The sequence below is a fragment of the Colossoma macropomum genome, unplaced genomic scaffold (assembly GCF_904425465.1).
Source record: "Colossoma macropomum unplaced genomic scaffold, Colossoma_macropomum, whole genome shotgun sequence".
Classification (NCBI taxonomy): Eukaryota; Metazoa; Chordata; class Actinopteri; order Characiformes; family Serrasalmidae; genus Colossoma; species Colossoma macropomum.
This window is the reverse complement of record NW_023494795.1, coordinates 16,397,605-16,541,783: the sequence shown is the minus strand read 5'-3', so window position 1 is coordinate 16,541,783 and position 144,179 is coordinate 16,397,605. Positions and strand designations below refer to the sequence as shown.

Here is a 144,179-nt window from a genome sequence, read left to right as displayed (position 1 = left end):
CTTTGGAATGAACTAGAACGGAAATTGCGAGACAGGCCCTCTCGTCCAACATCAGTGTCTGACCTCACAAATACTCTTCTGAATGAATGGGCAAAAATTCCCACAGACACACTCCAAAATCTTGTAGAAAACTTCCCAGAAGAGTGGAAGCTGTTATAGCTGCAAATCGGGGGACCAACTCATAGCATATTAATGCTTATGCATTTAGAATGGGATGTCATAAAAGCTCCTGTAGGTATAATGTGTAGGCGTCCCAATACTTTTGTCCATATAGTGTATATGGAAACTTTGTAAACATTTGAATCATGTAAATACAATCTCAACTTTGCCTCAAAAGGATGTTTGATTTGCCCACCAGAAGAGTAGGCTATTGCTGGATTGCGATGCTCTCAGGCTGCTGCACTTTCAGGCTATCACACTCTCACAATGAGTGATATTGTGTTTGCACTTGAGGAGCTGAAGGCAGTCACCATGCATTCACATTAGCAGGCGGCAGTGCAACAGACGACCAGTCATTTTCTCTAGAAGTAGGTGATTTCTAGCTGCAGTTTTTCAACCAGCAACAAAAGACACGGCTACAGGGCAACAAAGGACAAAGCGTTTCATTCCACAATGCATTTCATTACTATTCTCAAAAGTATCAAGCAAAGAAGTGGAAGAATATATATATATATATATATATATATATATATATATATATATATATATATATATATAATGTTTTACATTTTCTTTTGACAGTGTTCATGCCCACATGTGAAGAGCCACCTCAGGCACACCCACAAGCAGAGGTGGAAAGTAATGAATTACATTTACTCTCATTACTGTACTTGAGTACATTTTTCCCTGTAATGATACTTTTTGGATAAAAAATATAAAATAGTACTTTCACTTTATTTGATTAATTTTAAATGAAGTAATTTTACTTTGCCAATTTAATTTTAATAACCTTACAGAGTAAAAATAAATTCTAAGCCTATCAGCTCATAAAACATAAAAAAAAAAGCCCAGTTAATTTTTAAATATTCAGTTCTGAAAACCAGTCACAGTCAATCAAATTAGAGCAGTTCCTAAACAGACACTGTGCTCTTTTTTACTGTGTCCTTCTTACTTTGTTGTTTTAGAACAAAATGGTATGCTATTTATTAAACTGAAAAACAATAAAGAATTGGTTGAAACAAATAGTTTGAGAGAACTGGTTCCGTAAAATGAATCACACTTCACATACCACTGTCAGCACATGCAAGATCAACACTGAGGATGTGGAAGCCTCAGGCCACTGTAGCTTGAGAACGCAGCATCTTCCCTTGCGGCAGCTGGGAATTATTGAACCAGACAGTTACCCTAACCCCACCCAATCATGTAATGAGAGAACAAATATGTTTTTACCAACAAAGTATTTTAGCAACAAAGTATTGCAGTTTTTTAAAACTAAAAAACAAAAAAGTTTGTAAACTGTTTTGTTGGCTTGACTAGCACATTGTTATGAAATCCCAGGCAGTTGCTGAGGTGTTGCTAGGCCATTGCTTTGGTAACCCAGGTGGTTGCAGTGGTGTTTACATGTTATCCTAGGTGGTTGCATAGATGTTGTGAGGCCATTTCTGTGTCCCAGGTGGTTGCTAGGGTGAAGCTAGGCTGTTACCACTGAGTCACAGGTGTTTGTTAAGGTGTTGCTAGGACATTACTATAGTATTCCAGGTGGTTGCTAGTATGTGTGTTAATATATGTGCTTTGTATGTGAATATATACATACATAATATATATGAGTTGTCAGCTCTTTGTGAGAGACATCATTTGTTTCAGAGATGACATCCTTTGTGGCAGTTAGATTTGAATTTTACAATAATAATAATAAAGCATGCAATAATAAAATGAAGCACAGTAAATTTGCTTTGTAGCCATACTACTATCTTTATTTATTCTGATTTTGAAAGCGTAAAGAACTAGCAAAAACATGAAATATATTGACTCGCCCCACAAACACACACGCATCCCCCTCCACACATACACACACACATAGAGATGCTGAAGTACAGATGAACACTCCCCTATCAGGGGTGAGGGATGTTGCAAGGACCTACTTGTTAACATGAAAGTCGATCAATGGCTAACGCTCAAACGAACTGGCTGGACATCTGCACCATCAAAGAGCACACATGCACACCCACCCACCCACTCACAGTCTCTGTTCTAGTGCCAAACATGAATGAGTGCTATATGCCGACCACTGAAATAACTTGCCTGTATGTTTTCCTGAGTGTGTCTGCAGGTGTGTGTGTGTGTGTGTTGTCTGATATTAGTGATGGTTGACTCACCGCCAAAATTCTGGTCAGCAGAGGCTCATTAAGGCAATCAGGAAGACTGACTGCAATTCGAGAATACAAACGTACACCCACACACAAACAGCAAACTTTAATCTGTTTAGAAATATGCCAAACAAATTTCAAGGGACTCAGAACATATGAAATATGTACAAATGCTGTATGCATTTTGACAAAATGAGCTTGTTTTACTTGATTTAGAGAGTTGCAGTTGAACTGGGCTCCTCTGCCTTACAAAGCAGACCAAAGCAGGCTGATGTTCTTGCCACCCATCTTACATTAATATGTCATTTTGTTTTTGATGCTTCAGTGAAGGTTTACTAAAAATAGGTGGCTCAATGTACAATTACGATAAAATGAAATCATTCTCGGTATGAAAGAAATGACTGTATTTTGTATATAATCATGTTGTTTGGCACTGGGCAGGTTTAGGAGGACATATGAATGGAATGAATGAATAAGTGTGAGACATGATGGTGATGATGATTCTTGTGGATATGCAGGGACATATTAACCCTTACGTGTATTTCAGGTGAATAGCAATCTATGCCATCATCCCCCCTCTTGTTGAGGGAATGTTTTTGACAGTTTATGGAGCAGAAATTGTTAAATATAACACTAACAACCTGAAACACAGTGCTGTGCAAATGTCAGAGACCACTCTTTCATTTATTTTATTTCCAGCAAAAACAGCCATTTAGTACAAATTATTCATTCTTCACTGTCAGGAAAAAAAAACAAAAAACATATATATCATTGGAAATTACACAGCAGCCTCAACACGAAATATTGAGTCAAGTCAAGTCAAAGTTTATTTATATAGCGCTTTTTACAACAGGTGATGTCACAAAGCAGCTTTACGAAAAATCCGGGTCCAAGTCCCCGTGAGCGTCGACAGTGGCAAGGAAAAACTCCCTAAGAACAAGAGGAAGAAACCTTGCGAGTAACCAAGACTCAAAAGGGGAACCCATCCTTCTCTGGTCGACACCGGATAGCAAACTGCATTAGTACAAAATATCATAATACAAAACAGGGAAAACAGGCAGAGCAATGGTTAATTAGATTAGTTCTATTTTATGCAGCAGCAGCCACATCATCAGGAGAGTCAGTTCACGAGGGTAAGGTTTGCACTGCGTTGTACAGCATGAAGCTCAGTGGTGGTGGTTATATATAACCTCCTCTGAAATATAATATATTTTTTTTTGTATTTAGTATGTAATTTGCCCTTTTTTCAAACTTCCATTTTTTTGTGGAGACTTGCTTTCAGTTTATCAAAGAAGTTCATGTTATGCTTCTCATGTCAAGTAATCCCAATTACAAAATTTGATGTCCAGTTTTTGTGTTATATTGCACATTTTCTACTTCTTTTTTGCCTATTTTCTTTTCTCAGTAACAGCTTCTTGACAGATACACATCCTTTCAGACCCATAGTGTTGAGTTGTCTTCTCACAGTGGAAGGATGAACAGAAACACTTGTGAATTTTTTCCATATCTGAAGCAGCTTGATTTTCTCCTCTCTCTCTAAAATTAAAGCTTTAAGTACTGTTTATCTGATGCTGACAGTTTTGGTGGCCCAGCAGGTCTTGCACAATTGTTAGACGCCCAGGGCAGCTAAGGTGTGTTTGGGTAGGTGCTTGTGTAAATGTTAGTGTCTCTTTGAAGGGGAACAATGTCAGTGACAGTTTTAGGAACAGCTTTTGTTGAGAGGACACGTCTGTAATTCCTTGGTTTAACGACTGAAAGGATAGAAAAGTTAAAATGGCAGTAGGGTGCACAAAAGTGAAGACTTGACAAATTAAATCCTCCTAAATATCGGCTTTCTGCTTATTTTCTGATGCTGTCACATGATTAAGTTGTACTTAATGGCCATTTTGACCTGAAATTGAACTAACAAAAGGGTTTCCTCTGAGATTTGAACTATACTGTATATATAGTTGTATTTAACGCTGGTATTTAAGGGTTAAAGGCTGAACACTCATGCATTTATGAGTTAAACGTGACAGCAGTCAGACAAAGTAGATATGACTTAAATGGAAAACACTCCTGCATTCAAGCGTTAAAGATGAAACACTTGTACATTTAAAGGTTAAAGACCATCAGCAACCAGCACAATGGTACCAAGGGCAATTAGTGCCAAAAGAAAGCCAAATGAAATAAAAGACATCTCTACACGCTGTGCCATGTAAGCAGCATCTCCCTCCCAGATCTGTCAAAGAAAAAGGAACAAAGAAACAACACAATAAAAAAACAGATAAACAAAACTCCATGTCACGACTTCTCTATCTATCTCTGTCTCTGAGGCTCACATCAGCTAATGAACAGAATGCCTGTAATGGAACTGTTCAATTCAGAAAAACAACATTCATTCAGCAGCACAGCACTCCTCTTTTCCTCTGTTCCCCTTTCTCTCTTTGTTGTCCTCAGGTTCTCCTGTTTGTTTGCTTGCGCTCTCTTTTGCTCTCTGTTTCTACTGATAGTGACATACGTGGACATGACATGTACTATATATAGACACTCAGTGATGTACTGCTTCACACACACACACACAGTAGAGAGACACACTCTTACACACTTGTTTGATCTTCATGTTCAGGTCAGCTCAGCCCCAGGATTGACTCAATCTGCAAAGAAATTAATGAACACACTTCTGTCAGGCCTTCTGTGTGTGTGTGTGTGTGTGTGTCCGTGTGTGTGTGTGTGTGCGTGTGTGTGTGTGTGTGTGTGTAACATCTAAAGGTGTGTTTAAAGCTGACCTGTTGACTCTTTGTAGATACAATGACTTTCTCCATCAGAGCCGGAAAAGAAACTGATGAGGTCATTGCCCTTCTTCTGCAGCTCCACCAATCAAAGTCACTTAATGAAATACCACAGATTTTTTTTTTTTTGCTTCTTATTTGACAAAATTCTCCATATGTGTTTATTGAAATGGGTGAAGATAATTTCATTCAGGGCCATCAGAAGCTTCTTTGATATCTCGGCGCGGCTCCGCGGCAGCATAAAGCAGCGGGGCATAATTGAAATGACTCATACTTAATATCTCTATCAGATAGAGGGAATTATCACATCTGGAGGATTTTCACACAAGGCTGGCCGGGGAGTGGACGCCCGTCTAATTACTGCGGACAGGAGCTCTATGTGCCTCTGCCATATCAGCCTGTACTACTGGAGGACATTCAGAGAGACAGCTCATTAAAGCTGTGTTCGTGTGTGTGTGTGTTGTGTAGATCACTTTGTAAAATTTCATTTTCAGGCAATGTTGGGATGTAGACACAGACACACATACAGGATCACACTGAGACTGTGTTGTCTCATTGTGTCCTTCTTATTTTGTTGTGTATTTTATCACACAATTAGACTCTATGCACAAAAAACCCTAATAAAACAAAGTACGCTGAGTGACCATATTCATATGATGCGTAATGTACGGTGACCGACAAGACCTTATTCATAATACAATTAAAAACACTTTGCAAACTCATCAACGCACTGCAAACACAGAAAACACATTCATCAAAATGACCACACCTGAACTACATTTCACAAATGTGCTGCAAATACAGAAAACACTTTCATAAACATGTATCAGAGCTACATTTTATAAATGCACTGCACAACACAATGGAAATGTTTCTGGATGATGTTACCAGGTATGACATTTCCTAGCTGTTGGAAAAAAACCTTGTATCTCTATCTTGATTTTCCTTTTGTTACATAATTTGAAATAGCCTGCCTTTTAGAATTTCATGATTACAGCAATGTAGAAATGGCCCAAAATTATATGTAATTAATTATTTTTACATTAACTTACAGTGAAAGTGCTGTTAAATTATTTTAACATATAAACTGTACACATCATATATAATGTGTGTGTGTGTGTGTGTGTGTGTGTGTGTGTAACTATATTTACATTATATGCAAATTTCATGATGAATGGACTAAAAGAAATGACTCAAAATGACTTGGAAAAATGTCTGGTTCCGTTGACTTACATTAAAAGTGAAGTAGGTTTTTTCCTTCTCCTGTAAAGTTACCATTTTGGAGATATGAGGTTTTATTCCAACAACAGCGATATATATAGATATAGATATATAGATATAGATATAGATAGAATTCCACTGATTTTTCAAAATTTCCAAGTAACTATACATCTTGTAAACAAAGGCCATTCTAGAGACACTTGACAAGCTGAGAATTGTTCAGGAACCTGACGTCTGAAGTGTTTAATGCCTCGCAAAACAGGACAGTTATTGCATGAAATGGTTATGAATGTACTGCCTGATGTCTGAGACATTGCACAACAGTTCTGACATAAGATTTTCACGGTGGGCATTCTAAGACAAAATAGTCTCCAAAGAAAACATATTTTTTTTTCTGATTTACCACTACTTTACCATGACCATGACACCTCACCTGGTTCCTATCACCACCACTGTAAAGAAATCAATTTAAAAGCGCAAATTTCTAAGTTGTGCCATTTCACATCAAAACACTCTGAATGACTTTGTTTGCATCTGAACCACTGAATTATTTAAACAGTTTGAAAAAAAAAAAAGATGGAATTCCTCTTTAAACCTCTTGGCCAATTTGCAGTGCTGCTACTAGTCTGTTTTAAATGCATGGTCTGGGTATAAAGCTGTAACTGCGCTTTTGGATTAGCAGAAGTAGAACTCAGAAATTGAGCTTCAGATTCGGGCTGATGGTAAATGTTCATGGGTGAGGAATTGGGTGAGGGGGAAGGTTGTGATGTTTCTCCTTCTGTCCACATTAAGGCATTTAGATGTCATTCAGTATATTAGCGAAGTTCCACATGACAAGAACAATTCCATCACAGCATCTTCTGTTTAACCTCACAAACTCACAGCGACTGTGTCAGGGCCTCATATCTCTATAGCTTCATTCATTATGACAGCCAACAAACACAAACTTCTGTCCATTTTCTTATTTTTCTATTCTACACACACACACACACACACACACACACACACACACACACACACACACACACACATACACACACCCTAAGAGGGTGATGAGCGACATCAATCACCTTCTGTCAGTCATCAGTCACGCTCTGCGGGAGATGTCCCTTTTGGACTGGTTGTTGTGGCTACACTGAAGTGTGATTTTTGTTCTCACAGACTAGAGGCAAAGAGATGTTTATGTTCGTAAGTTCATTTGGAGACTAAGTGTTTAAGTACAGAATGTGTGTGTGTGTGTGTGTGTGTGTGTGTGTGAGAGAGAGAGAGAGAGAGAGAGAGAGAGAGAGAGAGTGAGTTAGTGTTGACATGTGTATCCTTGCGTGCGCAGCTTCAGTACATCTTTATTGAACAGCTTTTCCTCTCAGGACCCAACAGCTGAATCTCTAATAAAACGTACCTAATCTTGTTTTAATATAACTACAGAGTTTTCTTCTTTTCACATACACACACGCACGCACAAACAGTGTGTATGCTTACGGGCAAAAACTCAGGTGAATTATTACGCTGATAAAAAGTCCGTAGCCAGAGGGAAATCTGTTTAAATCACAGTGTAATACATACTGCATCCCTTTAGGAAGTAAAACAAGACTTTATTTGCATATTTGTGTTTTTCTTTACAAACACCTGTTCTACATGATGCTCATTTAGGCTACTGCGGTTTCTCTTTAATTGCTTAGCCTTGCTTTGCACTTCAGGCAACAACTTTCAAGCCACTATTTCAAAAGCATTCTATGAACATTTTGAGCCAACTATCCTCCAACCCTCAAACAGCGGTCAGCGTCTGACCACAGAACTGCTTATTATTGGGTAGTGGACCAGACCTCTTTCAACTCAGTAGGTGGTGATGTGTGCGAAAAGTGCAGCTGTGCCTAATACACCAGCACCAGCACCGCACAACCAGATACGCCACTATAGGTCAGCATCGCTGCTGCTTGAGAAAACTACTGTAAATACAATTCTGTATGTCCAAATGTTTGAAGGCAGCTGCTCATTCAGTGTTTCTTCTGAAACCTAGGTTTGTGATAAGTTTGTCACCCTTTTGCTGGAGTAACAGCCTTTACTCTGCTAAGAGGGCCCAACACTAGGGGGCAGATAACTAATGTTTCATGCTATTTCTCTTGTTTGGCGATGAAAATTGACTATCATGATTTACTAAATAGATGCAACAGTCACAAGTCTTTCATACTTTTGCCGTATTGTATATGCATTTAAAGGACTTTCCCTCTCAAAGCACTGGAAGGAGATCATTATACAGAAGCACCTACTCTGATATTTATCAAGATTGATAAATCCTCACTGTGCTCTGTTTAATGGCTTGTCTTAGTTTTGATGCTAACATGGCTGCCCTTTTTAATGCTCTTCAAACACACTTATTTTTGATGGAAAAAAAGAATTTGTGAAAGCCTGCCATAACACATTATTCTTAATTTTGTAAAGGAAAAATGTCAAAATATGTCAAAAACCCTAATTGTTTTAGAAAGACAATGTTCTAAACTGTTTTCCCCTTAATACTTTCAGTATATTTAACAAGTGTCTTTTCAGGTGTCTTCAAGGCATTAAAATAAAATAGTAATGACAGTAATTTGACAATTTTCTTTTCCAGATGATCGCTAAAAGCACATCTTATGGTTGTGCAGCCCCTGCATTACTAAAGCTACTCACTACTTTGTGCATGCTCTGGCTCCTGTAGCAGAAATATCACAGCCTTTGATGCACTGTACATGACGAAGAGGCTACACTGACCACAGGTTACAAATCTCACAGTTCCCAAATGACCAGGATTTTTCAATTTTACAAGGTTTCAAAAATGCTTTCAGCACAGAACTCAAGTTCAGCTCAAACCGCCAGCAGAAATTAATGTGTGTTTGGAAACGGAAAGTTAAAATAATTAATATAATTACTTACAAAAATCAATTCTTAATCAGTATTTAATATTTTATTCTTACTCAAGGCAAAATTTTGAGAAAATAAGTCAGTACTTCTAGTCAAGTAGGTGTTTTGTGTTTTCATGAAAAATATTATGATTTTATGTGTGTACAGCTGTTCCAAGCTGAATTTGCTACTCATGTACTGGCTACTGAGATATGCTCAAAATTTCCTAAAATTGCAACATTCTCCTCATTCAGCGGTCCATGGTTGCGGGGCAATGATACCATCCTCAAAAGGTTAGTAAAACTACATTTCTTGGTGGAATACTTTCTTTGCATCGTGCCTAAGAATACACTTCTCGTGATAAAATCACAGTAACGCATGGCCTCTCATGGCTTATTGCTTTAGTGTCCTGTGACTTTGAAACAATTCAGTAGAATGATCCATTTAGTGAAAGTCCGCTGTTAAATTGTTTCAGTTCAAAGGTGCAACCATTAATGAATAATATAAACAAATGTTTTTGGAACTGAAAACTGTTTCTCTGCTTTGCTAAGGGAACTCAAGATGTCTTATACAGGCTTAGAAATTAAAATGCCAAAAATGTTCTTTGAATTAAGGCCATAAATGGACCACTTTTAGTTCCCTAAAGAACCTTTGAAACCCTTAAAGAACCATTTTTGTAAATGAGTTGTGCCAGTGTGAAGAGCCTTTTTTAAAGTTCAAAGTATCCCCACATAATATATAGCTTCTGTACCAATTCAAATCAGACACCCCTTAGGAGGCTTCAAATTTACGAGTGTCTGCTGGCAGTGATTGTATTTTTTTTTTCCTAGATTTATTTTTTGTACATTTGCTTCCTGGATGGGTCACTAAAATACCAGATACTTACGAGCTCTCATAAAGAACTGTGACTCTTCAAACATTAATTTTGTTGGGAAGATTTCTCCAGGTACACTTAGGACCATGGCAGTGCAGTGAGCTTGCGGCACTGTTTTAAAAGTGAAATTGCACCACTCCAGCAATTACGTTTAAGCAGTGGAGAAAAACTCATCACAGCACCAGTGATGAGCTGTGACCTGTGCTACTTACTGATGCTTATTACCCATCGTTATCATATTACAGTTTAGCATCTGAATAAGGAGGCCTGTGGAGAAGCTACAAACAAAAAGACAAACACATCAATCCACCTACACGCACATCAACCCACCCACCCACAACACACACAGACACATAACCCATCTTGAAGCCCGTCCACGCTTCTTTACAACAAATCAGAACATTCCCCGTTCTTCAAATCACCCAGCCAAAGGAGCAAGAACCACAACACAAAACTTCCACAAACTCGCTCTATCCTTTCACTCCATCCTTGGCTTTCATTCCCACTCTTGGGGAGGAGAGAGGGAACAGAAGTCTGCAGCATCAGACAGAACAGTGCTCTCTCTCTCTCTCTTTCTCTCTCTGTCTCTCGCCAGAGGCCAGAGCCCAGGAGGTTATGAGGTTTTTCTTTAAAGCTTAGGGGAAGAAGTGCACTATGGTAAAGGGGAGAGGGGTGGTTTGAGAGAGAGAGAGAGAGAGAGAGAGAGAGAGAGAGAGAGAGCGATAGATGGATAGATACATAGATAGATAGATAGATAGATAGATAGGCCACATTTTTGTTTGATTTTTTTTTTAATCAGGGTGCCTAAACATTTGCATCAGCCTGTGCTTTTTAAGCTATTTATGAAACAATAATAATTTCTAGGAGTTGATTTTTAAGGCTTATTTTGTTAGAGGTTGCATGACATTGAACAAAGTTCTGTTTGAGAACATTTCTGTAACAGAGCCAAGCCAATATGTGTGGTGTATATAATAAGAGCTCTAAAGATTTATACAATTTCTTGACTTGACCTTAAAATCACATTAAGCCTAAAATTATGTACATCACTGCACCCCTCGTGTGCCTGCATGTAAGCTGTGCACATGGTGCAAACAATAACATACATTCTGCATTTACACATTGGTGTTTTAAAGGAGCAGTGAAGAAAAATTCAACCACCACCAGTGGCACCTTTATGCTGACCACAGTGGCCATTCCTGTGTAATTTTCCCAACTTTTGCCATTGGCTGGGTGCTGAACACTCGTATCTGAAGTGCAGGTGTTCCTGTTCATGCACATCATCTACTAAAAACATGGGCTGGAATGCTTCTGCTATACCAGTAATGCTATCACCATGGCAACATTTCCCACGGCTGCATGCTGCCGTTGGCTGTGCACCGTTTCCAGTTCTGCTATAAAGCATGGAAAGAGTTTTTTCAATGCCAACATGTAAACACAGCAAACCTATGAACAAAACCTCATATCTCCAAAATGAGAACTTTACAGGAGAAGGAAAAAAACATACTTTACTTTTAATGTAAGTCAATGGAAAAAGACATCTTTTCAAAAAAATTTGGGCCATTTAATTCATCATAAGAATTATGCACAATGCACAAGGCAACGGGCATTTTCAAAGAGATATGAGGTTTTGTTCTGACAGCAGTAGATAGATAGATAAAGAGAGAGAGAGAGAGAGAGAGAGAGAGAGAGAGAGAGAGCTGCATAGTGTTTTTTTTTTTAGTGCATGCACACACATGCACACACACCACAGAAAGGATACAGTGCTTTGCTGCAGTGAACATTAAGCTTTAAGCTCTGGACTGGGAGCAGAGTGGCTAATAAAATCAACTGCTGATCTGTTCCAGGTGATATAGAATATATGATTCAAAATACAACATTTATATCACAGAAAGTTGCATTTTTGTGGGAGTAGAAAAAGTTTTGAGCAGCAATGCCAGCAAAAGCTTAATACTCTCCTCTCCTTCCTTTCTTCTTGACCTTTTGACCTCCCCCATGGTGAGACATGGCATCAGTCCATCTAACCCACGCCTTGTGCTGACCTGAACAATGTGCAAAGCAGTTAGTGAGGTGGAGGAAGGAAAGTAGCAAACATTTCAGGAGCTCAGGACACTAAAAGTGCTGTAAAGTCAGAGAGCTGCATCAGGCTGAACGTCGTCGCTGTGGTGAGAAAACATCCTTTATAAAACATATAGTTCAGGTTCAGGTCTAAAATCCGAATGGCAGAGCCTTTGTAAATTCTCAATATATGCACACCAGTAACCATTTAAACCTCACAGTGGCCTCTGCCAACACCGGCCACTCTGCAGTTCACTGTAATGGCCGCAGACGGACATATTTTAGTGAGGCGAATTCTGATAGAAAATAGAACAACTACAGCAACAATTATCACAAATTTCAGTTAGTTAGACATTTTTTAGCAAAATAAGTTTCTGATTTGTAACAAATAGTTTTACACATTTATACATCTCTTTTTGTAATGGATGTTGCAAAGATGCTTTTGATGTACTGTAACGTTATGTCAGCATGGACATGGACTCTGTTTGCTCATCTAGACAGCAGCGATGATACAGAAGTAATACTGCATTCATAACTTGGTATTTTGCACCTCTCACTGGGAAAAATCTAAGAAAACTCCCTCTGAACTGGGAACTTGGAAAAGCAGGAGGGTGTTCTCAACTCTGAGCTCAGTGCAGGACACACAATCAACATGGCTGCTCACATATTCAGCAGAACTAAAGAACTTCTTTATTACCTTTGATTAGGATGTGCTTCAGATCAGCCAACATACACACACAGTTGTCAGTTAAACCTATAACAATAACCATAAAGTTTACTGTTTTGATAAAGTAAATGCACAATGAAGTTGTCACTCATCACTAACTGGCTAACTTGTTGCTAACAATACACACTTTTATTAGTGACAGGGATTCGACTCCCAACGAGTTGATTCTTTGTACTATATCGACTGCACATTATTTCAGACATAATGTTGTGAATGACTCAAAGAAATGAAGTGGTATTCCCCACGTTTATGGGCATATCTGAGACATTGGATTTATATCAGAATATTGTCAAAACATTGCATTTTATTTTCGAACATTGTGGCTTGAATTCGAGTAGCATTGTTTCATTTACAGGCTTGGAGGGCATGTCAGAGCACTACCTTGCTAGCCTAAATACTATGCTAGTCTTTCCATCTATTTATACCAACACTGCTCACCAGCTGCATGTTTTAGTCATGATCATATCACTATGATCTGCAACAGCTCTAAATAGGTAGTGAACTACATTTAGGATGCTTCAATCTTTGCTACATCTTTGTACTGAGATTACATGACAAGATGGCTAAATTATTCTAGATGTTAATAATATCCACTGAGTTTTAATAATGGTGTGTTCATGTCTTTTAAGCAGTTATTGAGTCGGTACCCTCTCCCCGCTTACATTTTCTCACATATTTGCAGATACTTGTCCTTGTTAGGAAGCATTTCTCTTCCTTTCCATTACTCCCGTCAAATAGTTGGATAGATGAGTGGTTAGATGGAGATCTGAGTCAAAAGGGAGTTGTGAGTAGATTGCTTCTTCATCATTCAAACACATTAGGGTGGCATGGGAGGAGGACTATGAGATCTTAGATTTTAAATGATTCCTAGCTATTGGCAATTAAAAGGAAACATTCAACTTCTATATGTATCAGACACAGTTTAATTCAATTTAAAGTGTTGCATAGGCTCCATCTTTCTAGGAGCAGACTTGCAAAGATATATCTGGACGTAGATGGTAGATGTACGTAGATGTAATCAGGCCCCAGCACCCTTTATCATATGTTCTGGTCATGTCCATAGTTGGTGCAATTTTGGTCCTCCATTTTTGAGACATTCTCCTATATTTGCAGTAAAGAGATCAGTCCTGGCCATGAAATTGCTATCTTTGCTGTGGCCCCTGGCGAGGCGGCGGTGTCAACTGCCCATTCAGACAGCATAGCATTTGCATCTTTATTGGCTCAATGCCTTATTTTAACTAACTGAAAAATCAGCTACCCCTCCCACGCATGCACAATGGGTGCGGGATGTAATGGCGTATTTAAAGCTGAAGAAGCTGAAATACTTAACCAGGGGATCCACCTAAAGGTTATATAAGTTTTGGCAGCCTTTTTCAGACTACTTTAAGTTCCCTGCTAGAGATACTGAAATATGAATATAGAACTATGTTTCTATGTTTGAATTAATTGACAATCACTGTAACAGATGAATAACCCTTTTTTTGCAGTCTTGTTGATCATATGTGTTGTGTGTTTTTTGCATTCAAAAAGCCAATAAAATATTTTAATGATAATAATCATATCCACTGAGGCAGCATTAATGTAACTCATTCATTGCAAGGCTATAAGTTGGTGGAAATCATGGACATTTGCGTTAGACTAACTGAGTTCTATGTATGTATATATGTTTCAGAACATGAAATATTAAAAGGATAAACCAAGCAAGCTTATGCATTGTGGTGCCACCACTGGACTTTAGGTTTGGGCCAATTGGGAGAGCAGACCTACATTTCCAGTGTTTGATGTTTTGGCTATGTTTTTAGGTATATTCTGGGTGTCACTGGAAGACAAATCAGCAGACAGATTTAATAAACAGGTCGAACTAAAGTTTATTGTTGTGTCAGGAATCAAATCTTAATATTTTAACCCAGTGTTTGAATCCCACTGGCCAAGTAAGGCCCTCGGTCAAAGCCCTAGGGAGTTAAACGGGGCTGACCTGAGTCTCTGTTACATATTGCTTTTCCCCTAAGCTACAGCTGAGGTGGAGATTCAGAACATAAGGAGGATCAGGTTGGCCACCACAGCACAATACACAGTCAACTAATTTGAGGGACTAAGGAGATGGATGAAAAAAAAACAAAAGGATACAGAACCAAATACAGCCCGATCACAGGAGTACAAAACTTTCTCACAGCAAGCCTCTCCATGCAACCATATAGTTATGAGTCTGCATAAAAGCTGCATTTAAAATACCTGTGACCTACAAGTACCTTTTGACTGGCAACTAGCTGGTTGTCTGACACAGACAAGACTCTGAGTGGCATGGACAGGTCACACTTGACCTGACTCCAGAACAATCCCATCACAAAGGAATTCATAGCAGTACCATGACTGCCCAGACAGAACTTTTTAGGAAACCTGCAAAAAGAGTTCAGAACTGTAACAAAACATTTCATCACATTTGGCTGAGTGAACAATAATCATGAACTGAACTGGCTTAATATTAAAAAAAAAAAAGGTCCTTTGGAGGAAGGGTCTTTTTGCACCCGTTTGCTCTGGTGAAGAATCACAACTAAGGCTTCCTCTATGACTCAGTCCTCTCTGGTGACTGAGGAACCTCCTCCTTTCTGAATCAATCTAGTCTCTGTATTCTTCCATATTCCTTAAACTCTGTCCCCTCTCTATTGATCCATCTCCATTAACTTTCAGCCCTCTTTATGCTTCTTTTCTCTTTTTCCCCTGACTGCTCAGGTTTAGGTGATATTTTGCTAAAAGTGGTAAAATGTACTGTTTTTGTTGAATTAGGTCTATGCAATATGATTCCACACAATAGCTTATTAATATATTAAAATTATAATGAGTTAAAAATGTTTTTTTTGTCCTTCTAGAAATGTAAGAGTAAAAAATTAGACAAATCAGTAGTACAAACCTACCAAAATAGCATGCAGTATAGTAATTAATTACAGTCATTGATGTATTTTCTATTCCTGCCTTAAACCTATATTGTTTACTTTTTAAATATAATTTCATAACAATATCGTTTTATTATTGTTATTGTTTTATATTGTTTTATTTTTTGTTTGATTTCTTTTCTTTATACTCAAAAACTGCTCTAACGTGTAATACAGATGCAGAGGCTGAATGCATTTGACATGAAAAGATAAAAACAAGAAACGAAGAAAGAACTAACAAGAAAACTAACAAAAGTGAACCACGTGTGAGTCTGAAAGAGCAGACATGAAATCACAAGCAAGGAAGATGGGGCGATGAGGGCCTATCAATACAGACTCAAAACAAGAAACACCTGGGAACAGTGACACAGGGCAAAGAGAAACAGAACACAGTTGGATATAACAAGGAGACGGAGCTATGGAGCAACAAGGGAGACAAGACTGAAGCCCTGTCCCAAATGATGCAATTGCTTGTGCACTGAGGAGAGCAAGGCCGTAGGGCAGCGTTTACCCACCCTCCTCCTGGAGATCTACTTTCCTGTAGAGTTTAGCTCCAACCAGCATTCAATGTGCTGATCCCCTCTTACCTAACACTAATGCTTTAGCTCCAGCCACTCAAAGACTTCTGAAGAAGTTAATTAGCAAGTGTGGAAGATTGTGTTTGGAACTAGACTCTGCAGGAAGGTAGATCTCTAAGACCAGGGTTAGTGACCACTGCTATAAGGGTGTCCCAATTCTCATTTTGACACTCAAAAAGGTGCTCAGGAGTGCCTCCCGCGTGTCATTAGTGCACACTTTGGACTAAGCTGCTGCCTCTTACCCAAAATCCAATGAGATACAGGTGAGGACCAATCAGCGTGGAGGGGCTTCTTTACAGCTTTCTAACCAACGTAGTGGAGAGGAAGATGTTAAATGTGAGTAAAAATGCATTTGTTTATTATTTCAATTTGTCATAGACCTGCACTATAAGCTAAATTCGGATACTGTAAATAAGCAAATTAGCAAGTAAAAAAAAAGACTGAAGTGCCCCATGTGGCACATGCAGAGCCCGCACGTTGCACGAGTCTGTCCCAAATGTACACAGTCAAACCAAGCACGCTTGAGGTCTCCTGCCTTAGGTCTGCATGTTGTTGATATCAGAAGCAGAGCTTAGGGAGACATGTGGGACTGAGCTTAAGGCACAGCAGAGCTTGGCCAGTTAAGCCATGACATTTTGGTGGAATCAAACCGATTTCAACTTATGACCATACCCACAACAATGATGTCAGGCCAATAAAAGTGAATGCTGAACGAATAGCATCTTAGATAATTATTATTAATAATGGAATAATTATTAATGATAGCTCTCAAACAAGCTAACTTTGTGTTCATAATTAGAAAAGGAGACGTTTAATTGTTATTTGACTTCGATGAAAAGTTACTGTCATGTATAAACATTATAAACATTATAAACATTCTTTGCATTCATTTTGCCTCATACTTTTAATGACATCTTTTTCCAACATCGAAATAAAGTTCAGACGTGAACCTGTGGCTACAGAATATTAATCAAATGGGGTGACACTTTAGTTTGAGTGGTCCTTTTTAATGAAACAAACACTCAACAGACTCTCAGTAACGTCAAAACACATGAGGGTTAGGGTTATGTTTTGGGTAAGGTTAGGGTTGGGGCTAGGTTTAGGGCCAGGGTGAGGGTTAGGTTTTGGGTAAGGTTGGGTAAGGCAGTACAGAACATCTACAAGATATTTACTTCAATGTATTCAGATGCTTGACTACTGCTACTTCACTGATGTGTTGTTGATGTGTTACTGATACTCTATTAAGAGTTTATTAATCATCTACAAAGGACCACTCCAAATAAAGTGTTACCTTGAAAGTAAATTAAAGTAATTCATTCCATAACGAACACCATTATGTAACTATGTAAATATATTTCAATTGTATGCAAAAACAAAGATTTTGGATTATTTTACTATATGTTAATGTAAGTAAAATAAGAAATGTTTTGTTTTGAATGTCAAAAGTTCTGTTGCTTCATGAAATGTTTATGCGATATGTAAAGGGCAGCTGGTTTTTAAGTAGTGTAAAAATGAAAGAACGAAAAATGAAACAGTGATACTACACGGCCTCGGTTGACTCCAGAAGCATGTCTGTGCTGCTTTATTCATGTAGATGTTTTAAGGTAGTGGGGACTGCGGCGCAAACAGAGGTAGGATGGGTAAATACTCAATAATTCAAAAAGTTTCATTTCCTTCTGTCTCTCTCTCTTACTCTCTCCCTCCTTTTCTCCCCCTCTCTCTTGTCTCTCTCTGATTGGATGTGAAGTTTGAGGATGTTGATGGAATTCCAGCTGTCGCGACTGCAACTCTCCAACATCTGTTTGAGCCCAGACTGAGAGACTGAGTGGATCTCCATCCATTTGCATTAAATCTGCATGCGCACACATACACACATACATAATCGCTCCACCCACACACAAACACTCTGTCTCACATCCCCCACCCCCCCACCCATACACACAAATTCCATCCAGTGAAATCAATGGTTGGCACGTTAGTGATGGAACTGCCAGAGAGAAAATGGAAATCTGTTTCTGCATAGCAGTGTCCTTAGGCAAAGATCAAGAATGTGCCCCCTCCAACCCCTCCCCGCCCTCCCCACACACACAGGCTATTTAAAACTGCAGTCATAGTTCGTGATCTCTGACTCTTTGTCCTTTGCGTATGAGTTGGGTTTTTATTCCCATGCTCGTGCTTGAGGCAGGCAGTGCAGCTGGTAGTTCAGTACTGAAAGCAGGCCACTGTCACACTGCAGGACAGATGCGCTCTCCGGACTTCTGGACCGAAGTCATCTTGGATGAGTCTCTGGGGTCGACCATGACAGGACATGAGAGTCTCCCGTATGACAAACAGCACCACTTGAGACGCAAACAGCACACTTGTTTACACTCGAGCTGGGAGTGTTTTCCACATCTACTGCCTTCGCAAACGGAGAAGAAAACACATACATTATTCTCGCAGACGCCAGGTCTCCTCACCGTCTACCGTCATCATCATCATCATACTGTGTCAGTCCAACTCAGTGCACAGTCTCTGCTGCGATGCTCTCTTTTTTTCCCTCTCCCTGTCTTTCTCTTGCTAACTTTCTCACTATCTCTCTCTTATTCTCTCTCTCTATCACTTTCGTTCTTTTTCATTCTCACTCTCTCTTTCTCTCACCCTTCTCATTCTCTCTCCCCCCCTTTCTATCATTCTCTACATTTCTCTCTCATTCTCCCCACATCTCTTACTCACTCTCTTTTCTCCCTCTCTCCACTCTCTCTATCATTCTGTCACTCTCTCATTCTCTCCTCCCTCTCTTATAAATACTCCTGTCTCCACCCCTCTCATTCTTTCTCCTTCCTCTATCATTCTTTTTCTTTTTTTCCCCTCTCTTTCTGTCTCTCTGGAATTCTTTACCAACCCACTCTCTCCCTCCATTTTCTCTTTCTCTCACTGTTTTTCACCCTCTCTTTCTCTCTCTGCCGTCTCTCTTTCTTTTGCTCTGTTTGTTTGCTTTCTCTCATTCTCTCTCTTTCTCTTGCTCTCATTCTCTCCATTTCTCTCTCATTCTCCATCTCTTTCTTACTCTTACCTTTTTCTCTTCCCTCTCTCTATAATTCTGTCATCTCTCTTTCTCTTTTCGCCCTCTCTTTCTGTCTCTCTGGAACTCTTTACCTACCCACTCTCTTTCTCCACCCCTTTTCTCTTTCTTTCGGTGTTTTTCACCCTCTCTTTCTCTCTCTCTGTCCCTGTTTTCTTTCACTCATTCTCTCTCTGTCTTTCTCTTGCTCTCTCTCTTATTCCCCCTTTCTCACCCCCATCTCTTTCTCTCTCTCTCTCTCTCTCTCCCTGTGGCATTCTAGCCTCATTTCCTCTCCTCACCCCTCAAAGAGACAATCACAGCCTTGGGGCGAGCGTACACACACATGAACACACATACACACATGTACGAGTACACACACAGCCTGGGGACAAAGGGTGGTTATTAATTTCACTTTATGAATAATGAAATGCAGAGCGAAAGAGTCTGACAGGGTTTTTAGGGCCATTCTGTAAGCACAGCGGGTGGGGTCACTGCTGGAGTGAATACATTACACCACACAGCAGAGCATCAGAAAAACTCCTCTTCTAAAGGTACACACACACCCCGCTGACACACCCCCCGATACTTTATAAAGTACCAAAGAGGAGCGGGACACTTCAGGGCACGCTGCACAGCTGGAACCACAGTAGACAGAGGAACGTGCGTGTGTGTGTGTGTTTGTGGGCTGTTTTGGAGTCGTAGCTTGCCTGTAGGGTCGCTAATTTTCCTGGATTTTAGCCATCTTCAGATTTGTTTGTTGCTCTCACTTGAAATGCTGGAAATCCTGCCAAAACTGAAAGCAGCATCTTTTTTAGACAAAATTCCACAGAAATTAATGAAATCTATAAAACAGAAAAAAGTTTATCAGAGACAAACACTTCCCACAAAATAATAACGCTGTGATGAAAATGGCACAAGGCCTTCGATAAGCCACTGTGTCATTTGACTTGATCTTTGTTTTGGCAGTTTTTCAATAGCATGGACCAATAAAAACCATATCTGCTACTGGTGACTCTATTATAGACTCATAACGTCTTTGGAAAAAACAAGTAGAGTTAAGGCTAGACCTACAGGAATGACAACTACAAAATGATTAGATGATAGATCTTCATGTCTGACAACTTAATATTTTGCTGGACAGAACACATATTAGTGGGAGCAAGCTCATCTCACAGCGATGACAATGAAAGATAGCCTGACATTGATTATGAGGCATCCAGGACCAGCCTCAGCCCACTGCTGCACAGTATGTGGGTTAGCTAATGAAAGCCTCATTGAAGAAAAACTGAGACTGGCTACTAGGGATATTCTACACAGATACTGATTCTAATTGTACTATTTTGTAATGATTCTATGTGCCAGCACCAATGTTTTTCCTTTATTACAAGTAGATATATATGGAAAATGATCAATTTAATTCCACCAGAAAAGCACATTTGCTTTGTAAAGCAAACATTATGCAAGTTGGCTTTTTCTGTAGTTATCCTTAAGTTGCAGTCATACTAGACATTTACATTTCATGCATTTCATGTCATCCAAAAATACATGTTATTGTAAGGTGTAAACAGGCCCCGAGTTTGGTCCAGAAGACTGTCAACAAAAAAATCATCCATTTTGGTTCAGTTGTCTAGCTCACTCACTAAACATAGAAAGTAAAAACACAAGAGTCTAATTACAATAATTTTATGCTCCCAAGACTATAGTGCTGCACATGGAGGTGTAAAAAAAATGCATATAACTGACATGGTCAGCGGCGGTGGGGTGACTTGTGTGCAGCTTAGCCAAGTAGCTAACATACCGGATTGCACATCATGCAGTCTCTTGATAGCCTGCAGGGAAAAAAGGTAAAGGTTTATGCTGAAACAGTGGTTAAATTATCATTTCTTCCAATTTGGGTATTCAGTGCCACTATATGAAGTGAAGCCCCGTCAGAGGCAAAAGCAGCAGCTTGGATGTCAGTTCAAGTTGTACTCGATGCAAAGTTTGCCAAGTTGTACTTTGTGCAAAAGTTATAACAATTGTAGGCTTTTTCTTTTTCCAATATGTTAAATTCAGCAAATAAAATGAAATTTTGCAGTAAAATGTGCAGAAAAAATGTCACATTAAAGTTTTTTCTTTGTAGAAAACGTGTTAACCCATTTTTACATAGAAAATCATACAAAACATAACTTGACCAAACTTTTGCATTTGGCTGTATTGATTATCATTGGTGTAATTATAAGGTAGCAAAGCTGTTCATCACGAGTGTCATTCACATAATGATAAAAAAATCTGATCCTTATGATGACCAAGTTTGAAGTTACTTTGAAGTTGACTAATTCACTGAAGTATTCAACCATGCACATGTCCTCCTCTCAACTTTGGAGTTTTCAAAATGTCCTAATGAGTCTTTTAAATTATGGACTAAGCTCTGGTTACGTAAACCCATATTGTCTGTTTATTTTTGGAGTAGTTTGTTGCTTAGTGCAATCCACACTGGCCTGTTAGGTGATCTGTTCAGGTTCCACATTATTTCTCTATGGGACTGCTTAGAGAATGAGCTACACAAGAACTGGCATCAGATCACCTGCTCCACTTCTTGTTTGCAGTTACAGAGACGTTTGCAGTATTGTTCTGCAGGTGTGCTCTGGCCTATAGTAATGTTGTACCTCAAACCCAGTCAATTAAAGACAATCTGCTCTATTTATTGAGTATAAAAGTGTAGCAGAACATTAGCTAATATGAAATCTAATTCCTAAATCTATTTTCCTCATCCTGTTTTTTTCAAAAAAAGTGTTAAATTTATCTAGTGCCTTTCACAAGTGCCTCATTTGAAGTGTCAAGGAGAAGCTGCCCATTTGCTCCTATACTAAGATCAGAATGTCGTCTACATGCTGCATTTCACTGATCCTCTCTGATGTTTTTCTCACAATGAATATTATGTAGTCAAATGAAGCAGTCATTATGCAGGAGATAATCTGGTACCTCATATATAATGTGGATTAGAAAGAGCGCATTTCAGATGTTTAGCAGGATTATACGCAGAGAAGCCTCTGTACTGCATTATGAGTCATTGTTGTCTATTAGACTCAGAGACCAATCAAATGCTCAACACCTGCACCCCTGTCACACACATACACACACAACCTGCTGTAATATTGCAGTTTGAGGAACATCTGCAGCAGCTGTGAAGATTAACACAGCTCCATTATAGCGATCAGAGCGGTCATTTGGCTAATTTCCTGTCTGCCAGTCTTCAGTCTCCTCCGCTCTGCTCCACTTCTGCCCTTTTTTCCAGTGGTGGTGAATGTGAATGTTGATGGTGGTGTGACCCTGGGCATTGTTCTGTCTGATCACATGGACAGCATCAACAGCTGAGAAGATCTGCAGAACAACAGAGCAGGACTGCCTGTGTCCTTCAACACACATGAAATAACGCTGCTCAAACAAGATTAAATAAATAGACAGAGAGAACAAAACAGGGAGAGAAGACAAAAAATGAAAGAAATGGTGGGAGAGGAAAGAAAGAGAAAGAAAAAATAAGAAAAATAGAAATTGGGAGAAATATAGACATAGAGAAAGATAGAGAGTAAAAGAAAAAGAGAAAGAAAAAAAACAGGTGATAGATAGATAGATAGATAGATAGATAGATAGATAGATGGATAGAGAGAGCAGAGGAGGGGAGAAAGAGAGAGAGCAAAAGAAAAAAGAAAGACAAAGTTAGATAATATAGAGAAGAAAGAAAGCAAGAATAAGAGGAAAAAGAAAGAATAAGAGAAAGAATGAGCAAAAGAGAGAGCAACTGAAAAAGGAACAGAAAGAGAAGTGAGGAATAGAGGGTGTGAGAGAGAGAGAGAGAGTGTAAGGGAATAAAAGGCAGAGAGAGCAAGAGACAAAGAAAAAGAGAAGTGAGGGATAGAGGTGGGAGAAAGAGAAAGGGGAAGGAGAGAAAGAGATAGAGGAGAAAGAGAGCAAAAAAAGAAAAAGAGCGAGATAATAGAGGGAAGAAAGAGAGAAAGAATGGGCAAAAGAAAGACAGAGAGCAAGTGAGAGAGGAACAGAAAGACAAGTGAGGGATAGAGAGAAAAACAATAAGAGAAGGAGAGAGAGAGAGAGAGAGAGGCAGAGAGAGAGAGAAGGTTGTCTTTTATGTGCCTATAAGACCGACATAAAAGGGATTTTTAGTCATGAGTCAAGATCACTTTAATCCACCTTCATGACAATGTCCAGCGCGCACACACACACACACACACACACACACATACATACACACTGAAATAGATTAGTGTGTTTCCATCAAATGTGCTGTTGTGTCATGTAGTAACTCCACGTGTGTGTGTGTGTGTGTGTGTATCTGTGTGCTTGAGGACAGTTATCAGAACGATTCTGCTCATATTAACACAGTGAAGGCCTTTTCTATTTGTCTTATCACTTCATCTTCTACTTTGCTGCGAGACAAAACCGACTAGTAATTTGCCCCACTTCTGAACTCATACAACTACAGTGGGAAAGTTTAATATGCATTAAAGATTAAAATTAATAACATTAATTCCTCTTATTCATCCTGCTTGGACTAAGAAGATTGAATTCCACGCATTTGCTTGCTGGCAGAGGTTTGATGTCTTTGTCCTTCTCCTCTTAATTAAACCTGTTTGAAACATGAAAGGCTTCATTTTTCCTCCTGCAGCACATTTCTTACAGAACGTGTGAAATAAATGAAGGGGGGGGTGCATTTCTGTTGGTTTTCTCTCACACATGCTGAGAATAGGCTCGTCTGTTGACTACTCATTTAAATGAATGGGGCTTTTAGCGTGTGCGCCACAAGCAGATAATGACTCAACATTATCAGTCCAATCACTTTCTGGACCAAACGCTGGTCATAGCAAATTACTCTGAGCGAGCACGCACATACATACTGTTGGGCAAATACAAGTTTTGTAGAAATGTGTGCAAATCTGTTTGAATGTAAATATAAATCTACATTTATTCATACACACAGAGTGATGCACATTAACTATGTTTCCCAATAATAAAGCGGGACAATGGTACTGAGGGAACCAGAATGAAATAATATGACAGCTTTCTTCTACTTTTTGTAGGCGTGAATCATTCTGTTAATGTCTCCAGCTTTGCATCTGCTGTCCTCGTTCTATATCCTTCCAGAACCTTTCGTTGCTAACCTTAATATTTTTCTGGGTTTCGTCATTTGTGCAGAACATCTGGTTGGGAACCACAGTGTCATTGATAACTGTTTCTAGCATATTAAGTCAGCTTATTGAATTATCGCTTTATTTTCCATGAAACATCTCTGAGGAGTTCTGGGCAGACATGCAGTTTGCAGCTATCGTTACAGTAAAGCGAAGCTGAATGTATTTCTAGAACAGTCATAATCATAAAGCACTCAAAAAGCACAGTGCTCCCTGTAGCTCTTTCCATTGACTGCATACTGTACAAAAGGACAGATGAATGAAGACGTTAGCCTGGTCGTTGTTAGGTAGTTGTTGTGCAAACTAACAGCCAGGGATGCAGGAAGGTGATGTGAGTCGAGGTGCTGCAGGTTTAAGCAGTGTTTAAGGGACTTATGCAGTCACATCATGAAAAGATATCTGATAGCTGCTGTCTGACTCTGGTTGATTCACATTAAACGTAATGGGTAAAACTTGCTATAATGTGATGAGAGACAATAATATACAGTTATATTTCGAATGTTTGGGCACATCTGGTCAAATGAAATGTTTTTGTTGATTTTCTGAGTGAAAATAAGGACAAATCCTCTACGGAGAACACACATCTGCACATGTTAATGCACAATTAAAATGAAAACAGAACATGTGGCCTGTGTAGAAGTTGTGGAACATTCCATATTTTATTGTTTTCAAAATATAGAAATTGTGTTCCATAAATTTGCAGAAGAATGTCATATTTAAGTTGTGATTTGACCTCTGCATGCAACTGGACACATAGAACCAACACATTAAAATGTCTGGTGCAAATTCTGCTCACCTTCTCTGCTCTTTCTCCTTCTGGACGAACCTTATGCAAATGAGCTGAGTGTTAACCAATTGTTTCACGCCTATAGTCAGGCTACAAACTGAAGCCAAGAAAAAGGTGTACCTTGTGTTTTCTCCACCTTCAGAAAAGCGCCTTAGACCACGTTGGGGAACAGAGCTAGCCCTCAACTGCATGCACTGTTACTGTAAACTTGCTTATGTTTTAGTGACACGCCCCCTGAAGTGTCCAGCAGCTGGCAAGGTCAGCAAGCTGTAATAAAAATGCAGTGTCAACTTAAACTGTAAATTTGAAAAGATATAAATAAATTACAAGATATAAAAAATTCAAAATAGACCCCAAAACAAGTTTTCATAAGTCTTTACTGTGCTCAGATTGGGCTCAGTTGCAGTTAAACAGTCCTGAAATCTGGGGGTGCTGCAACCATATCCTGCCTCCGCACTACCAGCTCTACACTCCATATTTGACAGTTTATTAGATAAATGTTGAACATTAATATGACACCATCAGCTCATTGTGCATTCCAAATTTATTGCCAACATTATCAACATTTTTGGATGTTGCCACATTTCTGTTATGTTAGTTACCATGTAGCTTGTCCGTTTATGCTGAACTTAGAATTAGTGGACCTAAAAGTGACCAGTTGACATATCCATGCTCAGCCCACAGATACATTCTTTCATTGCAACTGTTGCCAGAGGCTGTCAAAAATTTAATTTAATTTAATTTAAAGTAAATTTAAATTCAAATTTTTTTTTTTTAATTTCTATTTAAAATGAGCTGGACTGTGCTGTTGTAGCTAATTAAAACTAGGCAGGGCAGGTTAACAGTGATTATTTTGACACCATGCTGTAAAAAATGATTTGATATTTTCATTTATGAATGTAACTTGGTTGCCTTAAAATTTTGAGCTCCATTCATGGCCAGGAGTCAGAGAGCACATTTGGTCTTACTCTCTCTGGGTGGGTAGGATGACCTCCCCCCTTCTTCCCCATCACTCAGCACGATGCTAGTCAGCACAGGCATCTGTTTACTGATGTACCAGAAATGGAAGCTTTAGTGAAAGTTCTGCCAGGAAGACTCTAATGCTACGTCATTCATTCATTGGTCTTGACCAATCACAGGCCTACACCTGTCTTTAAAATGACTCCACTTACATACCTATTCTGCTGCTTTCAGGTGTCTACGTTTTGACGTTCCCCTCCTTCTTCCCCACCATCACTAGTTGAGTCCCTGTCTGGTTGTCCTTGGGACTATCCGGCAGAATCAGCGAAGGTCTCAACGCTCCAAGACTGAGGACGGGACCTACACTAAAGATCCTTTAATTTCTACTGAATTGTTATCTTTCAGCTTGTAAAACTCCATTAAGGATGTAAAAAAATCACTCAAATCCTTATTCACTCTTGCCTCCTGAGTCTTTCTGGCAGAACTGGCAGTTGGCGCTTTCCTCTGAGGGTGTTTGGCTGTCCAATGACGTTGTGTGAGCAGCAGTTCGAAAAAGATGCGGTGGCGCTTCACAGGTCTTGGAGGATGCCTGTGTTAGCCTTCGCCCTCCTAGTGCTGGTGGTATTGTGTGATTGGGGCAGTCATAGCTAGCGGGTGGAATTGGATACGATTAAATTTGGGAGAAAATCGGGAAAAAAAAATTGAGCTCATTGATCTACTAGTGTTTTAAATTCTGTTAACTTATTATCTGAAGTTCAACTATTTTGAAAATTTTAAAAATTTCAAGGCAACCGGCAACTTTTTAAAGTTAAAACACTGAATCATTTTACATTGCATTCTAATGCTAGTTTAATACCACAACAAAAAAGACCTACAAAAACCACAACAAAGAAGAATTACATCCAACCTATTCTAACAGCACAATATACAAAATAAATTTGAAATTAATTGCATGCTATAAATGTATGCATTTGGACAAAAACATAATTTCTCATTAAGTTTAATGGATTTTTGCCAGCATTCTGTAAGGCTTGTCCAACCTCTCAGTAGCTGCTATGAGAGAACGCATTTCTGACCGAAAGATGGATTGCACAGGCTGGTTGGCCTGTTGTGGCCTATTAAGATGTGTGATAGCATACTAGATTTCTGTATATGTACCTATATGATCTCTCTGCATCCTTACTTGCAGGATATGGATGGTCCGTGTGTAGGCTGTGCCACCGGCTGCCCTGCTGCCACTTCATGCTGGTTAGTTATCTTTAGCTGCTTTCATTAACACTCTCTTCAGCGCTACTGCAGTCACAATATGACAAGAGGCCTGTGACATTTCTCTTACAACCACAGTGTGGGAGGGAGAGAGAGCAGGGGAGAGGAAGAAGGCAGAAAGAGGAGGAAGAGGGAGATAGAGCAAGATGATAGCAAGGAAATGAGAGAGTAGGTGGAAACAGTTGAGTGCAATAGAGGGATCTCAAATAATTAGCAAAGAGCCAGCAAATGAGTCTGTCTCTCTCTCCCTCTCTCTTGCTCGCTCGCTCGCGCTCTCTATTGCTGTGATTTTAATATCATCTTTAACACCTTCACAATGGGTGAGTTATGGAGCATGACAACCACATCCCATAATTACAGCCTCGTCACCACAGTGAGAGCAGAACTAATGATGGCAGAGCAAGTTCTGTCTTTCTCTCTCAAGAACCAAGTGCTGTCTCTCTCTCTCTCTCTCAGTCGTTTTCTGCTGCTAAATCGCCTTTTCTCCTGCTTCCTTATCTTCTTCCGCTCTGCTTTTCCAAAGAGCGCAGCACGAAAATAAGTTTCTGCATTGGAGACACAAATTGCCCCGGACTCAAATACGTTTAGTTAATACTGAAGTTTGCTCCTTAGTTTTGCACTTGAGCTATGAGGTTAATGCAGTTAACAGATAAGTTACCATGGCGACACTGACATTATCAATTTTTTATGAGAATCATCATTTCGGTCGTGGCTTAAATTTCAGTGTCAGTGTGTTGGATCAACCAGGAGGAATTCAAATATAAAACTCTATAAACAAAGTATGCCTACAATTACACTTATCATGATGACATATGCTTTACATTTCAATATTAAAGCATAAAAATAAGTAATATTATTTACAGGGGTACTAATTTCATACATATTCAGTATACAGTTTCAGTTTTGTTGCTTATGACAATGGCATTTTTCTTTTTCCACTGTGTCACTAAAACTTGTCTGATCTGCATGTTGTTGTACATATTTTTGCAAAATTCCCCCAATAATGATAAATATATTAATAATAAAGAAGAAAAAGGAATGACTACTAATAACTGTAATGGAATAAGTCAACAATTAATCATAGTACAGTAAAGAAATGTTGAAAATGATTCCAGGGCACATTAGTGCTTTTTTCTTTTTGTTGTTACTGACTATAACAAAGCAACTATAGATAGATAGATAGATAGATAGATAGATAGATAGATAGATAGATCTACAGTACAAGTACAAGGCAACAAAATGCAGTTAGCATCTACCAGAAGTGCAAATAGTAGCAGTAGTGCAAAACAATAACAGGCATAAATATGACGTATCTGTGAAATATATAACTACATGAACAATATATACACAATTATAAATATATCTATGATATATATATATATATATATATATATATATATATATATATGTATATATATATATATATGTGTTGTATTCTATATACAGTGAACAGTCTGTTGTATGGAAATGCAAGGGATAATAAATAAATAAATATTGTGTGCAACATACAAGTATGAGTATTAGTGGAGTGGTGTGGAGTTCAGCAGGGTGATGGTGGAGGGAAAGAAGCTGGATCTGAGCCGATTGCTTCTGTATCTCCTCCCGGATAGGAGGAGGTTAAACAGTGTGTGGCTGTGGTGGGAGGAGTCCTTGATGATGCTGCGCACTCTGCGCACACAGCGCTGGTGGTGAATGTCTCTGACGGCAGGGAGCCGTGTGCCAGTGATGCGCTCAGGGGTCCTCACCACTTTTTGGAGGGCCTTCCTGTCGGCCTTAGTGGAGCTGCTGTACCACACTGTCACACAGTTGGTCAGTATGCTTTCGAAGTAAAAGGGGAATCTGAGGAGACAGATGTTCCTTCTTTAGTCTCCTCGGGAAGTAGAGGAGCTACTGTGCCTTCTTAACCAAGTGTGAGGTGTTGAGTTGAAATTTAATAATGATGTTAGATGTATGCAGAGGAATGCAGTCGTGGGTAAACAGGGAGAAGAGCAGAGGACTCAGCACACAGCCTTGTTGAAATTGTTCAGACATGCTACAGAAGAACGCTTTGGCACTGGAATGGTGGTTGTAGCCTTCCAGCACGTGGGAACAGCAGCCTGGGCCAGTGACGAGTTGTAGATGCCAGTGAAGACCAGGTCTAGCTGTCCAGCGCACGCTCTGAGGACTCTTCCGGGGATGCCATTTGGGCCAGCAGTTTTACTCTGCTTAGTACTGAACATACCTCCGCTGGAGAGAGTGTGGGTAGCTTTTAGACTATAATTGGTTTACTTAGGGTTTTAAGCTGTTTTAAACTATTTGACAGCTACCCAACTACACGATTTCAAAGTGTGGTAAGTGTTAAACGGCCAATGAAAGTTTCCAGCTCAAAGTTGGTAACTGTAACACTGAACTTACATTGGCAGCTGAGCTGAATGAGTGTGTGTGTGTGTGTGTGTGTGTGTGTGTTTGTGTGTAATAGACTAGAAACAGTAGCTGAATTTATAACCCCTGCTTTTCCACAACTGGTCATTTCTATAGCTAACTACCAAGCAAACTACTGCAGTGTTATAAGAGTGAGCAAGGTACTAAATAAAGAGCCCACTGCTTTCCAAGATGCTGGTCCTGGTGCCTCTTCTCTGCCTACATCACAATACATGGCTTTAAAGTTGAAAATGTATTTCAGAACATAATTTCAAAAAGTTTAATTTTTGTAGTCAACTGAAAGATGAAAGTCATCAGCTTACAGACATTGGCAAAGAAGATGGTGGTGCCCCAAGTCCTCCTCTCAGCTTGTCAGTGCTGAATCAGAGAATAGGTCAGAGAATATTAAACTCAACATAATTAAATGATTTAAAAACATTTGATTTGTGAATGATAAATATCATTGTCTGAACCTGAATATTAATCCTTTCTTTAATTTGTTAACTGATTTACAGTTATGCTGCTGTAGCAAAATGCCTCATCATATAAACTCTTATATAAAGGAAACATGTTTCCATATATTTTTCAAAATATGTGTCTGGTTTGTAATATATTTCCATAATTGTTTGACATATATTTTGACAAATGTTTGACAAATTTAACTATATTTTTAAATATTAAAAAAAATGGCACAATGAAATATATTTAGCATATATATTTTAAAACATCACACACATTATATTGCCAAAAGTATGTGGACAGATCTCCTAATTATAGAATTCAGTTGTTTCAGCCACACTCATTACTAACAGTTGTGTAAAATATATATAAAAATACACAGCCATGTAACCTCCATAGACAGCTCAGCCACAAAGCTGTAGACCATGCAAACTCACAGAGAGGGGTCTCGGAGTATTGAACCATGAAGCATGTAAAAATCGCCTGTTGTCTGTTGCATCACTCATGACAGAGATCCAAACTGCCTCTGGAAACAACAGCAGCACAAGAACTGTGGATCAGGAGCTTCATGATTTGGGTTTCTGTGGGCGAGAAGCTGCACATAAGCCTAAGATCACTATGTACAATGCCAAACGTCAGCAGTAAAGTAAAGTAAGTAGTAAACTAGAGTAAAGTGCATTGCCACTGGCATCTGTGTTCTCTGCAGTGATGAATCACGTTTCACTATCTGGCAGTTTGATGGACATCTGATCTGGGTTTGGTGGATGCCATGAGAACACTACCTATCAGAATACATAGTGCCAACAGTAAAGTTTGGTGGAGGAGGAATAACGGTCCTGTTCCATCATGATTCTGCCCCTGTGCAGGAAGCGAGTTAAGACGTGGTTTGATGAGTTTGGTGTGGATGAACTCCAGTAGCCAGTGGGGTGGAGGGGAGTGGGTGCGACGCCATATTAATCTCCATGGTTTTGGTATAGGATGTCCAACAAGTTCATATAGGTGTCATGGTCAGGTGTCCAAATATAGTGTATATTGCACTTTTTGAGCAAATGGGAAGTTAACTATTTTTAACGCTTATTTATTAAGCTTTGAGAGGCCACTGTTTTCTTTTGAAATAACAGAAATAATGAGAAATATCCTCCTTATGCTTTTTGTACACCTAGATAAGAGCACAGCTTGATTGAGCAGTGATTTATTGTTTTATATTTCAAAGCACCCAAGGGAAAATAACATCTCATAAAGGAAGCCAATCATTTGATGTATATGAAGTGATTAATGACAGTTTGACTAAGTGACTGTTTGCACAATCTTTTTAAAAAAAAAGTTATTTTTAGACCATTTTCTTGTCACCAATTGAATCTGAATAAAGAAATGTTTTGTCTGAAACTCAGTGAAAGTTGCACAATAGTTTAACAATGTTTCACTTGGCTTTTCACACCATGATCCTTGATGTAGATAAAGCAGGACAAGTTTGGCAATGTTTTGCTATAGTTCAAATGATTGAAAATGAGGGTTGAAAACTGAGGTTGATGTTCTGATGACATTTTGCTCCAATACTACTTCAGCATGAAAAGGTGATTAAGAATGAACATCTGATGGAAACACTGATTTTGTGGAGTTAAATGTTGAGGCATAAGCATTTATTTACTATCATTTTGTGAGTTCAGACCATGCCTTTAACATGGTGGTGGTAGTATGAGGGAAGACTGATTGAGAGACAGTGGAGAACTCTGAGAGCTTGAGCTGGAGTTCTGAGCAGCTTCTGCCTGTAGCTAGAAGGGCAGATCCACCCCCCCCATCATTGCTGTAGTAGGACTGATGTAGGACTGAGGAACTGTGCGGTAACGGGTGGCAGTGGGGATTGTGAACACTTTTTCACGGGAACAGAAGGTGAGGATGAATTTATAGGGCGTTAGATTGGAAGAAGGAGGGGTTTCAGGCATGTTTCTCCCCCCAAACTTCAGTTAGAACATAGCATACAGTGACTGACTGCTGTCTAGGAACTTGTATCTTCACTAACAACGAGAAAACCTGCACAAGCAAATCATAAACTTGTCTAAACTGCTTCGAGCTGTTAAAGTAATCTTAAATACACTTGCTTATGTGGTTTCTGACACTATGTCAAACTGTTGTCTATAATAATGGACAAAATAAAGCTCAGGTTTCAAATGGCTGCTTGTACTGTTTTTAACTATGTCACATCCATCCATCCATCCATCATCTAAACCGCTTATCCTTCTGGGTCGTGGTGAGGTGCTGGAGCCTATCCCAGCTGTCATTGGGCGGAAGGCAGGATACACCCTGGACAGGTCGCCAGTCCATCGCAGGGCAGACAGACAGACACATTCACACCCTGGGGCAATTTACATGTCACATATATTTGTGAAAAACTATACATTTAACAATGAAGAGCCAAGTCAGTCATATCTATAATGAAATGGTTTTATCATATAGGGGTATTTTTTAGGGGTACTTCCTTTTACAAATACTTATTTTGGGGGGTGTTTTGGTTCAGAAATCACTTGAAGTCTTTATGTTTCATTTAGAGCCCTTCAGATGCTCTGTCTGCTGTGTTTGGATGGGTGAAGGTGGACTTGTGTTTGCACATTTGAGTGATGGCTAATCACTCGGCTTATCGAGCTGAAGAATCTGGAGAGGAGTGCTCTTCCTCCTACACACTCACTGTCTCTCTCTCTCTCTCTGCATCTCACATTCCTTTCTTTTGCTACATGTCTGTCTTATAAATTCACAAACACACACACACATATATTCAAACACATACACACAGACACACACATAAGGAAAGCTGTCACAAGCCTGAAGGAAAGAGAACTATCAGTATGAGCAGGCAGTGTGATTATGTTACCTAAGAGAGCTTTTGGAATCAACACCACCCTGTCCATGTACTGCATGTGTGTGTGCACATTTTATTTTACATTTTATTGTGACTGCGCTGCACCTTTAAAGTCTACTTGAAATCAAAATGGACATTTATTTACCTTCTTAGTATTAAGCATAATGGATCATATCACTTTAAAGACAAATTTCTTGTTTTTCTGTAATCTTGTCATCAAAATGTAGTGACTTCTGATTTTCGATATGGTCACTGTCACTGCGCACAACCCCTGCTTTTATCATCAAGCACAAATGCTCAGCCAGCTCAGATACCTGCCCTAATTCTGTGTTTTACTCATAATATAAAAGGAAAATGCTTCATGAATGACTTTTAAAAGGGGTTCTTTAAAGGTTCTTCAGTAAAAGCAAAACTAAAACTAAATATGTCAGTTGGCCATGGATGCCTCAACTATTTAATATTTAATATTTCTCATTTTGAGACTGTAAAAATATTGTAAAAATATTAGTAAGATTATTGAACTTATTTCTAGATTGTGTTCATGTTTATCTACTGAAGGTGAAGTATTATTTCTTAAAACAGGAAAAAAATAGAATGAGACAACAGAATAAGACAATTTCTCTGAATAAAATTATTTAAAACAAATAAAAAACATTGAGAAATACGATGAATAGTTATATAGTCTTCTTAAAATATTAGAATAGTTTTCACTTGCAAAGATGTAATTTTTCGCAGTGATAGATAGATAGATAGATAGATAGATAGATAGATAGATAGATAGATAAATAAATCTGGAGTAGGAAACAGAGAGAGAAAGAAAAAGAGGGGGAAGGAAAGAGAGGGGAGAAAGAAAAAAGAGAGAGGGAAAGGTGTGTGTGTGTGTAAGTGTGTGTGTGTGTGTGTGTGTGTGTGTGTGTGTGTTGTAAAGAGAGAGGGAATGTGTTCAGTGTTAGGTTAGGCACTGGTGTCGGTAGTGAGTTGATATGGTAGTAGAGTTTCACTATTGTCAATGCACTTTAAACTAGTGTCCATACTGCAGGCAGGGACACAAACAGACTCTCTCTCTCTCTCTCTCTCTCTCTCTCTCTCTCTCTCTCTCTCTGTCACATGCTGCTGGATGTAAAAAGCTCAGTGTGGACATTGGCCTGTCTTTTATGTGTTCTTTTTTCCTGAGTGTCTCGGCTGCTGGGCCAACTTGCCACGTTATTTCCAAGATGTGGCACATGTTGTGCATCCGGAACTCATGCCATACATGACACATATTGTGCCAACTGTCAGCCAGAGAATGTGAAGGATATGGGTTAAAGTGACACTCATATTCAAAAATACTCCTGTTTTTCAATCTGTCTGCAGCATCTGTATCATGCCATCAGTTACCACAGACAATAATTTGGATGTGTTTCCCTGTACTTGCTTCAGAACCTGCCCATTGGATTCTGTTATAAGTGTATGTTTGATTTTAACAAGTACAGGAAAAACAGTATGGCAGTATGCTACAGTAATATGGTATACTACACATACGGCACAAGGAGATTAGATTTAAAAAGCTGGAGTATTCCTCAGAACATTTTTACATAGTACACAGCTTAAGTAAAATCAATGAAGTGCATATGAAAAAGTGCAGCACAGCAATAGAAAAAGGCAAAAATTCCATGATTGCTATTCTATTTCATGGGTGAAGGTCATGCTCCTCATAATGTTTGAATGGAGCATCATTTTGTAATAGGCAGTTTATGCACTCTAGGTCTATGAATGTGCCTCTCAGATGCTTCTCCCACACGTACACGGAGCGTCTGGTCAGTGCTGGCTCTAGCCTTTTGGGCCCCCCCATCCGTAAAATAATGCTAACTTAAAACAATGAATATGACAAGCCACCTAAATGATACATTTATAACTGGCTGAGCACTTCTTTTTCTTTTTTGTTTTTTGGCACAGATGCATGCGTTCTTTTTTGAGACATGATTAACCTGTTGCTGTTTGTCCTCTCACTCAAGCATCTTAGACAACATAATGATACAGTAATAATCCAGGTGGTGCCTGGTGGCTGTGGGGGCCTAAGCAGCTGCGTATGTTGCTCATTAGGTAGAGTCAGCACTATGTCTGATATCTTTTGCATGTTAAGCTGGCCGCAACTATCAAGATCCTGTCAGTTGCATATCCACACAAGCTTATGAACGCAGTGTATTTGTCTGATGGGAAACGAGCGACAGCCTCCTCTGTGTGGCATGAGCCTTTTGGAGCATTTTACGGCACTACATCTGAATTTATTCCAAAGTTTATGATATGCTGATGCATGTGTCTCCTGCAGGTTTGTTTTGATTTTAAAAAAACACATTTTAAAAACACTTTTTTGCGTCAGTCAAATGGCCTTTTCTCTGAAAAAAGTAGGCATTTCTTGGCTATGTTCAGCTGCAGAAAGCACCAGACTCCCTGATGACAGACAGAAATTTGGCTTGTGAGACTATAAACATGCCAAAGACTGGGACAGCGGCATTTCTATGCTAGATTATGAATGGCAGCCATCAGGATCATTATGTGTTTGATCCATATATCAAATGGGCTTCCCATTTGATTCTTACACAAAACAACAGTGCCAGTATGAATTTGGAAGTGATGTGAATGAACCTTAAATGACACTGAGTGTGGAATGTATATGATTTTTTTGGTTCTACTTTGTATTAAGTGTCTCTAATAACTGTGTAGTTAGGCATAAATAACATATGCAACAACACTGTAACTACTGATAATTTAGTCAGTGTTACAGATAGATTACAGAAGTACAGCCTATGTAATTACATGTGTGTCAACTTCAGTTTTGCCACATGTAATTACACAAGTGTATCTTCTACACAGGAACTTTCCTGTGGTGTAGTGTTAACGTTAAACTAAAATAAGTGGACAGTTCCTGTGTAGTTGGTTTGTAGGTACTGTGTAATAATGGAGTGGTAACATAGACATTGCTTTGGGGGTAATGCAACACATTTAATTAATACCATAAAATAAGGGGACATCTGCTGTACTGTCACATAAACATACAGAATGGTTTAAAGTTGAAACTAGTTACAATGTCACAGCACTAGCAACATAAATGCTAGCTAAATGTTAGGAAAGCTGGCAGATACCGTGTAAATAATGCCTTAATGTAAGTTATTACATATTCCTTTTACTGCTAGGAAAACAAACAAACAAAAAAAAAAAACTAAAAAAATGCTTTGCCAGTCTGATTACAAATGTAGGCAGCCATGATAATTGTTTAAAAGTATTTATCTTGGCAGTGTGTTTTTCGCAAAAAAACATACATTAGAGTAAATATGAATAAACATTAACACACTTAAACTTGGATACAGAAAAACACAAGTTTGGTTCTTGACTTTTTTGTTCACTCCAGCAATTGCATGGGATAGATTACTTGCATCAGCATCCCACCTGGTCTTATTTAATGGAAGACTAATCTAAACTAACTAAACTAGCAATTGGATAGTATCTGTAAACTCTTGAGAAGAGGTCTGGAAATGGTCAATCTAACACACTGTCACACTTAAAATCGCAATGCATTTATTTATTTATTTGTATTTATTACAAGTTAGTGTTTCTTTTAACAGATGAATTTTCTCAAATGCCTAAGGCTGGCTTTACACGGCAGAACTTTCGTGCAACTTAAGTTGCATAAAACTTGTGTTGCACAGTGTAAAGCGGCCTTCACCTCAATTGAAACTCAGCAGTAGTTGCACGCTTCTCAACAAACTCCATGAAACAGCCACTTGAAACACTTATAGTGCATCATGTGCTCATTCACGAGATTGATTTATGAATAAGACAATAAATCAGAAAATGGTTGAAAATGAAATCCTCCTGATGGACTTGGGAGGTTGGTAGTTCTTCATATTGTCAGAGTTTCCTGGAGCTGAAGTTTCTGTAATTAGAAACTGAACTGGGTGCTAACAGTAACAGCTGTTTAAACGACTGCTTCTGCCACCATTTATTCTTCTTTGTCACCCTGCTGTTTTAGTGTTTGCATAGTTTAATTATTTATTTTCTCCTCTCCTACACTGCTTTACTCAGAGCTTGGATTACTTTGAGAATCAAAGTATGAAAATTATTATAGCAGAAGAGTTAGAGATGCGCTCCGCAATGAACTTACATTTCTACTAGGACAGAATGAATGAGACATTAAGTACAACTGTAATGGCTACTTAAACATGAATTTCAAAGACTTCATCTACACAGAACAGATTAAAACATCGACACAGAAAATACATGTGGTACCAAAAACAGTCTGACAGACTTTTAACAATAGCAGAACCCATGTTGATGTTAAATGTAACCATTTCAAAGGGTACTTATACAGCAGGTCCTTCATTATGCTGAACCATTTAACCATACAGAGTATTTTTTTCTTTTCACTTTTGGAACTGCCTGCTTCTCTCTCTCTCTCTCTCTCTCTCTCTCTCTCTCTCTCTCTCTCTTTCTCTCTCTCTATCCATTTATCTATTTATCTATTGTCGTTGTTGGAACAAAACCTCCTGGTAACTTTACAGAAGAAGAAACTATAAAACTATGAAAAGATATTTTTCCAAGTAATTTTAAACTATTTCTATTGGTTCTATTGGTTCATTATGACATTTTCAACTGAAATTTTCAAATTATGTTAAAAATAATTAGATATTTATCATTGCTTCTGGAACAAAACCCTTTTTTTCAGTTTTTGACATAATTTGAATACATACATTTGAATACATACATACATTTGAATACATACATAAATTTCATGATGAATGGACCAAAAACTTTGAAAAAAGTCTGGTTCCATTGACTTACATTAAAAGTAAAGTAGGTTTTTGCCCTCTCCTTTAAAGTTACCATTTTGGAGATATGAGGTTTTGTTCCAAAAGCAGCTATATATACATGTACACACACACACACACACACACACACACACACACACATATATATATATATATATAATATATATATATATATATATATAAATCATTTCCTTCCATATCATGATGCATTTCCAGATGAAGCACGGTAAGAGAGTAGGTCTCTTGATAAACGAGGTGGTGCACAGTGACTTTAAAATGTTCAAGAGGTGGGCAAAAGTCACTATATTTTGATGGCAGATTGTGGAAAAACACGAATTTTGTTGGTAAAATATATGATTAATTGTACTTATTCATTTGAGACATAGGCTAACAAGATAAAAATGTCAATTTCAAATTGACTCTAAGGGTGTAGTTACAGTACAACAGAGACTTTCCTTTACAGTGCACACACAAACACACACTTTTCCTGAGGCAGATTAACAATTGATTTCCTAAATACTATTTTTCTATCCTAATTAGTCTGAAACAAAGACCTACAAATCGTTCTCGCAAACATCAACAGCCCTGCAGCTCAACACTTCGACACAGCACAGCAGCACAAATGACAGGAAACAGCATTTCTTCAGCAACTAATAGTGTCAACTAGTGTGATCTGATCTAGCCTAAACCCTTCAGATTACTGCTGAAAGCTGAGCTAATGATCTACGGCAGATGCCCTGGTAACAGGGCCATTTGTGTGGGAGAAACTTCCGTTTGACTTCAGAATCGATCTCTTCCCCGAGAGCGCTGCGAGCTGTTCATTGTATGTTTACCCATGGATGAGCATATCAAGCTTGAGTAAACATGCTGCAGATAAGTTTCTTTAGAGAACACATTTGGAGATCAAATTCTCCAGATTTTTGAAGGCAGATTTTGGTTAAAAGTACACTCCATGTGACGTTTCAACCCCGCAGTGAGTAGAACACTCTGTGCAATTAAACAACCCATTCATACTTAAATATCAGTTCAAAAAATGTTTCAGATTATTTGAATCAACTACTAGAACAATGTTCCTCTCAGGGAGGGAAGTGTGGCACCTCTCACAAAACAAACATTTCGCTCAATGGGGTCCAATTGAAGTTACATGTGCACAACTGTGATAAAGCATTCTGCAAGTGCACAGAAAAAAACAAAACACCTACAGAGCTGAAACAGGTCCACACACATCACTCTTCCACATGCATGAAAAGAATATTAAATATTTGTGTCATTTAAAGACAGTAACTGTTACTGACTTAGAGAGGAAGAACCTCCTTTCTCAACCGAACCTGAATTAATGATCCAAGTTTATTAACAAATGGAAGCCGTGCAGTAACAGTGGGGTTGGGATCGAGCTGCATTGTTATCCCAGTGAGTAGAATTGACACTGACATATGAAAAACAGGTAAGAAACTTTAAGTGTAGCCAATTTTACACAAACTTACCTAACTGCCTATTTTACATGCAGTTACAGTAATGGAGTAAAAGAATAGGGTACAATGGGGGCTAATAATAATAATAATAATGATAATAATCTCCATCTTCATCATCATCATCATTGTCATTATGATTTACAAGAACATTTCTCTTTAATTTGGGCAAATGTCCCCCCAGGTCACATATGCATATGCATTTGTCTCACTGTGACAAAAAACTTGACAGTTCCTCTTCTTACCGGTATATTTTGGTAGTTTTCACTCATAAATCATGTAATATGTAAATGGATGACCATTAACAATGAACCACTGCTGAAGATGAAGCACTAGCTTGTGAGTAGATTAGCTAATTAACATGCTGGCATGTTTTGCACCCATCTTACAAGTTACTGTTCCACTATTTTTAACACATTTCACTAATTGATTTCACATGTATTACATAATAGACTTACATGGCAATGATTATAAAGGAACACAGAGCCCTTGACTTAAACATAATTGCTTCAAAAAACTAATTTTAGTAATAATTAAAAATATGGCTTTTTTCCTGGGCAGTAAGATTATCTATCGTGTCATCTTTCTAATAATGTTGCAGTAATAAGTAAAAGTAAATAGTCTATTTTATCATCTCAAATAGAGAGTATTTGCATAATTATAAAAATTAGACAAGTTGACTATGTTTTGGTAAATAATTGGAATAATTGGGGTAAAATCTTGGAGTAAGTTAATGAGTTTTAATCAATAACGTTTAGTAGCATCTAAAGATAAAGGTGAGGAAATATTGCTAACATGTAGCGGTTTATAACCCATCCACAACCATTTAAGGAATTATTTAATCATACCTGAAATCTACACTTTACGAATGTCTCGAGCACGAGAGAGCGAGGGAGAGGGACAGAGAGGGAGAGAGAGAGAGAGAGAGAGAGAGAGAGAGAGAGAGAGAGAGAGAGAGAGAGACTGCAAGACTGCAAAAATACTGACTTTAATGAAGGTAAATATCTTGAATCAAGGCAATGCTGCTAGTAATCGTCCTCCTGAGATTAATCTTACCTTTGCAAAATCCACAAAATTACAATAATTGTTACCCGTAAGCAAGTACTTTAGACGTTCTGCTCACTAAAAGCTGGGTGTGATTTATGTGCCTATATTATACACCTTTACATTTATATGCAAATGCTTAAGTACTTTGCTTGGAAGTATACACACATTTTCTTGTAACATTTAATATTTTATATATGATGCTGCTATATGTTGTAACCCCCTACTGCAAATTAGCCTTTGGTCTCAGTTGGGTTTCCAGGCATAAATAAGGTTTGAATTGCACATAAGATTATTTGGTTTATTTGATGTTATTTTTTTTCCCCAAAAAAAGTCTAATCATAAAAGTCAAAGTAAAATAACTTGATCTTTCCCCAGTGTGGGTAAGTGATGAAACTGAGTGTGTGCGCAGAGAGCCAACGAACGAGCAACTATATTTAATGAGTGTTTCTGAACATGCCGCCCACTATAGAGGCTTAAGAGATATAAGAGCATATTTGCCATGTTGTGCATGCAGACACTGCGGCGAAATCCAGATCCAACATGATGCAATGCTTTGTGCCCTCACAGAGTCACGATGTTCTGACAAGCATTTCATTATGGATTTTATTTCAAGGGTTTATTTATTCTACTTTACTTTAACAGACTGAAATCCAGTATTTCTGATGGGTAACTGTCTGCTGGCTCTAACAAGAAACTCAACGTCAAGTTTCTCCTTGACGTCCTGTTAAAATTTCATTGCAACCAGGTCTGAGCGTTAAGCCGTGTTACCATCCATACTAGAACTGTTCATCTGCTTCTAAAACAGCACAGAAAAAAAACTGAAGCCTGACCCAAAGTCCCACCCGTTTGGTGCCGCTGTCCTCATCTGGCGTCAGTCCTCATCTGAAGTATCTCTTGTTTCGTTCCTGCTGCTTCTTTGCATGCTAGATCAAGCTGAATGAGACTGCCTCCACCATGATAGCAGTCAGAACATATGTTAAAAGTTTCAACTTAAAACAGAGACTGAAAAGCAGATGAACTTCAGATTTCACAAAATAATTTAAATGTCTTTGCAGGCGACCTTTCAGCTAAAGTTAAAGACATTTCAAATTCTAATTTAAAATTGTTCTATGCTTTTTTTTTTTTTTGAGAGGGGACGATTTCAACAATTTTTTCCTTCCAACTTAGTTGTGGCCGATTCTCACCTGCTAGCTTGGTCTCCCCCTATTACACAAGGCACTTGCTTCCTCTGTGACACAAAGGGTCAACCACGTCACTGGACAGCTCAATGAACTTGGAGGTGAAGGCAACTACCAACCGACTGTTTGCAGATCTCCAACAAGTCTTGTCTCCCTTAGTTATAGTTGTCAAACTTTTAGTTTAACTACCTGGTACAACTCAAAGTTCTTGTTCTAACAGACTTAAACTGTTCACAAGCAAAAATTTAAAGCAAACAAAAAATGGATTATGGAAACCGAGTTTAGATGAATCAAGCCAGGGAAATCTTTTAGTCACTGTTAAAGCAGTAGGCTTTCATGCTGAAAAACAGAGGTGGCTTTAGTTAAAGAAGCTAACTCTTAAGATGAGCTAAAGCAAAAGCTAACACTGGAGCTACTTACAGCAATGTTAGATCCTGAGGAGGACTCATTGTCTTTTACACAAGATCTTTCAGAAAACTTGAATAAAACACCAAGAATTGAATGTGTACCAGTGCATATCAATACTTAGATTTACACAGAACGTTAATCCCAAATGTGAGCACTGTACACTCCTGTTTAATCTGACTGATGTATCGAGCTAATTGTCAGCAGCTAAGTTAGCTAACAGATCAGTTATTTATCATGAGATATTACATTAAAATTATTTTAATATACATTTTCCATGGTGCTGAGAGCCCAAGAGCATGTGAACATTGGGTCTGTCTCAAAGCCTAGTGAGCTCTCTACATAGGCAGCATTTTACGTCACAATATGCACGCTCCTGACAAGAAGGCTGTCCCAATTCTTAGATATCTCAGATATGCTGCCTACTGAGGTCTCTCATTTTGGCCCATATCGAGAGAGCATCGGATGTTTCCTCAGCCGCTGAGGCAATCCCGCGATGCAGCGCGGCGCAACTTTTGTTTGAAGATGGCGGGCAGAAGAACTTCACCAAGCAGCAACGTCATCTTCAAATGTAAGTTATTCTGATTTTCTGGAGTATTTATCTGTTTTCTAGTCATAAAGGTGCACAAATAGCCTATGCTTTCCGCGTTTGACCACAACTATTGTCTAATTTGCTGTTTCATTCAGAGCAAATACATTTAAAATCGCTATATAAACCGCCAGAGCAGATCCATGTTGGCTAAATGTGATTCTGAGGGCTGAGGTAAGTAAACGCCGGTCTCATGCAGTGGGCGGGAACAAGCGGCGACGTCACTGCTGTCTAACTAAAGCGTCTCATTTATCTATCTTATAAGGATAGATGATGGTTGGAACGCTGCCTACTTAGACAGCTGCTTATGTAGACAGCAGCTACTTAGAGAGCTCACTAGGTTTTGAGACACACCCATTGTATACAGGGGAGCCATCCATGTCCAAAGTAGTTGGTTCAGTTCCCACCTGGGAGGAGACAGACAGAAGCTTAAGCAAAGAAACATGGAATGTTGGTGAAATACAATACAAAGCAGGGATGTACAACCTGTAGGAGACAGGGGTGATTTGTCTCAATATCTTGAATGGGATGATAAATTTAGAGCTCAGTTTTCTGCAAGGTAATTTCAATTTCAAGTTTCTGGCCAACAAGCATACCATTTGGCCAGGGCGTAAAGGGGGTGCTGTACATAGACATCAGTTAGCCTGTATGGTGTGTCTCTGAACCCTGCTGCTTTGTAGCCACGCATGTGCCTCCTGCCAGGTTTGGCTACTCCTTCTCATCCATTCATCCACAACAGGGACTGAAGACAGTTCACCTGTCCATGGAAATGGAGAAAGCTGGAAACCCTAAACATGTTAAAAGTAAATGATCCATATAAAGGGACAGGATAGTGAACTTTAAATGTACTCAGCCTTTGGTAAATAATGTGAACAGTCATTCTACAACCTATTACAAGACCTCAAAAACCTCCAGACTTCTTGATTTAATTATTCAATCTACCCATTGGAACAGGGGTGATAACGTTAATGTTGTGTACAGAATGCCTTCCAAACATGAGAAGTAAATTGGGGACCGTCCGGTATGCCATTTAAACAGAATACACGATGGGATAAAGCTTCTGCTGTTTCCATTGTGATGGGCACTTTCATCATTGGAATCCATCTGCAAGCTGTAGAAAACCAAAATGGCAGTAAACCCTTGTGACTTAGGGAGGTCAGTAATGAAATCTATACTTAGATGTGACCATGGTTGTTGAGGGATTTGCAGGGACTCTAAAAGCCTGACTGGAGGCTATTTGGGGGACTCACTTTAAGTGCACACATCACAGGTTTTTGCAAAATCATACACATCCTGATATAAGACTGGCCACCAGAATTAGTTTTTACCAACACGTCTCTATGCTGAATGTGGGGACGACCTGAACTGGGTGGTGCGTGAATGAACTCCAACATTCCTTCATTGTTTTCTCATTGAATGGGAGCTGCGATAAATGTGGGATCTCTAATGGTCACTCTGAAAGGGAAGTTAGGTTCAGCCTCCCAGATAAAACATATGCCTTGGTGTTTTGTGACCATGGATAGTAAGTAACTACAGAATTAAAACAAGTAAAGGACCCACCATGCTTGTCCAAAACTTAAATGTTTGGCTGATCATATGTATTCTAAATTATGGTGATTAGTTAACACCAGAAACAGATGTAGAGCCCCTTCCATTGAATGCCTATATTCTTCAAAGATTCCCCACATTGTAATTTCAATGTTCCTCTACTTTGTTCTACTGTTCCATCGGCTCCAAATCTGATGTTGTTGATGTTGACAATGGGTATTGGTGAATGCCTGCGGCTGCAATCGACATCTTTCTCCCAGCAAGTTATCTAAGGCAATCGATGTCTGCATGAACTGATTCAGTCATGGCTTCTGCACAAAAGACTATTTCCGCTTGTAGGCCTTTCTTGAGTCCTCTCTTAGAAACAGTGAAAAAGCTAGTCACTCCATTCACTCTCTGCCACTCTCTGTGTGTGAAACTCCAAAGCAGAATCTGCTGTTGAGTAATTACCCCGTCTTACCTCACATAGCAATGAGCCAACATCTTTACCAGCCTGAGGGTGATCAAATACTGCCTTGATTAGTGTGTAAAACTGGGTCTCGGATTTTAACGCCTCACTATTTTGAGACCGTAACACTGTGGCCCACTGCTTAGCTCTTCCTGTGAGTAATGATAAAACAAAGTCAATCTCATTCACCTCAGAGTGAATTTGATCAGGATGATGAACTATGAAAAGGCTACGTTGCTTAGAAAAGCCACTAGAAAAATTAAAGAATTAGAAAAGCTCTACAGTATTCAGATGAGCCACATGTCTTTCAGGGATCGCTATGGTCACAGCTGGATGAGAAGAAGGAAGGTTCAGGCAGTGCTGCCGGTTGAGCTTCAGGTACAGGTGGTGAGAAATGCAGCAGCACTTTTGTACCATCCAAAGTGAGTCCTCCATCTGCTGCTCCTGCCTTGACATATGCTCTTCCTAACCTGCTGGCTCCATGTTAAAAACTCAGAACTTCTGTGTCTGATACACTTGTACCAGCACAACACACACCAACACACCACGCCAGTGTCACTGCAATGCTGAGAATGATCCACCACCCAAATATAACCTACTCTATGATGGGGGACCTGACCATTGATGAACGGGGTAGGAGGGATTATAAATGAGGCAAAGAAACAGATGGACTACAGTGTGTAATTGTAGGACTACAAAGTGCACCTATATGATAAAGAAAGCTGATAAAGTGGACGATGAGCGTTGCTATGTGGTAGGTGTACCTAATAAAGTACTCAGTGAGTGTACGTTCCTCAGTAATGCCCTTCACCATTTCTTAGTCTAATAATTCTAATTACTGCCTCCTCTGTTCTCACTGTATGTTTGTTCTGTTGCAGCTTTTCCTTCACTTGACAGAAGAAGTAGCATTTAGAGATGACTGTGAGAGGCTGAGGGGTGTGTCAATCATTATTCGCAAACAGTGAATTCTATTACGTCAGCTAACATACACTAGTGCTGGCTTGCATCATACTGGGTGATGGAGGGAGAAGGAGGGCCATTTTACTCACCCAGAAACAGCAAGGCCAACACAAGGGTCAACGCTTAGACCAGTGAAGGTCTATTTTCCTGCAGAATCTGGTTCACCTGCTCCAGCTAATTAACTTCTTCAGAAAGCCTTGACTTGGTGGATCAAATGCACTAGTGCTAGGTATTGTGTTACTATGCTTTCAAGTTGTCAGTTTTCAGTGCAGCACAAATTGGCCAAGTTCTGACATGCTATTTTCATCATGATGGAGGATGGAACAGCCATCAACAGTTGGCAAGATACTGTACAAATATAAAAATTGGTAATGGTAAAATGAATGTTAGACACGTAGTAAATTCATATGCATTAAAAGCTACTAAATTTCAGTTAGCTAATAAACTACAACACCCATTTCACAATTTCAGCATTCTGTTTATCCCTCACATAAACCTCATGAACGTTCATGTTGGGTGAATGAGTTCCTCTTCAAAGAAAACTACCACCCACTTGCACTTGAAAACAGCATTACGGAATGTGTTAGAGGCAGTTTAGAATTAAATGCAGGACAGCAGATTGCCAGCAGTTTGGCCACTTGGGAGCCCCCTACTACTTTTGAGTTTGGTAAATGTGGCCTAAATGACTTGTAATAACGACAGATGTGGCCTTTGCATAGACATAACAAAATAGTTAAATCTAAGTATTTTTACAGCTCTCTATTTGCCCATTAAACATTCTTAATTACAACCAAGTTTCCTTTATATTACAGTATTATGTCCCAGCCTGGCTACACTGATGTAACGTTTATTACCTTTATCACAAGAGAGCAGTGAAGAGATTTTTCCCAGTGCATGTGTTAGCCCTGTCTGTGTGTGTGTGCGCACGGATGTGTGAGCGGAATGAGGCATTAGCATGGTGCAGCTAAAGGGCTCCTTATCAGCGCTCATCCCTCGCTGATTTCAGCTTCCTGCAGCTTTATTCCCCTCCACTGGCTAAGTAAATGCTAATGCTAATTCACTGAGCACCGCTGATGTGGCTTTGTGGACGTGGCGGCCACTGTGTTTAATTAGCCTCTCACATAGGTTTGTTGTGTGTAAGCTAATAATATGCTAAGCTGCTCTCTTAAAAAAGTTTTCCTCAGTTAGTGGCTGCACCCAGAAAGCTTCCTTAATTAGTTTCGCTGGAATTAATCAGTGCTCTCTGTCCAATAGCCTGGTGGCTAATGCGAGCGCCTGTGGGTCTGAGGTCAGTGCATTGCTCTGATTTTTCAATTGTTTTCATAAGTGTAGTCATGTGTATCAAGTAAGTTTTTAAGTCTTGTGGCTGACACACACGCATACACACACACACACACACACACACACACACACACACACACACACAAACACAAGTCTTATAAGACGCAAGTCTTATTTGTTCCTAAAAGAAAGCCAAAGATGTTATTCTCTGTAGCAGTGTTTCTCAGCCCTGGTCCTGGAGGCCCACTGTCCTGCACATTTTAGTGCTTTTCCTGCATTAACTCACCCACTTTAACTCAATAATGAGCTGTTAATGGGCTGTTTAGTTGGATCAGGCGAGGTAGGGTGAGGGAGAACACTAAGAAGTGCTGGGCAGTGGGCCTTCAGGACCAGGGCTGAGAATCACTGCTCTATAGTAACAAATTACAAACACAGCCAGATGAAACATTGACCATCATCAGAGCATATCTTGCTTCTGTGTTTATGTACTGTAGTTTAGTGCAGTTGCTTGTGCTTTTATCAGTGCAGTAGCTACCAAAGAACTGACCAAATACTTCTAGGTCAGACTGAAGTCGCGATACAGGGGCACATTTACTAGCGTTATGCATAGTCACAACCTCTAATTTGGTATTAAAAGCTGACCATTGAGATCATAGATATAAATACATATGCCACATTATCCAGTGTTCTCAAGCTGGGCAATACATCTGCGCATCCGCCATGTTGGAGGAGTCAAATCCACTTGTAAACAAACACACATGTATTGAGATGAGTTCTCGTGATTAAATCAGCCATAACTTCCTTATTACTCAACCGATTTTCGCCAATTTTATTTTTGTTATAATGGCAGGGCTGCCAAATCTAACACCCTGGCCATGAGACTCACGCAATTTGATCTAACCTCAAACTTTCTCGACACACTCGACATTTTATGAAATGACCAACCTATGAATCTGAATGCTCATTACATTTCCTTCTGCTGCTTATCTTCAATGATTAAAAACACTATGGTTTAATTGAATACAAGAGAAAGAGATCACGCTAGCTTGTCAGTCACTGCCGGTTCATGTATGTTGTAGATCAATGGGAGGCGGGACCGGTTTCCATAGTAACAGGGAACCAAAACACTTGTACGATGCATGAACCGAACACAGTGCACTTGTGTGTCAGAGAGAAGAGTAAACCTTCACTAAACACTTGATGAGAACTGAAGGAAAATTAAAAGATAAATAGCTGACTTGGATAGTAAATTAAACGTGATCAGTAACAAGAGCAACATTCAAGACTACACACAGCCAGTGGTGGCAAATGGGTGGCATGGAGTTTCAGCAGAGTGGCAGTACAAAGTGTGGGGGCCGGTTAAGTTTGAACGGCAGTTGTTCTGTCGATGGCTGTTTGCCAGTTCACTCTCCCCCTAAAGTCAAAGTGATAGAAAAGAAACATACTGGCAATGAGAAAGTGGGAGCCAAGGGGGGGGTTGGTTGTGGTGGGAGGGTGAGTAGAGAGACTGTGAATAGTTGTTTTGCTGATCGCTGATTGCCAGTTCATTCTCCCCTTCAAGGCAAAGCTGTACGGAAGAGATGTACCCACAATGAGAACATGCAGGGAGGGTGCGTTGGGTGGTGGTGAGGAGAGTTGTTTCATCTCTCCTCTTCAAGGTGCAAACACCCGTCCCACAGCAAGATAGAAGCCAATGATGTGGCAGAAATTTTGGGGTGGCATCTGGTGTTGCCAATCAGATATCAGGATGGACACTGGCCACACCGGCCACCCTGTTAAAACCACTCATGTACACAGCAACAATTTATGCTGGAAAATGTACATGGTTCTGTCATACCCAACAGTTCTGTCTAAACAGTAAGCAGTGCTAAAAGCAGGTTATTCTTATCTCCTTATCTATTTCCAATAAATATACTAAAATTAATGATTTTATATTAAATTGATATATGTAGTTCAGATTTGAGCATGGCAAAATATATATATATATATATATTTAAGATAGAATTTCAGTGCCTGTGTACAGACAGTTAAAACAGTCATATTCCTAAAAGAAATAAAATGTTCTCTTCCACTGTACATTACATGTAAAAGTTGGCAGTCTTGTAATTGGCTGACATTTCTGTCTGATTATTTAAATGTCCGATTCTCATGCTGCTTTATTTGTGAAACACACTGGTTAACAACTGTTGGCGATAAACTAACTGTTAAAATTTAGACAATTAAAAAAAATCTTAACATGTTCAAAAATACTAAACTAATTGTGTTTAACTAATATTAAATTAATTGTCATAAAATCTGTTAGCAGTGCAAATACATATAAAGTGTAAGGACCAAATCCAATGGTAGAGCTCAATTTAAGTCTGTAGAAACGACCACAAAGTGTGAAGCAGTTTTCCATAATTTTTTACCTACTAAAAATTAGGTAAGCCATTAAATTTGCATGCAAGGTGCCGGTATGCTGTCAGTAATTAGTGCCTCTCTTAGTAAATCTGCATCATGTTAAAGTAGAAATATGACACCACACGGCTCAAAAGCCTGCTGAATTTGCCGATCAGAGCTGAGAACTGAATTTGCAGTTCTAAGCACTGTTATGGCACAATCCTAATATTCTATTGAGTACGCTTGATTGACATCCCTCTGTCCAAGACTTCTGTCCATCTAGGAAAAACTGTAGTCTTAGGAATGTACAAGAGGAGAGTCGAGATGTTTAACCAAATGTGTGAACAGACAGAACATGGATCTGAGAAGGCAAATTAATTTAATTGAATTTTTAAATGTCAGTTCCCCTCTTTTCTCATTAGAATATATTGCATATCTATAAAGGCTTCTAGAAATGTGCAACCCACACATCCTTCCTGTATTGAAATGTGAAAGGAAAGAGGTTTTTCACTCAAGGTAATCCTCCTACAGTCTTAAAACAGACCTGTTAAAAACAACATATTCTGTCTCCAACTACACACATCAGTGTGTTCAGTTAGAGACGACACATTTTGTGTTACTTTAAACACAGAATGTGTTAAATCAGAAAACAATATGTTAAAACAGGTAACACAAGTATGTTGTTAGTAAACACATGACCTTTTAGAGTGTACGAACACAAAGCTAACAAAACTGTAATAAAATATAGTTTTCAAAAACAAAAAATAAATCAAAATTATGATGCAATATTAATCAAAAAATAAATAGCATTACAAAGACAAAAAGTGATTTTATGCTTTGTGAATAAATGTATTAAAATGGATTAATAGAGATGCTTCTGAGTAAAGCCTGTAACCTAGCTGAGCAAAGTCTACTGTTGGGCTAATTTAGCACTGCTGACATAATAAAACTCATCATAAACTAAAACTTTTCCTTTTCTCAAAACAAATCATAAAAAAAAACTTAAACTGCTTACAGACTCTTAAAACAAACTGCAATTAAACTAAAATAGAAAAAAAAACCAACAACATTTAAACACTGTAATAACCCTGGCAGAATATGTGCGCATCCATTGCCAGCTATGCAGACAATCAGCTAGAATAATGTTATTTGTAAAATAGTGAAATATTATGTTGAACAGTGACCAAATATTAGTGATCAAATAAAAAAGCTTTAATATTATTTTTCACAGAACTGTAAGATAGTTAGTTGAGAACATTATAGACAGAAGCCCCCCACAACACCCCCAGAATTTCACCCCTTGATCACTGTGCTTTCCTTTACAATTTTATGTATTTAGTTTCTGTAGGCTTTATGTAAAGACTTTACTTCAGCTTCAGGAACCATGCTTTCTCTCTTGCACCCCACACTCAAATGACATCAATGTACAAATATAAATTGTGAATGAATGATAGGCTGAATTAACTGGATTAGTCCAGGTGACTTTTCTCAGGCAGTTCCTTCTGTTTGCTAGTAAAACGATGCGTGAATATTCTGTAAATACTCCAGAGTAAATATGCCAGTATTCTCATTTGCTTTCATATTGGTTTAAATATGTTCTTTCCTCTTCTCTCCTCATTCATTTGACAAGGATAAAGTTTTGGGTCAAACTCAAATCGTTCAACTAAAGTTGCCGGCTAACACCACATTTCCACCCAAAAAGCCATAACAGAAAGCCATAATCTGAATGCAATTAATGTGATTCTCAGTAAGTTCTCTGTTTTTTCCTATCTCATTTGTTTTAAACCGGGCCTTTATGCATTGCCCTTGTTCAGTACATTTCAGAAAGATGCGACCAAAGGATTGGTGTTTTTGATGATTCCATCATTTTTAAATTTAAACAGATCCCCCCTGTTGCACTTTGCTGAGAGGCTCAACTGCTCTAATTATTAGCAGCACACTTCTGAGAGCAGAACTGTTCCTGGCCGTGTTTTCCCCGGGCCTGCATGGGGAATGGGAGAGCGTCATGTGCTTGAGGAACGCGCACGCTTTCAGGACAGCAGTCTGCATGACAAAGGTCAACTCCATCTCATTAGAATAACAGCTTTGCGCTGTGGGGCAGTGGAGGAATTTTAAAAATGCTGTTTTATTAATGAACTACATGCAGTCCCACTGGAGAGGCTTTTATCTTTAACTGAGCTGATTAGGGAAGAGCCAAGAGAGGAAGAGTGTGCCCATGGACACCGTGGACATGCACACATACAAGTAACTTTCTAGCATCTGCTAACTTTAAGATTCTGAAAGATGCACAATGTATGTCCAAAAGTGTCCAGACACTATATCTAATTAGTCAATTCGGCAACTTTGTTTGGCCAAAAGTCAAATTTACTCAGTTTTTCACTTACCTCAGATGGACAGAATTAGCCAAGACATGTTTTGTGTCCAAATATTGCTTCTTTAATTTAATGTGTGAGCTACGAAGCTAGCATTGCTAACAAACACTAGAAGCCAGAGGTGACACAAACCTTTTCTGTAAATATATCCCCAAAACTTCTTTCAACCCACTCAAACTGTATACAGGTCTTCAATACAGTACTGCAGATTTGTTGATGTGGTTTAGGACACAGTATGACTTGCTGTGAGCTATAAAAAGTAGCAGAATGTCTCCATGTAGCTGAACATTAAGGGCAGCCATTTGGACAACAGGTGCCCATTTCTGACTCCATTTGCCAGCACACACGTTACACAGGCATATGGATGCCACACATTACATTTACAATTTCTTTTCTGTCAGCTACGCAGTGGTTTTGCTCATTTTAATGTTTCTTGCATAGACTTAAATACAGTGGTGTTGATTAGAAGCAGGGGTCCACAACACAAATATAGCCCTTTTACTTACCCACCAGTGAACTTACACAAGACTTATATGTATGTCTTATATGTATGGTTGATAGCGGTAAAATAGTGATAAATCTTAAAAACTAAAAGTTTTCTTGGGGTACTACTATGCTACCTAACACTCTGGATCTCTATGCTGTGAATGGATTTTAAAAATGTGATCTCAAAACGACCTAAAAGGTCAGAAATTATGCCGGGGTGGAAAGAATACTGAAAACCCCTACCTGAGTAAGAGTACTGTAACTGTAGTGATAATTTACTTGACTACACATCCTTCTATGACACAAGGTTTGCAATTAACTATATGCAGTTCATGTTTAAATGATTAGATATTAAGGCTTCCTAGTTTATCTGTTTCTAGTAAGGTAGTTTAGAGTCCATGAAGGACTATTTTAATTAAGCCTATTTCCAGTGTGGCCATAAACATCATTTGATTGAGTCAGAATAACATGTAGATTACTCTATTAAGCATGTAATTTTTAGTGACAGCCATTAGCTCACTTTAATAGGTTTCAACCTCTAGAGAGACTAAACACTGTATTCACAGCCTTCAAACTGTAGAACTTCACTGATACCTGCATAGTGCATTTCTACTATTAAAATGAGCCAATGAGCCACAATTTTATTCTAAAACAACAAAGCAAGAACAAATTAGGACACCGTACTTATTTAGCTAGAATTAGTTAAGGCCAACGCACATCAGATGTGCCGTGTCGCATCGCGCACTGTCTAAAAATTTACAATTATTGAGTAAATCTCATGTTTCTAACTACTGCCTCCTCAATTCCTCTGTCTAACTTCCTCCATCTGTGACCCAGAAACGATTGTATTCCACCATCTTTAAGGACATATCAATTCTTTAAATGCACTCTGAGGAATTGAGGGGATGGAAGCCTTTCAGAGCTAGGAAACACGTGCATCCTACATGGAAGTTTTTAATTGCAACATGTGACGTAGATGTTTTTACAGTTGCTCTGTGTAAACATTGGATGATTACAGTTAATAGATTAGTGCTGCCACAGGATGATGATTAAATTGTTGATGTGGTTGAATTTTAATAAAGGATTCCCATGTGAAAAGTCAGTTAATGATAGAATATAAGTGTTTGTTATTGGCAGATCTGTGAAAGAGATAACTGAGTGAAGGACATCTTGTTTGACAAACACTTCTGCCACGGATTCCTCTGTCCTTGTGTCTGTACTTGCATCTTGAATCTTGACAAGGAAAGAAAATGTGGCTGCATGTTTAAAGACATGAGATCCACTCATTGGTACTTATTTATCAGCCATTCTTAAGAAGAAATCTCTTCTCAATACCCATTCACACACGTTTTCACGAAGGTTCTGACATTCACCAGTGTTTTCTTACATGGAATTTGTTCTTAAGTAAGAACAGAATCAACACACTCAAGAGCAGAATGGTAAGAACAGTTCTGTGGTTTAAGAGCATGTCAAGAATCTGACATAGACCTTTTCTTAGGACCTTTCTCAAGAACAAATTTAAGAAAAAACCTAGGTAGATATTGGTAAATGGGGCCTGTTTAATGAACGTTTAATAAAGCGTGCCAGTGCTCTGCGACTCTAGTACATTAAATTAAAGCCTTATGGACACTACAGAAAACCACAGTAGATCACGTGGTTTAAAATTTTCACAGAGAAATGTAGTCTTTTAGATAAACAGACAAATACATACTATCCTAGTCTTTTTTTTCTTGTTGTATCTTTGAGCTTCAAAACCTGGCTGTGATTTCCATGTAAAAAGTTTTATTTCATTAAATGTATATGTGTACATTGTAAAAATGAACTCGAACTTGATGTTTATTGGTGCTCTCACTGCATACACTCTAAAGTTCTTCTAGCAGTGCTGTGGTACTTTGTTGTGCTGTGTGACACGGCGTGTCCTGTGTGCAGTGGCCTTTAACCAGGCAGCTAACGGCTGCTCCCTTAGGGTGCAGGTTGAGTTGTGAAAATTGGAGCTTTCAGCAGGTTTTGGGAGGCAGATTTGGCAGCTGACAATAATGCATGATAATAATAGGCCTCATTCACCAATATAATAAATGTGTTCTTGAGAAAGGTCCTAAGAAAAAGTCTTCATTAGATTCATGACGTTTTGTTATACTGCAGAATTGTTCACACCTTTGTGCTTTTTAGTGTGTGTAGATTCTGTAGAATTTAATGGAATTCCCTGTTAATGAAGACGTGGATGTGGTTTGAGAGAGTTGAGAGAAGGTCTACGAATATATTTACAGAAAAGATTTCGGTGATTATTGCCTTCTGTTGTTTAGTTAGCAACATTAGCCTTGTAGCTCCAACACTGAACTAAACATCCAAACATCCCTTCAAACCAAACATCCCTTCAGTCAAATATTTTTAAGGTGCCCTATTGCTGACACAGGCATTCAACTATGCACACACAGTTGTATAATCTCCATAGAAAAGCACTGTAAATAGAATGGGACACTCTGGAGCAGCCGCATCAGTCTAAGGTCACCATGCCCAATGCCAAGTGATGGCTAGAGAGGTATAAAGGCCCCCAGCACTGGGCTGAGCAGCAGTGGAACTGTGTTCTCTAGAGTGATCCATCCACACCTTTGGGTTGAGTTTGAGTGGCGTATCCAGAACTAATCATCCAAAATCAGTAACTGACCTCACTAATGCTTTTGTAGCTGAATGTAATCAAGTCTTCAAAGCAATGTTCCAACTCTAGTGTAGCCTTCTAAGCAGAGTAGAGGTTGTTACTATTAAAACACCCTTTAATAGCCTTAATATCAGAAAAAATGTTGCATAAGTGGGTGTCTACAAACTTTTGGACATAACTTACTAGTCTCTAAGTTGTAAAAGTTTTAATAGGAGGTAAAGGAATATAAAGTGACTGTAATAATGAGCGCACATGCAAAAACATACTTTTTGGAAGTAGGTTAGATTTGGAAGTAGATTATTGAATCTTTTGGGATCACTACATGTCTCGCACACACTGCGCACACTTCAAACACACTACGACATGCCCCAAGTCTCACACACATACAAACATACAAGATTTCTGTAGTTCCTTCACTGCAATAACTTCCTTCACCCCAGGGTATCTGAGAGTATCAAAATAAAACTTTTTCCCCAGGGGGCTGTGTGCTGTGCTGTGCTGTGCTATGCTGTGTGTGTGTGTGTGTGTGTGTGTGTGTGTGCAATGTCAGATGGTAGCAGAACGGAGGCGGATCCTGGACTGGGCCCAGATGGCTGCTGGGTCAGGGACGATGCAGTCCAGATGGTCAGGTAGGGAAAACACGGTGTGCGCATACACACATACACACACACACACACACACATACAGACTGCATAAATATAGAAAGTGAAACTCTATGGTTTCTCTCTTGCCTGCCAAATTATAAGAATTCATCAATATCGAGCATTAAGCAGCGTAATGGCACACACAGCAGTGTTATGACTTTAAGCTTTATATGACAGGAAGCGCTCTTTTGTTTTTTCTTTTCTTCCTGCTCTTCAGGCTCCTGTGTTTCACCTGCAGCAAAAGTGCATCTCAGGAGAACAAGAGTCTCACACTTCTTTCCTCTTCCTTCCCTCTCTATTTTCCCTCTCAGCACACTCTCTCATTACCAGCCACTGCTCAGATCAACACTTTACAGAAAACAACACAGCAAGCTATTAAAGGGCCCATATCCTTCATTATGTACCACAGACAGCCCATGGCCATTTCCCAGCCTCTCTTCATCCCTTAGAATTAAACAGGTTGGTTTTGTTACTCTGTCTTTAAGACAGACATATGTAACTGATCTCTGGTCTGATTGGCTGCCCTGTGTTGTGCCTCATTCAAAAAGCAGTCTAGGCTAAAAAAAACCTCTTCATAACTTGAACATAAGTGAAAGGAGATAAATGATATAGGCTGAAGGGATGTATGTATTATTATTAGTAGTAGTATAATATTAATATTAGTACTATAATAATTTTGTAGGTAGTTTGACCAGAGGAGGATGGGTCCCCCCTTGTGAGCCTTGGTTCCTCCCAAGGTTTCCTCCACAGCTCTGAGGGAGTTTTTCCTTGCCACTGTCGCCACTGGCTTGAGGATTTACATTTCATGTTAAAACTTTGTCCATAATGGATTTGTGTGAAGCTGCTTTGTGACAACATCAGTTGTAAAAAGCGCTATACAAATAAATTTGACTTGACTTGACTTGACATGTATGTAAATACGTTGTTTTTTGTGACATCACAGAAACAGCTATGTTTTTAGCTCATCATTTTTATAGATAATAGTTTGTCAGACAATGTCATACAACTCTATTTGAAATTATTCAACAACTTGAGGCAAGAGTTTCCTGATTTAAGCATGGAGTAGGCACAATCATAATTGGTGGAGTGGAAATCCTTGTTAGCTACATTGTTTGTTAGCTTATCTTGCTTGTTAGCTGTATTAGCCTTGTATTTCCAATGCAAAACTAAGAAGGCAAACTTCAAACTGTTGTGCTGTAATAATCAGATTGTTGTTTGAGGGATTAGAGCAGCATCAACACTCCTCCTGGAGATCTACCTTCGTGCAGGATTCACCTTCAACCCACATCTTAACTCCTCCTACAGCTAATCAGGGACGTCTAAAGGCAATAATTAGATGGATCAGGTGGGGTTGATCAGGGTTGGAGCTAAAGTCTGTAGGAAGGTAAATCTCAGGGAGCAGGGTTGGTCACCACTGGATTAGAGTTCAGTTTCTGTCAATATAAGAAATATACTCTCTGGAGGATGACACCCATGTTTAACTCACAGATATCCATACATGACATTTTAAATTTGCTTGATATGAAATGGCATATCGATGGGTGTCATTATCTGGCCAAAATCAGCAAAAAATGATGGGTCAGATAAGAAAGAGAAAAGAGCAGAGCGGCAGTTTGAGAAGTTTGAACATGATAGCCTAGTAGATCATGGAACTCCACTGAATTTGCAGAATTACTTAATCCTTCAAAGGGTTTAGATGTAAACATAATTATTCAGAGTGGTCTGGTGTGAAATGCACCTTTCTAGAGAAGTTAAAGAGTTAAAATTGTCCACCATTATAGAACTAGGAACCAGACGTCTGAAGCATTTAATGGCTCTAAAAGCTACACCCCATTAAGTTATTACACAAAATGGTTATGAATGTGTTGCTTGATACCTGAGACATTGTTTTGGCCTAAAACATATTTTCACTATAAACTTTTACTTCAGGATTAGTTCCGTGTTTCCTCTCAAAACCGCTGAGATCTCAAAACTGAGATCAATGCACGCAAGCTAACATGCTTTTGTTGTTACTAGCCTGTAGCTACAGCCATTTAACACGGCTAACACCAGCAACAGCTTTTGTTTACAGTTAATCCTTTACAGTTTTCTTAACTATTTTGGAAGGTAGCAGAGTTAGTTTGTGGGGGACTTTGAGGAGGTGAGTTTCCAAAATGTCGTAGAGCCAAATCGATTTGAACCAGAACACACAAATGAGTTGCAGCGGCATGGAGTAGAGAGAGCCAAAAAGGGGAGAGAGAGAGAGAGAGAGAGAGACTGAACCCGCTGGCACTGAAACAGAAGAACCCAGGGCGAATGGAAATTGGTGGCATCAACAACAAACAACTTGCTACTCTGCTTAGTCTGTAAGCTAACGGCTAACAGTGATATATACATGGTGGCTAATGACGACTATTTTATTTCACTCACAAACATTTCTTGCCTTGAATCTAGTTTCTCTAGTAAAAAATACAACATAGAAAACATTTTTTCGAATTTAACATTATTTTACCATTACCAGCTTTAATAAGACACACGTTACTTCACTGGTCACTTTGAATTGCAGATAAAACAATGAAATGTGTAGTGTGGACATGGTTCCTTTCACTACAATTGATGTCTGTTTCCTTTCACTACAATGGTGAACAACTATGACACATATGAGAGAAGTACATTCCTCTAGAAAGGTGTATTTCACACCAAACTGCTCTGAATGATTTTGTTAACTTTTAAACCATTGAATGATTAGGTAATTTAGGAAAATCAGAGTTCCCCTTTAAGTAAAGTGCTTCAATTAAAAAGAGCTCATTTTAAAACTTAGTAGTAAGTAAAAATATTGTATTGATATTCACGATTTTAATATCAGTATCGGTATTGGAAAAAGTGATATCGTGCCATTTCTAGTCCATATATTTTCTGAACTTGCCTGATCACAAACCTTATTTTCAAATCTGTCACACCTTTTTCTAGGAAAGGGAGTTTTGTCAGTAAACGTATCCTGTCAGACCAGTCAGAACAAGCTCTGTGTCATTTTTCCTTCTCTTACTAAATGCTGTTGTTGGACATGAAGGGTTTAATATGGATAGCATAAAAATGTTGGCAGGAACAAAAACATAACGTGAGTGGATCAGGTCATCTAAGGTTTATTATTATTGCCACTGGAGAGCGGTGACAGAAGAGCGTCTCTAATGCTGGCCGTGTAGCGGAGTGAAACTGTACTCCATAAGGCATTGTCTCTGCCTGTCTTTTTAGATTCCACCGGGAGAGAGAGAAGACAATGAATTCAGACTCTGTGCTCAATTCCCAGCTTTCAAAGCCCACGATCAGGAGGAGAGGAAATCCTCCAGGGAGGGGAGATGGATAGAGACAGAGCGAGAGAGAGAATGAAAAGAGGAAGAGAGAGAATTCCATCAGCTCATGTTAATTAGAAGAGCTGGTTGGACTGCTTCTCTGGACAGTATTTAAAGTGTTTAATATTTAATGCGTGTGGCTGGTGCTAGGACACATCTGTGTTTTTTCCCACTTAATCTCTGGTTCTCTTTGAAAAGAGGATGGTTTAAAGGCTGAGCGTAAGTGTTTAGGGTTAATACTGTTGGTTTGCTGGTATTTTTTGTATTCTGGCATTTTTTGTTTAGCTAGTTTTAGATGGACAACACTAACTTAGCTAACAGCAGTGTATATCATTTGCTGAGTGCTTTTATTTGATTTGAAATAACAGTTCAAAATATACAAAAACAAATAAATATTATGTTTTAGGGTGAAATTTTATAGCCAGTTTCAATTTCTTTACAGCCGAGTAGGCCAATATCTTCTTTTAACCAGAAGTTATTAGGGCTAAATGAACACTCCAGCACATTTCCAGCGCTTTCTATTAGCCAAAGTTGCAATATAAACATCATTATTTGCTCTTTAAAGGACTTTCCTGCATTTGTCTTGCATTTTATTTTTCTCCTAAAGTCTACTTATGCTAATTGTGTGGTTCTAAGTACCAAGAACAGCCATAATTCATTTTTACAGGACCATTTGCTGACCTCTTTATATCACTTATTATTAAACAGGCTGTTTTTGGTTATCGTGCCCTTAAGACTGATAGATGTTGATGAGCTCTGTTCTAATTAGCTGCTCTGTATTGTGCCTCATCTAAAAGCAGTACAACTTCAATGTTAAAAGGTGGAGCTAAACTGCTGTAGCCTGAATAGGCAAATATAAATAAATGTGTAAGCCTGATTTTGCAGGTTAGAGTTAGGGTTAAAAGTATGCTTTGAAACTTTGAGTCTTTACATTCTACATTAAACTTTCTTATTTAAAAAAAAGAAGGAAAATTCATTTTTTCAAGATATGTGCACTTCATTAGGCCCAACGGGCATTTAAAATTCTTAAACAATAATCAGTTGCCCATTTAAATAGCAAGAATCAAATAACATACTACCTCTGAAGTAAGAGACATATGGCTGTTTAGAACAATCAGTCATGCATCATTGACCATTTGTGAAATTATATTTGATATGCCTCTCCAAATGTTCAAGTGAAGGGAAGATGGAAGAAGGGAAGAAGACTATAAACTTGCAGTGAGAGCAGGGCTGGCAATAAATGAGTCTAAATTATCAGACTAAGAAACGGTGGAAAGATGTTATTGAGGAATGTATAATGCCTGAATCATGCCATCTTTATCATCAGGAGGATGGTGCTGTTTTTATTTCATTCATGAAGCTAAAACAGTTTTGGATTAAACTTTGTGGAAGAACAAACTCATAGTTCAGTGTCAAAACTATTAACAGGTAAACTCATGGTGACTCTGAGGTAAACTAAACTTCATCTGTGTTACTGTGTTTGCTAGAAACCATTTTTGTAATGATTTAATGATTAGATTTTAGCGTTAATAATGCTTAGGTATTTAGGTCTAATCTTGATAAATCAGTCAGAATAAACAGGACTGCAAATTAAAACAATGATTGTGTTTACATGCGCTTAATAATCTGTTAACTGCAGAAAATCAGATTGTGTCAGTAATCTGATCAATGTGTTAACATGAGCTTGAGTAATCAGATAATGTGAAAACTCCGGGTCTACATAAGTCAGACAATGAACAGATTCCTGCTCAGAGATGAAGACATAACGTAAACAAAATGTAAAACTCAAATTTCATGCTGCAGCTTTTTTTTTTTTTAATATTAAGCCATTTTACTTGAAACTATGAACATACATCAAGAAGATTAAGAAAATTTAAATCCTTTATATCGTCAAGCAAGTAGTTGGTTTCAGCATCGCTCCAAAAGTGTTTTGCCGCATCACGTGGCAACTCTGCTTGCTTATTTCTGGTACCGCCATCTGTTTTTGCACATATGCTGGCTGAGAAATCCGAAAGAAATCTTAGTAAGGGTATACATGCACTGAGAAATCTGATCTCTGAGCTAAAATCCAGCTCTCTTTATCGGATATCTTAATCAGATTTCCAGACCTTACTCCAGTCTAAGAAATCGGAGTATGCTGTTTACACGACCTTTTGAATAATCAGATAACTGCAGAAATCCAGTTATGATTGGATTTTTGAGCATATGTAAATGCACTCAAAGTGTGGAAAGATAAATATTAATGCACTTGCACACATTTTTTATAGTTTTATTAAAGTTTGCTGAAAACCTTCTTGTATAAGACACCGGGTCCTCCTCTGCATCAACTTCCATTGACTTGCTCCAGTGTCAGCTCATCTGAAGGGACAGGTTCTGTCACTAAACCCTCCTCCTTACTAGACATGAACACTGCTTTAATGTTGAACAATGTAAGGATTTCTCTGGTTTGATTAATGTAAACATGGTTTCTAGAATACATTTTGTTGGTTTGCTTTAAAGTGGCCTATGTGTGTATTTTATCAGTCCTGGGTGGGAAGAGCAATGAAAATCCCTACTTAACTATGTCTGGTTGTCCATTGTAATACTAAATACAGTCTCAGAAAAAAAGGTACTGAACTGTCACTGGGACAGTACCCCTCTTGTCACTGGGGTGGTACCCTCAAGGGTACATCTCAGAACCTTTAGTCAGGGAAATAATTGTATCATAATCCATTGAAATGATATTTTCTAAGTTGAATTGACTCCACACACCCCGTCTCGTCTCCAGGCTTTTTATTTTATTGTTCTGTTTTAAAACATTCGATTATGAAAAGGTACAAATGCATACCATTCACCTGGAAAAACCTGTTAAAGATATACAGTTGGACCTTAAAACCACTGTTGTATCTTTGAGGGTACATTTACATTGTTTGTACCCTGATGAACAAAAAATGTACCTGCACAGAACCTTTATTTCTAATTGTGTAAGGTTCCCTTTGGCATAAAATTAAAAGAACAGAATGCAACAAAACCAAGGTTTGTAATGCATTCTTTTAGAATAGAATACCAGAATACAGGAAAAAGTAGCTCATTAAAGGGGAATTCCACAAAATGTCTGCACAATTAAATGGTTAAAATGTGAACCACCTCATTCAGAGTGGTTTGATCTGAAATAATGCACAACAGTAGTGATAGGAACCAGATGTCTGAAGTGTTTAGTGCCTGTAAAAGCAAACTTAGAGAAATTTATTACACTAAATAGTTGTAAATACACTGCCTCTTGCACACGACATTGTTTTACAGTGGTTTTGAGAAGGTTTCGGCATAAAACATTGTTTTTGAATTCATTTATGGCAGACATGTACATTCAGAACATTGTGAAACCAAACAGTACCAAAAGAAAACTTCTAAATACCACTATTTTACCATAATCACCATTACATACAAAAACTCAGAAGACATGAATGGGTTCACTAGTGGTTTTAGATTTGTGGTGCAGCCCACTTCACCACACCACCACCACCACTGTAAATAAATCCAGTGTCTTTACAATTAACCATATCACATCAAACCTCTCTGAATGACTTTGTTTATATCTCAATGACTGAATTATGCGGAAATATTGAAAAATCACCAGGAATTCCTCTTTAGCTTTATTAATGCTATCTTAAATAATCATTCAATGCCATGATATGTTCTGAAAATATCGTGATATTGAAATTTATCAAAGCCACCCAGTGTTATTCAATACCTACAGCTTCTGGAACCAGTGTCAGAAATACAGACAGACAGACACACAGAGCTGCTGAGGTGAAGTGGTAGAAAAGCAGTAATTCGTGCCTGTAATGTAATGTTCAATGCGCTTCAAGGCCCCACCTCCACTCCTCCGTCTCTGTGGAAACACTAGTGTAGCACAGACAGCATGCCTGTGCTTCCACGGCAGCCAGATAGATAGAGGCGTTAAACTGAGAATTCATGCGCTCACTTCATGCTACCTTCAACTGCAGGGGATAGAGAGAGAGAACATGGGGAAAGCTCATGTTGAGAGAGCTCAGCAATGCAGAGTGCTTTAAGCACCTGAAAGCAGGCTTTAGTGAAGTGGAAGCACAGACTGAGCACGCAGCTGGAATATTCCGGCATTACCGTTTAGCATGACACATGCAGAGATCTGGGGAGAGACCAGAACAATGGAGAGAGAGAGAGGAAAAGAGAGAGAGAGAGAGAGAGAGAGAGGTGATAATATTTTAGGGAGTATTATGAAGTGAGAAAGGAGAGAGAGAAAGAGAGAGACAGACAGACCAAGGAGAACAATACTGTCAGTCATAATGCTGTCAGAAAAAAAATCTATATTAATATTACAGGAATTTCCACATCATCTCATAGTAAATTCACAGTACTATAGTCTACCACAAGATACTACACAAGATTTATAAATCACTATAATGGTCATTTCAATATGTCTACAGGGTCCAAAATATAAACATAGATTATTATAGAAGTATTATACATGGCTATTGACGTTTTATGTTCAAATTCATAAACAAACAGAACAGTGGACTGGCAACCGAAGAGTTCAGATCTCAACATCACTGAATGTGTTTGGGATTACATGAATTGTAAAACAGACCACTAAAAATGTTCTAGCTTGCCAATAGCATCTAAACAAACCTCAGTTCAAAGCTGATTTTGTCTGTTGGAAAACAAATGGCTTTTTAAAAATCACTCCATACTGTGTGGTTCACCAATCAGTTTGAAAGCTGACACTTTTCCACCCAGATATCACTGTATCATTTAAAGTATGATGTAGTTGAGTAGTCAAAATAGAAACATTACCACACATGAGTTATTAAATAAATAAACATAAACCTGAATGATTTAATTCATACTAAATTTGTAATTTTGTTAAGTAACACTTTCCAATTTAAGTGACCAAACAACTGACATTGCTGTAAATAATGTTGTTTTGTTTTGTTTTGTCTCCAGCACCCCACCGCGACCCAGAAGGATAAGCGGTTTAGATGATGTGTGTGTGTGTGTGTGTTGTTTTGTTTTGTATGGTTTTATTTTATATGTTTTTTTTGTAGCTTTCCTATCCACAGTCTGTATACAAAGACTGGCCACTTCATTAAGCGCACCTTGTCGTTTCTACACCCTTTGTCCATTTTATCAGCTCCTTTTACCATTTAGGAGCGTTTTGTAGTTCTACAATTACAGACTGTAGTCCATCTGTTTCTCTGCATACTTTGTTCGTCTGCTTTCACCCGACTCTTCAGTGGTCCCCCACAAGACCGCCACAGAGCAGGTATTGTTTGGGTGGTGGATCATTCTCAGCACTGCAGTGACACTGACATGGTGGTGGTGTGTTAGACTGTGTAGTGCTGGTATGAGTGGATCAGACACAGCAGTGCTGCTGGAGTTTTTAAACACTGTGTCCACTCACTGTCCACTCTATTAGACACTCCTACCTTGTTAGTTCACCTTGTAGATGGAAAGTCAGAGACGATAGCTCATCTTTTGATGCACAGTGTGTGTTACTCATCTTCTAGTCCTTTATCAGTTGTCACAGAACGCTGCCCACAAGACGCTGTTTGCTGGACATTTTTGGTTGGTGGACTCTTCTCAGTCCAGCTGTGACACTGAGGTGTTTAAAAACTCCAGCAGCACTGCTGTGTCTGATCCACTCATACCCGCACAACACACTTTAACACGCCAGTGTGCTGAGAATGATCCTCCACCAAAATAATATCTGCTCTGTGGGGATATGAATACTGTTTATCTGCATGATGCTTATCACATTCAAATATATATGGACATGTTTTATAAGACAGTTTCATGAGAATAACCCATTTTTCATTTAGTCTGGTAATTTTGGCAATAGTAGTGTACAATCTGAGTAACTGTGCTGATTTTAGTCTTACTTTCATGTAACTTAATGACTTTAAAGTATTACTTGTAGCAATATTTGCATTTTTGACTCCTCAAGGACCTCATTATTCAGAGAACACAGTGGCCTTTGGCAGGAAATGCATACAGGACAAAGGGTAACAGCTTTGGAACAATTTTTATTTCTGTGAATGGCTTTCATTTTCCCTATAGAGAAAAATGGCTCAGACCCAGAATCCTTATTTGGACGTGACTGACTACAAATCAGAGGTTTATTGATAAACTACCCATCCTATATAGAGAAAAGCATATACAGAGAAAAGCATCCAAACACAGCACTACACACGTTCAGATCTGTAGGAAATGCATTGCCCTGTTTGTAAAGTACCTTTATGTATGTTCACCTCTTGATTTTTATTTCTCTAAGCTGCTATTCTTACTTCTGCTACCGGTCAAAAGTTTGGACGCACAAACTCCCACAAAAGGTCTTTTTTCCACATTTTTAAAATAATAATAAATTTATGAAATAGGTATTACTTTGGTAATACCAGTAAATCCAGGTCTCCAGTCTTCTACCAAATAGGCCTATTTAGTCTGAAATACATTAATGAAGACAAATGTGTAATTAACTTTTAAGTTTTAATGAATTATATCATTAGAATGATATAATGATTGTGGTTCCAACTCTACATTTCCAGCTTTTAAATTTAAAGTTGTTAGCATAAGCTTTTAAATGAAAATGATTTTTAAAATGGGGAAAAAACTATACCATCAAGTGTGTCTAAACTTTGACTAGCACTGTATGTTCTCAGTTTCTAACTGCATCTTTTTGCAACAAAAGTCAACCTTTAGTTTTTAGTAATTTCAATGATGCTTTGATAGTATTATAACTAAATATGGTCATACAAATGAAGCTTGAATTGCACTGAATTGAACTGATAGACAGGACGTATGTAATTTGAGACTGCAAAGATAACTGGGCATGGGGCTGTAATATGCATCTGCATCTCTGTTGCTAAGCCACTCACTTGCACTCATACATACACTCTATACCTTACCTTTACATATTGCTGTTGAAAATCTTGTATCTCTGAAATGGAAACTTCACCGGAGAAGGAAAAAACCTGCTTTACTTTTAATATAAGTCATTGGAACCAGACATTTTTCCTTTAGGTAAAGCTCTGATGGATTATGTCATTATTGAAAATAGACATTTTTCTCAGCTTTCAGTCACATAGTCATACTACGCTTAAGCACAAGCACTGAGAAAATCTGCTTGAGTACATTCCTAGATTTAAAGGCTTCTAAATAGATCTTGGCTTAAATGTATCTGAATGGTAATGTATATGGTGTCTAGAATGTCTAGATTCTTCAAACTCTCAGCATAACTCAGTTGTTCAGACGCAAAGAAGGTCACCCAGAGTGGTTTGAAGTGAAATAGTTCATTGAAACGTACCAACTCGGATTTTTGTGGTGGTGACAGAATCCAGGGTTTGTGAAGTCTACAAAGCAAACATAGCCATATTATCTACTGTCTAAAATGACCCACACATGTCTTCTGAGTTTTATATGTAAGGCTGATATAATAGTAGAAAATCTGAAAAAGCAAGTTTTCCTTGCATACCTTTTTTGACCTTACATGGATCTCCACCTGCACTGTTGAGGTTCAGTGCAAACTCTGTGGATGATTCTGTTCAAATTATAGCCAGACAAAAGTACACACATAAAAAAGCCAGAAGGTACAAACGCGGGGATCAACTAATTCATCCCCTTTACATGCGGCCATGTGGAGGCGCAAGAGCCCAATAGCCACATAACAGCGAAATGGATGGAGAGAAGAGCCCCAAGATCAAAATCAGGGGAGCTATTAGAGGCGGAATGGGGGGCTGTAATGAGTGTGGTGAATGTGTCTTATTGTTCATGAAGACATCTGGAGCAGTTAGCTGTTAGCTCATAATGCCGCCATTCACACTGTAATGGGAAAACAGCACAGTGGCTTATGTGTGTGATATCACTTGGATGAAGATCAACTGTCAGTTTCACACACATACGTTTAGCTATGTAATTTCACATTTAATTTATTAAATGTCCAGTTAAGACAAGCATTAAGTGCAAGTTATTCATTTTCAGGAGATATTGCTGAGGAGATTAGATGTAAATGATCCGCTTGCATAAGGAAGAGGAAAGTCAAAGGAAGATGAGTGAAAAAACACAGCTTGGAAAATGAAAGATAAAAAAATTCTTAAAAGTTATAGAGAAAATGAGCCTGGCAGACCAATACACCATCACCATCAGATAAACAGTACTTACAGTCTTCATTTTAAGAGATAGGAGAAAATTAAGCTTCAGACCTGAAAAATCCACAGCTGTTTCTGTCCATCCCTCCACTGTGAGGAGACAACTCAATGCTGTGAGTCTGAAATTATGTAGCTGTCAAGACGCTGTTAATGAGAAAAGGAAATAAAAGATCATTTGCAAATCAGAGAAGCTGGTGTTCTCAGAACTACAGACTGTCTATGGAGTCCAGATCCCATCATCATTAAATGTGTTTGGAAATATTTGCATTGTGAGAAGCAGAAAATGCAACCAACTTCTAGAACTGAACTTCAGTGGTGTGGAAAAATATCCCAGCAGAAAGCAAGTCTCCCAAAAAGAATGGAAGCTGCAGTCAAGATAAAGGGTGGGCCCAAAAAGTATTGGGAAATTTGATATTCTTTTTAGTTGTTGATGCTTCTGTGTAATTTCAAGTGGTGTTGATGTGTTTGTTACTCAGTGGTCTGGTGGACCCACCACATTATTGTTTATTTAAATCAATACAGCCATAACAAATTTATGTAAAAGTACCAGATGTTTAAAATATCACCAGCGTGATGTGACCAGCGTAGTGTTCTCCTTTAGCAGCTGTAATCAGTCAGCAGCCTGTCCATGTTGACCACTCTCACACACACACACACACATATACAAACACACACACACACGCACACACACACACACACACACTAACAGCAGGCCATGTAGGAGGAGAACAGAGTAAAAAATAAACTTTTATTTCCCACAGGTGAAAGTGTGAAGACACTGAAAATGTGTTATTTTCTTCACAGAAAATGAGCAAAGGCCAAGGAATCTGGGGGTGAAATAATAATAAATCACATCATTTTTTCTTTTGGTAAACATTGAAAATGGATCCCACAGACCTGAACACCACACACGGGTTAAATATGTGTTTTCTGCTTTTCCTCCTGAGGCTGAATGAATAAGCTGTGCTCTTAATGGCCGTTTTGACTAAAAATGTAAGAAATCAAAGGGTGGTCTCTGACTCCCGCACAGTTCTGTACCATTATAGGAGCGATGAAATAAGGCCTATGGAACCAGAACATGGCCATGTACAGTGGTGAGAAAAGACCGCAGAAGAGAGAGGGAGAGAGGGAGAGAAAGAGAGAGAGAGGGAGAGAGAGAGATAAAGAGAGAGAGAATGAATTTATTCTCCCTGTATCAGTTGATCAATGTCATCTCCATCCTCCAGCCAGCAGAGGAGGGCCTATTTTTAGCCTCTCAAACTCCAACATGCACACACACACACACACACTCATGCACGCACACTCACGCACTCTTCTCTCATCTAACAAAGAGGTAAGTGTTCCAGAGAACGGCCAAGATCCTAATGAAAACAAGCACAATGAGAGTAAAGCGAGAGAGAGAGTGTGAGTGAGAGCGAGAGAGCAGCATAAATATGAAAAGAGCTATAGATGCACGGAAAAGAAGGACAGAGGCTACAGAAGATGTGCAACGAACAGAAGGACGGTGCAGATGCTGAAGGAGAGCTGCTTATACTGCCTGCTCTATGTGAGCCGCAGCATCAGGCCCGGCCTGACGTCTTTGCACACTATCACTCCACCAGTCACACACGTACACACCAACGTGGGGACAGAAGGAGGACGCGCTTTGATGTTGCCACAATAATCCCCGTTCCTGGAAAGGCGGAAAAAGAAGAGCAGAGAAAGAGACAGAGACAGATGAGGGATTGCTTCTAGAAAGAAAGGCATGCAGGAGCACAGAGGTGTGTGTGCATGGATATTTTGCCACCCTACAGCGTAGGACGCACACACACATCCTCACCTCCTCATAAGCAGCTCGGAAAAAAGGAGCATTTTGTGTGGATTTATGTACCAAAATGATTCATTTCTCCATGGCCATTCTCCTACCTCTCTTTATCCCTTTAAGACTGATATATGTAAATGACCTCTGTTCTGATTGGCTGTCCTGTATTGTGCCTTATTTAAAAAGCAGTCCAGAGAAAAACATTCCTTATAACTTCAATATGAATTGTGAGGTAAACTGCTGAAGGCCTATATATTAGGGGTGCGGGAAAAAATCGATTCTTAGATGCATCGCAATGCGAACGTGAACGATTCTGAATCGATTCACAAATGTCAAAAATCGATTTTCTAAATATTTAATTTATAACGTAATATTGACGGAACGGATCATTTACATCTAAAGTCTCAGTATGTGCTGATGTCTTAGTAAAGACTAAACAATATAAAGGGAAACGCAGATTTACTTCGCTCTGCTTTAAGCTTTAGCTATAGCCGCTTTCCTCCCATCTCCGCCAGAAAACTTTTCCTCAGAAGTAGATCAGTTAAATGTCTCTCAATGTTCGACTGTTTTACAAGGCTGAAGTTGCTTCTTATTCTCCAGCTTCTTGTCCGAATTGTCCCGTTCCACGGGAGAATTCGCAAGAGAAGCTGACTTCAGCTTCGCCACTTTTTAGTGTGTGACAGTCTCTCGTTGCAGATTTACGTACCAGGAAACCAACTGCGCTGCTTATAAATGCGAATAACGCATCGCTGCTATGTGACCTGCAGTCTGCACGCCGGTTCTCAGTCGTTGCGAAACAGGGCTTTCGCGCTATGTTGCACACGTCCCGTCTCAAAGATACTTTACTGACACAGCGATCCCCACCGTCTCTACAGCGAGACCAAAACCGAAGTTATAAAATCACTAAAGAAAACGGGTAGAATAGCTGTAACGTGCTGTGTGGACATCCATCACCACAGGATCTTATTTCACCGTAACTGTGCATTTTGTCACATTTTAAGCAGCTTCTCGTGCTCCAAACAAGAGCACTGAATGAGAGCCTTCTAGTTCACTTGCCACATCACTTCCATTTGATTTATTAATAAAAGATATTGGAAGTAAATTCATTATGGATCATTACAAATACTTCAGTTTAAACGTACCAATCACTTTAAATAACAATAACACCGAGTCACTTAGTCACTTTAAAATGTATATTGTCTCTATATTCTGTGTATATTCTGTGTATATTTTGTGTAGATTTAATATATTTCAGTTGGTTTTTCTTGTATTTTTATTTTTACTTATTTACTTTCTGTAGAGTGATTAGCTGAGCCTCTCCACAAGCAATTCAATGCATAAATGTCCTGACATGTTGTGCAAGTGACAAATAAACTTGAAATTTGAACTCGAAACTTGAGCTCACAGTGAGAAAATATAAATGCTATATAGGAAAAAAAAGATGCATCGAGATGCATCGATAATCGTTTTATAATCACATCGCAGCCCTCTGAATCATAATCAAATCATGAGGTGCCTAGAGATTCCCACCCCTAATATATATATATATATATATATATATATATATATATATATATATATATATATATATATAGCTGCTGTGAAAACAAAACCTCTTATCTCCATTTTATTTTAATAAGTTTCAAATTGCCTGTTGCCCTTTACATTGTGTGTAAATTTCATGACAAATTGACCAAAATAAACACTACAAACTGGCTTGGAGAAATGTCAAAACACATTGACTCCCAGTAAAAGTACAGTATCTTTTTCCTTCTTCTGTAAAGATACCATTATGGAGATAAATATACCAACGACCCTTAGCCAGTCAGGTACCAAACTTCTTCTAACCAATACATCTACCAATACATTTACTGAAAACAGTAAATTCTTGTTATGTTGCACAGTCTACGAAATACCCCCTAGTATTCAGCCCACTTGCCATAGAGGTGCTAATGCTAGCTTCAATGTCAAAATGTTTAACAATTCTTCTTTTGGAAACGCTCTATTCTAGTTTGGTAATGTGGTCTTCCACACATTAACTGAGACCTTAATTAAGGTCCCCTCTCTTGTCTTTGGTTTGAGAAATGAGTAACAATTGCCTCTTTCCAACAAACTCTTGGGAAGTTGGGCAAGTTTTCAAATTTACAAATATGCTACGACATACTATTAAGTTTTTCAAAGGTATCCCAGGCATAGTTACAGTTGCTAGGCTTTGAAGGACCAGTTAGGTCGGGGGTGTCTGACCTTATCTGCAGAGGGCCGGTGTGGCTGCAGGTTTTCACTCCAACAAAGCAGGAGATCACCTGATGAAATGTTTGAAGACTAAGACAAAATCAGTTGTGCTTCAGGTTGTTTGGAGTGCAAACCTGCAGACAAACCAGACCTTTGTGGATAAGACTGGACACCCCTGAGTTAGGTGAACCAGTTTGCTACGGCGCCACCCTGAGGCAGACCAGTGCTGCATCTCCACTTAGTTAAGACTACCAAAGACAGAAGCTTGCGGATTGTGAATGAAGCAGCTAAACAATGGCCTTTACCTGAATTTGTATTTGAGCATCTATGTTTTATAACAGACGGCATAACATCATATGTTTATTTTCAGGGACCCCCCAGAAAGGTTAGAGGTTAATTAAGGGTCCTGGACCACCAAGGACCCCTGTATTTTGCACATTGGTTGTACTATGTATATGTTTATTTGATTTGTTCTAATGTTATAAAGTGTGTTTACTGTCAGAAAACACGTCACTACTGAGATAAATTGATATAAACAAACTTCACACAGTACTGTATGTAAATGCATCGGTTTAACAGTGTTCACATAATACATCAAACTCATTAAAAAAAAAAAAAAAATCATGAAATGGGACGTTTATTAAAAACTTTGTTGACCTTGGAATATGGTCCAAATCAGAAGCATCAGAATTATGCAGCCATATTTGGTTGAATAGGATTCACTTCCTTTTAGACACTCAGGAAAATATTAGCCATGTGGAAAGTAAATTTGAGTGTCTATCCAAATGAGCCAACCTAATTCATGTGCATGATGCCCTTACTGTTGATGTCTGAGAATGGCACCAGATTATTATTGTGTTTACTCACAGAATGAGTCAGTGTAAGAGATAAATGATGACAAGGTGAACAAAATTAAAATCCATCAGAAGTCCACATGCACACGTACTGGTTATGAAAAAAGCCAAGAGGATGGATCAGCATTTCCAAAATTAGACTTTTATTGGCCAGTCGGACTGCGATGATCATAACATCCACATGTAATGGCAAACATAGCCCACAGAACTCTCGGCGGCTGCCAATCATCCGGCAGCTGTCAATCAACTTCCTGCTGTCAGTCACCTGAGTGTGAACTGGAGAACTACGCACGTTCTGCTCTTTAGACTAGCGCTGCTCGGCCCTTCTGTGACTGCAGCCCGGAATACACGTACACACACACACCATACGTGCACACACACACAGACACGCACACACACATCCTTCAGCTTTTGATGTGGAGAGACAGCAGCAGGGATTAGGGCAATGCTAAAACTCCAGTAGTGGGCTCTGTTCCTCAGTCCATCTCGTGTGTGCTCCAGTAGAGCTGTAAGAAGTGTGTAGAATGCACTCTGAAGCCTCCAGCCCTCTGTCTGTAAGAATAGCCTGTGGAGTGTAGCAGTGGGGATGGCCTCAGTAATGTTGGATTGAAAGAAGTTGGGGAAAAGCCAGGAGAAAAGATTTAGAAAGCTAGGCTAGTGCACTGGGGCACGATCAACCGGCGGCTATTAGAAGAGACAAGGAGAAAAATCGAATTCATTTATATTGGAAGGGAGTTACAGTTATTCTGAGGAAAGCTGCTGCCTCGCTGGTGCTCTGTCTCTCCAATGTAGGGCCTTTTTTGCGGGTAAATAAATTTTGGAAATACCTTTTTTTATACTGAAAAGATAAAAACATGCAAAAAGCCTTTTGTTTGTAGTCCAAATTATACATATACAAGTTTCATATTCCTTGTACTTCTTCATTGACTACATCAACAAAAAAAGAAAAAAAAACTATGTACACACCATTTAATTTACAGTGGAGTAAAAAAAAGAGAAAGAATACCATAGGGTGACTAAGGCAGATGGATCTTGAACAAAAGAAACAATTTTATTTGTGTAAAACAATATCACATAAAAAAGGAAAATCATACTAACAAAAAAAAAAATTAATAATAACAAAAGGTTCTGCTACCAAACAGCGATAGGGTTTTTCCCCTTTTGCACTGGCTGCATAAGTTAAACGTTTTGGTGGAAAATGATGAATAATATAAAAAAAGAAACCCAATGACATGGAAATCGAAAACTATCTAAATTTCTAGCGTACTGTACAATGCTGTTCTCTTCGTCTCGTCTCCACTTCGTTGCAACACGTGACGAGGTCGAACAGTGTGATGGCATACAAACAGAAGCGTGTAGAAGCATAACCATATTCTATAAACAGGCTCACAACAGAACCACTCCAAAACTCAGAGCCAATAAAGCCAATGAACAAGAAACCAAGTAATCAGAAGTAAAAAGCAGGAATAAAACAACAAAAAATGTACAAAAAGGCACGTAATATCCCAGTGCTTCTGTACTGTGAAATTCAAGTGTAACTGAGCGTTCGTTTCAACGTTCTCATAGTGTTCCTTCAACGTTTTCTTTTTTTTTCAATGTTTCAATTTTCACACCAATGGGTCCCTCACTCAGGCAAAAAACTGGCCTGATCCAGAGCTAGTCCAGATTCCTTCGGCCGGCTCTCTTTGGCTCCAGCAGAAAACCTGGGAAAGAGCCAGTTTTGTTGCCATGGTGATCCTCCTTCCTCACTCTTCCTCTCTCTCATCCTCTCCTGGGGGAATATCGCTTTCTTCATTCTTCTGATTTTACACACTGTCCATGTCCCATGATAAAAAAGTGCCACACTTTTTTTTAAATATATATTTTATTATTTTTTTTTTTGTTGCACCTCTTCCTCTGGTGGTCTTGGGATGGCTCTGGGCTGAGCAGCAATCCGGCTAGTCGTCGTTGCCTCCATACATGTCGGCCAGCTTGCGGAAGCGTGGCCCCCAGTCGTTGAGGTAGTCATAGTCCTGGTCTCCACCGGAGCTGGAGGAGTGCAGGGAGCTGAGCGAGCCGGCCGTGGAGCCACTGCCCTCGTAGTCAAACACCAACAGGGAGTCGTATGGGGGAGCTGTGGGGTCTGTGTCCGCTGCCTTCAGACCCTGGGACAGCCAAAGAGAGAAAAGACACTGGGTTTTAGGATAGAGACCTGAGATGGCCATGCTTACTCAAATATGTGAATATCTGAACATAATTTAGCATTTGTTTTCTTAACTGGGCATTTGGGCATACAATAATTTTATGCAAGTTATTAAGGAACTTTCAAGTATATTCTCGACTGACACACATTACTCACATTAAGCAATATGGCCACATCTAAGCACTGCTATATATTAGAGATGGGCATAGTTTATCAGTTTTATATATCGCTGCTGTCGGAACAAAACCTCGTAACTCTATTTTTGACGCTTTTGAGTTTTTGACATAATTTGAAAATACCTGTTGCCCTTTGGCATTTAAATTTCATGATGAATGTACCAAACGAAATGACCCAGAATTACTTGGAAAAAAGTCTGGTTTATTGACTTATATTAAGAGCAAAGTAGGTTTTTTCCTTCTCCTGTATGGTTAGCATTTTGGAGATACGAGGTTTTGTTCCGACAACAGTGATATATACAAACTGATCTTATTATTAGTTGACCTCAGATATTCAAATAAAGCATGCATGATTTGAAATGAGAAAATGAAATAAATCATGCATTGCTGTCATTTTTTGACCATTTTTTTCTGAATGTGTGATGTAGAACCCAGCGTCAGAATAGGTGCAGCTGATATTCCGTCTCATTAAGCAAAAAGCCAACATTTTGAATATAATGTAGTTATAAAATAACTGATGTTTGACAGGAGGACTATATCTATACATTTTCATTTAAAGTTTGCCTGTGATAAGTTTTTGCACCCCATCACCTCCCTATCTCCTCCTTGTTCTCTCTCTTCCTACAGTCAGTCTCTCCTTATATTTAAGTCGTATATTGAAGACATGGTCCAAACTAGCAAATATATATTTTGAATAAATCGAATATTCATAGCAAATCAAAATTAGGTTGACTTGAATGATCAGGTGCACCTCCTGTGCTAGCTGCACACAATAAACCAATCTTACATCTTCAGTGTTGTGTTTAATGTGGATATCCGAGCAGCAAAAATGGCTAAAATACTCTTCCCTAACAGAGACACTGAAACACATCACAAGGTTTTACTGCGCGTACTGGAAAACGACCCTCTTGCGCGACAACTTGCTTTCTGAAATATTCATGACAAAGCGTCATCCAGAAATATCTCAAGTGCCGCATGAACATATTGCAGAGCACTCGAGTGTCGTACACAGCCTTGGAGGGAGTTGGAGGAAAGGAGGATGGGATCGGGGGGAAAAGGGGCAGGGAAGGAAGCAAGAGAAGAAAGGATGCAAGGAGGAGAAAGAGAATAGGCTAAGTAGAAAATGAGAGACGATGAGAAGAGGGAAGCAAGAAAACAGGTGGAGAGATAAAGAAGAAATGAGAGGAGAAGAGTGTAGGGGAGAAGGAAGGAGATGAGTGGAGAGTGCTGGAGAGGAGTGGAGAGTGAAGAAGAGGAGTAAAGTGAGGAGTAGGGAGGAGTGGAGCGAGGGATTGGGGTCAAAGCGAAGGCAGATGCTGGAGTATGAACAGGCTAAAGCCTACGGGGTTATTTCGAGGCAGCCAGAGCCCCAGAGACTCTCCAGCTGTCTGACTCACACTGATAAAGATATCAAACTAAAACAAACTCGCCACCTCCCAGTGCTGCACTGTCACACGACTACAGCACTCAGCATCCACACGCTACCCACAAGCAGACAGAGAGATGGGGATGTAATGAATTTCAGAAAACAAATCAAGGAGAGAAAAACACCCCTCACTGTAGAGTCTGAATATAATTGTGCTGCATGTCAGTTATCATTTAAAGGGGTGTAAAAAGGCACTTATGCATTAATTTGAAAGTGGTAATTCAAATTGATTTTGAAAAGATAGAATCTGTTATAATAATATAGAAAATAACTACAAGTTTTTGGCAAAATAAAGATCTCTGGCTATTTTTTAAGGATACCCCAAAAAAAAAGTCAGTGGTCAACGTAAATAGTCCCTGCAATCACATATGTGCATTCAGTGTATTTTTAAAGATAATTCTAAAGTGGGCTAGACAACATGACGATATATTATTGTCACTGTGATAAAATACATTATAATTATGTCATATTTGCATATTGTCGCTGCTGAAACAAAACCTTGTCTCTCAGAAACTTTCCAGGAAATGAATGACAATGTAACAAGATTTTCCCCAAGTAATTTTGAACCAATCTGAAGAGTAACCAAAGTTTTCAAATTATGTAAAAAAGTAAAAATGACCAAAACAGATAAATATATATATATAATATGCTGTCCTGAGCATGCAGTGGATATCATCAGTACCTAAATAGCACTGAAAAACTGCACATTTCACTACAAAGACAGCATATTCAAGCCTATTTAACTGGTTTTTAGTGCAGTTCAATATGTTAAACACTAAACAGAATTATATATATATATATATATTCTGGTATTTTTAAATGTGTAGCGTTTTTCTGTTCCATTTTCAGATAAATAGATAATTGAAATATCATGACACTTTTAGTATATCGTGAAAATATCTTCAAGTATCACAATATTATATTTCTGCCATATCGCCCAGCCCTATTCCTATAACCATACTAAAATGGATCAAATTCAACTGTGGCAAAATTTGAGATTTCGTGATCTACTGAACTGTAAAAAACTAATCGAATCGAAGAGTAAAGTCCGAAATGGTTGTGAGGTTAGAATATCACACGCCTAATATAAACACAGCATTCTACAAGAAATATCCTGAAACTGACACCTAATTCTGTTTTCACACAGCTCCACAGACAGAGAAAGTACAAACAGAATATCATCGTACAGAACTGCACTCGCAAGACATAAACCTTGCCTGCTCTGAGATATAATATTTCACAGAGCAGCTACACTCGGGTGAAATACACCGCAGCTCCCCAGCACACATTCTCCTTCAAAGCATAACTGTCTTTTAAGCACACTTACTTAAGCTTAGATCTAATGTTTAATTCATTTCCTGTTTTAAACTGTTTCTCACTATTCTCTGCTGTGCACTCTGAAGAGTTTAAAGCCTGCGAGGCTAGGGAGTATGCAGCCGAGTGTGCATGTGTAGTAGAACATGGCCATTCACTGACCGCAGAGGATGATACTGAATATCTAAGTCTGTCTAATGTCTCTCTAAACTAATAGGATTGAAGTCCAATTAGCCAATCAATCACCATTACCTCTTATCACTGGTGCCAGCCAGCAGTTTAGATGACCAGACGGCTGTAAACAGCATGCACACACAAACACAGATACACACAGATACATGTACACACCTCATGGATGAAGTCTCCAATGTCTCCGGGGTGCGGTGCTGCAGAGCGGAGCGGGTAGCTGGGCTCCGGGTGCATCGGGCGTTCGTCCAGCCGCCGGATGCCCACTGGTTTCACCAGGTCATGCTCCAGAGTGTCTGGCTGCTGCAGCTGACTCAGGTCATAATCCTGCACACAGATATACACATGCTTCGATTAGTGCTTCTTTTGTTCCACATAAAGGATAACTCAAAACTGCTACCACCATGTCATTTATATTGATTAGAGGTACTTAAAAGCACTAATACATTGTGATCGATTCAACTGTGTCGATTTTGAAACGTTAGAAATCATTATACCTGATTATGAATAATGGTTACAAGTTATTTCCAGGTACTACCATGATGAATTTATCACAGAAGTACGAAGAGCCTGAAGTATAATTTACAGACAGAACAAAGCTGATGCTGACAATATCAGCAATATCAGTAACATTAGCACCCAAGGGCACTTTCAGCAGACTATGCTGGACAGATCTCACAGGGGAGCTATGGGTAAATCAGCAAGCAGCAAACTAACGCAATAGCAAACTGGAAAGCTACAGTTCCCCAGAAAACATAATGTAGAGGTATAAGAATGCTTGTACTTGTATAGGAGTTTGAACTACTGACTGTATATGTAAAATATATGTTATATACACTCATTAGATAGAACATGCAGCCTCTGTTGCTCTCACTGTATGTCGGTGATGAAAACTGGAAATTTGTGTTCACTCTGAGGAACTCATGTGAAGTTTCATGATCAGTTGATGTGAACCCTGTGTTCACACAATATAAATGAAGTTACTGAATTTTTAAAAGTAATAAACGTATTTTGTCCACTCATATAGCTACAGCAAAAAACAATGGAAAAAAAATCTCTCATTAGGGTCAAGTTTGAGCAAATCACACAAACGTGATTAATCACAACTAAACTACACAAAATAATGTGATATACTGCGTTTAATTACTTTTTTACTATTTAACAGCGAAAAAAAAAATCTTAAATGTATTTTTGTGTTTATCTATATATCTGTATTTCACTACTATGTAAATAGCTCCTCTAGTCACATTTGCATATTCAGTGTATTTAACCCAAGTTTGAGATTTAATGATGCACGGATTTGTTTCCTTTTCTGAATCAAAGCTGAATCATATCTTTGTGGAGTGAATCTCCTATTACAGAAATGTTGCTTTCTTTCCAGATTGTGAGGGCACAGATTTGTCATTCCGCAACTATTTGTTTAAGGCATGTAATATCATTGTGTGTGTGTGAATTTGTGTGTATGTGTCTCTGTGTTCTCACTGTAGACAGAATAAATTTCAATCTGTTTCAGAAAAGAACATGCTCCTTTTCTTTGCCAAAAATAGCCAAACACACTTTCCCTAAAGTCAGGGCTATTCACACACACACATACACACACAAACAGCAGGCCGTGAAGTGTGTGTACCTGGTCCTCCTCTCCTCCGCCCTCCTCATCGTATTTGAGGATGTTGTCTCGGACGTCGTCCTCTGGGTCTATTAGCAGCTGCTTGGCCTGACGCTCCTTATCTCTCCTCTTCATCCACATCACAAACATCAGCACCAGCACTAGAGAGAGAAAGAAAGAGAGAGAGTGAGGCAGAGAGAGAGAGAGAGAGGAGAGAGCAGTGCAAAATGAGTCATCCAGAGCCTTCAGCTTTACAGGAGTCTGACAGGTGACAAAACGTATTTTAAAAGTATTTTTACCAGTGGACACCTACCCAAAGCCAAAAAGAAACATTTTAGTCACACTACACAGTTTTAAATGTGACAGCATGCCTGTGTGCCTGTGTGTGTGGGACGTACCCAGCAGAATGATGATGCAGATGAGGATGGCAATGATTGCTCCGGTGCCCAGACCGGCGGCCATGATTCGCTCCATATCCACACAGTCTCCGTGGAGATCACACTGGCACACTTTGACCCGCAGGTAGGAAGTGTTGGCCATCGGCAGGTTGCCCGAGTCCGTGATGATGATTGGCACCTCGTAGATTCCACTCTGAAGGGAGCCGGTTCTCAGACTCAGCTGGACATAGTCACCTAAAAAAAAGAGACAGAAACAGCAAATTATCTTAACTGATAATACACTGTATACACTCACTATTTACTCAAATAGACACTCCTACCTTATACTTCCACTCACTAGACACTCCACCTAACCTAAACGTCCACCATATATGTGTATAATTACAGAGCCATCTGTTGTCATGCATGATTTATGCGCCACATTCGACCCTGTTCATCATTGGTCAGTTTCTGACCATAGGAGAGCTGGTGATCAGATGTTACTTGGGTGGTTTACAATTCTAAACTCAGTCAGTGAAACTGACATGTTAGTGGCATGGTAGTATGTGTGGTGCTGGTACAAGTGTGTCAGACACAGCTATATTGTTTTACTAATGTTAGTGCTACTGCTGGGTTGAGAATAGTATGTTAACCAAAATGTCCAGCTTAGAGTGTCTTCATTGTCAGAACCTGTTGAAGGGCTAGAAGACGACTAACAGAAATAGTGCATGGCAACAGGCTACAGTCTTTAGCTGTACACCAGCAAAGTAGACCCACAAGGCCTAATAAAGTGGCCAGTGAGTGTATACTGACTTACTAATAGCACAATACGTGCTTGGTAACTAGTATATAGCAATTTTACTCTACTGAAATACAAAATAAGACTTTTTTTTAGGCTTATCATTCATTTTTACAGCATGTGGAAATGCCAGCACCCCAAATATTTCGTCATGAATAGACCAACAGGATTTTTAAAAAGTAAATCCTTACTTTGGTTTAACATTACTACACATGATAAGAAGACCTTTTCCTTCTCCTATTAAGATGTGACTTAGATACAAGATTTTCTACCAGCAGCAAGAGCAAGGATACGTAAGTTAAAAGCCCTGAATCATTCTACTGCCTTTCTGTATCTACATCACAGCAAAGTAAAGAAATTCACATGAATCATTTCAGTGCCGCTGCTTTATGATGACAAGTCTGAGTGGATTATGTGCACTATGTCCTACCGCTGAGGCGGGTGAGTGTCCAGTTGCGGCGAATGTCAGAGGGCTTGTTGGCCAGCTCGAAGGCGAATGGCCCCGCGTTAGGGTTCAGGTCTCCGTCCACTGCTGTGATGTTGATGCCATTGGGCTCTGGGCGCTCACACATCTCTGTCTCCTGAGGAAACACCCGCGGGGCGTTATCGTTGATGTCCAACAGATAGATCTGCAGAGTGCCCGTCCCGCTGGCTGGAGGAATACCTGCAAAGAGAGAGGGAGAGAGATAGAGTGTGTGAGAGGGGGAGATTAGGAAACCACCTGTTCATAATTAGAGCAGGTGTTAATTTGCCAGACCCAGAGAGAGAAACTCTTGAACCTCTAAGCTGTTGACAACATGACACATAAAGGTCCTGGAATATTTACGACGTACATAATCACAGGCTATATGACGTTGCCAGTCATCTGCAGAAGACACCAGCTAGCCCGCATCTGTTATCTGTCACATCACCAAAGCGATATAAATAATTCCCGTACATGAAAAAAAGAGAAGAGCATTGACTGTAAGCGCTCTTTAGATCATCAGCCTGAATGATAGGAGCCAAGGGAGAGGAAGGGCCGCTGTCGGAGTGTTACAGTGAAAACCAGCAGCAATCGAAAAGGCACGAGTACCCTACTGCGCGCAAAACACTCTGGGACCACAGGTTAACCGAGTGTTTATAGAGATGGGCTCTCTCCTTCACAGAGCTGAGAGTGTGTGTGTGAACGTGTATGTGCTTGTGTTTGTGTGAGAGGGAGCCAAAGAGTGTTTTTCACACTGATCTGATGCAGAGGGAATGTTAACAACTGCAGAAGAATAGATCCAAGCAAATGTGTGCAGTCCCATTTACACAGGCCACAGTGTGTGTTATTATGTGGGAAAGAGCCAGAGAGAAATAGAGAGATAGAGTGAAAAAAGAACATGGTAAGGAGGGTCTTGGTTCTACTTTTATGATGCATGATCTTGCTGAAATTCTGGCTGGCCTGAACAGCAAGAACAGCTGATAGACATTGATTTCATATTGAAATCACAATTTGAAAGAGTATAACTTTCAAATCACAAGAGTTTTAATTTTAATTATAGCCTACATTATCAATAGCATTGTCTTAACAAGGTTTAACCTAATGACAGCTTGTTAGCTTGAGAACTCCCTGTAGATGAGTTAGACCAATCAGAAGCAACCAACCACCCACATGCTGTATACATAACAGCACAACCAACACTAACTGGCAGTCTGATGTACTATGTTCAGTGTTCAAGCCTGAACACAGAAAAACTTGATGTACTGGTCACCTTGGCCAAAAAACAGGCCTGGAGTCACAACACTCATCAGAAAAATTGCGATTAGATATTTTCCCCAAATCCTTTAGCCCTACTGGGAATTCTCATTGGAGTTTCTGAGTCATCCATAAAAACAATCATTTACATTTCATAATTAACCAAAATGTCAAGCATGTTCATTTTTGTTACTTTTAATCAAAATACAATTTTCAATTTGTATCAAACCATTAGATATTTATATGTCCTTTTTCACAATGAATATCCCAAAGATACCAAAATACAGATGTGCTGTAACATTGTCAGATAAGGAAACACATCAGTCTGACTGATTTATCACCCAAAAGGCAACGATGATACAGCAGTAAATTCAAGGTGTAAATCTTTCAAATCTTTGTTAAGCAATGTGTTTTCAGCATCAGTTTAGCTGCTTTACTGAATGGATAGCCAAGTTCATATTTCACTGCCTAGGTCAAAATCTATTGCAAGTGAAATAACTTTGATAATAACTTTGATAAAACATGAACAAGTGAATATAAGTCTCTTTCAGGATTCAAGACCTGGCAAGGTACTTAATTTTACACAAAATTCGTACAGATTTACAGCAGTTCATAAGAGCTAAACCATTTAGCTAGCCTGCTGTCTCTGTTTGTCTTGGTCTCAACGCTGCAGGGGATAAAGGGTGACTGAGGATGCGCTTGCCTTCTTTGCTTAAATGTCGTTCAACAGTCAAACCTACAGCCAAGCACATTAATGTATATTCAGCTAAGTCTCTGGTTAAATACTGTTTGCCATTTTAATATATTTCACTTTTTATTTAACTTATTTTGCTTCAGTTGTTCAAACAAACAGAATGACTGCAAAATCGTGGGGGAATTGTGGCTGTGTTGAGCCTTTGGCTAAGATTACCTGGCTACGACAATATTTTTTATAACCTAACATCATGTCCATCGTTAAGTAATTGCCATTTTTACTATTTTTATGATAAAATGTTTTGTTAGAAACTAGTGATAGTGATAGTGATAGTTCTGGTGGGGTCCAAAGAAATAAAAAAAGGCAATGCTTCTGAATACAAAATAAGGAAACAAATACCCACATGATTAAGGAATAGTTGAGTATTCAAATTATTCAGGCCAGCCTCTATTTTGATGTGAGAAAGAGCGTGTTCGCAGTTGCGTGTACGGCTGTATTCCTCTATGAGTTAATTCAGGAATAATTGTTCCCTACAGCTGAGATCAATGGAATCACTCATCCACTACTGAACCTGTAATGAATTTAAACTCTCCACTGAGCTGCATCTCTCTCTCTCTCACACACACACACACACACACACACACACACACACACACACACACACACACACACACACACAATATTCACCGTTGTCAGAGGCCATGAAGGTGGCATTGTAGAGGTTGTTTCTGACGTAGGGAGATTCACGGTCCAGTAGGGCGACAGTGGATATCCGCCCATTGTTGGGGTCAATCTCAAGCCAGTTGGCTGGGTCAAACAGCTTGGAGTATCTATAATAGAGAGAAAACACACATAACATGCAGAATTACAGTGTGTTAGAGTGTCATTTAAACAGGCATGACTAATGTTTGTGCAGTTAAATTAAGTCTAATCTGTATTCATGTGGATTAGTGTGTGTGTGTTGTTAAACTTGGCTGTACGTGACCCTGCTGCTATTGTCTAGTCTCGTAAGCAACACTATCGCCTATCGTCAGAGAATCTGGTGTGTCGCATCTCTTAACGTGGCAATCCTGGACAATGTTGCTCCAGAAAGTTTGCTTCCCATCCCAGATTAAATCCACTGCATGGAAGTGTGGTCAACTTAACCTGCTATACATACACGCACTCTGTGTACATGTTGGCAGGGGCTTTGAGGCTAAGACTACACATATCTGTATTACGTGTAATTCTACAACTTACTGTATATTCGAAGATATGTGATATATATTCAATTATTAAAATCTTTAAAAACGGTACAATTCTTAGCTTGTGCATCTTAAAAACCAGCAGTTTAAAAACCTTCATTGTACAGAATTTGAAATATATATTTCCTCACTCGCTAAAAAGAGTTAACCAAAGAGGGTTGTTTTTGTTTTTTAAGACGATGGTTAAAAACACTCTCCTGCTAAATCTGGCAACCCTGAAGTGATCACTAAAACACAGCATCAGTGATCACTTCAGGGTTGCCAGATTTAGCAGGATCATTGCCATGAAAAATGTCTATTCAGTGATGTTTTTCATTATTTTGTACGATTTCTGTTAAATTATATAAAAACAACAATAACAAAATAAAATAAGCAAACAGAATTCATGCAATTGTAAAAAAGTAAATTACCCACAATAATTAGTAATAATAAGTAAAAGGATAGTAAAAAATAATAATAAAAATAACAAATGAAAACATTCATTAGTACAAAGCATCTTGAGTTGTAATTCATATAGAATACAGAAATATTTAAGATAATATTGAATAGATTACTATTCCTGTCTACCTAATGCTAAGCTGCATCTGTTTGTGTATTATTTATAAGTATATGTGGGTGCATATTAGGGGTGCAGAAAAAAAACGATTCTTAGATGCATCGCGATGCGGACGTGAACGATTCTGAATCGATTCACAAATGTCAAAAATCGATTTTCTAAATATTTAATTTATAACGTAATGTTGACGGAACGCAAAAGGCGGAACTTGGAAGTGCGGAAGTGCAGTGCCTGGACAGTCTGTGACGGCACACAACAAAAACACTACTGGACGAGCGAGAAATCTGACCGACAGCATCTGCATTAAAGCCAGGTCAGGTCAGGAGTCACAACCCAAATGATAAGAAGAGCCATTTTGACCTTTCAACAAAAATCAAACCACCTTGGGAGCCACAACATTTAATGTCCAGTATGTGTCAGTATGTGATGATGTCCTAGTATAGGCTAAACGATATAAAGGAAAACGCAGATTTACTGTGCTCTGCATTAAGCTTCGCCTACAGCCGCTTTCCTCCCATCTCCCTCAGGAAAGTTTTCTTCAAAACTAGAGCAGCTTATTGTAAAATGTCTCAGCGTTCAACTGTTTTACGAGGCTGAAGTCACTTCTCATTCTCCAGCTTCTTGTGCAGCTCTCGCTGCAGATTTAACGTACCAGGAAACTGCGCCGCTTATAAATGCGAATAACGCGTCACTGCTATGTGACCTGCAGTCTGCGGACTCGTTGAGAGACAGGGCTTTCTCGCTATGTTCCACACGCCCGGTCTCGGAGATATTTTACTGACACAACGACCCCATCCCCCCGTCTCTACAACGAGACCAGAACCGAAGTTATAAAATCACTAAAGAAAACGGGTAGGACGTCTGTAACACGCTGTGTGGGCATCCATCACCACTGGATCTTATTTCACCGTAACTGTGCATTTTATCACAGATGAGTGGCAGCAGCATTTCGTGTACTCCAATCAAGAGCAGTGAATGAGAGCCTTCTAGTTCACTTGCCACATCACTTCCATTTGACTTATTAATAAAAGATATTGGAAGTAAATTCATTATGGATCATTACAAATACTTTGCTTTAACATTACCAAGTCCTCAGACAGTAAGAATATAGAAATGCCGTATAGAAATATCAGATGCATCGAGATGCATCGATAATCATTTTATAATCGCATCGCAGCTCTCTGAATCGTAATCGAATCGAATCGTGAGGTGCCTAGAGATTCCCACCCCTAGTGTATATGTGAAACATTCTATCTCTACCTGATAGTCTGCTGCATGTGTCTGTCAGGGTCATGGGCTATAAATGTGGTCAGCATTGACCCTGCTGGAAGTCCTTCATCCAGTTTGACCTGCTTGGGGTTGGGGTCAAAGTTTGGACTCTCGTTCACGTCGATGATGCGTATGGAAATGGTGGCTGTTGACTGGCGGGTGCGGTGGATCCCTCCGGCCAATGGAATCTCATTCTCAGCCACCACAGTCAACATGTATGAACGACTCATCTCGTAATCAATAGGCTGTGGGAAACAATACAAAACACACACACACAAACGCACACACACACACACACACACACACAAAGCCCGAAGTTAATGCAATTGCATAATATGTTCCATACCAAATAAACAGAACAGAAGCGGTGTTTAAGATGAAAGGATATTAGTGCTGATGAATACAAAGAGAGGAGTAGCTGGAGTAATAATTAATGAATGACTCGTTCTCCAATTAAAGCACTTACAAACCATTATCCCAGATGAAGAGGGGGTAGTGGCTGTTGACTGGCTTTGTTTCTATGGAAACCGTCTTTGCTCTGCGTTTGAACCCATGCTTCGGAAAACAGGAAAGCTAATGACAAATAGAGTGTACAAGCATGAAAGTGTGCATGCGTGTATCACCTTAACCACGGTGACGAGGCCCTCGTTGGTGGTAGGGTCCGTAGGAATGGAGAAGCGCCCGGTTGGGTCTCCAGATGTGATGCGGTATACGGCGTTCCAGGCTGGAGTGCCTGGCTTGTCTTTGTCTGTTACTGTCAGATTAGTCACGATCACATTTACACGGTTCTCAGGGACCTCTCCATAGAACTGAGAGAGACAGAGGGAGAGAGAGAGAGAGAGAGAGAGAGATATGCTCATCGTAAGTAATCTCAGGGTGGTGAATTTATAAGAAAGTAAATTTGTATTCTCCTCCTGAGTAAACAGCCTTGTTTTTCTGTTGACAAATGTTATAAATTTGATTCACAGTGAAATTACTGCTGTTGACTTGGGACAGTGTTGATCTGAGCCCACTTTATCACTGCATGGTGTAATCTTAGAATCCAGAATCGTCCACAAGCAGTGTGATTGAGATTCTGGGAGCAAGTCTCAGGGCCAAAAAAACACCTCCATAATTCCGCTCCTCTTCCTCTATAAAACTTTTCTCTTCAGCGCAACAGTTGCTGGAGTAAACTATCTGACCGGGCTGCATTTCCCTAAAGTTTAGTTTTGCAGTCGCCAATAAATCATAGATAGCAATACTTGCTCTACCCCAATGATGATGGTGGATGTGCTAAGATCCTTCTGGGAAATCAAACCCTGAATCGCCCAGCTCATGACTGAGCCCCATTATTGTGATTTATCAAAAATTCCTGCAATATTTTCCAGCTTTGGGAAAGGTAAATGCCTCTGAGCGCAGGCTTTTGAATCTATATGAGTCCGATGCTATGCATACTGAAGCTTGACTCAAATGATCAATGTAAGAACAAAAAAAGATGATAAACTGAGCCAGGTACTTAAACATAATGTAAATAAATAATTTTGCAATTTCAACTGTGAATAATATATACAGTATTGTGCAAAAGTCTAAAAAACCTAAGCACCTAGGCAACTACTTTAAAATCACTCCTTGTAAAAAATGCCATGCAATACACTACAATATTACAATAAATGCAAACAAACATTAATGCAGTACAAAGTAACTTGAATTTCTTGTTTTTACTCTTTTGGGCTAGTTAGAAGAACAGAGTTCTAGTTCCAGATTTAACCCTGACACCTCCAGCCATCATACGGACTTGGTAAATTCCACCACCGGCTAACCTGATTTAAGCCGGGACTGGATTCAAAGCAGGGACTGGATGCCAAATCATACTGGGCTGCCACAAGGTGAATGTCTATCTATCTATCTATCTACCCATATATACATATAATTCTTTACAGCTTAGGTATGTAGATTTGTAAATATAATTGTTGTAGGTTTTTGCACACTGATGCATTTTTGAGTTGTACAAAAAACCTTTAACTGTTTAAAAAACAATTAAAACACTGCAATTTATAGTACTGAAACTCCTATTGAATATATCTGTATATAAACAGAGATACATATCCAGTAGTATATCTACTGAACTCACTGTGTCTCTGGTGAACTCCGGTGCATTATCGTTGACGTCCAGCAGGCGTATGATAGCAGTTGCAGTGTTGGACAGACCGTATGTGGGGTTTCCCTCCATGTCAGTGGCCTGGATGATCAGAGTATACTGGGACACTTTCTGCTCGTGGCACACAGAGCACACACACAAAATGGGCATGAAGACAGTGAAGAACAAAAAAGTGAAATCCATGTTTACTCTGAAAAAAGTCTTTTCACAAACATCTATAAGTAATAATAAAATAACATCAATTTTCTAAACCTAATCTTAAAACAGTTTTGCCCTTTCAGTTGTGTAAGAGGCACTTTACAATGTTAGGATCATACTGCTGGTCCTGACACAGTAGGTGACCCCTGTTTGTATCTGGTTTTTCTAAGTTTTTATGTGTGGAACAAACACACAAACATATCGCCCACCTCTCTGTCAAGGCCCGCCGCTACAGTGATGATTTTGCCCGTCTTGTTGTTGATGGTGAACATGTTAGTGGATGGACTCTCGGGACTCTGGGAGAGGATCTTGTATCTCAGCATGCCGTTGGCCGTGTTGGGGTCATCCTTATCTTGTGCTGTGACCGTCATCACAAACGTCCCTGTGCAAAACATGAGTGCTCTAATTTAGCTTTCACACATGAACACTCACGTGTCTTGCCAGGAAGTACCAGGTGCTAATAATGACTTCTCAGCTCATACAGAAGATAACAGAAGATTAGCATTTCAGCCACGTGAGGCTGGTTATGTATGCAGGTGTGTGTGGGTGTGTGTAAGAACCTGGCTTGGCGCCCTCGTCCACTGTGCCATTCCAGATCTGATGGGAAAACTCTGGTCTGTTGTCATTCATGTCAATGACATTGATGACAATATCGATGGGATTCTCCATCTGATTCCCATTGATGTCCACTGCATGAGCACGTAGCTAATTAAACACAGAGACACACATACACACTGTTAACTCATTTCTGTATATTGATAGCTATGGCTGTATGATTAATAAGGCAAATCATAAAAATAGGTTGTGATCTGCCTTATTAAAAACTATATATACAATATGATAATACGACATGGTTACAGACTGGCCTGCACTATTATGATACTTTTTCTGGATTTTATGGATACCTTTACTCATCAAACACCCACAGAAACATTCTTCTGACACTGTGATTGGTTAGAGGGCTCCTATTGCATCCTTCTTTGATATCAGCACTGTGCAAGTGCCAATATTGCAAAAAACAAACAATACATAGCGCAGTCCTATCACTGCCTACACAACTCAAAAAGTTACAGCTACCGATTAAGCAACGTAACATTGCTATAACTGCTAAAGAAGCAAGAGCACAAATCCCTTATAAAGGCCATGGCCAGCATAGTCTCAGCCTCAGATGCTCCACCCACAAATGTATACAGGGTGTCTGATATCTATTGTATGCTAAGCTAGCCACAACTATCAGGATTTTGTCAGTTCCATTCTTGTTGGTTATCCACACGTCCATGTGTACACACTTCCATATGCCATTTTTAGCTGTGTGACATGAAACGCACTTTTGCAAGCAGTTACCTTTGAGCATCATGATAATAGTGAGGTTTTATTAATGATATATAGTCACTGACTGAAAAAAGCTTACAGCATCCCATCTTTAAAAGTGTTTTCTTTGAATTTAGCAGCTCGTAAATGAAATATACTTACATGCATGCTGGTATACATGCATTCCGATTTGTCAAATTCACATACATTTCTGTTGCAGCCTTGTTTTGAGAGCCCCATTACTTGCCTCTATACACATCATGTAAAAACAACGGTCTATAATTGGTTGATTTGCACATCAGTCAGTTCTTGTCTATGTTTTGGGGCCCCTCAGTTGAACTATGTATTTTTTCTTCAATAGAACTGATGGAACATTTCAATTGAAATGTTTATGATTTACTACTACTATCTAGAAAGTTGCGCAAGCAAGTTAACATTTATCTAACAACTCTTTGAATTGTGTTACTGAGTAAATGCTACTTTTATTATTTTTATTGTTTTTATTTAGTTGATATACACAGCTTTTTGCTATCAAGAAAGCCGCAGTTGTGCTGTCCATTTTATCTTGGCACTTTGTGAAGAGGTGTTCATTGTTTCCACAATAGGGGGGTCTTGTTGCTCACTAGCAGCTCAATTCAGTCACAACATCTCACATGCAGAGAAGTGTCCTAGTTAATTTCATAACAGAGTTATGGAAAAAAATATCTTATTTGTTTAAATTTGAGTCGATTTCCATTGGCGGAATGGCCGCTAGGGACCAGCAGAAAGAAGAGGCTATGAAATGCACTTTTGAAACCATGGGTCAGCATCTCTTGTTCTGATTGATTCCAGCTGCACTTGATATGCGGTCAGTGACCCATGTCAGCCAAAAGATCCATCATTTTAGTTTTATTGAGCAACTAAGTGATTCAAAACTTATATATGCCTTACATTATTCATTATGACTCATATAATATAATATAACAGAATATAATGAATTCATTATAAATATGGATTAAGGATGACCTTGCCTGAATTTGGCCAGCTGACAGTACTCTGGTCACGGCCTACAGTTCTTGCCGGAGTTAATGCTGAGGGCAGGGGGAGGTTACTGCTAGTAATGTGGGGGAGAATGTGTGGTTAGTGTCCTCACTAGGACATGTTTGTGTGTGTGTGTGTGTGTGTGTGTGTGTGTGTGTGTATGTGTGTTCAGATAAGCCCTTCTGAGTAAAAATCTGTCTACTCCCCTCTCTTCTGTACAGTGGATTAGACAGAGGTCAAAGGTTACATTCTCAGACCGACTGCCATGGTAACCTAGATAAGCTGTTTAATGGGAGTTTTAATGTGTCTCTCTCTCTCTATCCTCAGAGGAATGCACGAAGGGATGAGGACACACACACATACACACTCAAACACACACAAAACACACATGCACATGCACCAAGACTTACATGGAAGTTGGAGATCTGTTCTCTGTCCAGTGGTTTGGTAACAGACAGCTGCCCTGTGATGGGGTCAATGATGAAGAGCCCAGTAGGGGTCTGGTCAGCTCCTGGTCCTGTCACACTGTAACGGAGTGTGTTACTCTTGTCCCTGTCTGATCGGATCTGAAAAACACACACGCATGCAAGCACAGTTTAGGGACTTTACAGACTGCTTCTTTTTTTCTATGGTAGAGATATAATATGTATAATCTTATTATAAGACAGATATAATACAAGTCAAATCACATTAACTCACAAATATTTCCTCACCAAATTCAATCCTTTATTAAGATAATGAATAAAGGTGCATGTATGTCAAATAACGTCAAAAATTATACACATGTAAACAGGCTTCATAACTGGGGGCTGGCAATGTCTCTTAAAAAGGGGGGATTTTGGATCGACAAGAAATCATCAATCCTGTGCTGAATGCCAAATAGATAATTATACATTAGGGCTAACCCGAAAAGCACTTTGCAGGCTTCAAATATGTATTGGTGGTTCACACAACCACCCTCAAAAACAAATATACACATTTTATAATTAATAATAAATTTTATGTATATAGGATTTTATGTATGTAGTATGTTCTTTACTGAAGCATCAGTGCATTAACAGTATACACCAGCAGTGCAAATGAACTGAAATCAGTCATGGAGCCTATGAGCATCTCTATACTTACATTTTTGAGATAATTCATCAAAGTTTTAGTGTCTCCAAGGTATATCTTTTAATGCGAATTTCGCACTGAGCATTTTACTTATTGTCCGATAATTTTAAGTGTCCTCACACATCATTTCTTTCTGACCTATCTTTGCTTCATTTTAGCTCCAACGGCCACAGGGAAAGTGGTTCAGTGTTACTTTATGCACTTTAAGGCGAGATGGCGTAGATATTAACAATAACTGTTCTATCTAAAAGCTTGTGGTGCTGTATTGTAGTTTAGGCTACAATGTTTGTGACTTCTGAATACTAAATAGAGAAATGAATACCAATATAACCAACAAATACTCAAGTATTTCCTCAAATGACTGGGGTAAGTCCTAAAATATAAATATATAACACCTTTTTGTAATATGCTTTAAAGGGAGATAAAAACAAATGCAGAGCAGAAAAAATGCTAAATGCCTCTTAACCTTTGCACAGCTGTACTGGGTGTATCCAGTATAAGCCAGTTTTCATGCTTTGTACTGACAACAAATACACAGAACTCAAAGGATATTTAATGAATTCAGACTGTATTGCATTTGGCTGCTGGGTCCATTGTGTCCATGCCCTTTTATTACGAAATAATCTGCTTAAGGCTCTGCTGGCTTTATGACCTGCTCCCTGTAAACTAACAAGAAGCTACAGAATCAGCAGGTTAGAACTTGATGTGTTCAGTCATAAAGAACTACAAAGCATGCATGAATCTACTTCACTGCCTCTGTTTCTCCTGTGGATTTCAGAGTGTGTCTGCGTGTGAGTGTGTATCTGCGTTTGTGTATGTGTGTGTACTGACTTTGACAAGCTCCTCAGGGAACTGTCCTCTTGAGTTTTCGGGGACATTGATAGGAGGGATGACCCAGTCTCTCTTCACACGGCTCACACTGCCGTCGCCCCCGACAACCACGCTGCGCCATGGAAACACGATCTCAGGCACCTGCCAATACAAACAGACCGGTTACATTCTCAAACACACTCTTGGGTACCGCACATCACATACTTTCGTTTTGTCTCCCTCTCTTTTGTCATACCCCCCCCCCCACACACACATACACACACGCCCACATACACTGCGGCGCATTCATCACACCTGCCTGTGGACCTAAATAATTACAGCATTAATTCTGCCCTCTTTAATAGGGTCATAAATATCACTGAGTCAGTTTCCTGCAGAAATAACACCCCAGCGTATGAGCATGAGTGTAGGTATGTGTGTGTGTGTGTTGCGTAGGTGAATATCTGCAGCATTCTTGTGCTCAGAAAGACCATGCTCCCTTAAGATGAGCCTTATGTACTGCATTAATTCTGCTTACGCTACAGGGCTCTCCAAGGTGAGACTAGTTTGCTTATTCAAATATGGATGTTGACCACACATTCACGGCTGCAGTCAGATATCTGAGAACACCACAAAAAGGCCCCTCAGGCTTCACCAGTTTATTTCAAGGCAGGAGAAACACGCAACTTTCAACAACAGGCAACATTTTGTGTGCCTGTGTGTGCCTGTGTGTGTGTGACTCTGCTTGAAAAGTTCCTCTGTATTTTATTTCTATCTGATTTCAATTCTAAGCGTCTCTCCCTCTTGACCTCATCTCTCTCTCTCTCTACCTCTTGTTAAATATTCATGATAATGGCAGTGCAGTAGTGTAGGCTATGGTAGAGTGCAGCTGCAGAAAGTCTCTCTCTCTCCTGCTCGCTCCCTTTCTCTCTCTCTCATTCTCTCTCTTTGTTGTGCTGTCTCTCACTCTTTCTCTTTTTTTGCTGTCACTGACATGCTCTCTCTCTATCTTCTGCTCTTTCTCTCTTTTTCTGCTTCTCATCACTCTTCCTCTCTCGCTTTCTCTCGCTCTCTCATTCCCTCTATCTTTATCTCTGTCCATCTCCCTCTTTCTCTGCCTTTCTCTCAACATCTCATTTTTTCTCTCATTGTCTGCTTTCTCTGTCCCTCTCTCTCTCTCTTCCCCCCTCTGACTTTCTCTCTCACTCACTTTCTCTTCTGTCTCTCTTTTGCTGTCTCTCTCTCTCTCTCTCTGCCACTCATTCTCTCTCCATCTCCCATTTTCTCTCTCTCTCTTTTGCTGTCTTTTTCTCTTTGTCTTTTTCTCTCCCTCTTCTCTGACTCTCGTCTCTTTTTTCCTCTCTCCATCTCTTTCCCCCCTCTCTATCTTCCTCCCTCTCTCTTTCTTTCTCTCTAGTTCTCTCTGTCTTTGTCTCTGTCACTCGTCTCTCTCTCCCTCTCTGGCAGTGTAGATATGACTCAGGTGATGAGGCAACCCATTACCATCACGAAGGAGGAGAGTGGAACAGCATTACCATCAACATCAACAACAACAACAGCATAAACATCAACAACACAGACACATTCTATTTTGGCTCGTTCGCTCTTACTCTCTCTCTCTCCCATCATCTCTCCGCTGTATCTTTCTTCCCTCTTTTCAATCCATCTTTCACAACACCCACTCACTCTTTTCCCACTGTTATCTCTTTCTGCCCACCTTCTCCCTCCTCCCCCTTCCCCTCCCACCTCATTTTCTGACCATCTCAGCCTAAAACCCACCCTTATCTCTCATTCTCTCTCTCTCTCTCTCTCTCTCTCTCTCTCTCTATCATTCCCACCCCCATCCTCTCCCACCTCACTCTCTCAGTTCTTTTCTCTGTGTGTGTAGCAGTAGTGTATTCTTTATTGCTCTCTAAGCAGAAGGCAATGTTAAGAGACTGAGTAAGGCCGCTGTTCTCTCTGGCTAAGAGAGCGGATCTGCACCACCATCCACTCTGCTGTCTGGACCGTATTTTAACATCGTTAAGACTTAATTAGAGCGCGATTCTCAGGATCTTACAGCACCAGTAATGCTTTATTGTAGCTTCGGTGTGGCTTTATGGGGCTCTGACAGTGCCAACTAAAGTCTCTTATCCAAAAATCATCTGTTCCATGGCACACTGTAAAACTCAACAGCCGTATATATGTATAAGTATTAGTTGCTATGGGGACAGGCATCTAAATCATTTTTGCAATTCGAAGATCTGCAATTTTCAGCAAATGGTATGTGAATATCCCAAAGACAGAAAATTTTACATTCACCCTTTAAAAAAGTTATTATCCAAAAGTTAATATATATATATATATATATATTAAATACGTTGATGGTTCTTCTCTATGTTGGAAAAACAGTTGTATATGGTTCTTTGAAGAAGGTTCCCTTTTGTGCACATATATATATATATGTGTGTGTGTGTGTGTATATATATACACAGAGCTATATTCTGATATATAGCTCAGTTCAGACACCACTATTGAGTATGACATGAGTATTTGTAAGCCATACCTGTTTCGGAGTGTTGGGTAGGGCGAAGTTCACGCGCGTGTGCCACACCTCCTTCGACTCCACGTCCTTCACCCTGATCTCCAGGTTCCGCCCAGTGCTCTCCGATAGATGCAGAGTTCTTGCAGCGTACACTTTGCCGTCTTCTCCTATCCGAAAATCCACCGGGTCTCCGCTCTCGAAGCGCAGGCCAGAACCTCGGCCACAGTCCACGAAACTCACTGCAGAGAAAGAGAGAGGGAGGGGGTGGTGGTTGGACAAGGTTGTGTACGAGCCAGCATACTTTTTCCCAACAAGCATCTTTAAAAAAAAATAAATAAAAAGGCATACACAAAATGACATCCTACTACACCACGAGGGAATTGTGGTTTTATTCGAGAAGAGAGGACAGAGAGCGAGGGAGTGGGAAAATGCATACATAGCCAGGGAGGGTAAAGGAGAGAGGGAGGGAGAGAGCAAGGGAGGAGAAGGAGAAAGAGAGAGAGAGAGAGAGAGAGAGAGAGAGAGAGAGAGAGAGAGAGAAGAAAGGAAGGGAGATCTGGTAGAAGTTCTAACACTCTCCTGCATTATTCATGCTGAGTCTTCCCCTGCAGGCATCCAGGTGTGCTGAATGAGGCCGAACGGGGGAAGAGGAGACAAAGAAAAAGAGAGAGAAAGAGAGTGAGAGAGAGAGAGAGAGAGAGGGAGAGAGAGAGAGAGAGGATGGAGGCAGCTAGGCTACAACACTAGAGGGAATCGCATTAGAAATACACGAAGAATAAACAAATGACTGCGCTTTCACTCATTATGCGGCTATTAGAGAAGAAACAATTACGCAGTTAGCGGCGAGAGAGATGGAGGAGGAATGCGGATTGCTTTGTGAAATCCGTGTATCGACTCGGCTCCCGCTTTTTGATTCTTCAGCTCTCTGAATGCCATGCCTCATTATTAGGGCTCACTGGAAGAAGAGATTTTACTCTCCCAGAGCGTTAGCGTGTCATGCTGTTGTTGGATATGGAGTGTGATTATTGACCAGCGGCTATTTACATTGATCAGCCTCATCATTCTGTCCACAAAGCGGACAACAACACCAGGAGGCTGTCGACTATTTTCAAAAGAAGGAGGCCGCAGAATGTTGGGCATAGCTAGTGGCTTCTCTCTTTCTTTGTCTAAGACACACACACACACACACACACACACACACACACACACACACACCGTTTCTTCTTTCTCTAAATGTGTCCACATTGTTTTATATTCTTTTTCTCTTTCCCTGCTGCTATTTCTTATTAGAGCTCAGTGTGAAATGTGTGTGCCTGAAGGTCTATGTGTGTGTGTGAGATCACAGGTCTCTTCATTTTTTTAGCTTAGTCTCGTTATTAGCTCCAGGAATTGCATTACACAAATATAAACCCCTACTAAACCTGTCAGTTTCAACATGGCTTCAAAAAAAGAGCGTTTCATTATAGGAAAACCTTCAGTCTGTTACAAAGAAAGGGGCAAAACAACTTTATGGTTGGTTAGCCTGTAGTTTCTATAGCACATATGCTAGCTATCTAGTGTAACAGCTAATCTATCTGAAGTTTAAGCAAGTTTTAAAGGCATGTCATCTGTAATTTACTGAAACTTCAGCTAGATTAGTTGACGACTTGAGATAAATTAGCACTAGCTGGCATACTTGCTACCCAAACTACATGCTAGCCAACCAGGCCAAGTTGTTTTGCCTCTTTTCTTTAAACGTCACATTTACTGCACACAGCAAGCGCTCCTTCAATCAGAATGAAGGTTATTCTATAGTGAAAAGCTCATTATATGAAGCCGTATTGAACCTGATGCTGCTGTGAGCTTTTAAAACTGACAGGCAAAGTCACATGTAAGGTTGAAAATGCAAGTTAGCCAGTATAAAGCCTAATTTAATCAGTTTTTGCTTTTTCTTGGTTATTTCTGAGGCAAAAATTTCATGCATCTCAAGTCTTGAGTCAAGTCAAGTTGTGAGTCAGTTAAGGTCGAGTCTTGAATACCCATCTTTGGTGTGTATACCTGCTTAACCCCTTAAATGCCCAGGGCTGCCGGTGGGCCCAAAGTTTTATTACACACTTCTATAACCTAAGAATAGCTCAGCCAGTTTGCATTAATGTCCTTGTAGTTACTGAATAATAAGACTTAGTATGAAATAAACCTGGGATTTAAGGAGTTAACCCATTGAATCCTGGGCCTGTTACTCAGTTATTTATTTTAAAGAGCTTTGTAACATAATCTTTATCTGTCACATATGTATATGATTGATTACCATGAACAACAACTTCTATGTTCTCATAGAACAGAATAGAAAACCCATTAACTCAAAGCATTGCTTGTAACAGAAGCCAATAGCAAGGTTTCTGAGCATTGTTAACTGAGTCAGTTTTTTCTGTTACTTTACGGAGGGAACCAGTTGAAACTATTTTTTGAGGTCATCACTTATGCACTACAGATGCGGCAGATAGAAATCATGTTAAAAAAGCTGGAGTGTTGCTTTAAGACTCACTTTTTAGTATCTATTATGAATTAGAAACAAATATGCAAGTGATGAGTGGGGAACTGAACTGTGCACCAAAATACAGGCCCTGAGGAATTAAGGGGTTAATTAAAAACATACGTTAAAAAAACAAATCCTACTTTCTGTTCAGATTAATCATCTGTTATGATATGAAGGTCTTTAAGGATAATAAACTAGGCTTCAATAATCAGTCAGTGTAATGCACCGGTCCAACCAATGAGCTCTCATTACTGATTATTAGATAAAGGGTGGCTGCAGGGTAAGAGGAGTCATTGTGTTTATCGGATTGTGAGTGGGGAGGGGGGTCCTAGCGTTCTTCCACTCTGCTGGACCGGAATGAAGCCTTTTGTTTGGGCTGCGCCGCCTCTGCAGGACAAAAAAGCCTCCTGTCATTTTTCCTTGCCTCGGGCGCAGTCTTACACGCCGGAGATTCATAAAGCAAATGGTTTTGATGTTGTGTGATAGCCGAAGCCCCGGCGGATCCGCTGCTCGGCAGGTGTGTATGAGGGTTGTGTGTGTATGAGTGGCTGTGTGTGTGTGTGAATGTGTGTGGATGGCGCTAGGTTGTGCGCCGGGTGCAGGTTTAATTTGATGTCTGCACCCATTTGGCCTGTAGCTGTGTCTCCTCCTCCTGCACTTTTCATGAGGAAGGAGATATGTGTGTGTGTGTGTGTGTGTGTGTGTGTGTGCATGTGTCAGACACACACTCTACATTTCAACTCTGCTGTCTCACCGCATATAACTCTGCTTTCACAGAAATGGACACATCTATGAGTGTCGCTCTGTCCACACTGTCCTCTTTTCACCTGCAACCCCCCCACACACGCACACACACACGCACACACACACACACACACAGACTCAGCATTGTTTATCAGAGCCAGCCTGAACAAACAGTCTGAATGACATAAAATAAACAGGCAGAATGAAACAGGGTTTAATCACGATGGTTAGTCCCTCAGCAATGGCTGCATAATACATCCACCTGCAGTCAAACAGAGTGACTGCTGAAGAAGAAGTGAGAGGAAGAGAGAGAGAGGGAGAGAGAGCTAGAGAGAGAGGGGTATCAAGAAGAGAAAGACGGAAGGAACAAGAGAAACCAAGGAAGAAAAATAAGGAGAGAGAGACTGATGGAGACAAAGAGAAAGAGTAAGAAAAAATATACAGAGAATGACGAAGACAGAGACTAAAGAGACAGATGGAAACGGAGAAAGAGAGACTGAGGGATAGAGACAGAGAGAGGAAGGAGGATGAGAGATTGAGAGAGAGGCAGTGTGAGACAGAAGAGAGAAATTAAGAGAAAGAGAGACAGACAGATAGATTAGTGAGAAAGAAAGAGTGAGATGGAGACAAAGAGAAGACAGAAAGACCTTGAAACAAACACAGAAATAGAGACAGAGACAGAGAGAGACAGATAGAGAGAGAGAGAGGGAAGTGATTTATCACTGAAAAGCTACTTGTTATGATGCCGATTTAAAAAGAACTCAAATGAGAAGAAGAAGCCACTTGACTTCAGACTGTTTACAATTCATAAGCAGGACAGATACAAACAACGAGAGTGTTATGAGTGGAATAGGTGGGCTTAGCTTCAACCAACACTCAGACGAGGACATGTACTCACTTTCACTCTCTCTCTCTCTCTCTCTCTCTCTCTCTCTCTCTCTCTCATACACACACAGAGAGGCAGAGCTGATTTGGTAAGTGATTTGATTATGAGGCCTGTGCTGCCTGTAAGGTCTGCAGTGGTGATGAGTGTAGCTGATGGAGCATATTGTGAAAGCACTGATGCTGCTCATATTAGCATTTAGTGCTAACTCACACTGAAATTCAGCTTTCGTTCTCTGTATCACTTCAAAAGCTGCAAAAGCTCTTCAGCTGCCCCCACTCATACACTGTTTAAAGATACAGAACTCTTCCATCTTCCATTTATGCACAATCCCATTCACATAAATATATATATATATATCACTGTTGTCGGAACAAAATCTCGTATCTCCAAAATGCTAACTTTACAAGGAAAAAACCTACTTTACTTTTAATGTCAATGGAACCAGAATTTTTTCGAAGTCATTTTGGGTCCATTCATCATGAAAAATGACAAAAATGGAAATAAATCAGTATTACATTGTGTACTTTATCCATGAGGCAAAAACACACAGCTTAGCGGTGGCTGCTGTGATATCAGCTTGGTTTTAGATTTGAGCTGATTTGAATGTAATAGCCCTAAGCTAATAACTTGAACTTTACAGCCACACAAGTTGAAAAGGGAAAAGAATATCAGGGAGCAAAACAGATATGATAAGTTCTATTTATATGGTGCCTTTTACAAACCCAAGGACACTAACAACTGAAATACAGTGCTGTGATAAAGAATTCTATTTATATGAATGTATATGTATATACATATATAACCATCTTTCTCTTGTAAGTAGCACTCTAACATTTGAACCCACTGCTGCCCACTGGAGAATGTGAAATGACGGTGGGAAAAAGAGCTGTATATTGTCCAGATTAGTCAGTTAATTGATTACTCAATCAAAACAAAAATAAAACTGACCTTTATAAATTGGCAATGATTAGATGTGAGAAGTGTGTGTGATGATAACGCATGTATTAATTTCTTCTCTAGTCTCTCCTACAGCAGCAAAGAGACGTACGTTTTTTGTTTTTTTTGTTGACCAAATAATGTTTATATATTCTTCAGTGAAGTAATTTCAAAGGCTTCTTAGTTGATCTTTTACCAGTAATATGTAGTTTGGCTTGATATTGTACAGTTTGGCTTTAAAGAAAATAAAAATAAATAAATAAAATTCTGATCACTTGATGAATCAATGAAATAATCAGTAGGTTACTCAGTTACTAAAGCCCCTTTCACACATGTTTAACCCTTTAAAATCCCAGGCTTATTATATACTAAGGCTTATTATTCAGTAAATATAGGGGCTTCAGTGCAAACTGGTTGAGGTTATAGAAGTGTGTAATAAAACTGGCTATTTAAGGGTTTAAGTGGAAATGTAAAAACTAAAAAAGTGGGCTAATTAAATAGGAAGGGGCAAAGTGTAAGCGCGAGCCGGAGTCGTAATCCCGGTAAAACTGGCACCACAATTGATCAGCATGAGGCCAAGTACAGTTCCTGGGAAATCACCAGGAGGGCTTACGTGTGAACAGAAGCCAATACGTTATCAGGCAAGTTGAGTAACATGTCAGCTTCTGTTGTTTTTACAGTCAAACTGAGTTTTCATGAGTGAAAAATGTTACAAGAGTATATTTAGTACGATCCTAGTGGAATATCACTCAAAGAGAAGCATCAGATGTGAGTGAGTACGCGGTAAAATACCGCTTAAAGGCTGCAAGCGAGAATAATGTGAAGCCTGAACACTGGCGGTAAAGGTATGCCCGTAATGCACTGGGCTCTAACTAAGAAAAGGACCTAATATAATTGATAGGAATTGTCTACTGCGAAGTGTAAAAGTGGAATTCTGTGAAACACAGCTCAAAACAGATGAGCCGGTTAGGTCCTTGCTCAACGCCGTGCAGTGCTGACCAGCGCAGAGCTTGTGTGTAATGGCCCTCTTTTTTTCCAAGGCTTTGTAAAGGTCAGCCTCCTCTAATGGTCACCATTCCTCAATCTGTCCCTTAGAGTGTACTGCAACCTGAACCTGAACCACACACACACACATACACATCATTGATAGTTCCCACCGGCACCGTCTTCAGATTTATCCTAAAGGGAGAATGCATGCTGAGGTATAAAAGCTACCATCAGAAAGCTGGGGGGGTCATAAAGGGGCTCATTATCTCTTTTGAAAAACGGCATGTGCAGTTCCCCTAACGAGCTGGTAGTCATTGATTAGTTGCCAAAGTGTTATAGTGTTTAGTAATGGCGTCGGGTGAAACTGCTTTTACAAACGCTGCTCCGTTAATGGGAATTACCACAGCCTTTGATCCAAAATGGCAGCTAACAACCTTACATATTTATCTGCTCAGCCTGTAGTGCTCTTCTTATTCTGAGAAGAACTACAGAGAAAGAGAGAGAGAGAGAGAGAGAGAGCGAGAGTATACAATCCCTTGATATCACCTCTTTGCCTCGTCCTCTTTTCTCTCTCTCCTCACCCCTCATTTGTTCAGATTTTAATTTAGATCAAAGGAACATGGTGCACATCACACCTGATTAAACTCAAATTGTTAAACGACTCCATTACAAACACACACACACGTGCGCACACGTGGAGAAGACCATTATTATACTCATCTTTTCTTCGTGGACTTTTCTGGCTGTGCTATAATTAGTTTTAGCTGACAGGAAAAACAGAGCAGTCTAGAGATCCATCCCCAGAAATGTGCTCGCTCTACAGGAGCATTATTAAAACACTGGGTGGTCTGTTAATATAAACTTTGCCCGCGTGATCACTGGTTGAACTAACATCGCGTCCTTCAAACTGTGTGCTTAGGTCTATTGGAACAAGGCTGGGTAAACATACAAAAGAGTTTTTTCATATGAAAACTCTGTTGGCGTCTGGTTATATATTAGAGTATGGGGGGGGTGGGACACTAGTGGTCTTCAAATAACTACTGCTTTTTTATGATATATGCTGGAGGAAATCATTTGTTAAATCGGCCATTCACACTATATTACTTACGTAACGCTGTTGTCAGAACAAAACCTCGTATCTCCAAAATGGTAACTTTATAGGAGAAGGAAAAAACCTTCTTCACCTTTAATGTAAGTCAATGGAACCAGACATTCTGGGCCATTTCTTTTGATCCATTCATCATGAAATTTACACACAATCTAAGGGGCAACAGGTATTTTCAAATTATGTAAAAAACTGAAAACGACAATGAATCGATTATTTTTGCATCAATTATTTTGATAAATAATCGAGCAAAAATAATCAAGCAATCAGCCTTTGTATTCACAAAAGCTAGATAATAAAAGCTGACTTAACTGAATATATACAAACCAAGCACAGCCTTCAAAAACTCCAAAATATGTTGTTGGAAAAAGAGGAAAAAGATAAACTAGTAAGACTTTAAAAAGATTCCATTAATATAAACTGTAGTCTTGGGCAACTGAGGACATCGTATGTAAAGCTGTTTATCTGGGCAGTAAGCATTTATTTATTTTAAAATATAAATAAAAATAATACTGTGATAAAAACAAATAAATAAAAACTATATTTAGATACAGCTGTAATTCATTTTTTCATAACCATTTTCCAGCCTCTCATCTATCTTTACAGAATTAAACAGGCTCTTTTTGCTCCTGTGCCTTTAAGACTGATATATTTATTTGATCTCTGTTCTGATTGGCTGCCTTGTACTATGCCTCATTCAAAAAGCAGTCTGTGCTGAAACGCTCATAACTTCAACAAGAATGAGACGGGGCTAAACTGCTGCAGGCTGAATAAGTGGAAAAACATAAATGATGACATCAGAAAACCATGAATCCAAAACAGGCTGTTTCTGCAATTTAATGTATACATAATGTAATATATGGACTGTACAGAACACAGAGTGAATGTTAAACTTAAAAATGTTTACACACTACATCAAACCCTTTTATTTAAACAAAAAAATGAGGAACTTAGTTAAAATAATTCAGCCTCTTTAATAACTTAACATTTTGTTACATTTTAACTGTATCTATGTGTATTTGTATTCATTTGAAAGTCAGTATTTTATTGGCAAAAACATACTTGTTGCTAAGACCATTTTCATGGCTGTTTAAGACTTTTGCACCATATTGTCCACAAATGTGATATGAGAATGAATATTTTTTATCATGTAAACTGCCAACTATACACTGCCAATGTCCTTTAGAGGTACATTTTAATGAATGCATATTTTGTAATACATCTCTACACATCTGCTTATAGCACAGGAGCACACAAGGGAAGGCTCTCTCTATCTCTCTGTCTCTCTGCTGTGTGAGCATGAGTCATTTTAACCTTTGACCTTGTTAGTTTGAACTCTGAGAGGACTTAGGATTTATCACTCTATACACACACACACACACACACACACTAAAAGACACTCATGCAGCATATGGTGAAGGCGTGATGCCAATTCCATCCTGAGGGACACATGAACTGAGCAGAATGTGTTCCGCTGCGGTGCTCAGCTATCTCCATATACACACACACACACACACACACAACACAATTATTTATCCTCACACCCACACACGCTAACACACACATGCTCACTCACTGCTTTTCTCCCCACTCACTTCACCGCCAACCCAAACTGACACAGTGTATAAGAATGACAGCAGCAGTACTGCAGGGGAGGCAGAGGCGTCATGACAGCTCCACAGTACAAAATATGAACAAAACTGTTGAGCTGCATCAATACTGAATTTCTGGACCAACAACAATAACCAATACGCCTTGTTGTGGCTAATACTGACACTAATAACTGATACCAGTAAGTGATTTCAAATTTTTATTAAATGCAATGTGTGTAAAAATGGACCACAATTTTACTGAGCCATATCAGATTTTCATTATTATACAGTCATATGAAAAAGTTTGAACTCCTCTGGTTAAATTACATGTTTTTTTGATTTTCTTAGTGAAAGAAAGTTAACAAAACCTCTACAGAGAACAAAAAAATGTTATTTTTCTGCAAAGTTTAGTGCACAATTTCTATTTATTTGCTGAAAACATAAAATATAAAATGTACCATAACTTTTTTACAGGCCACACTGCATAGAAGTGAGCTCTCTGTGGAGGATGTGTACTTATTTTCACTTAACAGTCAACAAAACATGTCATCTGACCAGGGATACCCAAATGTTTGCATACGACTGTATATGTAAATATTTTGCATTATTTAGTAGAATTTCAGAGCCACTAACAGTGGCAGCTAACACTGTACTCTTATTGTTATAGCAGTGGCGTTCCTGCCTGGATGGGGACTTGTACCTGCAATCTTCTTGTGTGGGATGGTGGTGCGGTCTAGTAAGCTCTGTATGAGCAACTTCAAAAGAATGGAGGTCCCCATCACGTGTTGTCAGTGAGATAAAAATGATTGGTTGTGATTTTCAGGAGTGATTCCAATATTATACTAGTAACAATATAATTTTACATTTTATCAGAGAATAATATATTGCATACCCCTAAAAAAGACCTATGAAGTCCACACAAAAAGATCAAAAGTGTTCCTTCACTGTGCACCAAAACACAAGTCAACACCACAATGCAAAACTGTATTGTAATTAGAACTACAGTCATAAACTGCATACATGTTCAGTGTTTATGTTCTAATAGTAGGAAAAATCTGCAATTATTATTATGGCTACGTTCACATTACAAGCCTCACTGCTCAAATCCAGTCTCTCTGACATGATGCTTCACACTCGTTTAGGTAAGTGATTCAAATCTGGCATTAATGTGAACGAACTGGCGTCCTGAATTGACCCGCACACGCACATCCTACTCAGTAACGTCACGTGAATGAATCACATGCGTCATGTGCTTCATCAGCAAACAGACTAACGAGCAGAACAAGCCTTCATTGTGAAGATAATTAACTCTGAACAGCTCTCAACTGTTCATTATTAGAGCCAGACGAAGACGAAAAAGGTGAGATGTGTTGGTTTTCCACCATTTACAGGCTTTAACTTCTGTTGCTGCTGTTGCTGCCATGGTAACGCTGAATGATGGCGCATGCGCAGTGGAAAAAAAGCACATGAATTCCGATCTGAGCGTTCACACTAAGGTTGTATGGCCATGAATTGGATACGTATCCAATCTAGGACCACGTATGAAAGCTCGGGTCGGATTTGAAAAGATAAGATTTGTGTGTCCACACAGCCCTGAAAACATCAGATCTGAGTCACATTAGGGCAAAAAATCTGATTTGTGCCACTTCAACCCGGTAATGTGAACGTAGCCTAAGTGCTAACTGAACAATGAAAACATATTGCAAAAGACAAAAAATATTAATATGGATGAGTTGAAGTGAAGTTGTGTGGAACACACACACACACACACACACACACACACACACACACTGTGTTAAGAGGGCCAGGGCTGCAGACTGGTAAAGTCACAGCAATCATTAATTGAGGGCTGATAGTTGGAGGAAGGGATTTTAAAAGCTTACACAGAAGCATATGTGGGACTGAGTGTGTGTGTGTGTGTGTGTGTGTGTGTGTGTGTTCTGTAGATTGTACACCTGTCAATAAAGCAATAGACTGAAAACTCCCTCACATCAACAGCATTGATCACTGTAATTGCACTCATTGTGTATGAAAGCAAATGAAAACAATTAAATGTCAAAACACTCACAAACACACACACCCAGCACCACAAGTGGACTTTGTTTATTGCAAAAGATGATGACAAACAATATGTCAAGTAAATGGCACCAGTGAATTTGTAAATTACAGTGAGAAATGTCTATATTACACACTTTTATAAATGACTTGCCAAACCGTGGAAACAACAAAAGCTGTGTCCTCAAAAACATCCCTGTATGCACGTGTGTGTGTGTGTGTGTGTGTGTAAAACTCTTCATTCTTTGTCTTCATTCTGTTTAACATCTTAATCTGTGCCAAACCCCACTGCTTTAAAGACAGCGAAAACAAAAGATGACAATGACAGGGATTATAATTTCAATCTTGGATTTTCTGGGAATAATACTGAGTGCTCTAAGCCGACTGCACAAACTCTGATTAAACATTTCTACACCAGTGCAGGGTGTGTGTGTGTGTGTGTGTGTGTGTGGTCAGGATGATAAAACTTATTGTCTGGCTGCTTCTCTCCCTCTTGAGACTGGGTGAGGATGATAAACATGCTCACATATCATAACTGTGTGATGGCGCACTTGACTGTTACAAAGAGATGTCAACACAGGTGTGTACACACTGAGACAAGACACATATGACAAACACACACACATACAGTACGTCAAAAAAATACAGTGGTATATCAGTGACACTGTACATATTAGGACTCAGACAAAGGACTCAGGATCCACCAGAGGAGTAAATATGAATGATTAGTTGTGAATATGAGGAGTGAAACTACATTGTCGTTATTAATTATTAAAGCTACACTACGTATGTTTGGGGCTTTAGAGACTTTAGAGCTGTTTCCTGAGACTTGGAAAACTCTGTTTACTTATACTCTAGGACTTTCAAAACAATCTGAAACTCCTTATAAATTACATAAACTGCAGAAAACTGTCAAGTCAAGTGGATGCCATGAAAAAGACACATAAAAAAACAACAAAAAAAAACTTGGCAATACTAACACAGTTAGTTTACAGGTGTTATGTTATGGATAACATACACATATTCCTAAATGTAACTTGAGCTACTTTAACTCTGAATTCTAGCTTCAGCACTCTGAGAAATGCTTGTTTATGATAGTCAGAAAAAAATCAATGCTTCTTTACTGTTGTGTGCATGGGCAACAGAGAGATAGAGAGAGAAAGCGAGAGAACAGAGAGAGAAAAAAAGAGAGGGGTGAGAGACAGAGGGGGAAAGAGAAAGAGAGAAAGAGAGAGAGAGCAGGGTGGGGTGAAAGAACCTGGGGAAAGAGTATATGTTCTCAGGTGCAGAGTAATGCAGCCAAGTGAAAGACAACACCTGCTACTCTGATGAGAACACACATACACACACACACACACACACACACACACACACACACACACACACACACCTCAATAGAAAGATTGAGACAGGTCATCTTTCACTATGGAAAACTCCTGAAACATAACTCCACACGTTACCATTAAACAGAGAGAGAGAGAGAGAGAGAGAGAGAGAGAGAGAGAGAGAGAGAGAGAGACATAGAGACTGAGAGAGAAAGAAAGAGAGAAAAAGAGAGAGAGAAAGAAAGAGAAACAGAGAGAGAGAGAGAGAGAAAGAGAGAGAGAGAGACTGAGAGAGAAAGAAAGAAAGAGAGAAAAAGAGAGAGAGAAAGAAAGAGAGAGAGAGAGAGAGAGAGAGAGAGAGAGAGTGAGAGAGAGAAAGGCAGAGAGAAAACGAGAGAGAGATGAACTTTCCCGAAACAGTCAAAAAGCTACAGTTGTGGCTCCAACTGAAGTGCAGTATAACACACTGGGTCAGAACTACAGTAGCCATGGTGCATTAGGGTGGCATGGTGAGAGGTAATGAGATTTGTGCAGAGACTGACCCAGTTATTCACGCCTGCAGCAGACGTGAGTGTGTTTTTGTGTGTGTGTGTGGTGAAATCAAAGAAGCAAAGTTGTATTCGCTTTTGGTTACACTCCATTGTTTAAATTTTGCAGAAACATGACATCTTCGCAAGCAAAACCATCTTAAATCTAGTCAATATATGCAGCATTTTTCATTAGAAGACATAAGAAGTGGTTAACTTTTTTATAGTTATTGTTTACATGTTTTAAGTAATGTTGTCTTATGAAATGTTTACTACAATGTCAGAAAACTTCTTAAAACAAGCACATTTTCTAATTTCATCTGCCACACTTTTACAACATAAAATTATTTAAAACATATAAAATTATCTAGAAATAGGTTAACTTTCCCTTCTTATATCTTCGTATGAGATATATTAAATATATTGATATAAGAATATAAGATTCAGGATGATTTTCTTGCCAAGATCATATTTTTTTGCACTGAATGAATGTTTCTGTGTGTGTGTGTGTGTGTGTGTGTGTGTGTGTGTGTGTGTGTGTGTGTGTGCGCTCTGTCTGCTGGAGTGAGAGAATGTCGCAGACGAGCACACAGTAGAAAGGCTGAACATATAGCGGAATGAGACTGACAGAGAGAAAACGGCGAGAGTTCATTGTTTCCAATCTAGTATGAACCACTTCTTATATACACATCACTGAACTCAAACCGAGGACTAAATAAGAGTCTGCAGAAGAACAGCAAGTGCAGCGCGACACACAGACTGTCTTTCTCCGCTGAGCACAGAGCCGACAGTCTGCGGTCTGCAATTTGAGTGAGCGGTACGTGAGTTGCGAATGCCCCTCTGAGGGGCAGATCTGTGGGACAGCGCAGTCTTTGTGCTCTCTCACTATGGAACAATACCCTCAGCTCTTTTCCCCACCAGCCCACAGTGACAAAGTAGGCCAGGTTGCCTAGTGCACCGCTGGTCGCCCCTGACAACCCCAGAGTCTGTACAGCTAGCTGGAGAATGGGGGAGGGTGTGGTGAGAGGAGGGGCAAGTTTTTCATTCATCTACACACACACACACACACACACACACACACGCACACACTCACACACACACACACTCACACACTCACACACACACACTCACCCTCCCCCAGTCTCACAAAACAAAGTCGGCCATGTCAAATCAATCGGCAACGCCCAAGGACATCAATATGGGGCCAATAAATCTCGCTGGAGGGAAACCCGACCTCTCACCTCTGCGCTGACTTCAGAAGCGCTCTGCTAGCAGGTTCACTAACACAGACGGAACTGCTTAAAGGGCCCATATCATGGAAAATCGAATATTCCTCACTTTTTTCTTAAATGAAGGAGTTCAAAGAAGTATGTAAACAATGTTAAAGTTTTAAAATGTACTGTCTACTGCAAAGTACATATGGTATGTGTACCAAATCTCCGCTGCACAGTGGCTTGTTTTGAACTGACTGTTTCTGTGATGTCATGGTAACCGACACATCTGCATATACCCGTCTATTCAGCCTATTGCAGCCACTCATGCTGATGTTATAAGGAGTGTTTCAGTCAATGCTGCTTTTTGAATAAGGTAATACAGGGAAACAAAAATTAATAGAAGAAAAATGCAGGATTTGAGCCCTTTAAAATGTTAAAACAGCTCAGGAACACAACTGAAGCGTTGATTTGGCAAAAAAATCCTTACTCTAAATGTAGTTGATCAACCAAGGCATGTTTGATTTGGTTGGTGTCTGAAGTTTGCTGTTCTACCTTAGCACTTGAGCTACAAGGCTAATGTAGCAAACTAGTATTAAAAATAGGCAAAATTATGGCACATAGCTGAAAACAGGCTTTGAAGCCATAATGAAGCTTTAATTTGGTGAATTTGTTTACAGTAAATCATACAGTGTCAGAAACCAAACAAGCAAGTCTATCTAAGATTACTTACAGATTGGCATTATACTAACAAGTGGCTATAAGCGACTACTTGTTAGCTACAGCAAGCCTTAGACAGCAAACATGTCTTTCCTCACTGACTCAATCTGGAGTAAAAGTTTAAAAAACTGCAAGTTTGATTTTTAAACTAACCCTACACACAGTTCATTAAGCGGAACAGTCAGACAGGTGAGAGTGGGATGTGAGGAGTTTTGTTCAGAGCTGCTGGAAGGTGGTGAATGTGTGAAAGAGAGGAGGCGGAGGGAGGTAGACAGAGGGAGGGAGGAGGAAGAGTTACGAGCAGAAAACAAAGGAGGCAGCAGCAGGTTTACTTGAGCAATGAAGAAGTGTGAAAGTGTACACCAGTAAAGTGCTTCAAAGGATAAGCACAAAAGAGAGCGTGTCTGAGAAATAGAGAGACAGCGAGAGAGAGACATAGAAAGAGAGAGCGGCCTGGCAGCATGATGTCACCTCTGTATATTCCTGCACAGTGTGTGTTAGATAGCTTCTGCGTGTGTGTGAGCGCACTGATTTCGCCACTGGCTGTTTTTAGCTCCCTATCAGCGGCAGTCACATGACTCGCTCCAATTATCACCTCCTGCACCCGCTAACTCCTGCACAAGCTAACGCCTGCTCTCATTAAACACCACAGAAAGCATCTTCATTAGAGCAGCCCAATAAAAGAACTGAGAATATGTGTGTGTGTGTGTGTGTGTGTGTGTGTCAGAATGTGTGTGTGTGTGTATGTGTGTGTGTGAATAAGAGCACTCCACCTAGCACAGCTGGGCTACATTGCCTTGTGTTGAGGTCATGTTAGTTCTAACCTAATCCAAATTCACTCCTACCCTTTACTGAACACAGAAGGAATTTTATCCTCCTGCTATCCTCCTCTGCTAATGGCTAGGAGTGAGTTCTACACGGCTTCTGCTTATCTGCCTCATTACCCGTATCTCCTGGAGTCAATGCAGCACCCCAACCACCAAACTCTGAGATCTGTCACTGGCTTTTATTTCCCCAGCATGACTCAGGACAGGACAAGACACATATTTTGAACCCTAAACAGGGTGAGATTCCAAGTCATTTAACCGCATAGTGACAATGCATCATGATTCACTGTGTAATTCATGTCTGGATCAGACCAGTTCAATAATGAGCCAAGTCTGAACCACATTCAGCACAAATGGGCACGAAGAAACCTTAGTCGCCTGTCTCCTGCACACAGACACACACATAGGTTTGACTTTATAGAGTCCATGTCCCATATATTAGATACATGTAACTACATATACTAGTGTGCAAAAGTCAGAGACCACCCTTCATTTATTCAACTTCCAGGCAAAACTACCAATAAGAACAGGAGTTTCCAAAATTGGAGTTAAATATTATTAAAAGACAATGAGACTGCTGAACACCTGGTAGACCACCAAAACTTCACCACCAGATAAACAGTACTTATCCTTCAGAGAAAATCAAGCTCCACTTTTTATCAGATCTGAAAAGCAGGTGTTTCTGTCCATCCTTCCACTTTGAGAAGACAACATAGTGGGTCATAATGGGTCTGAAAGGACATATAGCTGTCAAGAAGATGTTAATGAGAAAAGAAAACTTAAAGCTGCTAGTATTCTCAGAGCAGAGGACTGACCACCCCAGACCTCAGACCTCAACATCACTGAATGTGTTTGGGATTATTTGGGTCATGAGAAGCAGAAATTGTACCAACTTCTAACACTGAACTTGGATGAAAAGTATCCCTGCAGATTTCTTTGAAAATCTGAAAACAAATCTCACTAAATGATTATTTAGTTGTTGACATTTCTGTATGATTTTCTGTTAAATATTTACATTTGCTTTTGCACAGCCTGTATATGTAATGAGAATTCTCTAAGCCAAAACCTACCTATAACCTCAGAACCAAAAAGTGTAAAAAATGAAACATGTAGCTTTTGTAAGAAACTACAGGCTATTTTGTTGGTCCTGATATTGCAGGTTGGCCTTACTTTTCTCTAATTTTCCTACAAAGTCAGGGCATGAAGATGTATGAAAACACACACACAGGCACATGTGTGCACAGCCCAATCTTGGCTTATCCTGATGGATGGCTGGGTATTACAGCTGTCAGACAGTAAACCTGAGTGGGTAAGCATTAGCCAGTGGAAAAAAGTGTTTTGCAGACACCATTAGGCATGGATTAACCCATGGATGCATTCTACATGATCATTAAACACACATGCTTAGCTTCAAAACAATACCCTCTCCCAGCCGACCAGACGAGCTCAATTACTTTATGGATAGAACACAGTAGACATAGATTAGGCTGGAGAAGGGAGAGTGCTGCATCATCTGCTGGCAATAAAAGGGTGGCTAGAAGGAGAAAAGGACAGAGGTAGAAAGAAAGTTTAAATACCAGTATGTTGGAATGGTAATCAGTACCACTGACCACAGTGTAATGTAACCATGATGCTTGAGCCACGATATGATTCTATTGCGATTTTTAAATATTTCTGCAACATTCAATACATTTTCTCCTATAATTGAACAAAAGCCACTTTTAAGGATTTTCCTTTTTTCATGATATATGTTGCTATGAGTCGGCTTTAAACGTTCAAGGAATATCAATGCTACATTGTTATTAATGTTACCTTTGTTAAAAAGAAAATTTTAAATGTGTTTTCCATCATATATCAGTGGTTTTTCTTTTAAAAAATATGTCATATCCACAATTGATACAAATGGACATACAGAATTTAGGAGTACAATACATATTTGAGATTTACTATAGATAACTGTAGCATTAACAGAAGGGCTCTTATTGATATAGCACAGTGGGCAACATCGCTACCCTTCAAATGGCCGACTAGAGTTCAATCCGCTGCCTGGACCCATAAAGTTGTACTAGTATGACGCTACATTCTGCTACATCTGTAATACGATTAAAATGAAAGAAAACTGTCTGCCAAATGTTGCACATATAAACACTAACGATTGAATGACATATCGATACTCAGGTCTATGCTGTTTATCCCACCTAGACTATCACAATACTAGGTTGTATAATTTTTTTCTCCCACCCCTACCAACATGACGGCTCCTCAGCTTTCCTCAAAGCATCCAGACATCTCAGAACTTCAACATAAACACTGATACTCCAACTGCAAAGAGCTCCTGCAGAGCAGCCTAAATCTCACACACACAAGTGCGTACACACATGCACACACATGCACACACAGTTGCAAGTGCATCGTATCTTGCCTCTGCACCAGGGCACTGAGAGATTTAGTAGAGCTTAAAATAAACCATGAACATGGCAGTCATGCTGCATACGACACACACACAACACACGGTCCTCCAACCACTACTTCCATCTGTCCTCTCTTTACCTTTCCTGTCCTCTCCTCTCCTTGAATTCCTCACTTCGCTGGTGGACAGAATTCTCCTCCCTTCACCAACCCCTCTCAAGCTGTCCCACACTATCTCTCCTATCTGTCTTCATACCTCGCTCGCCCTCTCTCATCAGCCCCAGTGATTGAAACCAGGCTCTGTTGTAGCCAACCTACCCCCACATTCTTACACACACACACACACATACACACACAAACACACTATTCATATACGGACACATACACACTCTCAGCAGTCAGCATGATCTGACCTCAGTGTGCCTGGCTTCTGCGGTCAGGCGTGTCTGTGAGCGTGTGTGAGTGCTGAGCATGAGAGTTTGCCTTCTGACCGCAGGCTTCCTTGTCCAGCGGTCACCCTGTTCTGTTTTGGAGGGCAAAAACACAAAACTGCCTTCATTCAGCTAGAATGACAGAAACTGAGAGAGAGGGAGGGAGGGAGAGAGAGAGAGAGAGGGAGAGAGAGAGAGGAGAGAGAGAGATGGCCATGAGATAACATGGTCCCTTGGAGTTCTAGCGATGACCACACTCTGATAAGAACACACAACCAGACGCACACAAAGCGTGATTAGGAGTTTCCCGGTTTCCTGTAATTAAGGCTTTTACTACATTAATTATGGTTGAAGTGACTGAATAATACTAGGGCTGAACGGTTTGGGAAGAATGTCTAATTGTGATTTTTCTTACCAGTACAGTGACTGCAATTTAAACTGAGATTGTTTTAGACTTGAACACTGAGCGCTAGTCACGGTTGTGTTGTCTGGTACACAGCACGTGGGTGTTTGGCTGCTTTTCCAATAACAATACTAATATTGAAACCCTGAGTATCGGCGATATAATCTGATATTTCCTCATTAAAAACTACTAAGCTTTAAAATGAGCTATTTTAATTGAAGTGCTTAAAGCTGCACTATATAAGTTCTGGGGATCTGGAGACCTCTCTGGTGAAAATGTGTAACTGCGCACGACGTGCAGAAGACGTCACAGCATTGGGGTAGCATTTTCTATAGGCAGTTCACAAGCTAAATGTTATTAGGTTACATTTCCCCACTTAAAAATAAAACTGCAGCTCTTGCAACTTTTCCAAACTGCGATTCAGATATAAGAACGATAAATCTTTCGGCCTTAACTGTTACACAGTCATTAAGGCTCTGTGGGTTATCATACACATCCCACACCACCTCTCTTTCTCTCTCTTTCTCTTATTTATAGCTAAACATGTTCAGCAAAGCAACAGTGCAATCCATCATTCTTCGGAAACCAGGGCAATCACATACATATTCATTTCAAAAGATACGTGTGTGGATTTCAAATGTGCAAACGCTGCAGAAACACTTCAACAAAATGATGTTCAACAACTCAACACTTGTTGTCTCTCTCTCCCTCGTTCTCTCTCTCTCTCTCTTTCTCACATACACACACATACGCACTCACCCAAAGTGAGAGAGGAATTGGAGTGACCTCTAACAATAAAAAAGCCTGAAAGAACACAATCCGACAGTCACCATGACACCAGGGCATCCCATAATAATCCTTTAACACTCAAAAGAGGCTTAGGCAGGGAGGGAGGGAGAGAGAGGGAGGGAGAGAGAGAGAGGGAGTGAGAGAGAGGGAGAGCATGTCTTGGGCTTTTGTTTGTTTAATGCATTACTGGGTCAGCATTCCAGTCTTCTTTGGCAGTCTGGATGCTGCAGCAATGCCAGAACCACAACACGGCTGGATCTAAAACCAGCCTGAACGGCCAGCATTCACTGCCTCACTCATGTCTAATATAATTCATTACTAAGTGCAAACACAGCACTGGTGTTTGATCTTAAGCAAAGCACTTATCTCTGTGAAAAAAAGAAAATATTTAGCGGCTAGCTTTAGCCAAGTCCAACTACATACTTTTTCCAAATATAACACTATCTCAGATCAGGCGGGCAGATGAGAAACAGCTGTAGCTTGGAGACAAGAGTATTAGGCAGGGGCTCAAACCTGTACCTTCACACACACTATTACACAGACACACACCCTTTAATGAGCACGCGAGCTCATCCTTGCGTTCAGAGCTGATCCGCAACACTGTCTGCTATAGATCTACCCAAACAGCCTTGGGCTACAAACTCCACTGCATACTCTCATCTCTCGATCTGGGTCAGAGGGGGCCAAACGACAAGAGTGACGTGCTTACTCCACCTAAAAGAAATGCTAACTTGTGTGTACACAAATGCACACAGACCTACACACAGTCAGGATAAAAAATAAGTGTTCAAGTTGCCCTTTTTCATATCAGATATCATAGTATATTGGATAAATATGGGCAGAAAGCTCCACCAGAAGCACACTGCCATCTTTATGTTCTGTGTATTCATTTTTAAATGACCATAATTGACCCAGGACCTGATTTTCAGCTCTATTTATTTTTATAGCAGGCCCATTTTACTGAAATTGTGCAGTGCAACATCTGGGATTGAACATGTAAATTAGCGTAATTAGTGTAGAGCTGCACACTATTGGCACGACACTACTATTACAATTATGGTGCTACATATTTAGATTGCAGTAGACATTGCAACATATTAAAAATAAAAATATTCTTATGTGATACCATATTCCGATAGTATCTGCGATATAATCTGATTTTTTCTTAATAAAAACTACTAAGCTCTAAAATGAGCTGTGTTTTTAATTGAAGCACTTAAAGCTGCACTATATAAGTTCTGGGGATCTGGAGACCTCTCTGGTGGAAATGTGTAACTGCACACAATGTGCAGAAGATGCCACAACATTGGGGTAGCGTTTTCTGCTGATATTGACCCAACACTGATATTGGGTATCAGATCTGTTTCATTTCTGAATAAAATAGTAGTAATATGATAATAATGCTACACACTGAGACTGACAAATGCCTTGCAGTGTATTAAAACCACTAGAATCATTATAATCATTATAATCATTAAAGTGAGCAGGGAAGTCATATTCATTTAATTATTAGAAGATAACTGCTTAAAAATAGTGGCATCAGACAGATGTTTAGATTAGATAATTTAAACTAATATTTGGCAACACATGTATTGCAATCTGGCAGAGCATAGAGTTTAGGTGACACTTGGTTACTGCGTTAAAGTACCTGCATTTTATTAATTTTACTGCATTTTTAACCCTTTAGAAATAAATGCTACATCTCTCCGCAGTGCTAATCCGGGTAGACTTACTACTTACTACTACTTACTACAATTACTACATTTAACACATGTTAAAGTATCGGCATCAGCAGATATGTACATGAAAAGTATCACATATTGGCATTGGCCCCACAATTCTTATATCACAAATTCCTACATCCCTATAATTTACCCACAAAAAACTCATCTGGACCTGTGATTGGTCAAAAGTGCTTACCTATATATTGTAGCCTACTGTGATATCAGTACTGCAAACAGCAATATTGTGATAGTGACAAATGCTATATTGTGAACCTCTAATATAAATTAGTCGTAAACTGTTACATCAGATATAAAACATTGTTATGGAATGAGACGTCCTTTCAATATCAGCATTGCAATGCACTGAAATTCAGTTTCCAACACTGTACTGTACATACTGCTGCTTGCACACTGCCATCTGTATTACCACAAGGACACCTACAGTAAGTGAATGATTTCCTATATTAACCTTGAAGGTGCTCAGTGAGGTATTTGTCTAATTGTGTATTTCAGTCCTGTTTTGATTTAAAAAAATGGCGTTTTCTTTTATCCACATTCCTACTGTAGCACACTTTAAAGTGTCATGCACTCTGACACAACTGCCAATAGCAGGTCGTGCTCAAGGAGAGCTAAGATGCTTTTTAAATCCTGAAAATCCTCCTCTGTATGTCTCTTTCTTTTTATTTGTCCATCTCCCTCTTACATACACGCAGGCTGAGCCACACAGACTTCATTACCCTACATCGATCTGACAAAACAAAGACCCCGGGAGCATCGATCACAGTGTGTGTGCGCGTGTGTCTGTATGTGTGTGTGCGCCTGTGTGTGGGTTTGAGTGTCTATCACAGGATTTTGCACTATGAACAGGCCTGAATAAAAGCTTTCGCGTATGGTTTTGTTGTCATTTCAGCGGCTGTATTCACCGTAGTTTAATAGTCCTCCTTTCTACACAACTCTTAATTATGCATGGCTCTTCCTGCTAGCAATTAAATAATTAAGGAGATGTGCTTCGCTTCGTCAGCCTGCTCTCTTTTGTTTTAAAGTCTGGAGTCTTTTATAGTTACATTCTGCAGATGGAACCACCAGACTAGACCAAACAGGGTTGCTGCACAATTGCATTTAAAAACAATGTTTTTAACATTCATAACGAACCTTTTTAAAGGAGAAACACCTGTCCACTGCAAAACAAGGCAGGCAGACCCAAACAGATGTGTGTGTACACATTTTGAGAAGCATGCATGACATACAGCGGTATACAAAAGACTGGACACCCCAGGTCAAATGTTTTGTTGATTTTTTAAGTGAAAGTAAGGACACATCCCCTACAGTGAACACACTTCTGCACATTTTAATGCAATGTTACTGCTTATTTGCTGAATTTAACATATTGGGGAAAACAGAACATAAAATGTGGCCTATAGCACATTTTATACTTTATGCTAGATTTTTTCCAATATATTCAGGTCAGCACATAAATTGTGTACTAAAATTAGCACATTTAATGCCATATTTAAGTGTGTTCTTTGTACAGGATGTGTCAACTTATTTTCACTTAGAAAATCAACAAAACATGCAATTTGACAGGATGTTCAAGCTTTTGCATACAATTGTGTGTTGTAGCTCAGTAGCCCTCTTCACAGCTTTGTACTGCAGAGTATTGTATTGTAATGTACTGCATTGTGACTAGAATGTTAGCTTGTCGCCAGGCTAACATATTAGTTTATAGCTAGAGTGTTAGATTGGGATACTATAAAACATAATGTACTTTTATAATGTTGAATGCACTAATAAACTGAAAATGCAAATGTTGTATTATAAGCTCATTTTTCTGGCACTCATTTATTTTTGCTGTATAGAAAATTTTATCAAATCGAAACATCACTCTATCATACTGAACTCAATCTAGAATTTTGCCCACCTGTCTGATGTTTGCCTGTCTGTGAACACTTAAGGTGAGGATGGGAGGGAAACGTCACTAACTTTTTCTTTTCTTTCTTTTTTCCCTTTTCTTTCTTTCTGGGAGTGGCTCGGGGGGCGTGGGGGGGGGTCTGTTTTTTGGCAGAGCACACAGCAGCATCACTGCTTATGGTATATCACACTGTACACAAGTAGCATTTGTCCCTGAAGAAGAGGACGGTGGTGCAGATTTAGAACTTGTAGCCCTTTACCAGCTGGCCGTGCATATTTTTTGTTGGGCAGACTTTTATGATGGACTTTAGCATACATGACTTTAAAAAGTTAACCCGACTCATCATATTGTTCTTGTTTTCCCGAAATCTTCCATCAAAACATAATGACTCTGTCAGCTCTGAGATATCTTCTGGGTTTTGTCACTGTGCACCAGCAGGCAGGGAAAAATAACATCAAACATTAATATCATGTTTCACCTCCACATCCCACCAGCTCCACTGATCACCCAGCTAACACTCTCAGCTAGCTAAGACTCTCTTTGACTACATGTTCCACTTGGAAATACATCACATTACGGAAGGAAAATGCATTACTCTTTCCATTTCACCTTAACTTTAAACGCTGTGAGAAACTGTTTGGATTCACTTTTGTCCTTATATGTTATTTCCCATCCTGAAGTATGTCATTTCCAAATTATATGTTATTTTCCATCTTCAAAACCATGACATAAAAGTTTCTTAAAGGTCCCCTAAAGCTGCCTAGAGGACTTTTAAGCACTGTGTTACATTAGTGCTAATCCTCCATTCCGGTAAAAGGCTTTTGTCACTCCAATTATTACAGTGACTAAGTAGAGCAACTATGCAAAAAGAACACAACTCACAATCAGCTCTGCACTAAAGCACAGACTTCAAAAAGACAATTACACGTTTGTTCATTCATTCAAAACATGTTAATTAGGGGTTGGACTCAGGAGTTCATATTAACATTTAAAAAATGAACAGAACAAAGACAACAAAGTTCCCAGAATATCCCCTCCTCTGTTTCTCTCCCGACACATACACACGCACGCTCTCGCACACTTGTCTGTGTTCCCGTAACCATCCTTTAATTCCAGTTCAGTCAGCCCATAGAGGAGCACTGAACCACACGCTGATGACCTCAGCGCTGCGCTCTGATTGGACAAACTCACTGGCTGCCAGTGCCCAAGTCCCAGGCACATAAAAAAAGACCCTCTGTTTCTCTGTCCCTTGCTTTTTCTCCCCCTCTCTGGCCGTGTCTCTCTATCTCTCTATCTCTCTCCCACTGTGTAGACACATTAGCGCTGGTTTCACTCGTTTATGAAAACAGTGGAGCTTGAAGTTCCCTTCCGCGTCCTCTGATCGGAAGTGATCAAACACGCTGCTTTAGAACAGAACAGTTCAGTGTGTGTGTGTGTGTGTGTGTGTGTGTGTGTACAGTTGCAGCATGTGTGTTCTTCCCAATGATGTAATCACCTTTCACCTACCACATCTCCTTCTGATCACATTCCTCCTTCCCTCCTCACAGATCAAACGAGTCAACGCGAGCTCCGTCAAAGCAGAACAGATATCACACGCACACAAAAGCAAACACAATATAAGGATTGGGTGCTCAAAAGAGTCTGTTTTGAACTTCCCCGAGAAGAAAAAAAGAGAAAATCAAAGCAAATGACAAACCTGTATGTTAAAAGAGTTTCATAACTCCAGTGCTGCCTTGCTTGCCATCACAGAAAAAGGATATGAGAGAGAAAAAAACACGAAAAATAAAACAAAGAGAGGAAGGAAGAAGAGCATTAAAGTTAGTTAAGATTCACTGGAAGTTGTCCAACTGTGAAAAATGTTTCTATATAATACCTAAAAAGGTTCTATGACTTGTCTTATGATGTCCTTTAAAGGGTTCATTTCACAGAAAATTGAATGTTCCTCTTTTTCAATAAAAGAGTTTTAATGTTGAATGTAAACTGTTAAAGTTTCAAAACAAAGCATTCATAGCGTCCATATATGGAAATTGGGCCTGTTTTGAATTCGACATATTTGTGATGTCACAGCAACCAACACATATTCGCCTATTCAGCCTACAGCAGTTTGACACCATACAACCACGGTGAAGTGATGAGTGTTTCAGGCCAAACTGCTCTTTCAGTGAGCCACAATACAGGCTAGCCAATCAGAACAGATGACATTTACATATAACAGTTGTTAAACTCAATCACTTGGAAAATGGTTATATATAAATGAAGGATGATGTTTTCGGTACACAGAGCACAGATCATATCATCTCTGTCGTAACAAAACCCAGTATCTCAAAAACTGTAACTTTGCAGGAAAAGGAAAAAACATCTCTAACTTACAATAGAAGTTAATGTAACAAGAGTTTTTTTCCTGAGTAATGTTAGACCATTTCTAATGGTCTGTTCATCTTGAAATTTTAACACATGGAGTCTTCAAAATATGCTTAAAAAAAGTTTAAAAATGAAAAAAAAACCCAAAAAAAACAAAATTGGAGATACAAGGTTTTCTAGTGACAGTAATGATATGAAGATCTGAGCTAATACAAGAAAGATATGGGCCCTTTATCGAACTGTCTACAACAGGTTGTCCATCATGGACATGAACAATAACACCAATAATAATAGGGCTGATAACTGGCTATTATGACTGACTGTCATTTCCTTGTCGAGCCAACTGTATAATCAGAATGGCCCACATACGAAGACCAACTTTCTGAACTTGCACAAAACCATTTAATCAATCAAGCGATTCCTTAAGTTGTCGTAGCTCTATGTAAAAACACTGCCTTTACTAAAGAACCTGGAAGAACCTCCTTCTTTCAACAGTGCTTAGTGCTTCATAAGCAGATTCCTGTATTGTTTGTCACACTGACTGTACCTTCGCCTTTCTAGCTGAAACAAAAAGGGAAAGAGGGGGAGCGGGGGAGAGGTGAAAGTTTTCATCCTCAAGTCATTTGCTTAAAAAAGGAGGTGATGAATGAGCGTTAGCGAAACAAAACATCCTCCTCATGTTAGACAAGAGCCTCTTGCTAATCCGCATACAGGGGTCAACCCCCCCCAGGCACGAAAGAGAAAGAGAGAGCGATGAATGAAAAGAACGAGGTGTCCTGGCCTCCATTAGCCGAAAAAGGACTGTTAATAATAGTATTAACAGTGACTCAACATAAGACAAGAGTCTGAATGAAGGGGATGGGAATGCAAATAAAATAAGAGCTTTAGTCACTGCGCATGAGAGGGGGTCACAGCGGGTCAGCTTTCCTTCTGAACAACACAGGAAGCTAATGTGTGAGTCAACACTGATATCAAGTAGCTCCTCTTTGTGGATAAGGTTTAACCAGTCGCTGTCTTACTGTGCACATATACATACACACACACACACACACACGCACACGCACACACACACACACACAGCTACAGACACATATGATGAGAATTGAAAACTGGCCTCAGGCTGTGAAATACAGACTCCTGGTGTGAAATCTAAAGCCGGGGTTGTCTGTTTTGTTTTAACTGCTTCAGGTCAGTGTGTGCATCTACATGTGGGTGTGTATGTGTGCGTGTAGTACCTATCTGCGTATTCCCACAGTACAGGGGAGAACGCCCTGTAGCAGATTCCAAATGCCTGTTCTGTTTTTACACACTGCTGGTAGTCCATGAATAAGTTAGGAAAATAAATACACAAATTTGACAGAGCAGTGTCCACTGTTCGCAGAGATTTAGCACAAAAGAGAAGTGGACACTTAAAAACAAAAGCTGCTTTGAATACAGTTCATCCAATCGGTTCTAAATGAATCAAATGTAGAACATCAACACAATCACTACCAGAAGTAAGTTAAAGAAGAATTCCTCTTCTGTATAATTCAGTCGCCGATGTTGATGTAAACGAAGTCATTCAGTGTGGATTCATTTGATGTGAAGTGGTTCCTTATAGAGAAAATTACAGACTCAGATTCCTTTACAGTGGTGGTGATAGGAACCAGAGTTTCTATTATATTTGCAAGTATAGTCATTTATTTGCTCTCCAAAGAAGCCAGTCTTCAGTTACGAAGTTAACGGTAAAATAACACAAACAAAAGTTTTCTTTTGGTATTATTTTTCCTACAACGCCCTGCATGTACTCCTCTAGTATTTTTTTATGGACTTGGAAACATAACCTCAAAATTCTTGTAAAACAATGTCTCAGGCATCAGGCCATGACTTCATAACCATTTGGTGTAATAACTTCCTCTGAGGGAGCTCTGAGGCATTAAACACTTCAGACATCTGGTTCCCATCACCACCACTGTGAACGATTCTGACTTGTAAGTGTCTCTAGACATTTCACATCAAACCACTCGGAATGACCTTATTTACATATAATGACTGAATCATGCAGAAATAATAAAGACAAAATTGATGTGTTGACATGTTAAATTCCATTTATGTCACAAAAAATATACACATTTAAATCATACCAATTCAAAGCTATTTTTTTCTGTGTTTAATGCCTCTGAAGGTTTTCTCAGAGGAACTTATGACACCAAATGGTTATGAATACATGACTTGATGCCTGAGACATTGTTGGTCCGCCATTGGATTTTTAAATACATTCAGGTGGAGAGGCACATGTGGGGCTTTGTAAGGCAAAATAGCCCTCAATAGCCCTTTTTGGATTTTGTACTATTTTACCAGTATTATAATTCCATATAAATACTCAGAAGACACATGTTAAGGAGCCATTTTCGAGAGCAAATAAAATGGCTATATTTGCAAATATATTGGCACCCCTTGTTCACATCACTACCACTGTGAACAATTCTGAGCCATTCAGTTTCTCTACAGTGAAAAACACATTTGAGTCATGCAAATTCCAAGCAGCTTCTTTTTTCAGCCTTCCCTCTCCTCCCTCACGGGTCAATCTTTAACCTGAAGTTACTTTCGGTATGAGTCTGATGTAAATGAGGAAGAGGGGGTGGTTTACAGCTTATTGTTTCCAGTGAAACAGTGTTCATTGTGAATGGATGTGATAGAAGGCATCACAGGTCACATCTAACTGCTGAATCCACATATCCGTGTGTGTCCACACTGCTGAAGTCAGCTTCTCTGGATCTCTAGACTGTGATTAGCCCTAACTGGCCATATGGATAAGAGGGGGAACTAGATTCATGCTATTGATCTACTGCATGGATATGGGCTGCTCTAATCAATGCCATCGACTACAGGATGTTTCATCCGTGTGTGAAAACCCAGCGGCACTTTTCAAACCGCAAATATTTCACACTATTCACAATAAACAGACGTTGATTCTAAACAAGGACCACCGCTACGGCTACTCTCGCCCATAAACACCCCTCTGTTAAACACAAACCCCTCACTTCAACCATCCCCCCTCCCTGCTTTTCACACAAACACACACACAAAAAAACAAGCCCCTTCCCCCACACGCACTATTTTCCCACCGGCAGCTAGTGGAGACGCAGCTTGAAAGACAGACTCCTGCAATATTCGTCCTTAATAAATCAACACACACAGGTATTGAACAATACATTCAGACTAGAGCAAATAAAGGTTAATAATGGTTATTCTGCAGTATGTATAATAAAAAATTAAGCAAGCAAAGCCACAATACGGGCAAAATCTCCCTCCTCTGAAAATATAATGTCTTTTTTTAGGTCAAAAGAGAGAGCAGGCTGGAAAAACACACTCCTCATGAGCGTATAATAGCTCGGGGCTGATATATTAGCTTGTGGCTAGCACATTATTTGAAAATATTGTAATGCTGAATGCTGTAAAACACTTAAAATGGAAACATTAACATTTCAGGCAGATTTTCAGGCACTCATTAGTTTTGTTGTTTTGAAAAATGCATCACATCAAGGCACCATCGTATCATACTGAACCAAATTATGATTTTGTTTCTGTTTCACTCTTAAAAAAGACGGTTCTTTGTTCTTTAGTAAAGAAAATGGTTTTATATAGAACCATGAACACTCAAAAAACCTTCACGTTATTAAAGGGTTAAGGTTAGAAAGAGTTCTTTAGATTGATGGAGAATGTGTTGTATGTGGTTCGACATACAACCTTTTTGAAAAGGGTTCTATATAGCACTAAAATGGGTCACAATGTCAAGCGTGCAACCATCTGCAGCACATTTTACATCAATGTGAAGAATGCTTTCACAATCAAAGAACACTTTAATCATGCAAAGGGTTCTTTGGATGTTCATGGTTCTATACAGAACCATTTTCTTTACTGTAGAACCCTTACAGAACTATCTTTTTTAAGAACAGAATACCAATCATTTTGAATGGGCAATATATTTTATCATACTGCGTTTAACTACATCATTTCTGAGCTTGTAGTGGTTATCTTCAATACCTAAAGAATACAAATGCATGCTTCTTTACACAGAGAGAATAATTAATCCTGTGTTTTGGAACATGTGAAATGTCATACTCAGAGGTTTTAATAGTATTTTTTAATATGAGGCACTGCCGGTGCATCCTGTCTTATCAAACCTCAGAAACACTGAATATCGTGAAGCATTTTATGTATAATGAAAACGTCTCTAAGTACCAGGATAGTCTGTTTATGCCAAATCTCCCACTTCTGGGCATAATGCACTGTACTGTATGCAATAGATTGCAGTTATCAGAGTGATGAGTGAACCTGTGTAACACTGTATACGAAATCATTTATACAAAAGTGTATAATCATGAATCTGTATATATGAATCCTGCTTACACCTTACATTAACACTCAGTCACCATGATCCAGTCCAATGAATCATCCTATCAGTGTAATTCCTCATGCCTTGTTTACATATTTAAATCAGACTTATATGGCATCGGTGCGGTGTAGGCTTGCCTATACAGGCTATGCTGTTTATGCATCCGAAGTGTGTTTTAATGTATTAGTGTTCTGTACGGTGCTCATGAGGCAACAGTGATCAGGGGACCATTTCAAACACAGCCTATGTGTAAACATTACAAATGACATCCTTCCTTACCTTTGAGCAGAGCCTGTCCCTCGGTGATGACATCACTGACGATGACGCTGTACTCTTGCTGGGTGAAGGCTGGCTGGCACACCATGGCCCCGCTGCCCTGCACCACCACCACCTGCCAAACAGCCAAAGCACACTGCTTCATCACTGCCATTAACTAGCATTAATAAACAGTAACACATGGCAAGGCCAACATCTCACGAGCCCCTCTGTACACAAAGGTCAGATGATTCATCAATGGACACACTGACTGAAGCTCATCACTGTAGATGATGAAAACAATGTAACGTGCTTGTCTCACTGAGTGAAACAGCAGGATTAGCCCGTATCATAGAAAAGGCCCTCATCAGTTCTGATCATGGCCACTTTTAGACCACTGAGGGTACATTTCAGTGTGTAGTGACACTGGACAGTGATCAACTGATCTGGAAAAAAATAGTAATAATAACCTTCTCTCCTCTACCTGAATTATTCAGTGTGTCTCATGAGTGTTGTGTTCCCTGAAGGCCTGCCGTTCTCCTCTCTCATCAACCCCCCCCTCCCTGCCTCCTTCTTCTTCCCCCCCTGTGGCACTGAAGCATCTGTTGTTTTGGAGTGGGTGTAATTAGACTGATGAGGTCAGAAGGGCGAGACATTAGGCAAGCCGAGCTGACCGTCGAACACACGGTCTGGCTTTAAAGACCAGGTCTGGAGAAGTGCTTAATGCACACACACATGTCTGTTTTTGTACCATGTGAGTTCATACCCCTCCCATATGGATAATATTTATATATTTATATATAGCACTGTACCAGTCAGAGAGCACCCTTTTCTTTACTTAATTCCCAGTCAAACCAGCCTTTATGCACAAGTTTATGAATTTTAAGTGTTAAAAAAGCACATATTTAACAGAAAAGGACACAAAAGCCTCCAACACTTAATACAATTTCAAATCTATCAATGTTTAATTTGTCTTCTGTTTACTTTTTAGCACCTTACTGGCACTTTAGCTCTTCTATCCTATCATAAAACTAAAGGGTTTCAGCTATGAACTGCTAAATCCAATCTTGGAATAAATTGGATCATGAGAAGCATAAAATGCAACTAACTTCTGAACTTTGGAGTCACATTTCTTTGAAAAAAAATGAAAGCCTCTCCCCAAGAATGAAAGCTGTAACAAAGACAAAGAGTGGACGCACTAAATACTGAAACACTGATATTATATTTAGTTGTTGATGTACTTTGAATTAGGGTCTGTTACATTTACTAAATGAAACACTTTTCATTAAAAAAAAGCTTTTTTTTGAAAAACAATAGGTGGTCCTGACAGCAAATGACACCATTGGTTTATGACTGGTTTTGCTTCATAGTTGGGCCATTTTTGTCCAAAAACAGTACAAAACTAAATAAAGATACAATACGTCCCCTCAAGTTCTATATCCAAGCTCCACTCTTACTCAGGTACCCATAAAGGCTGAATCCGATCAAAACAGGCAAACCTCCCCTCCTCCCCAGACTGTTACATACCAGCATAACCTACTAAAGCTGTACTGTAAGATCTAGCTCAGATGCAGCGTGACACACACCCTCTGTCCCCTGGTGTGGGCAAACGGGTAGATTTGGCTTTTGCGAGGTGAATTAAAAGATCAAAGGCGGCCAGTATTGGGTTCCTGATGTCCGCTGTGAACTGGCCTCTTTGTTTTTGGAGCGAGATCAGAGGCAGAGAGGAGACGACTGGCCTTGTTTGTTAATGAGACGGCCGATTCACCAAACATGTTAATTACTTGTTACCTCAAAGGGTGCTTGAGTGACCTGTTAACTCTCTCTCTCTTACACACAACCACCTGATAGACCCCACTTGCTTTGATTTCCACAGACATGATCATTAAAAGCACAAGCCTGGTCGTTACCGCAGGTGGTCATACATTGATTGTGTTCTGTTTTTTTTGTTTTCCTGTGATGTTGCCAACTTGTCGTGCCCCATAATATCAGACAGAGGGAAGCGGCTGTAAGTGCACGAGAGAGTTCTGAATGGACGCACTGGTTAGAAATCTGCTCTTAAACTGTAATGTCAGCAGTTGCTCAGCAGCGCGCTGTCACTGTATATCAAATATCCGTGCAGATGGAGGGAACGGGCTGAGATGGAGCCTCATGCGCTCACTCCTGCTGACACCAGAGTTTAGAGAGGAGGAAACAGGATGGAAGAGGAACTGAATGAAACTCGGAGCAGAGCAGGACATCAGAACACGTCCCGCAGCCTTTAATCGTGTTTCTAAACACTAGATCTGTGTGTGGAAGCGACAAGAGGAGTCCTGACCCCCAGTGAGAGAGCATCATGGGTAAACAACCCCCAACCTCATCATCATCAGAGGGGTTTAAACAAGCATAGGGCAGAGCGTAGAGCTGTTACACACTAGGCATGCACTGATATAGAAATGTAATATCATGATAATTACTGAACATTTTATCACAGTTTACAATATCAGAACACTTTACTTCATACATGTTGTGCTTTGAATGCCATTCTGATAGCAATAATGTGTTGGTGGTTATACAAATTTACAGGGGATTTTTGTCTTCAGGAAAAAAACTGCCCTAATGGCTCTCTGTAAAATGACACAGAAGCATCTATTTTATGGCAGTCCTAATGGGCATCATGCCTTTGGATTTCCCTAGATTTTTTTTTTCTTTTCAAGCCAAGATTAGCCTTGGCGCTCTAGACCGCACACTGGGTATGAAAAGACAGCACTGCAACCTTTACTGTGAGCTGTGAATAAACGTAAAACAGCTGTACAAATATCAAATAAAGCTGGGATCACAATGACAGAGTCATGGGACCATGTGAAACCAGAGCTGTTGTGCGTATATAAAAATCGCAGGTCAAACTGCAGCTTGTGATTAATGTGCAATGATGATATTATGAAGTGCCCACGATAACAGTATTGTGTGTGATATGACGGTATACTCTAGCACTGAATATCAGAACAGGCAGTGTTATTGGGACATTTTCACTGACTGTAGACAAACACAGCTTTGCTACACCTATATATTCGATACTGACGGAACAAACCTTGTATCACCAAAAAAGGAAGGAAGAAACATACTTTCCTTCTAATGTAAGTCAATGGAACCAGACATGTTTCCAAGTAATTTAGGGCCATTTCTTTTGGTCCATTCATTATGAAAGGACAACAGGCATTTTCTAATTATATGAAAACTGAAAAATAACAAAAAACAAACATGAGGTTTTGTTCTTACAGCAGCAATATATATATATATATATATTTTGTTTTTTCTTTTACTTTGCTGAACCTACACACTTAATACATATATTTAAATTCAACATACTATTCAAACCCCAAAAAGCCGAAGCACTGCTTTCATGCCAAATTAAATTCTGAGGTTCTCCTCTGACTGACTTGGCCATTTAAACACTCAAGTCCCCGCAGAGACGACACGGTCTGCAGTACTGCACGCACTTTCCTACACAGTTACGAGTGTCCATCTCTGTCCATCCCAAACTGGTTCTCCGTGTCTATCTCTGCTGGAACATGAGGCCAAACGGAGCGGCCACAGTACCGTGTAGACTTTGTGCTCCCTCACGATCCTGACTGTGTCACCAATCCAGAGAGCAATGGAGCTCAAAGCCAGCGGCACGCCTCGTTTCTCTGAGCACCCATTCAGCTCAGGGACATTTTCGCATTAGGCTTATGCACACAGGCCCCCGCTGTTTTTCTAATATTTCACCTTTCGGGCTTCTGCTCGGTCCCTACTGGGCGCCCTGTATTTTTTATTTCTTTATTTTCTGCGGGACGGACCCTCGCACCCATCCTGCGTCCACTCCGCTCGGCTCTTCATTAACTGCTGTACTGTTTCACGGCTCTGCGTTGTGAACACCCCGCTGGGGCAACTTTCGCGTCTGAACGCCAAAAGCAGAGGTCTGAAAATCCGCATCCATCGCTAACTGCCATCCCCCATCCCCCAACCCCCCTCAGCACGGGACGGTCAAAGCTCTGCACCCCGCCAGCACGGACATTTAACAACAACCTAGTCCAAAAAAAAAGCGTAAACTACGTAATTTTACCACAGTCCCTAGACGGAAAACACACATGAGCACTGCTACTAAGTTAACGCGCCGCATGTTTAAGCCAAATACATGGCTTTAAATCCCATGTGAGGAAACCGCTACTGAGGCACGGCGAGCCAGCATCGCCCTGTTTCAGGACCCTCACCACTCACACCACGGCAGGCTAAGCTAGGAGCTCTCCAACACATATAAACACAGCACTGATGCTAATTCCGAGCACACTGTAAACGGTGTACATTCAAACAGCGGAGCTGCAGCCGCTTCGTACTCGAACGTTCCGTTCCACCTTAAATGGCGCAGCACTTACATTCGCACAGTACAGGCGCCAGCATGTAACTGCTGCACCATTTAAGGTGGACCGGAACGTTCGAATAACTTCAGCCTCGTCACTCAAACATGCATTTGCATCGTCGCTAAGCACCGCACAGGGAGCCGCGATGCACAGTCCAATCGCAAACCGCTTTCTTTACCTGCAAAGCGGCGAGGAGCGCCAGCAGCATCGCACCTCCTCTCCGGTCCATGGTTTAAATTCCGCCTCCGCGAACGAGCTGCTCGGTAAAAAAAAGATTGGTTATAGCGTTCCTTGAGGCTGCATGCAGCGACTCCGCGCTCTCTCTCTCTCCTTCTCGCTGGCTCGCTGCTCGTGGTCTGCTGCTGGCGCCGCCGCTGCCGCTCGTTCACCTCAACTGAGAGAAGCAGCGCCGCCTCACTGTCTCCCTCTGGCGGAGGCGAGTGGAGGTGCCACAGCGCTTCTCTCCACTCAGCGGGTCTCCGCGTCCGCGAGCCCTCTCCGGAAGTCGGTGTGAGGAGGAGTGACAGACGGCGCCTCCCTCAGCGCAACAAAAGGAAAATCTTCTTTCTTCAACCCCACCCAGCCCCCCTTCTCCACCTCCTCCTCCTCCTCCTTTTAATGCTTCCTAATCGTCTGGGAGATTTGCAGGCTCTGAAGTAGTAAAGCGCCTCCAACATGCAGGGGCACTTCCAACGGCGTGAACGTGAAAGCCAACGTACAATGAGGCAAAGCAGTGAGGATAACACCTCTGCAGAGCGCAGGGCAGAGCAGGTTTACGCCAGCTTCCTTCTGTGACTGTTCATCACTGTGACTGGACACTGCGAATGGACAGTGGTGACAGACGTTAGCTCAGGTACCCTCTTTATCGCGCTGGCTCGAGGAGCGACCACCTCAGCAACTTGTGTGTCTGTGTGTGTGTCTACAGAGCAGATGTCCCGCGCGCTCTGAGAGAGTGTCCGGTCATCAGCGCGCTCCACCATCTGCTCATCATTACCGGCCGGCCAGCATACACACTCACACACACGCACACCCACAAGATTGTATTTCTGTCTTTGTGGTACATTTCCATTGTCGTCTGTACTGCTGCAGCTAAATGCTGCTGAAAATGGCTCTTCTAGGGTTCCTTAGTAAAGATAATGGTTCTATTTAGAACCATGAGATCTATATAGAACAACTGCATGCTTAAATAGTTCTTTGCATTGTAAACTGGTTCTTTGGATTGATGGAGAATGTGATGCATATGGTTCTATATAGCACCGAACAGGGTTCTTCTATTATTATGATGTCAAGCTTGTAACAATAGCAGAACCCTTTTTGATGCTATCAGGCGTTCCCAAACCTTTTCATGCTAGGATCCACATGTATGTAGTGTGGGCCCTGCAACCAACTAAATATTCTGTGAAGTGAAATAAGACACAAGCGTCCACTTTTACTCAAAAATCAACAAACACAACAGCACACCGTGATAAACGAATGAAATATGCACAGGCACACATTAGTGAGATTGAGGGGTAGAAAAATTATAAAATAATTACACATATTTGTTCTGTATTTAGATGTAATCCATTCTGCTCTAAACTTCACTACGAACACATTAATACCTTTCCTTAATATTTAGATGGACATTACAAATATTTAAATGTGTTTTTATCCATGCTGTCATGCTTCTAGTTTAGAAGGCTAGTCAGCGCTGTACTCTGATCATTGCTGATTAATTAGGCTAAAGCAAGCTTGATTTAGATGTGCCATGGCAACAAGGCAGATCATATATATGGTATTTTTACATTTTTGTATTGCAAGCAGCTCACGGTTATCAGAAAAAACATACTCAAAGCTTTGAGCACAGGGATCGTGGTTGTTTGCAGGACACCCGCTTACTGCACTCCATTGTTGTTCATGCATGACTCTCGCTTGTCATTTGTGCAACACTCAACAACTGCTCTCCATTATCGTTCTCACAATACTCGATAGCTGCATTCTGTAGTCATTGGCACGATTGATAACTGCACTCTGTAGACACTGGAACGTTACTGGATAACTGGACCTCGTAATCTTTGGTGTGACACTTCTGCACATTTGCACTTTGTCTGTACTGTCTGTTTTGTTCCATGTTGCACCGTGGTCCTGGAGGAACGTAATTCCGCTCCACTGTGTACTTGTATATAGGTGGAATGGCAATAAAACATCTTAACTAGACTTGACTTGGTAACTGTGCTCTATACTCATTGGTGCAACATTCGATAACAGTACTCCGTAGTCACTGGCACAATCACTAACTGCATTCCGTAGTCACTGGCACAATCACTAACTGCATTCCGTAGTCACTGGCACAATCACTTACTGCACTCTGTAGTCATTGGCATGATCGCTTACTGCACTCTGTAGTCATTGGGGCAACACTTGATAACAGCACTCCGTAGTCACTGTCACAATCACTAACTGCACTCTGTAGTCATTGGCACGATCGCTTACTGCACTCTGTAGTCATTGGCACGATCGCTTACTGCACTCTGTAGTCATTGGCATGATCGCTTACTGCACTCTGTAGTCATTGGTGCGACACTTGATAACAACACTCCGTAGTCACTGGCACAATCACTAACTGCACTCTGTAGTCATTGGAACGACACCCGATAACTTCACTTCGTAGTCATTGGCACGATTGCTAACTGCACTCTGTAGTATTTGGCACAACACTCGAAAACTGCACTTCGTAGTCATTGGCATGATCACTAACTGCACTCTGTATTCATTGGCATGACACTCGATAACTGCACTCCATAGTCATTGGCACGATTGCTAACTGCACTCTGTAGTAATTGGCACAACATTCGATAACTGCACTTCGTAGTCATTGGCACGATTGCTAACTGCACTCTGTAGTAATTGGCACAACACTCGAAAACTGCACTTCGTAGTCATTGGCATGATCGCTAACTGCACTCTGCAGTCATTGGCATGACACTCGATAAGTGCATTGCATTGTTGTTTGTGTGACACTCAGTGACTGCGTTGTCATGGCTGCAAATTTTTTGGATCTTTGTTCTCAAATAAATGTTTGTTAATAATCCTCATGCAGACCAGAAACACGTCCTCACAATTTAAAAAAAGTTCATAATTTCCTTAATCGTTGGGGCATTTGGTCCCCACAAAGGACCAAATACATGAATACATACACACACAAACCCACACAGAGTCCACCGTCAGCCAGCCTGAGTGACGTCAGAAACGTTGGCTCAGACATTGAGAGAGAGAGAGGGAGAGACAGAGAAAGAAAAAGAGAGAGGGGGACAGAGACAGAGAAAGAGAGAGAGAGAGAGAGAGAGAGAGAGAGAGACAGACAGACAGACAGAGAAAAAGAGAGAGAGAGATTTCACCTGAGCACATCTTGAATTATCCCTTCAGAACACGCTGCCACAACATGAGCCTTTCATTGGTTTTTCCTCTGATGTTTCAGTCGTGTCCAGCTGCACACTATTACAGACTGTGGTCAGGAGTGAATAAGTCAATGACCAGGGATAGAACCGGATATTACAGGAACACATTTAAACAGAACCATCACTCTTGAATCACAGCATAGTAGTGCATATTCACTACTAGTACTGGGCAATATTCAGTCGTTTAGAACCCTCAGGTCACAGGGTTTACCATGAGTATGCATATTTTCTTAGATATTGTTTGGGTCAATCATGATTTTGGCTAAATTATATTTCATATCATATCACTGATGGCTTTGTAGAACAAAGAAATGTTGCATGTGCCACATTTTTTATTAATAATTTATTTCATGTTAAATGAATGTAGATGTTAAAGATGAACTTTCCCTGTATATAGTTAAAAATAGGTTTATATTGTGTTTAACTTTTTAAAACTTTTTTGTTTACTAATCAAAATTAATGAAGTGTTTATTCCTTTTTCCTGCTTTCATACAAAATAATGGGTGATGGTGGCCCCAATTAAGATTTTACTTTAGGTGCCCAAATGTTTAGAAAGACACAGTATTGTAAAAGTTAATTAGATAGAAACCAGAATTTCAGAAAGGAAAGTTAATATTTATTTAGTTTTTAAGCAGTTGCTGTTCTTTCAAATCAGTCTGAAGCACATAGTAAATTAGACATTGTAGTTAAAGTTAATTTTATTCTGAATTTCTGCATAATTAAATAAGTAAAATGTAAATGTTATTCATAGAGAAACTTACAGTCAGAATTGTTTACAGCGGTAGTGATGGGAACCGGGAGTTTGCATGTTCTATCTGTGTCTGCCTGGGTTCCCTCCGGATACTCCGTTTTCCTCCCACAGTCCAAAGACATGCAGTCAGGCCAATTGGACATGCTAAAATGCCCCTAGGTGTGATTGTATATGTCTGTCTGTCTGCCCTGCGATGGACCGGCGACCTGTCCAGGGTGTATCCTGCCTTCCGCCCAATGACAGCTGGGATAGGCTCCAGCACCCCACCGCGACCCAGAAGGATAAGCGGTTTAGATGACGTATGTATGTATGTATGATAATTTCAAGATAAGCTTTTGGCCAAAAATGTATTTTCAAAATATTTGCTTGGTGGAGAGATACATACGAGGCATTGTAGAGGTAACCAGTACACCCAAAAAATTGGATTTACCACTATTTACCATACTGAACATTACTTATTAAAACTCAGCAGACACATGTAGATTCACTGATCTTTCCAGATAATAAATAAAATGGCTATTCTGCATTGTAGACATCACAACACCTGATTCCTAGTAATTTTGACAAGTTTCTCTGCAACGAAACAATGTACGTCGAACCACTCTGTATGAAATATTAAAAATTGGTGTAATTCCTCTTTTATTTCCAGATCTCGAATGTCACATGTAAAGTAGACCACAAGACAGAATGCAAACAACTAAAGACAAACTGTTTGCCAACAGAGAGGCTGCTGTTTTTTGGAATTGAACATCATCGTGCATAAAGTGCTTGTTATCTATCAGGCTAAAACTGAATATGAATATCACAGAATATCACAGTGTGACACCAGTCCTGGTACAGCACTCATTATATCACCCAGCAGCACTGTTTACTGCTAACCAGCAAAGCACTTTATAGTCTCCCGTAAAGCCTCCCTTATAGCTTCGGTACACGACTCCTACAGTACATTACCATCACAGTAATGGTCAGCTCTCTTCCTCTTGCTCCTCCTAAATTGGACAGTGCTGGAGCTCATCTCTTCAGCTAGAGCTCCACACTCCCTTCAGACACTCAGACAAATGATTTGTTTTTCGCTCCTCGGCTGTATTTCTTGTGTGCTGAACCGGAGCACTCCCCAGCCATATTTTTCTGTGCCCCGGATGCCTTCAGACTTATGAGTCACGGCAAATTAGAGCATCTGCTAAACGAATTAAAGGCAAAATGCAAATGTTGCGCTCTCTCTCTCTCGCATAAGGAAAGTATTTTGAGTCATTAGTCACCGTTAATACCATGGTGCAGTTGGGTCCAAGCAGTGACGACATTAAGGTATTGTTTTAAAACAAGCTGGGGATTCTCCTCATTAATTTAACTCATAATGATGGATTGACTTGAGGAGGGAACATGGGGGACGTGTCTGAGTACTGCACTGATGGATGAATTGTCAGTTGGTACATTAGACTTTCTTAATGGTAGTTGTGAGAGTTGTTCTTTCTACCTCTGTCACGAGTATGTATGTAAGCAGACAGCTATGTTTTTAGGTCATTGTGGGGACCTGATGTCCCCAGGATGGAAAGCATGAGTTTTAACATTACTGGGATAATTAGCTGCTCCCCAGCAGTGGTGTAGTTGAGGATATTCTGACTTCTAAAGATACGCTTTTGTCTGTACCCACTTATGTTTTTATTTCAAGATGTCTCACAAGTTAGGGAGAAGAAAAACATCACACATTTCCACTGAGCACAATGTGATTGGTCAACTCTGTGATTAATAAACTATTTTGATTGTTTCATTTTTGTTTATTTCTTTGGATCCCACCATGGGATTTAACCATGACTAACTGTGAATGCTGATTCTGATAAATATTAGCATGTAGTTTAGCAGACTAGTAGCACGACATGTTACCTAACGTTGGGCAAGGGTTGCTTAGGTTAGATCGATGATGCCAAAATAATTGGAAACATTTATAAACAAGAGGGCTGTCACTGATGTTAGGATTAAAACAAAGGGTTTGTGAACAATTCCATTTATGATCATTTATGAAATGTATCTATATATATATAAAAAAAAATATATATATATATATATTAGTTTTATATATAGATTTGCTTCTGGATCCTGAGGTTAAGATTAGAATGTGGGGTCAGTGTATTATGCTGCATTTGACTAAAGCTCATAACCCAGCATTTTTGATCTCCGACTAGGCAAAACCCAATGCACCACATGAGGTCATATCAACACGGCTACAGTAATACATAAACACTTTTCTACTTTTAAATGAGATTTTCTTTAGATTAATCAACATACAGACACAATAGCTGGTTAAATATAATGATCATGAATTTCATTGTTTTGAGAAGGTAAATACATCACGTATGTTAAAGTTATCACTCATATAGCTGGGTAACTTGTTGCTTAGAATATTCACTTTAATGGAGGCGTCCATGTTTTCCCACTTGGTAACTTGAAAATACACGATTCCGAGCTCTGACGTCACATTTCCGAGTCAAGACAAATGCGGTGTTATTTACAGATATGTGTGAAATTTATAATAATAACATAATTATAATAATATTTATAATTATAGTCAATAATTCATTATCTTACTTTAAGCTTTTCAATATCCTCAGATGGAGCATAGTGGATAACACTGCCCCTGACAGAATGTTGTAGGTTCAATTCCCCATCCAGGCAGGAACACCACTGCTATATCATTAAGAGTCCACATGCAAGACTCCTAAAGTCACATTCTGCTACCATTGTAAGTGGCCACTGTTATTGTTATCAGCATCACTCAGAACAAGGTGTTAATAAGTGGATATTGTATCAAGCCAGAAATTCCATATTGGTGCATTCCTAACAATACCTCACAAACACAGGAATACAAACGTGTGTGTGTGTGTGTGTGTTCGCACAGGACAATTTAGGATGTGAAGCACACAGATAGGAGGTAGGTCCCTGTTTCACAGAGGAATGCTTTCAGCTGGTGGAGCTAAGTGGGGTCAACTTGACTCTCTCTCTCTCTTTCTCCCTCTCTCCTATTGCTATTGCTCCCTGAGGGAGGAGGAAGTTATGAGTAAGCCTGGCTCTTATCTTTTATACTTATCTCATTAGCATGCCACTGTGTGTTTTCCACTGAGTCTTTGAGATGCACCACATGCTGTGTGTGTGTGTGTGTGTGTGTGTGTGTGAGTGTGTGCTGAGCTAAGCTAAGTGGGGTCACACAATTCTCTTACAGCTCTCCTCTGTCCTTTCCATCTATCTGCATTGTAATTTAAATCTCTGCTGCAAATTTCCTCTTTGTTTTGTCTGCCAGCTTCATTTGTTCACTACAAAAATATATGTGGGCAACTGTTCTAGGTAGCTTTTCTGAAAAGAGGACCAGATTCACCAACTGCATATTACACCATTACATGAACATAACTAGATACAAGGCGATATCTTCCACATATTGCCCAGGCCTACTTTGTGTTGTATTCTATATGGAAGCATGTGGCCCTTAAAATCCTAATACAGGCGGTAAATAAACACAATTATACTTTCAGTTTGGGGTGAGTGATATGACTACACGTTACTGTTATCGTGATAAATTATTCATAATACTCTTTTCTGAACACTGAACAACTGCTTATTTCATCCATCCATCCCTGCTGCTTTTAGTTTGAATGCATTTATGCATGAAAACTTCTTATTTCTGCCTTATTATGCTTCAACTGCTAGCCAGGCACATGCACAGATAGACCCAGGGGGCAGGGGTCGGTGGGGGGTTGAGCCCCTACCCTTTTGCCTTATTAGTCAGTGTGTATAATAAATGTACTTTATAAGGTTTCCACCATTGTTCAAGATCTGCTTTGTCTCAGCTTATCTCATCCCAGCCTTGCTCTGAAAATAGAGATTCTAGATTGGATCAGGCTATAACAACTTCATCCGTCTCAAGTGCCTCTTCTGGTGCAGTTCTGGCTACCAAAGGAGATTCTGTCTCAGTCAACTCCAACCTGACACAGATGCACACATCACCATGACACTGAAAAATTTGAATAAATATCAGACTTTGTGTCAGCAGTCAAGGATGTTAATAACTTACTAAAATTGCTCAAAACTTAAAGTGAGTAGTAACTGAATGTGTTAAATGTTTTGGATGGTACAGAGGATAACCCCAACGCCCTGCATACTGAGGATTGGGGTTCTGAGGTCAGATTCATGAAGGTGAAAGAAAGAATGAAAGAATTGAAATCTTCTTAAATGTGTATTTTTCTTAACTTTGTACTTAAGAAAAAAGGTAAGATACATCTTCACTCTTCAAAAAACATCTTAAGATTTTTTTCCATTTCTTTCTTAACTTTTCTTCTAAGTTCAATTCTACTAATAAGAAGTTTTACTTAAGAAAAAAGGTAAGATACATCTTCATTCTTCAAAAAACATCTTAAGATTTTTTTTCCAGTTCTTTCTTAACTTTCAATTCTACTAATAAGAAGTTTTCTTAAAAAAAAATGCTTTTAAATATTTTCTAAGGTTTATAATAGCCTCACACTTGTCTTAGACTGTAAGATATGACAATGCAGGCCTATTACAACTTTTAATGAGTGTCACAAAATATAAAGAGTAAAATAGACCAAATTTAAAGCTCATCACATCACAGTTATCACACTTCAAAATATCTTTTGTGTCATTTATGGTGAAGTGTAGTGTAACATGACATCAATAGACAATATGACAAATATCCTATTGTGTAGACACAATTAAGATTTTTGAGAACATATTTGGGAACTTCTTAGTTTTTTCAGGAATTGTATTTAAGCATATCGTTGCTGTCCATGGAAAACTATGTATCTCTATTTGTGGCCATTTTTATTTTTCTACATCATTTCAACACACCAGTTGTCCTTTATATTGTGTGAAGAGTTTCAGGATGAATGGACCAATAGAAATGCTCTAAAATCACTTGGAATAAAACCTTTTACATTACCGTACATTGAAAGCTAAGAGTGTGTTTTGCCTTCTCCTGTGACGTTACTATTTTGGAGACACTTGTTTTTCTTTGGACAGCGATGATATTTTCATGAACTTGTTAGAGTTTATATCATTTTCTTATCTTTGTTAGGAAAGAATTTGTGAATCTGGTTCCTGACTCCTGCTCTATTAAACTGCACTCTCCCATTACATTCCACCTTTAAAGTACATTGAATTAAAGCTTGTTCACTTTGAGAATGCCCTTTTCCCTTCCCCCCAAAATGTCTTTGCATGCCTTGCATTGAAGCTACAATAAAGCATTGATGCAGCTACTGTGCTAATTTCTGCCACTTCAGTAGGAAAGGGCTTCAGGCAAGAGCAACACAAAAACACGGAGAAACTTGTTCACTGTGTTCTTTCGTCAGAATCTTTTGAGCTTGTTTGAGGTGGCTGTGTGCTGTTTCTTAGGTTTGAAACCCAACTCTGTAACCTCTCAAACTCTGCTTACTGCTAATGATTTAATTATTGTTCAGTATCCGCACTCTCAGAAATAAAGGTATGTAACTGACACTGGGGAAGTACCCCTCTTGTCACTGGGGTGGTACCCTCAAGGGTAGGTCAGGGAACATAACTGTACCATAATCCATTTAAATTATATTTTCTAAGTTGTATTGACTCCACACACCCCGTCTTGACTCCAGGCTTTTTATTTTATTGTTCTGTTTTAAAACATTAGGTTATGAAAAGGTACAAATACGTACTTTTCACCCGGAAAAAACTTACACAATTGGACCTTAAAACCACTGTTGTACCTTTGAGGGACCATTTACATTGTTTGTACCTTGGTGAACCAAAATGTACCTGCACAGAACCTTTATTTCCAACAGTGCACTACAAATAATTAGACTACTATACCATTAATATATAGGCTATATGATATGGACAAAATACTAGGACCTTGATTGTAGGCTACATGTTGTTATTATCTTTCAATATATCAAAAACACAATGATGAATTAATTGTGTGACATGGTTAAAGCTCCACTATGTAAGATTGTTAAACTTGAAAGAAGTAGCATTTCTGCAGAAAAAAAAACTAAAATATAGCTGCTGTATATATAACTTTCACAGTATAGCTTTAAAGACTGGCCTGCATTGACCAAAATAATTTTCTCTGCTGAATTACATGAATACCATAATTCATCAAAACACTCAGAAACACTTGTCTGGAACTGTGATGGGTTTAAGATGCTCACAGCACCCATTAACCACTTAAAATCCCAAACTTATTACATACAAAGGCTTATTATTCAGCTGCTCTTAGGTTATAGAAGTGTGTAATGAAACCTTGGGCTCAGTGGTGTGCACTGGCCATTTAAGGGGTTAAAAAACACTGCAGTTGGCTGTTACGTACTCTGTTATGTATTCATTAGAGATCACAAACAGAACCTTATTGTTTAAAACACCATAGAAGAGGGAGAAATATGTAAAACATTCCAGAAACTGATATTTTAGCAACATTTTCATGTGATTTGTAGGCTACTGTAGTAAACCCTGAAGGCCTAGGTTTACTATACAGTTAATTATATGACACAATGGTGCACTACGCCAAGCATCATTGCCTGGGGAGAGGACTGTTACTGTAGAAATGAACAGCTATCACTCCATCTGGAGATTAGATCATGTACAGTGCAATTAATAACACTTGTACACAAAGATGCTTACACACACGCGAACACGTAGACTGAATACACATCATTAAATGTATCAATTGCAATACAGAATAAATGAGAACTTAATTCTCTGTGGAATGTAGACATTTTTAACACAAAATATCAAAAACCGAATCTTGACCTCACGATAGAAAATCATCTTGAACCTGAAATATCTCTGTGTATGTGTGTATATGCAGCCCTAGGTATTTCTCTCAGTAGAGGCACTTCCCTCAGCAGCTACATTAAGGCTTACGCCCACACATTCCCCACCATAGTCTGCAAATGCTTTAGTGCTTTTTACCTGCTACAGTCTGTCTCACACATTGGCTGCCAAAAAGAACACTTCCTCTGTACGGTTTGAAAATGTGCTTGCTTGGAGTTATTGCCACCTCTGTATTTGTCCCTGTCATGTAATAACTGGCTTGCTTAGGAGCATACAATGTAATTACAGTCTATTTTCAAGCAATGCTAATGCTACAACCATGCATTAACATTAGTCAATCAACACTTCCAGTTCTCAACACACTTGAATTTGATAGTGCTGCGGACCACCTGGAGGTGTAGTGTTGGACTGGTTGGTGGCCTCAAATGCGAGAACTGGTGTAAGATAATGCACATTAAAAGAGAATCCCACAAATTGTTTATTAAAAAAAAAAAAATAGTTAAGATGTAAACAAAGTCATTCAGAGTTGTTTGATATGAAATGCTGATATTGATTCCTGATATGAAAGGAAAATAATTTATTCTCAAAGGTACCTTTAATACACTTTTTTGCAGGAGCAAATTACACTGAAAAATATAATAAAAGCCTGGAGTCTAGACACGGTGTATGGAGTCAATACACCTTAAAAATATAATTGCCACGGATTAGGGTGCAATTATGTTCTCTAACTAAAGGCAGTGAAGAGGGTCCCTCCCTAGAAGCATAAAGGGTTCCACCCCAGTGACAGTTTTGCTCTACTGAGAGTTTGGAAAAAATTACCACATCAGGATTATTTACTGTGGTAGTGTTAGGAACCAAATGTCTTAAGTGTTTTATGCCTCTAAAAGCTACCTCACAGAAAGCGACTGAATGAAATGATTTTGATGCATTGCCTGATGTCTGGTACATTATTTTATAACAGTTCTGAGATAAGATTTTGAGCTTTTATCTAATTTTGGCAAAGAGGTACATGAAGGGCAAGAAAGTTTAGATTTACAGTTATTTAACCATTCTCAAATATATTTACATATGAAAACAAGCAGATGTGTAGGTTCACTGGTTGTCTTGGATAGTAAATGAAATGGTTGTATTTGTGTTGTATTTGTATTGTATTATTTGTATTGTGACCCCTGGTTCCTATCAGCATCACTGTAAAGAAATCCGAGTCAATAAGTCCCTCTACAAACTTTCAAAAATCAAAAATGGAGTTGAAAAAATGGTGGTGTGATGGACATCACATTGTTTTGTGGCTGCTGGGAAATCACATTGATTCATGGTGAAATTTGAGATTTCAGAACTATTTTCTAAAAATTCACAAACAGAATCATTCTGAATCATCAGAAATATTTGCAGTGTATTTATTGTAATTAAAATACAGTATAATAAGATGATGGTTAACAAGATCAATATTCCAATAATGCAAACTCAGTAATAACTTATTGCATCTTACACATACACTCTAAAAGTAAATACATCTAAATTTTTTTTTTTTTTTTAAGGCTTGGATATATGGTTCTGGAAAAACTATAATTGGTAAAGAGCCTTTGTAGTACATGGAGGAACATGGGACGTTCATTAACATTCCGCAGGTCCCCCTAGTAGCAATTCTACTGGCGGAATGGAAATTGTCTTGGACAAAATAATAAAATAAAAGTAATTCCCTATAACTCTGGTATCAGATTTACAAGGACACTGTTGGCTCTCGGTGTGTGAAATGTTGTGACTCTGTGTTGAGCTGCTAGTGAGCAATTAGGGGTGGAGGGAGGGATGAAAACCCCTTGCTATAAAAACAGTCCATATCTCTCCAGAAAGACAGCCATGCTGAGATAAAACGGAAAGCACAACTGCAGATTTCATCATATCAGACGTTTGTGCCACAACAAAAAGCAGCACTTAAACACATTTTTAAAAACTAAATATTGACTTGTTTGCTTGCTTAAAAAGACGATGATGCAGTTTACTTCTGGTTTTTCAAATCATACACATTTCCATTTAAATATATTACATTATTGAAGATATAACAGTATTGGAGAAAAAACAGATTCCACCGTTCAAGAGAGAGTCCTCCAAAACAGGCAGAAATTGAACTTTGCAGCAACTTTGAAAAGAAGTTAAAGAGAAGTTAAACTCAAAGTTTAACCATCCAAGATTTTTTAGGGAAACAAAAGTGGTTCTTGTGTGGCATCTGTCCAAAGAACCTTTTTGGTACCTTTATTTTTCAGAGTGCATGTCAATCAGAAGGGCATTTAGATCAGAATCGCTGCCCTGAACTGGCCACTATCACGCACGTTTTCATTAAAACGTCATGGTGACTTGCCATGTTCACAGCACACTGGCTCGTCATATCTACTTAGTGCATCCAGAGGTTCAGCGAGTGGAGATGCTGTTATTAGCAGCCTGAGTGAGTGGAAGTGCACCCGCAGAAACCTATTTCTCACTGGATCTTAGAAAAGAACTCCAGATTAAGTTAAAAGGAAAAAAAAAAGTTTCTCCACTTTGCAAGATTTATTCGCTCCTCTTCCATCAAAAGAGGTTCTGTGGAATTTTCAGAGCGCACACGTCTCTCTCCATCGCTCTCTCTCACTGCCTCGTGAACATGCTTGTTAAATAATGTACTTTGATGTTTTTTAAACAGATATCAGACGCGTGGGTTGCTAACCAACAGAGAACCTTTGGGGAGCGAAGGAGAGAGAGGTATATGGGAGTGAGGCACCAGGACACCATTTCAATCCAGTCTAGAGCAAGAAAAGTGAAAAAAGAAGAAAGCCATCGCTCCTCTCTCCTGCATCTGTCCTTACAACCTTACTGAACCTCAACTCAGGAGAGAGCGTTTCAGAACGGAAGATGGGCTATTTCAGCTGTGTTTCCAAACACATTCATTCGTTCCCTCTGGGCATTTGCACAGATTTCAGTACGTAAGAACGAGTCTTACGAGAACTAGCTTAGTCTCTGCACTAGTGTTTATCTCTTTCTTGGGCTTCTTACACACGGCTTAAACGTTTTGTTGTGAAATGGCACATTTTAAACCTCAGATGAGAGAAGATAATCTGTAATCCATAAATGCACAGATATGCAGTATTTGTGTGCTTGGTTGCATATCACAGCTTTGATTTGATTCCTGTAAATTACTTCTACATGATTTGTCTACGGTGTATGTAACCTCTACAAAAGGGTTCTTTGAAGCAATGCCATAGAAGAACCACTTTGAGTTCTCTAAAGAACCTTCCTTTGTAAAACAAAAATGCACAGAACTGCATTTTTCAAAGTATATCTAATATGAAAAGTAAATACTTTTAATGTTTACACTCTAAACATATGTTAATACATATTAAATAATAGGTAATAATGCCTACCTAGTAAATTCATATAAATGTACTTTGATTGCTTATTTAATTACTTGTAGGCATAACTGTTATTACACTTGTAATATATTATAACTATACTTCTGGATGTGCTGATACACTTCAGTACTACTTATTGAGTTGTACTGCAACTGAAATGCACTTTAAATTAGCTTTCTTACTTGATCTTGCTATATACACATAAATACATTCAACAAATAAAACATTATTTGTTATAAAACACCATTAAGTATACACTTAAACACATTATTAGGGATGAGTAAGCACAACTTGCTGCAATTATATTTAAGTTATGTTGAATTGCATCTTATATGCTTACAAGTGCTTTATGTTCTAAATTGAAACAACTTCCATTACAGTGTAATTCACTTAAGCAACTGTTAAGATTCCAAATTCTACTACATATGAAACATATTGCTGTTGTTGGAAAAAAACTTGTATCTCCAAAATGGTAACTTAACAGGAGATGGAAAAAACCTACTTTACTTTTAATGTAAATCAATGAAACCAGACTTTTTCCAAGTCATTTTGGGCCACTTCTTTTAATCCATTCATCACGATATTTTGACACAATGTAAAGGGCAACAGGCAATTTCAAATAATGTCAAAAACTGAAAAACAAAAATAATGGATATACAATGTTTTGTTCCTACATCAGCGATATTTTAAATGTACGCTCTTGGCTTTAATGACACCCATATTTGACTGCTAGTTATTTTGAGT

The 144,179-nt window shown here is 39.4% G+C and overlaps 1 protein-coding gene and 1 long non-coding RNA gene across 3 annotated transcripts; one reads left to right on the top strand and one right to left on the bottom strand.

Annotated features, from left to right (window-relative positions):
* Positions 1-72,062: 72,062 nt before the first annotated feature.
* Positions 72,063-129,441, bottom strand: cdh2 (cadherin 2, type 1, N-cadherin (neuronal)). Of its 2 annotated transcripts, none has more exons than XM_036581636.1 (16): positions 129,242-129,292; positions 124,709-124,820; positions 94,617-94,834; positions 92,093-92,233; positions 90,559-90,714; positions 88,378-88,522; positions 88,027-88,199; positions 87,593-87,730; positions 86,106-86,291; positions 85,474-85,727; positions 83,101-83,243; positions 80,433-80,666; positions 79,225-79,458; positions 78,848-78,987; positions 77,383-77,547; positions 72,063-74,080 (listed from the first exon to the last, which is right to left on the bottom strand). In XM_036581636.1, the coding sequence occupies exons 1-16, from the start codon at positions 129,290-129,292 to the stop codon at positions 73,874-73,876; spliced, it is 2,697 nt and encodes an 898-aa protein (XP_036437529.1). In that variant the 3' UTR covers positions 72,063-73,873. The 2 variants fall into 2 exon arrangements, with proteins under 2 accessions (XP_036437529.1, XP_036437530.1); XM_036581637.1 differs by having other exon boundaries at positions 73,874-74,080; positions 124,709-124,817; positions 129,242-129,441.
* LOC118815490 lies at positions 103,385-104,375 on the top strand. The gene is made up of 2 exons (XR_005007809.1): positions 103,385-103,560; positions 104,028-104,375. It is a non-coding gene; the product is annotated as an uncharacterized LOC118815490 (long non-coding RNA).
* Positions 129,442-144,179: the final 14,738 nt, after the last annotated feature.

What these genes read in the sequence shown, in the direction of transcription:
- cdh2 (XM_036581636.1), bottom strand. Translation starts at nt 129,292, where the DNA reads ATGGACCGGAGAGGAGGTGCGATGCTGCTGGCGCTCCTCGCCGCTTTG. An exon ending in CACATGCAGCAGACTATCAG is followed by an intron (nt 83,244 to 85,473) that starts GTAGAGATAGAA and finishes TCTCTATTATAG; the next exon opens with ATACTCCAAGCTGTTTGACC. An exon ending in TTGGAGACTTCATCCATGAG is followed by an intron (nt 74,081 to 77,382) that starts GTGTGTACATGT and finishes TGGCTGTCCCAG; the next exon opens with GGTCTGAAGGCAGCGGACAC.